The 122,133-nt window shown below is 40.0% G+C and overlaps 1 protein-coding gene across 1 annotated transcript; it reads right to left on the reverse strand.

Annotated features, from left to right (window-relative positions):
• Positions 1–933: 933 nt before the first annotated feature.
• Positions 934–85,007, reverse strand: LOC124261987 (DNA-binding protein RFX6-like). Its single transcript, XM_046696368.1, is given in 22 exon segments — positions 934–4,689; positions 5,944–6,147; positions 6,733–6,933; positions 6,936–7,067; positions 7,595–7,736; positions 8,452–8,645; positions 10,104–10,223; positions 10,550–10,667; positions 17,472–17,566; positions 18,589–18,727; positions 20,596–20,755; positions 20,888–20,937; positions 21,590–21,703; positions 23,503–23,580; positions 31,171–31,278; positions 40,444–40,471; positions 46,570–46,647; positions 47,391–47,440; positions 47,442–47,453; positions 49,573–49,696; positions 70,114–70,294; positions 84,338–85,007. Coding segments are annotated over 22 exon segments (2,607 nt in total). The 5' UTR covers positions 84,462–85,007; the 3' UTR covers positions 934–4,534.
• Between the last annotated feature and the right edge of the window lie 37,126 nt (positions 85,008–122,133).

The following is a 122,133-nucleotide window of genomic DNA, read 5'->3' on the forward strand; positions in this document are numbered from 1 at the left end:
TGTGGTTGAGCATTTTGCTCACCTTGTAATGTTTTCAAAGATTATGCTAATTATTGTGATGCTGCTGACGGTGAGGATGAGGATCATAATGTCTGGCATTCAACGACAGCCGGACAACCCGGTGTATAACGGTATGTCAGATGGCGTATAACGGTATATCAGATGGTGTATAACGGTATATCAGATGGTGTATATCGGTATATCAGATGGTGTAACGACAGTTGTATGTTTTGTGTGATTTTTGTTTTTTTATATGTTTTTATTTTTCATACCATTTTTACAGTTTTGTGTGATAGGCATTCATTAGAAGTAAAGTGCAGTAACATTCGCTTATAACGAATGGACCGATATGACGAACTGTTGTTTTTGGTTGGCCAGTTCATTGTATGTATACTATAGTCGACATGCGTATAACGAACTACGTTTATAACGAACTGCAATAAGTGAGTTCGTTATAACCGTGGTTGACTGTTTTCCAAATTTTGCAAGGTGAGTGAGTAGGGTTTTACGCCGCTGTTAGTAATATTCCAGCAATATCACGTCGTGGGAATCGAACCCCGGCCTTCAGCGTGACGAACGAACGCTTTAACCACTAGGCTACCCCACGGCCCCAATTTTGCAGAGAAGTTGTGATTCATAAATCTTGGATACTTTGTCGAGTGGACTGTTGTTTGGATTAATCATCATAATTGGAGAATACATGTGTGCCGAAGCAGAACGAAGACACCATTTTGACTTGTTCCACACGTATATGTTTTTGGTGAGTGAACAATTGACTTGCCTTTGCGTGGATTTGTGATGGTGCAACCAGGATCACTCACCGTTTCGCGAACACCTGGGATGATCACTTTGATAGTGATTATAATACATAAACAAGTGCCCGGAATCGCACAATGGGCTCAATGGCGCATTAATATTATAAAAAACAGTAAATATTTTTCGAAATTTTATTCAGGTTCAATCTGTGTATTCGTATATAGGTTAATCAGACATTTCAGTGACCTCCAACATCTATGTCAACGACGACCGTTCTGACACAGAAACACAACAAAACAGTACTGCAATACAGATAATTATCCGCTGCCCTTTACATTCTGTGTATAACACCTGATGGCAATAGACACATTTATACAGAACAAGAAATAAAACAAAAATAACAGAGTTAAATAGGCACATTTTACGTGAAAATTGATATTTCCAACATTCTATTTCAGACACAATAGCAGCACTCAGTATTAGTAGCATGACTGGAAAATAACATTAAAACATTACGTTTGTAATTATTTTACGATTGTCATTTTTTATCACAATTCGTGGTAGATGAAGGAAAAAGCGAGTTATTTGGCACCGATCACAGTCTCGTGACAATCCAGAGTACAGAATCACAGTTGTGTAAGGATGAAGATGAAAATAAGAACAGGGGATATTGCTTGTTTTATTACAATTGCTGTATGTCTATTGCGATTGTTTTTATTGCAGGCGATTCTTTTGGCATGGCATTGAAATAACATAAATTTCTCAAAAATGATCATTATCACAAGCATAGTTTTTGTCGTGCATGCAGCGTGTAACGTTATATGACGAAATACTAGTTCAATATATGCCGTCTTCTACATCATGAACACAAAAGCTGTTCTGGGGAGGTAACTCTGTATGCATCAAAACTAGTCTTCTGATTGGAAATATTCGTCACCATCCGCCCCTTTCCGTAAGCTGCACGCTTGTTCCGGAACAACACGGAACAACACGAGTATGATGACCATAACCAGGACAGACCATCGGATTCTGATACGACTAACTGAAGCAACTCCTTGAAAAGTGGCGGCTTTGTCACAAATTAGAATTAAATTTGAAATTGGGATGAACTTGTGCCATTTGCAATGCAGCCATATGGTGGCACTGAAGATCAGTATTGGTTCTCACACATTGTACCCATGTGAAGAATCGAACACCGGCCTACTTTTTGCTACATATTAACCTTCTCAAAAGGTAATTGAGAAGAAAGGATTCTGGACACAGACCGAAAATATACCAGTGACACATCAAAATGGTTTTCGCTATCGCGTGGGTCATTATAAACTTATGTCAACTATTATTGTTCAGGCCGATCGGAAAAAATATATGCTAAATGTTCCGGATTTTAACATAAGAGTTATCTTTCCTTGTCGACTTTGTTCCACCATGACAGCAGTGGGACAAAAGGCGAAAGAACAATTTTGGACCGTATATTCATGAAGAGAAACAGGGAAGGAAATATAACGAAGACTACATTTGAAACCACAATGCACTTGTATGAGGGTTTGATTCCATCTTGCCCCAAAAGTACAAACTCAGTTTACCAAAATTTGATTTTGTTGCATTATTGCTTTATACCCCACGTCACGTACACAGAATAGCAAAAGAACTGTGTGTAACTAAAACAACAACTGATATAGCCATACATAAACAAATGTCACACACACTCCACGTTATACACACACGGAATCACACCGAACTCAACAACAAATCAACATTCCATGGCACAGAATAAAGGACCTAGCATCTGACCTAGGAGAACCTATGGCATGACCCAGGTCAGGGTATAGTACAGGAAAAGGCACATGGTAGCCTTAATGACAAGATGAAAACACAGTTATCTTAATATTATTTACAAAACAATAATATGTTCACGTTATGTACATTCAGATCTGATCCAACTCGGTCATAACTATGCTCAATGAAGACGCAATATTCTTTGTCTCCGGCAGTAGGCAGCCCTGTACATTGTCATCTAATATCTACTACCCAGCTCCGGATATTACGAAGCTGGTTATCGCGAATATTCTGTTAAGACGAATCCAGTCGTAATCTCCCGGAGCGCTATTAATGAATAATCAGTTCCCATTGGTATCCTTTGAATGCCGTTGACGTTATTGATCAAATCAATATCCAGCTTCGGTAATAAGGAACATTTATCAATGTGTCTGGAGTTCGTCATACCCGGAATATAATAACTCAAATTTACCACAACACATTGGAAGTAATCATTATATCTCTCCGTATAATTGTAGGAACCAACTGGTGTGCACATGTTTGTCACATGACATTGATTATGAGAATTCTGACGCCAGTTTTATTGTTTTTCTAAGGATGCTGGATTCTGATAAATTTACATTTCTATAGTTTATCTGTTTTGTAACTCAATATAGAGCTTCAACAGCTAGCGAAAATTAATGATATTCATAATTTTAAGACAGAACATAGTCTTTTCGACCTTGAAAAGGACAGTACACCCTAATTCGTATTTATTTATAAATTTCATTTCAGGAACATGAGACGTTTGAACCATCTACTAAGACGTTTGAATGCTCCAATAGACGTTGTAGTTGAAACAAGCATTTCTCGTCTTGGTTATTTCAATTTCGCAAATTTTCCACAAGATTCTACAAATGGAGGTGAAGTAAAACAACGATTTAATTTAGATTATGATTTCATAATAGTTGTGAACAATCGCAGTTTTATATATATCTCCTTATCCGAATGGTTTAGGGCGTGGTATTTTTATGAGACATTTCAGCAAAGATTTAGCATTAGCACTTTAAATCTACGATCACTCCTACATATGTACATAACTATCATAAATATCATAAACAAGACATTTGGAATCAAAAGCAACTTTACATAATAAAGCAGAAAGCTAAATATATTTACATATTACACACTTCAAATTATGTTTGTTCCACAGTGTGGATGCAAATCTGTACAACTATAACGCCGGGTAAGTTAGGCATAAGCTTGCATGGACAACGCACTGCCAACACCAACAGCAGAAATTCTGCACGGTGGGGTCACGGCTAATACACAAATTCCATACAGTTCGTCTTGAAGTGTCTATGTATGCATCTTAAGGCGGTTTAGTAGTCAGTCCGATTTGTGGTAGGGTTGATTTTTATGGGTCCAGTTTTTTCAGGGGGCGAAAACCCAAACCACTCATTCTATTCCTGTTGGCTGAAAGGTTCCAGGAGCAGCACATATTCCCACCGAATCAGGTGCAGTAAAATGATACCACAAGTTCAGGAGTGATGCCAATGTTTTCAGATCTGAATGATCGATTGCTTCATGGTTCCACGAATTGCTGGTCACTGCTGACCGTCTGTGTCACACGTCTCTAACTATCAGGCACATTTATGGCTAGAAACGGCATTCATTGGCACTGGAATCACACTGGCGATACAATATTCGTTCTCTATGAACCACTGTGAACAAAGATTCCAGCTAACCGCAGTCTCCAGCATGCACTTGGGATGCAATTGCTGGTAGGTTCTTCTAGACTATCGTCCTTCAACAAATCCACTCATCGGGATAACCAATACGTAGAGACCGCTGGGTATTGAGATAATATCTACATACATTCCGGTGGGCGTTATCCATTGTCTATCCGTTATGCAGGGATGTTACAATTAAATCAGGACATCTGTATCTGGGAGAGATCATGTTCTTTCCGAACACCACGTGTCTAATGGGAAGAGTTAGAGAGCCTCCCGAACTAGGTTCACTAGAAGCAGCCCTTGTTTGCCTCGGACATGAAAACGGTGTTGATGGAGGGGAGCGGCCCGGGGTCGCCGTAGGAGGAGGCCATGTCGTGGTCCCCGGCCATCATGCCTGACATGCTCAGGAAGTCCTCCCCCAGCTGGTGGACTGGCTGGTGAACTGGAACAGGGGAGGTGGAAAGGTGAGATCGTGGAACCAAGAACTTTAGTGCCATGTAAAGAAACTAGACCAACGGTGATGCGACTAAACAATTGAGTTGGTAAAACAATCGACAGCTGACAAGTAATGACAATAATCCATCGAACCTTGACGATATGAAACAACTGTTCTGATATATTTTGAAGAAATGATGAATAAGGGAAATTACCCGGCGAACCTTGACGATATTAAACAAATAAGGTAGTATATCAATGAACAAGTTTCTGATACGTAAAGGAAATTATCCCCCCAAAAGAGGTTGACCATATGAAACGACTGTGCTGATACATAAATGAACTGATAAAAATAGAAAATTATCAAACTAAACCTGATGATATCAAACAAATGTACTGATATATTAATGAACAGTTGATACTGAAGGAATTTATTCAACTAGCCTTGGCGATATTCAAGCAATGAGCGTATATACCAATGAACAACAATACTGATAAATATAGCAAATAATCCAACGAACCTTGATGACGTCAAACAAATGAACTGATACATCAATGTACAGTTGATAGGTAAAGCGAATTATCCAACGAACATTGACGATATTAAACAGCAGTGATGATATATTAATGAACAGTTGATAGGTAAAGCGAATTATCCAACGAACATTGACGATATTAAACAGCAGTGATGATATTAATGAACAGTTGATAGGTAAAGCGAATTATCCAACGAACATTGACGATATTAAACAGCAGTGATGATATATTAATGAACAGTTGATAAGTAAAGGGAATTATCCAACAAATATTGACGATATTAAACAACTGTGCTGATGTACCAATGAAACGTAGATAATTGATAGAAATTATCCGGCGAACATTGACAATATTAAACAACTGTGCTATCATATTAATGAACAGTTGATAAGCCGAGGGAATTATCCACAGAACCTTGACTATATTAAACAAATGAACTGATATATCAATGAACTGTTGATTATAATAGGACATTTCCCAAAGAACTTTAGCGAAATTAAACAAATGAACTGATATATCAATGAACAATTGATACAAAGAAGGAAATGAATACGCGATGCCTACTAAGAAAAGGAAATTACCCAATATAAACCTTCATGATATTTAACAACTGTGCTGATATATCAATGAACTGTTGATAAGTAAAGGAATTAAACCAACGAACTAAAGTATTTATAAGAATGTTTGTATCTACTCCTGAAATATGCGAGTATGTACTCCTCACCTGCGTGAGGTGGGGTGTGGCATGTTGCTGGGCTCCCGTTTCCATACATAGAAGTCGGGTCCTTTGATCTGTGATTTCGTTCCAGGATGTAAGGCGGTGCATCTCCGATATCTGCTGGGTAATGATTGGGCGTGGGCCTCTGTTGGATCACCGATACGTGTTCTACAAGCTTGGGCTGAGGGTAGGAAGGACCCCCGGAAAAATCTGAAAGGAATATATATTGTGTTTTAAAAGAAAGAAATATTGTGAGAGAAAAAAAAGCGATAAAACAAAATATATTAACCCCTGACACAAAAATAACATAAATATCAAATGTTATCTCGTGAATAAATCGCATATATCAGTATTTTGGAACAAATCTTTGTGGGTGAGTGAGGGAGTTTCTTAGGGAGGGAGTTTACTTAGAGTAAAATATCATCTATATCAGAGTGTCAGTTCAATGTGTGAGAAACACCCAAAGTGACGCAGATCGTAGTTGTAAAATAAACACTATGGTGCTTAATGAAACAAGGATGACAATCGATCACGACCAACATATCCTAACACAGCTAAGGGACATAACTCTGCAAAACGAAGAGCATCAGCCGGGTCCCGTGTCCTGGATCAGGGCGCTAAAAACATTGACGATGGCAGGTTTTCAGATATGGAAACGATACAAAATGCCGGAAGCCGTATGCCAGAGAACCGTTTAAACTACCAGTGCAAAAGTTAACGAAAATTATATTCAATTCAATTGTCGAAATATACATACATATGCATGAAGAAAACATCAACGGCGTTATTTCTTACCTTGGTTCTGGTAACCGCCCGGGTTGTTGAAAGCGGAAGTACTTTGTACAACATTAAATGCACTTCCGCTTCCGGTTGAACTGTTATTATGAGACGAGTAGTTTGATTGGCTCACTGGTGGGTATCCCGTCATGCCAGAAGGTGGGTAGTAGGCATCCACGGGGAACTGCTGCTCGGGGTAGCTGTACGGCTCCATGTCGTTCTTCAAATTGTAGGGACTGGAGCTGTAGGGCAGGGAGTTGGGGGGACCCCTGAACGCTGAACTGTAGGATCCTGGGGGTAAGTCACCGAACCCATGTATGGTGCATTGCCGGGGCCATAATCACCGTGCTGAGCTGCTTACGATAAAAATAGACATTACAGTAAAGTGGGGGACTTCGTCTTAAGTTGTAAGCTTTTAAACTCAAAATTCTGTCATCTATTCCATAAGTATCCAAGATTTACACAGACCATTTAATAACTTATTTGGATTACAGTTATACTGTCAATATTCCTTTCCGCCGCGACGGGGTAAATTTCAGTATTGAATGAAACTTCAAAGTATGCCAATATCAGCAAATCCTTTTTTTGTTATTTCTGAATAAATGGATTTGAAAAATACCAATCACACGCTGATGGAGCAAATGTGTCTTTGTAATGTTTTCTCCGCCGAGCAAAACAATCTTCGAGTATAATCCGAGTCGATTCTGCACAATGCAGTGATCGATATTGGTAGCAACGATCTCTCCCGTCGGGGTACGATGAATCAAATTACCGAGTGAGACCCTTGATCCATTCAGGCGGCTCTTACCATAAGCATAGGTTTCTGGGCACCTGTAAGCTGACCAAGAATCAAGTGGAACAAACATAAGTGATGGGTTACCTAGGTATGCGTATGACGGCCCACTCTGCGACGTTGGGTTGTAGCCCATGTTGTTCTGGTTGATGACAGAACTGCGGATGGGGTTGACCACGATGGGGGAGATAGGTGGCGTTAACATCTGGTTGTTGCCGGCAGAGGCAGTCTACAAGAAGAAGAACGTGAGAGAAGAAGAGTTTCGATGAAGAGGCTCCGTATTAGTGTCGACTGAGTGAGTATGGATTTATGCCGTTTAAGTAATTTTCCAGCAATATCACGACGGGGGACATCTGAAAATGTCTTTACATATTTTACCCATGAGCGGATAAGAGCATGGATAAGAGCATGGATAAGAGCATGGAAGTTTAGTGTACCAGTGGGTTACCCTACCGCCCTTTACACACAAGATTGGACATCATAGAACAACATGGCATGCAGTCTTGACACAGTTTCGTCCCCCATTAACGTCTAAACATTTCCTGTTTAATATCTTGCAAAAGCTCTCCGAGTAGTCCATTAGGCGGGGTGTCCGATTTACTCGGTTCCGGATTGAAAAGGTTTAAGAGTATCTTCACGAATATTTAAGGAATATTTACGTTTACAACCAGGCTAATTCACACCATAAGTACACATTTACCATTGATGTAAGAAGCTGTTTTGTTATCATATTTGCAGCTGTTATCAATTAACTGACGATAGATCTGTTTGATTGTCATTTTAGAAGTTGGTGAGCAATAACAAAGTAAGATAATGTATGGATAACAACTGACGATAGGATTTCAATGTGCAAATGACGCATTTTGCTGTCAATTAGCTAAACAAATCAAATCAAATGCATTCACGCAGGTATGTCAGAATATAAAGGCAAGCTCTACACTTACCATGGAGGTGAGAGAACTAAGATGAGGCGAGATTGGGTAGGGGTCACGGCCGTGCATTCCGTTGTAATGTCCATCAGGGTCAAGGTAATTCTCGCGCTTCACACTTCCGGGTCTCGAAGGGTTGTTCCTGTTTGGATTGGCAACAAAACACGTGCTTGGTCCTTGCGCAAGAATAGGTTTCGTGCCTTGGTCATCTGAAATGTCATTGAACATATCGGTATAACTCCACTTAGTATTTGGCACATTGTAGATATATTTTAGATGGTGTATTATTTTCCTTATCAGATACGTTATAAGCGACACTGATGTTTTTTCAATGACCGCAAGCTGGGAAGATTCTACCAAGCGTCATGAGCGAGTAGACCTGCCCATCTACATGTGCGAGTCCACCTGCCAAGGTTCATGGGAGAGCCCACCTGTCTGGCATCAAGAACGAATGCACATGCGCTACACGTAGGTGTCCACTACCCAGGTTCAGGTAAGCGTCCACTACCTGGCTCCGATGAAGAGTCCACCTACGCTACATATAAGCGTCCACTACCCAGCTTCACGTACATGTCCACTACCCAGCTTCACGTACATGTCCACTACCTAGCTGGTGTGGACAACATGGCTCCACGTATATATTCGCTACCCAGCTGCATGAAAGCCTCCACCCACCCAACTTTATGTAAGTGTCCACTACCTGTCTTCATGTAAGCATGCATCTACCCTGCTTTATGTAAGTGTCCACTACCTGGCTTTATGTAAGTGACCACTACCCAGCTTTATGTAAGTGTGCACTACCCAGCTTTATGTAAGTGTGCACTATCCACCGTGCTTCATGTAAGCGTGTCCACTAGCATGTAAGCGTGCACCTACCCAGCTTTATGTAAGTGTCCACTACCCAGCTACCTGTCTACCCAGCTTCATGTATGCACCTACCCAGCTTTATGCAGTGTGCACCCTGCTTCATGTAAGCGTGATCTACCCTGCTTTATGTAAGCGTGAACCTACCCAGCTTTATGTAAGTGTCCACTACCTGTCTTCATGTAAGCGTGCACCTACCCTGCTTTATGTAAGTGTCCACTACCTGTCTTCATATAAGCGTTCACCTACCCAGCTTTATGTAAGTGTCCACTACCTGTCTTCATGTAAGCGTGCCCCAACCCAGCTTTATGTAAGTGTCCACTACCCATCTTTATGTAAGTGTGCACTATCCACTTTCATGTAAGCGTGCACCTACCCAGCTTTATGTAAGTGTCCACTACCCTGCTTCATGTAAGCGTGCACCTACCCAGCTTCATGTAAGCGTGCACCTACCCTGCTTCATGTAAGCGTGCACCTACCAAGCTTCATGTAAGCGTGCACCTACCTAGCTTCATGTAAGCGTTCACCTACCCTGCTTCATGTAAGCGTGCACCTACCCTGCTTCATGTAAGCGTGCACCTACCAAGCTTCATGTAAGCGTTCACCATCCCAACTTTATGTGACTGTCCACTACCCTGCTTCATGTAAGCGTGCACCTACCGAGCTTCATGTAAGCGTGCACCTACCTGGCTTCATGTAAGCGTGCACCTACCCAGCTTCATGTAAGCGTGCACCTACCCACCGGCTGCTTCATGCTTCATGTAAGCGTGCACCTACCCAGCTTCATGTAAGCGTGCACCTACCTGGCTTCATGTGTTTGTCCAGCAGTGTCTGAAGCTCCGCCTCCTTCTCGTTGTGGAGCTGGGACTCCACGGCCAGGAGGACGTACTCATCCAGCAGCATCCGGATCAGGTGGAAGGAGCCTGTCATGACGTATAGGATTACATGTGACGTCACAAGTGTTGGCAGTGTTTTGATTGCGTCCAGCTTGTACGCTCTCGACTCTAATACTAAGACTAGGGGATACGACAGTCTTAACGATATATATTTAATAGTCTTAAGAATAGTTAACTTAGATGTAATGTGTGTAATAATTTGACGTAACCTACATGTCAATCACGTGACGACTGCGGACATTTACTGTTAGGGACTTCTCCAGACAACTTTAGATTGTACTCCCGTAAACCAAAGATTCCTGGAGCAAGATGGCTAAACTTAACATGAACAGTGCCTGACATTGTGTCCTTACCGAAACTTTGAGCGTTGTTTAATGTCAAATTGTGCATGACTCTTGCTCCAAAGAAAGACCACTTCAAGAGAAATTCTTGAGCTCGTTTCTTAAAGGATCGCCCATTTTGTTTACTCGGCTGAAATGAAACAAATGTCTTATTTGAACACAAAATGGTAGTCGCAAGTAAGAGATGACGCTACCCAAAAATACATGATCACATAGTTTTACTGACTGTGTGGGGCATTTTGTGATTACGTCACTGGCAGCAACATGAAACTGATGTCTTTGCTGTTTGGAAAATGTAAACCAATCAGCGATCACCAGAATGACACTTCTGGGATACCCACTGTGAGTATTGGACAGCAGGCACAAGGGGTACCCAGCTGTGAGTATCAGACAACAGTCACAAGGTGTGGTTTACCTGGGTACCCAGCTGTGAGTATCAGACAACAGTCACAAGGTATGGTTTACCTGGGTACCCAGCTGTGAGTATCAGACAACAGTCACAAGGTGTGGTTTATCTGGGTACCCAGCTGTGAGTATCGGACAACAGTCACAAGGTGTGGTTTATCTGGGTACCCAGCTGTGAGTATCAGACAACAGTCACAAGGTGTGGTTTATCTGGGTACCCAGCTGTGAGTATCAGACAACAGTCACAAGGTGTGGTTTATCTGGGTACCCAGCTGTGAGTATCAGACAACAGTCACAAGGTGTGGTTTATCTGGGTACCCAGCTGTGAGTATCAGACAACAGTCACAAGGTGTGGTTTATCTGGGTACCCAGCTGTGAGTATCAGACAACAGTCACAAGGTGGTTTATCTGGGTACCCAGCTGTGAGTATCAGACAACAGTCACAAGGTGTGGTTTACCTGGGTACCCAGCTGTGAGTATCAGACAACAGTCACAAGGTGTGGTTTATCTGGGTACCCAGCTGTGAGTATCGGACAACAGTCACAAGGTGTGGTTTATCTGGGTACCCAGCTGTGAGTATCAGACAACAGTCACAAGGTGTGGTTTATCTGGGTACCCAGCTGGTTGAGTATCAGACAACAGTCACAAGGTGTGGTTTATCTGGGTACCCAGCTGTGAGTATCAGACAACAGTCACAAGGTGTGGTTTATCTGGGTACCCAGCTGTGAGTATCAGACAACAGTCACAAGGTATGGTTTACCTGGGTACCCAGCTGTGAGTATGGACGACAACAGTCACAAGGTATGTGGTTTATCTGGGTACCCAGCTGTGAGTATCAGACAACAGTCACAAGGTGTGGTTTACCTGGGTACCCAGCTGTGAGTATCAGACAACAGTCACAAGGTGTGGTTTACCTGGGTACCCAGCTGTGAGTATCAGACAACAGTCACAAGGTGTGGTTTATCTGGGTACCCAGCTGTGAGTATGACAACAGTCACAAGGTGTGGTTTATCTGGGTACCCAGCTGTGAGTATCTGTGAGACAACAGTCACAAGGTGTGGTTTACCTGGGTACCCAGCTGTGAGTATCAGTATCAGACAACAGTCACAAGGTGTGGTTTATCTGGGTACCCAAGTATCGGACAACAGTCACCAGGTGTGGTTGAGTATCAGACAACAGTCACAAGGTGTGGTTTATCTGGGTACCCAGCTGTGAGTATTTGGACAACAGTCACAAGGTGTGGTTTATCTGGGTACCCAGCTGTGAGTATCGGACAACAGTCACAAGGTGTGGTTTATCTGGGTACCCAGCTGTGAGTATCGGACAACAGTCACAAGGTGTGGTTTATCTGGGTACCCAGCTGTGAGTATCAGACAACAGTCACAAGGTGTGGTTTATCTGGGTACCCAGCTGTGAGTATCAGACAACAGTCACAAGGTGTGGTTTATCTGGGTACCCAGCTGTGAGTATCGGACAACAGTCACAAGGTGTGGTTTATCTGGGTACCCAGCTGTGAGTATCAGACAACAGTCACAAGGTGTGGTTTACCTGGGTACCCAGCTGTGAGCTGTATGGACAACAGTCACAAGGTATGGTTTATCTGGGTACCCAGCTGTGAGTATCAGACAACAGTCACAAGGTGTGGTTTATCTGGGTACCCAGCTGTGAGTATCAGACAACAGTCACAAGGTGTGGTTTATCTGGGTACCCAGCTGTGAGTATCAGACAACAGTCACAAGGTATGGTTTACCTGGGTACCCAGCTGTGAGTATCAGACAACAGTCACAAGGTATGGTTTACCTGGGTACCCAGCTGTGAGTATCAGACAACAGTCACAAGGTGTGGTTTACCTGGGTACCCAGCTGTGAGTATCAGACAACAGTCACAAGGTGTGGTTTATCTGGGTACCCAGCTGTGAGTATCAGACAACAGTCACAAGGTGTGGTTTATCTGGGTACCCAGCTGTGAGTATGGTGGACAACAGTCACAAGGTGTGGTTTATCTGGGTACCCAGCTGTGAGTATCAGACAACAGTCACAAGGTGTGGTTTATCTGGGTACCCAGCTGTGAGTATCAGACAACAGTCACAAGGTGTGGTTTATCTGGGTACCCAGCTGTGAGTATCAGACAACAGTCACAAGGTGTGGTTTATCTGGGTACCCAGCTGTGAGTATCAGACAACAGTCACAAGGTGTGGTTTATCTGGGTACCCAGCTGTGAGTATCAGACAACAGTTACAAGGTGTGGTTTATCTGGGTACCCAGCTGTGAGTATCAGACAACAGTCACAAGGTGTGGTTTATCTGGGTACCCAGCTGTGAGTATCAGACAACAGTCACAAGGTGTGGTTTATCTGGGTACCCAGCTGTGAGTATCAGACAACAGTCACAAGGTGTGGTTTATCTGGGTACCCAGCTGTGAGTATCAGACAACAGTCACAAGGTGTGGTTTATCTGGGTACCCAGCTGTGAGTATCAGACAACAGTCACAAGGTGTGGTTTATCTGGGTACCCAGCTGTGAGTATCAGACAACAGTCACAAGGTGTGGTTTATCTGGGTACCCAGCTGTGAGTATCAGACAACAGTTACAAGGTGTGGTTTATCGGGGTACCCAGCTGTGAGTATCAGACAACAGTCACAAGGTGTGGTTTATCTGGGTACCCAGCTGTGAGTATCAGACAACAGTCACAAGGTGTGGTTTAACTGGGTTTCCTTGTTGTGACTTTGTCTGGCTATGGTGCTGGTTTACCTGATGTAGACTCGACAAGAAATAGTTACTACTAACTTTAATATTTCCCAAATCTGCGGTCGGCATACAAATGTTTGAACGTAATGTACATGAAGTAAGTAAGTGAAGTGGACGTAAAATATCCGCCATGTCGACAATTCACGCTCCAAAACTCGGGCACCGTTTATGTGGACTTTACACGAACCATCAAGGACCCTCTCAAGCTTGAGGTTTTGCGTGTACAAGTGCCAGTTTTTTTTCTCATTCTCCCTGTCAGATGTACGACTCGATGGGATATAAGGGCTAAAGACGGGCGCCAGGTCCTCCTGAGACCCACTTCAAGGGATATTGGCGTGCATGCTGTTCCATAAACAGGGACGTTTATGACATTTAAATCAATATTAAACTTTTGTTTCAACCCGAACCAAGACTGAACAAGCTATATGCATTAAAGTACGCACTCTGCGGCGGTAAGGACTAAGGACTACAACGTACGTATTGGCTGTCCGTATTCGGGTTTGCGTGTCAGTTCGTTTTATGAACTGTTGAACATGACATGAAATCATGAACTATTTTGATGAATATTCACGCATTTACATGAATAATTACCATCTTAACATCTGTAATTACCATCATGAATAAGACTTTTGATATACACATTAGTGAGAGAGTGTTTAGTTTTACGCCATTTTTAGCAATATTCCAGCAATATCACAGCGGGGGACACCAGAAATGGGCTTCACACATTGTACCCATGTGGGGAATCGAACCCGGGTCTTTGGCGTGATGAGCGAACGCTTTAACCACGAGGCTACTCTACCGCCACCATATACACATTAATATAGTACATGAGTGAGTGAGTGAGTTTGGTTTTACGCCGCTTTTAGCAATATTGCAGCAATATCGCGGCGGGGGACAACAGAAATGGGCTTCACACATTTTACCCATGTGGGGAATCGAACCCGGGTCTTCGGCGTGACGATTCAAACGCTTTAACCACTAGGCTACCCCACCGCCCCAATACTGTACATGAAATGATGATGAATATCTGTTTTTAGAAATAATCTACAACCCTTGAGCATGACAAGGTATGCTATAAAGTTGAAGATAAACATGATATGAAAACGTGTATAATTATTGTACACTAATGTGTATATTATTCTATTTTCAAAAGTTGAATATGTCAGGCTTGTGTACAATATTTAAGGAGGGACATGATATGAAATTTTAAAAAGGTATTGATATCTATGCAGATTGCAGTTAAAACAATAACTAGGTACCTTCCGTGTATATTTTCTCTGTAGGTTTTGTGTTTGATTTTACCCATATTCCCGTGTATAATTTCCTTGACTTCTTTGAGAGAGGCATTTTGAAGTTGGTGTGAGGAAAAAGGGGGATATTGTTATGTGAGGTGAGGTGAGGTGAGGTAAGGTGAGGTGAGGCGAAATTGGGTTTAACGTCGCGCTGGAGAATATTTCGCTCATATGACGACGTGCATGCGTGTGTATGTGTAGATGCGGCTGCTTGTACTAGCCCAGACTAAAGCTGGTTTTATAGTGTTAGCTCACTGAGATACCATGCCGCAGTGAAGCATGAATACCCCACTCAGACACATTATACTGACTCCGAGCCGACCAGTCCTTGTTGTACCCATTAATGCCGAGCGCCAGGCAGGGACCAACAAGTACCATATTTTAACGGTATCGAACCCGCGACCTTCCGCTCTCGGATATTGTTATGGATACAGTTTGATGCAAATATGTTTATAATTTATATACCACAACTGTCTATTAATTATAATTTTTTTAAATCCAACAGACAATTTTATAATTATTACAATATACAACTAATTTTGAAGGGAAGATTGTGTTTTTAGATATGGTAAACATAATTTATTTTCAGCTTCTGAACAATGCTCTTAGTATTTTATATTCTTAAACTTAATTTACTCAAACTGCACGAAGAAAAAGATTTCTACCGACTAACCCACATTTCTGAATTTTATGAAATGTATGAAATGAAAACCACTTGAATATTATGTTGAAGTTTGTATAATGTTTCCGTGTCAGAATAATTTGAAATGCTGATGTTTCTCAGTGACGTTTCACACACCATAAGTGGTACTATTTATTCGACAGCTTATACTTCCTAAATTCCACTCTTTCCAAAGCATAATAACCCTATCCCCGATTTAACAAGATTACGCCCCTATGTCATCATATCAATAGCATCCTGATTGATGGCCGCGCAACACCAATACCCGAGTCGCGAACCTGAACATGAGTTATCACCCACACGCCATGCCGAATGACATAATCCCTTCACAACCCAGACAAATCTTTTCCAACAAACCAACTCTGCGGAATACGATATTCTTAATACACACGCGCCGTATGCTCGAACTGAGAATGTGATAGTTAAAACGTGAAAACAAGCCGGCTAAATTCGATTAATATCATGTCCTAACACTCTAGCATTTGCTTGCCGATCAGGAACACTTGAAAGAGTCTATTTGAGCCCGATTATGCTGCGGAGTTTTTACATGTACAATGACTCCCTCTATCAATATTTGACATCGGTACCGAAAATATTCAGTGGCTTTTATAACCCTCCGAATTTGTTTGGCGCGATTTAAAACTCCTGGACCATCTAAGTCCTCTCTAAAAGGGTCTAAGTTGTCCCCTTAAAGCCAAATTAGGAGGGTTGGAGTAATCCTGTAAATACTTTACTTAAAAGCTTATCCTGTTATGGGTGAGATACATATATTATCACGCGTCAGACTACGTCCTCATTGGGCCTACCTAATGGATTGGTAAGTGAGTTGTGTAGATGTTCGTTCGATAACAGTGACAGCGCTCCTTATTGTTCAAATATCACCGTTGCTTGGATTAAAGTAACAAAAACAATCCAAGTATCACTTGTGTTTGTTTAAGAGCTGTGTTATTCAATTTGGGAATAAACTAAACATATAATTACCATTTGCATTCCAGAATTCCAGAACAAAGGCTTTGACAACAAGAAATATATTAGAGACATTCGACTTGCTATTGATGTGGTTGTACGTGCAACACCAGCAGTGGGGTGGTAATCGGGATGATTGATCGGTGATTATTTGGATTAAAGAGTGTCCATGATATCGAGTCAAGATTATTAACTGTGCCTGTGATCACCCACTTTACTATCGGAACTACCGTTTGATCTTCCAATAGTGGAGGGGGTAGGGGTGGTTGTGGTTATGCTTGAGGTTGGGGTTGGGGTTGTGGTTGTGGTTGTCCGTTCATGGTTAGGCTATGGTCATGGTCATGGTCATGGTCATGGTGACTAGTTTAAAACGGGTATTTTTTTATTACAAGACACACAAAATGCCAGTTTGTTTTTGTGTGGCAAAGCCTGGCGACATGTGACTTCACCAATATTTCATGAAATCAAATGTTTTCTAAAACCCAGCCATGGACCCTGTATATTTCAATGTGAACATGACAGGAATATCTTTTATGATGAATAACATAGGACATAATTTGAATAATTCTTAATCAAGCCTCTATTGCATCTTTTAGCATGTATCCAACACAACAAAAGTAACTACACATTAGGTGGGGCTTTTGAATAATCGGTTTACAATAACCCAGTGATACAGAAGGATGTTCCGTAAGTTCCCAGTGTGTGTATATAAAGGTTGAATTTGGGGGGTTGTTGTGGTAGAGGGGGCATACAGACCGAAAGTCGGCCATATCCTCCCCCACCCCCTCTACAAATACAGGGGTTTGGTTTAAAGAGGCGACTGTCTATAAAGAGAGCTTACCTTGATGACCTTCTGCTCCACCACCGTGTCAAGCCACTCCGTGAACGCCTCTACGGTAGCCTGTTTCCGTAGCAATTCCTTAAACTCTCGTAAAACTGAAACATATATGAAAGTAAATCTCAATAGTCACGCGTAAAATGGACTGGGATAATGTAATTATATAATGGAAAGATTAGGGGACTACTCTGTCACTGGGGGAGCGAAGGGGTTTGCCTATATATTTCCTTGTTCTATCCAGGGTTTGCCCGCTATGGGTTCACCAGAAAGTATTATTCACCAAGAATTATTAACTAGGGACTTGTTCTACCACGAATTCCCATAGAAGGTGACCTCCTCTGCCGTGAATTCCCCAGAAGGTGACCTCCTCTGCCGTGAATTCCCCAGAAGGTGACCTCCTCTGCTGTGAATTCCCCAGAAGGTGACCTCCTCTGCCGTGAATTCCCCAGAAGGTAAATTTCTACCATCAATTCCCTATAAGGTGACATGTTCTGCCATGAATTCCCTATAAGGTGACATGTTCTGCCATGAATTCCCTATAAGGTGACATGTTCTGCCATGAATTCCCTATAAAATGAAATGTTCTGCCATGAATTCCCTGTAAGGTGACATGTTCTGCCGTAAATTCCCCAGGGAAACATAATCTGCAACGACTTTCCCAGAAGGTGATATTTCTACCAAAAATGACAGACCTGTCTCATTCTTGTCAGTAAAACAGCATTGTCTGTTACGACAATAAGACTGTTGAGGCAATCCATCTGCAGTGGTATTGGGGAAGGGATCATAAGGTATCCCCCTTCCTGAGTGGGATTCTAATCAGCGTTCCATATTCAGCCCCAGATCTATCACGGGCTTGCCTAATCCGTCATCAACACTCCCATGGACGGGTGACCTATTTTAACCATGTGGATGAGGGGTGGGTGTAGGCTTGGGATGTTATACTGAAGTTGTCGTGAGACATAGACGTTTACAATAGAATATATCTAAAAGCAAAGTATAATCTTTAATCAATATTTTCTAAATCAGATTCAGTTTGCGTACAACGAAAGAACAGGGAAAGATGCACACAAGAGTGAAGGTATTTTAAACGTACAAATATACTTACTCTCTCGATACTTACATTCAGCGTTCACTTCCGTCTCCTCACCGTCTTTAGAGTTATTAAGAGCCTGCGAACCGATGCTGCTGAGATCGATGCGATCAATATCGGCTATCGATTGATTGACTAGTTGAGCGTCGTACAGGACTGGTCGAGCGGTCTGGGGGGTATTCATTTGAAAACGTAAATTGTCTGTTGTGTCAAACATATACTCAAAATCAAACGTTATTACGTTACTTTTTATGTTATTGTGATATGTAGAAGCATAATTCGAACTCTCTTTTAGATGTACACAGAACACTTTGATATGTAATGGATATACAAACAGACCTCATGAACAAAAACACAGACTTTTATTTTTCTTAATCAAAGTTGGAATATATTAGAATTTTCGATCAATTTATTTTCTTTTGTGAAATGTGAAATCTGAAGTGTGAAGTTCCTTGTACTCCAAAATACATTCATGTGGCATCAATCTAACAAGGTCGCTGAGAAATATATAGGGCCCGTAAGTAGGTCACGGCACTTCGCGAGACCTTCGTACTTCCGGTGACAAACAACGTTTCATGCCTTTTCCAGTGGTGTCATGGTTGTCAGTTGACAGTAAGGAACCGATAATCCCTGTAGGAATATTAAATTTCCGACCCAACCATCCCCCAAATTAGCAAAGTATTACGACTGTCAACAGCTGTGACAGCCAAGCATGGCTTTACTAGACCGGACCAAGTGTAGATCCATGCTTGGTTGTCACAGCTGTTCACAGTCGTAATAGTTTGCAAATTGTTACTGGACCAAGTTCACAACCATGCTTGGCGGTCGCGCAAATTGGAACCGGAACTGGTTCTTGAATATACGTTTGTCACCGGAAATCTGGTACCGGAAGTAAGCTGGGCCCAGTCTAGCATATCGCAAGTTGGCGTGCGCAAAGGGAGCGGGGAACCAGCTTAGTACCGGAAGTAGCGCCTCGCGAAACTTCTAGGTCCTATATTGAACTCGCATACTTGACATCCTAACGCTTGATCTACAAGCAGTCTATGAAATAGGTTTGAAAAATAGCCAGCCCGAATGTGATGATTTGGTCTATATAAATGGCAAAAACTTCCAAAAGTTGCCAGCCCAGACCAAAAGTTACCAGGTTACGGGCTGTCGGGCAGGTCATATTTCATACACTGCTACTGCAAGTCCAAGGTTCTTTTATGGAAAAAATCACGTCTCTATGGTGCTGATAGACGAATTGTCATACGCGAGGATTCCAGAACGGAACTCAGGACTAAGGACATAGCAGCGACTTAGATTACAGGCTCATCCACGACTCATAAGGCTAAACAAAATGACGTTATGGGATATGACGTTATCACACGTTATGCAGTTTGATATTAGAGTAGGTCGACTATTCCGTAGTTATTGAGCGTTTTGAGTGATTGGTAGCGGGTGAGTGAATTACTGAGTTAGTGAGTGTTTCAGTGAGTGAGTGAGTGGTTTTACGCAGCTTCAACAGTAATACAACAGCGAATGAAGACAGCGGAACTAAAAGTACTGTGATGAAATCCATGACTACAGTTATGGTGCGAGAAAACCAGAATCATAATCAAAACATCACTGGTATTCGAACCTCGGTCATTTCATTACGGAGCAGCGAATCGTGGCGCCATAAACGACTTGGTCCATTAAGATCGACTAGACCCATTCTGATACCAACATTCTGTTCGGGCAGCAACAGAGTAGTGAACTTGCATGAATTCACTAAGTTAGTCGCATAACTGCAGATAAAGCTGCACACGGTTGAAGACATCAGTTTCAGTGCTTTTCCGACATTAAGTCTAAGATCTTTTGAAAACAAAAGAACTGGGGAACATTTAAAATAAATTCACAACTGCTGACAGTTTGTGTTCTATATTGTGATAGTCACGTGCACGAGTTTCAATATGGCTTCCTGAAAGAGTTGACCGAGGTTACAATACCCGCCGAGTAGATTGGTCCGTGCCATGCCTGCAAAAACTATTTAATGGACTACGTGGTGCTTCTTACCTGGGCAAGATGAAGAAATGATGTTTGTCGTTTTAATGATGAGGCGAATCTCCTGGCTACCGGAAGTTTGTTGCTGGCGAGGACTTCGGGAAGGTTTTCTAAGGACGTTGTTACCCAATTCTCCCAGTGCTTGGCGAAATTCCTGATATCACATAGCAACCTAGAGGGAACAAAACATGTCAGTGAGCTGGAGACGCATCAAAACTAAAAATAACCCCCGAAAGAACATCGGACATCATGTGCGAGTCACCCGTATCCACGTATGTATAACAAATCAAATATATTTACTTACGTTTCGGGCATTTCCTGCATTGTAGCGGGAATCAGGACTTCTGTTAAAACCTGTAATAAAAAGTTATCGATATGAAACAATACCTAGAAATGTGTCACCAAACTGGTGTCATAAAGATTAAGAATAACGTTGTAGAACACCATCACAAAAGTAGTCTGGCCAGAATTACTGACATTCGATGCCAGGTAAAAATTTCAAAACGTTTAAAATAGACATGTGGATACTTAAAAATTTGACGCAGGGGTGACATACATGATGCTTGATTGCAGTTCCCTGATTTCACGTATTTTGAGGTGAACAATTGCCTTGCCTTTGCATGTGTTTGTGATATATGCCCGCGATGGGGCAGGTTTTCGCAACATTAGGGACCGTTCATAATTTATGGCTAGGGGGTGATGATGACACAGTCGGAATCGTACAATAAACTCTTGGTAGATATTTCTTAAGGTTGTATTATCATTTAATATTTTAACATTGTAATATTATTGTTATTGTAATAGTATTATTACAAGTCTTTCCAGCTCACGCATTTTTTTGTCCCCTTTTTGGAAAAAGTAACATTATCATACAACAATTGACGAGCTCAAAACATTCTTGCTTGACCTTCCTATTGTGTACAGGTATGCCGAAAGAGAGAATGGTGAAGGGTGTTGAAAGTTGCATTGTTGGGACGTTGCATCGTAACCTCGTGAATAGACTGACCTTATACAAGATGGAGTCACACACACAGATGATGTCAATGATGACGGGGTTCTCCACCAGAGGGAGTAGATGTTCCGGAAGACCCTGCCAGAAGTGCAACAGGAAGTTCTGAATCTGGAAGAAGATGGCGCAGGTTGAAGTAGAAACATTTGCATGAATCTTATAATATATCATTTCAAGGCAATGGCAGTCATATATAACAGTTCGAAACAATATTTTGTATTTCGTAGTTATCCATGGCATCTAATTTTATCAAATCAGTCCTTTTAGTTCTTCATTTGCGGCATCTATAATATTTTCGAACATTTGATCTTGCAACTACGTTATTCAACCCACCCAGTACTCCTGAATTCATAGTGCGGCGTTAAACTTAACGAAACAAAACCTTCTGGGTTTTCATTTTACAAACGTTTCTAATAGGAATGAGGCTGGCATATCCGATCATCTAGTGAAATAGATATAATGCTATAAAACGCTTTACTTATATAATTTACGAATTACAAAACACAAAGACAAACTCATGTTCTGTTTTATACTTGCTCAGTTCATGCTTTGCCAATTAGTATCGTGAATGTTCAAACCCTCATCTCCTAAAGTATCAATCCATTTTTATATAACGAAACAAAAAGTTTATTGTTTTTGTTACACAATGCACTACGAATAAAACACTATTAAGTTATTGCATATTACCAAATTATATGCCAAAATTAATTAACGTGAATCGTATTACATGCGGGTAAATAATAATAGTCATGTAAACATTATTTACCAATTTATCATAACCTGTAGTGTGATATGTAAATATATCCCAGATAATTCATTTTCTTTGAGAATATATTGCATGCAGAACAACGTCATAAGAGGATATATTGCAACTCCAAATAGCGAACGATAGCGTAAGGCATGGAAAATTGGACGCCGCCCACTCCAAATACGGTCAAAATGGATAATTTATTACTATTTGGGTAGAACTCGAGTAAAACTGAGATTAGAACCGGGATGTGGGGGACGCTTGCCCCGATAGTTTCCCAATTAATCAACCCCAGTGTGCTAGAGGTCGGGTGATGCTATCTTTTCTGATAATAAATGGCGTCTAAAACGAACCCGGATTAATATCCGACGATTTGGTTGTTTGCAGACTTGAGCAGCATGTAATTATTAAGAACCATTACAGCGCGGGGCAGATGCTGGTGTCAACAGCAGTTTCAGGGAACATAGTATCTTTGGACCATACATCAGCAGGTAGTGTTGGAAAGTGGTATTTGTGTGGCATATTACTGATGTGTACTGATGACTTATGTGTAAGTGTGGAGAGATATAATGAATGGCCGAATATTTGAAATAAACATTACAGCAAGCAACCACACTTTCCCCATCGATAATGGGAGGATAATATAAAACATTTGGTCGTTTTAGGGTAACTAGACATAGAAATATTGTTAAGATGTTTTCTTCACTGATTAAGCAAAATATTGTCCTTTCTCATACAGTGGCCTGTGGGTACCCGTTGGGACAGGGGGTAATGTGAATGCATAATATAATCGCCTTGGCAGCAGCTTGACATACATTGCAAGGGTTTGTGTAGCATTCTCTACAGGATTCGTGATCATGGTCATCATCATCATCATCATCATCATCATCATCATCATCATCTACATCGAATGGAATTCAAAGTGCCCAGAAACTATAACGTGTGCTATAATTCAATCAGTTACCTGTTATTATCTAACAAGTTATATTTTACATAACCTTTCCTTTGCATCACTGTATTTTTTTTAATCTGCCAAAAATAGAATGGTTGAGAGTTAATGCTGTCATTCTCATTTCGTTTTGTGCCCTTTCACTTTTTTTAGTCGATTATATCCGTAAACCGCTATATTGAAATAAAGTTATTAAGAAATTACAAGTCTTACCTCTTCAAAGTTTGAGTTTATTGCCGTATCCAGGATGCATTGACAATGGGTTTTATACATCATAATAAACGTCTCCACCTGCAAGTACAAGAATGGTTTGATGAATCCTGAATGAAAGCGTGATGCAGAATGTATCAGGATGTATCACAAAATAAAGGACAAACACACGTGAGCAACTGTCCCTGACTTCGGGTCACGATGACACGCACACGACCAGGAAGATTACTTCACCTGATGCTTACATCGATTCTCAACGTTAACCCGCGAATATAAGTGCATGTTTATTTGTAGTTTTAGGGTGCTCTCAACTATATGGCGGCGGTCTGTAAATAATCGAGTCTGGACCAGACAATCCAGTGATCAACAGCATGAGCATCGATCTACGCAATTGGGAGAAGAACCGGAACCGGGTTGGAATTCATGTAGTACTGGTATTTCAAATCAGATTCTGACAAGAACTAATTATTGTTCTGAAATTACTCAGGTCAGATGCCAACAGAGAACCATCTACCAACTATTCCTTTAAGGGGTTGGTGGGGTAGCCTTGTGGTTAAAGCGTTCGCTCGTCACGCCGAAGACCCGGGTTCGATTCCCCACATGGGTATAATGTGTGAAGCCCATTTCTGTTGTCACCAGCCGTGACATTGCTGGAATATTGCTGAAAGCGTCGTAAAACTAAAATTCGCTCACTCACTCCTTCGAGTCCCTGCTCTGATGACTAAATGACAAGACACAGGCATATCGCCATTACACCTGTAGATTCGCCCCCGTTACAGAAGTGACGTAACCAAGTGTGTACGGTGTATGTACACTAATCCCTCCACTATCGATCTAACATCAAGACAACATGACAAGAGAGGATCGCGAATCTACGTAAACGGACACGCAACCCTGTGCACGCGCTCCGTGCCTCGTCGCTTCTTTTCTTATCAACGTCCACATCAAAGGGACGACTGTAGTCTTACCACGTTGCCTAGGGTACGTACTGGTCGCTGCCGGACCCTAGAGAATGTGGTTGAAGCTGCCAAATCCCTACTTAAATCGCGTGCTTATAGTTCATGGTGGGAAACTGTCATCAGTGTCACGCTTCTGGCGATTCCATCACAGGGACCTGACGGCCAAAGACAACGTCCACACAAAATAACGAATAAAGGAACGTATCTATGGGAGACGGGTTCTCACACTGTCAAAGGTCGACATGTTACGGAATGGGTCAAGGAGATTCCGACACATATCAATATGGCGGACAATTTGCCTTCCCAAAAGTATTATTGTCTCGGGATGAGTAAACAAGAGCCCTACCGAGCAATTGTTAACCCATTAACACAGCATTATATTTTGGTAAATTAGCAGTTCTAGGAATTGTCATCCAAGGCATTCAAACACACCAATGCTTCATGATAATTCTGGAGTATATGTAGCAAGCAGTTTATCTTTGTCCTAAATATAGAGGACCGCCTCCGTGGTGTAGTGGTTAGAGCGTCCGCCCGGAGAGCGGAAGGTCGCGGGTTCGATCCCCGGCCGCGTCATACCAAAAGACGTTAAAATATGCCTGGCACTCGGCATTAATGGGTACAACAAGGACTGGTCGGCTCGGAGTCAGTATAATGTGTCTGAGTGGGGTATTCATGCTTCACTGCTGCATGGCATCTCAGTGGCCTAGCACTCTAAAACCAGCTTAAGTCTGGGCTAGTACAAGCAACCGCACATACACATACACACGCATGCACGTCGTCATATGAGCGAAATATTCTCAAGCACGACGTTAAACCCAATTTCACCTCACCTCACCTAAATATAGAGAGACAGTTTCCATGTTTCATACTGCACTTATTACAGCATCTAGAACTTGTATTTGAACTTGTGGGAACACGCTTTCTAAACAGCTAAAAGGTGATTTGTATAAGTATTGAGAAAACGTAATCACAGCCACAGACCGGAAACAAAATGGAGGAAACGTTCCAGCGGTAGAGAAAATAGTTCTTTACAAGTACAGAGAATGTTCCACACAAGAATATATTAGTTCGGTTGGGAAATGTTTCTGTTTGTGACGGAGAAGATGTTCCCTTTGAGAGAAAACGTTCCACTGGTACAGAATGATGTGAATGTGTATCTCTAGAGGTCGAAGAGTTCCTCACTACTGTAACATTTTGGCATAGTCCTTTGTCGTATTGTGAGAAATCCGCTTGCCTTGCACTATGAAATATTTCGGTGCACTTGGCCGTCCATTGTTCGGAGGAGGGTATCTGCTGATGATGGGCATCTGCCGGGGGAGGGGGGTATCTGCTGATGGAGGGGAGGAGGATATCTGCTGATGGGAGGGCCGATGGAGGGATGGTATCTGCTGATGGGAGAGGAGGATATCTGCTGATGGGAGGGGGGGAGGGAGGCAGGGAATATATGGGAGGGGAGGGTATCTGCTGATTATCTGCTGATGGGAGGAGGAGGATATATGGGACGGGGAGGGGAGGATATCTGCTGATGGGAGGGAGGGGAGGAGGTATCTGCTGATGATATCTGCTGATGGGAGGGAGGATATCTGCTTGATGATGAGGGGAGGATATCTGGATATCTGCTGATGGGAGGAGGGATTGGAGGGAGGACTCAAGGGAGGGAGGGAGGATATCTGCTGATGGGAGGGGCGGATATCTGCTGATTGGAGGGAGGATATCTGCTGACGGGGGAGGGAGGATATCTGCCGATGGAGGGAGGATAGGATGGGGGAGGGGAGGATGCTGACAGGAGGTATTTGGCTGATGGGGGGGAGGATATCTGCTGGATGGGAGGGGAGGGGAGTGATATCTGCTGACGGCAGGAGGAGGGTATCTTCTGATAGGAGGGAGGGGAGGGTATCTGCTGATGGAAGGGAGGATATCTGCTGACTGGAGGGAGATACATGGGAGGGGAGGTATCTGCTGATTGGAGGAGGGTATCTGCTGATGGGAGGCGGAGCATCTTCTGATGGGAGGAGGATATCTGCTGATTGAGGGAGGATATCTTCTGATGGGAGGGATATCTGCCGATGGGAGGGGTATCTGCTGATGGGGAGGATATCTGCTGATGGAGGGGAGGATATCTGCTGATGGGAGGGAGGATATCTGCTGCTGATGGGAGGGGAGGAGGGTATCTGCTGATAGGAGGAGAGGATATCTGCTGATGGGAGGGAGGGGATGGGAGGGAGGATATCTATGGGAGGAGGATATCTGCTGATGGAGGGGAGGTATCTGCTGAGGTATCTGCTGATGGGGAGGGGAGGATATCTGGGAGGGAGGATATCTGCTGATGGGAGGGGAGGGGATGGGATGGGAGATATCTGCTGATGGGAGGAGGGCGGGTATCTGGGAGGTGAGGATATTTGCTGATGGGAGGGAGGGAGGGTATCTGCTGATGGGAGGGGAGGATAGGGAGGATATCTGCTGATGGGAGGGGGAGGGTATCTGCTGATGAGCTGATGGGAGGGGAGGTATCTGGGAGGGAGGATGGGGATATCTGGATGGGGGGAGGGGTATCTGCTGATGGGAGGGGAGGATATCTGCTGATGGGAGGAGGATATCTGCTGATGGGAGGGAGGGTATCTGGGATGGGACTGCTGATGGGAGGGGAGGATATCTGCTGATGGGAGGGGAGGATATCTGCTGATGGGAGGGGAGGGTATCTGCTGATGGGAGGGGAGGATATCTGCTGATGGGAGGGAGGATATATGGGAGGGAAGATATCTGCTGATGATGGGGAGGAGCTGATGGGAGGGATATATGATGGGAGGGAGGGAGGGTATCTGCTGATGGGATGGGGGAGGATATCTGCTGATGGGAGGGGAGGATATATGGGAGGGGAGGATATCTGCTGATGGGATGGGAGGATATCTGCTGAGGGGAGGTATCTGGGAGGGATGGGAGGATATCTTATGGGAGGGGAGGATATATGGGAGGGGAAGATATCTGCCGATGGGAGGGAGGGTATCTGCTGATGGGAGGGAGGATATCTGCTGATGGGATGGGAGGGAGGGTATCTGCTGAAGGGAGGGGAGGGTATCTGGGAGGGAGGATATCTGGGAGGGAGGGTATCTGGGAGGGGGAGGGTATCTGCTGATGGGAGGGAGGGTATCCGCTGATGGGAGGGGAGAGGTATCTGCAGTGAGCAACAACAGTGAGCAATGATATTACATGGAATGACATACACTACACGCCAAAAGAAACGTTACCCTCCTTCCTTTATGAATCACTGAAAAACTATCGAAGATATATGAGAAGATTTTAGTTTTCAAGAAAGCTTAACAACACAGCCTTATGCAAATCACGAAAATAAATTCTCAAATGCATTCAGATTTGGGTGAAATAGTGATTTTGATGTCCAAAAGAAAAGTTGAAATAACATTCTGCTTTGGGACAATGATAAACCATTTGAAGTCACCATTTTTCAACTATTAAAACAAGAAACAACTGTTGTAGAGTGTGTAAAATTGTAAAATAACCATTCCTATGATTTCAGTCTTTTAACACATTTTCTGCTGATTTGCATTAGTGAAAAAAGTAAAACGTGTCTTTGATATTTTGAAAAAATGTTTAGGAACATCTGAAATTATCTTTGTTAACATTTTTGCTAACAAAGTAACATTTTTCCATTCCCATTTTACACATAGCAATATCAATCGCCAAAACGCAGCAATATTCAAACAGTACCTACATCCATTATATAGGGTATAAAGAGAGCCTAGAAGACATGATCTGGTACACAAGTACGAGAAATATGCCACGATTAACAGCTGAAGGGAGGGAAAGAGCCATTGGGATGGTGCAGATGGGGTCGACATACAATGCTGTTGCCAACGCCCACGGATGCCACCGTATCACGGTTATAATACTTATTCAGGGCTTCAGACAGACTGGGATCACCGTAGACAGACCAAGAAGTGGACGTCCACGCATCACAACGCCAGCTGAAGATAGGTACCTCCGTCATAAAGGAAGGAGGGTAACGTTTCTTTTGGCGTTTAGTGTATTTAATGCGTCTTTCACATACATGAATATTTCTACAGATACACGTTTCCAAGAAGGTTAAGCTAGACCGAGTCTCAATGTATCTCAAACCCTCAGCACTGTATCACTAACCACCCTCCCCTCCCATTAGCAGGTACCCACCCCTCCCAAATGCAAATACCCTCCCCGTTCATCAGTCCCCTCCCGTCAGCAGATACCCTCCCCACCCATCAGCAGATATCCGCCCCTCCCATCAGCAGATACCCGCCTCTCCAATGAACAGGTACCTTCCCTCCCATCAGCAGATACCCTCCCCGCCCATCAGCAGATACCCTCCCCGCCCATCAGCAGATATTCGCCCAGCCCCTCAGCAGATACCCTCCCCGCCCATCAGCAGATACTCGCCCGCCCCTCAGCAGATGCTCTTCCCGCCCATCAGTAGCTACCCGCCCCTCCCATCAGTAGCTACCCGCCCTCCCATCAGCAGGTACCTTTCCTGCCATCAGCAGATATACACCCTCCCATCAGAAGATGCCCTCTCCCACCCATCAGCAGATATCCTCCCTCCCATCAGCAGATACCCGCCCCTCCCATCAGCAGATACCCGCCTCTCCAATGAACAGGTACCTTTCCCTCCCATCAGCAGATACCCTCCCCGCCCATCAGCAGATACCCTCCCCGCCCATCAGCAGATATTCGCCCAGCCCCTCAGCAGATACCCGCCCCGCCCATTAGCAGATACCCTCCCCGCCCATCAGTAGATACTTTTCGCCCAGCCCATCAGCAGATACCCGCCCGCCCATTAGCAGATACTCGCCCCGCCCATCAGCAGATACCTTTCCCGCCCATCAGTAGATACACACCCTCCCATCAGCAGATACCCGCCCTCCAATCAGCAGATACCTTCCCTCCCATCAGCAGGTACCTTTCCCTCCCATCAGCAGATACACACCCTCCCATCAGCAGATACCCGCCCCTCCCATCAGCAGATACCCTCCCCCTTCTCCATCCCCATGTTCCGGCAGCCCACGGCTTCGAGGAAATTACAAACCAAATAAATCTCCTAATCATCACGGCACCCCTTGAAAACAGCCTGCCCATTGGGCTCCGTCTAAATAACGCGTGTTTGCCGAGGCTTTGAAGGTGCTCGCGGCATTTCAGACTGGGAATAAGTCGGGATTTTAGAACAATTAATAACAGCGCGGGGACACTTGGTTTATCAATGTTACAATAAATGAGAAATGAACCACACAAAATGAAGGCGGTGACGTGACTAGCGGTTGGGGAAGACAGACGTAAATTTACTACTTCTTGAAATTTTAATGGATTGTGCGGTGAGGCTGTTATCTCGCATATCATTTAGTTATTAATTTTCCTACAGTTATGTTCCTCGTCTCTTTAATCATTGCAAATGGAATTAATATCCCAGGCTGATTTCTGTGTGAGTCCGTGAATGAGTGATGGCAGATCCAGGCACACTGTATGAAGATTGATGGTCGACTTGTACGGCCATTTGAACGCAAATGTACTTTATATTCGTTATTTGTGCATTGCCTGTTTAGTAAATGGCTGTGTCAGGTGTTATTGTATAACATAAGGATAGGTGCGGGGTTCTTGTCCCTGACCCTATGTCAGATGAAATTAGAACAGTTTCGGTTTAATAAAGCACGGAACATTATAAATGAAACACCTCGACTCTTTCACATGAGTGAGTTCAGTTTTACGCCGCTTTTAGCAATATTCCAGCAATATCACGGCGGGGCACGTCAGAAATGGGCTTCACACATTGTACCCATGTGGGGAATCGAACCCGGGTCTTCGGCGTGACGAGCGAACGCTTTAACCACCAGGCTACCCCACCGCCTCTCTTTCACAATAAGAACAAGATTGGGTGAATGAATATTGTTTCTTCCGTATCAGTATTCTTGAGCTGTTAGCTGTGAGTGAGTGAGTGAGTGAGTGAGTGAGTTTAGTTTTACGCCGCACTCAGCAATATTCCAGCTATATGGCGGCGGTCTGTAAATAATCGAGTGTGGACCAGACAATCCAGTGATCAACAGCATGAGCATCGATCTGCGCAATTGGGAACCGATGACATGTGTCAACCAAGTCAGCGAGCCTGACCAATCGATCCCGTTAGTCGCTTCTTACGACAAGCATGGGTTACTGAAGGTTCATTCTAACCCGGACCTTCACGGGTACTGTTAACTGTGAAGAAGTAAAAGAAAATAACAAACATCTGCAACAACAACAACAACAACAACAACAACAACAACAGCAAGCAATATTCCAGTCACATGGCGGTGGTTTGTAGTGTGGACCAAACAATCCAGTGACACTGCGAGCATTGGTCTACGCCACTGGGATACGGTAACTTGCGTCAACCACGTGAGCGAGTCTGACCACCCAATCACGACAGTGACCTCTTACGACAAGCATGGGTTGCTGAAGAACAAATCTAACCCGGATCATCACGGGATACAGTTGATTCGTCAATACAGATGAGTATGTTGTTTTAATTTGGATTTCCAGACCTCAAAACAATTCCCGGTTTTCTTGGTATGAATGCTCTGATTTCAAAATATAACATTCGTTCTTTATAATAACACAACACAGCTTTACGAAATGAATATATATTTAAAAGAAAACTATCAATCTGGAATGGAATGATGATTATGCATTTCTTTCTTACCTTCTCGCGCGGTATAGAGAGGGGGAGAATGAGAAAGCGAGCGTTGGGGAAGTCTGGCAGGAGAGTTCCAGTCTTTGAACTTAACGAATACTTCCGGGTGAATCCGCCCTGGAACATGTATTTCAATAAGTGATTACATGTTATGCATGTGCAACTTTGAAAGCATTTCGTCTAAGTTATGCATGTCTGTTTGTTGTGGGAGTAAATCCCGAAGTAAGGCAGATTACTGACGTGCACTAGTAAAGTGAGACAGCGATCCCAGATATGGTGGTTATAAACCAAATCCACCACCGTGCAAAGAAAACATACACTTGTAAATTGCATTTTATATATACAAGCATAATATATACATAATAATCAATATATACATTATAATCAATATGCACATTATAATCAATATAATCATACATAATAATCAATCTGTACATAAAAATCAATATATACACAATATATCAATATATAATAGTATCCACATATTTTTTAGTATACTCTACATATGAGCAATATCTTGAAAGTACAGACTTGTTTGTCTGGGTTTATTTTGGTTTTGGAAAACACAACCATGCAACTTTTACACGATAACAAATTTAAACTATGTAGGTGTGCAATTGTACTGACATTGCACGAGGGGTCAAATAAATAAAGAACATCATTTGTTATTATAAAATGACATAGAAATATATCACTGGCAGCTTTTTGTCCTAAATACACAACCATGTGCAGTCAAAAACGACTTGCTTTGGCCCCAACCTTAATGAATCAGGAACGTGGAGTAAAATCCCGTTAGACGAATGGTGTATAAAAAATAATCGGTTAATCTTGGTTTCCGCAATAACGAGGTTTCATTGTGCATGACATGTATGTACCTTCATTTAAAATGTTATCTAAATGCTAGTATATAAGTTAAAACATATTTATTTTGTTAGTATTATACGTAATATTTTATAACCAGAACCCGTAGAGAAGAAGAAACAGCCTGTATACTACACGCGAATTCAAAACTGCAAGACAGTCCGACATCTTCCCTCTGTGTACAAAGACTGGCTTCATCGCTGTATTTGTCACAACGAAAATGGAAGTAGGACTAGTGTCAAATGTAGAGTGTAAAGTGTCAAATTTTAAAGATGCAGATAACTCTGAAATATTGATATGAAAATTATCAAATGTGTTCGTGTGGCTAACATCAAATTTTCTTTGTTGTTTCCCACTTTGGAGTCTGGCCCTTGAACTTCTCAGTTGATACATGCATCACTTTGCCTTTTTAAACTTCACTTGACTACCTAAGTTTGAGAAACTTCCCGACCGTACATTATTTTTTCCTTGTACCTTTCTTAATTTTCTATGAAAATCGGCTTAAGTCAAACACAGCAATTGTGACATATTTTAGCCTGTGTATTTAGTGTTCTACGTGTCGAAAACATCGAGACGATGCATTGAAGAAATCCTTGTTCTCATTCATATAAACACTTTCATTGCAATTTCTAAGATTTTGCACAGATATGAATTTGTGTAGATTGCGTGGACTCGAATGGGTCTTTATGCTAGCTGTTTCGTTCCAAATAGATGAAAAGAACTCATTAAAAAATAATGCAATCACAACGTGTAATAATAGAAACCAAAATATGTTACAAGAAATTAAGCGTTTTATCGCCTCAACCATTTAGTTTAATTTGTTAAATTTCCCTTGACATTTTATTAAGCATTACGAGCACCTGAAAAGTTCTTTACCTATCTTTGATCTACAGGGAGCTTTGTCAAAGCCATGGTGCCCATGACTGCGGATGAAAAATGACCTCTTACGAGCAAGTTAATGGTTTAATAGCAGTGCTAATGTGTTGTCTCCAGTCGGCAGGTATGTACAAGGCAGTTGGTCAAGCAAATAATTACTGACAAGTCTTGGTTGCTAGTATCAAAATCAAGTCATTATCTAATCTCGCTGGGGATTAGCCTCAACTTCTACATCTTCTTGTTGACAGATTCTAGAAAAGCTGAGCAAACGCTCTTCAGGTGGGTTTAAAATTCCTCCTCCCGAAACTTAGATGATGAAGGTTGGTATTTGACTTCAGTTGACAACGGTAGATCAACATCGCGATCAACACCGAAATGAATGTAGAAGGAATTAACGTTTGACTTGATCAACACAGAATAACTTATCTATTTAATCTAGGAGTTATATATACACATGAAAACGATGAAAATACTTTACGTTCTCATTTTATATTGTAAATAGTGGGCAGTCAGGTCTACCCACCTTGTCTTAAACATATACAGGGAACTCGTCTCACGTGGACTTTTTAAAGACTTAAAAATATATTAATATATTGAAATTCTCAATTATAAATTATGCATGTCGGTTTTGTGTTATTAACAAAAGGTTATGATGACTTTATTTCTATTTCCCAACTGAAAGTTTTAAAGGTAAAAAAAGATTTTTCACGCCAGCACGAATAAACACGACTATGCTCTCCCGGTATGTCTTGAGTGGCTTGTGTATTCAGAGGAGATTACAATCTGTAAAATCATATCATCGTAATTATTTTTATTTTATGTTATCAGTAAATAACATAAATGCATTTGTTCTGTTACGCTTGAGATGAGATTGTTTCATAGTACAATAAATAACTTTGAATTTACTAGTATTCAAATAACATATATCATAACTATCATTATTGTTGTCGATATATTTAAGACTCAATACTCAAAGTAAAGATTTAAATTTACACCAAGTCCTTTAAAATCTTTTTAAAAATAAAATAAATTGCTCTCATGCGAAATGCATACTTAATGTCAGTCATAGCTTTACAGTGTACCGTTGTGTGTTTACTCTAGTGATGTCCGAAAAAGAAAATTATTAAATTGAATAATTCTACCAGGAAAATAAATATTGATGTTAGTAGTTATGAAATAGTTATTAAGCATTACAATTAATAAATAACCTTTAAAAAATACATTGACAGTAAATGTCCCTGACATCCTTTACGACTATTAAATTATTGGATACATAAGTACAGTATTTAATACTTACGAATCGCAATGCGTGTCTCGTGTAGCTAGTGAAACAGTGGTCTAGTTTTAATCATTTCGTGCACTAGGCACACAGATAAAGGAAATTGTGGTTCATTTTGCTTCATAAATATTTTATTTATATTATCTAGTTCAAACTATGAAAAGTACAACTACAGAAAAATATGCTTTACGACACTCAAATATTTCGTAACAATCTTGCGAGAAATTATTCCCAAACATTTTCAACGCGAAATAATCTTGCAGAATAGTTTGTACATACAGATCTGATTATTAGTTTTGTTGTTGTTTAAGTTGTTGCTGATGTTGTTGTTGTTATAAAACAACGGGAATTAATTCATGAAATGATTTCATTAGCGGGACATAGTCGCAGGAGGTCAGACGTTCTCCTACTGCACAGCTTTACAACGCTCGTACCTTCCCATCTCGCAGCCGTCAAATCACGTTCCTGGGTTGTCGGCGACGCCACCGTTAGTTATCACAGAAGAAAGTGATGCTGAATGACAAATGACCCCCTCCCCGAAATTGATCCCTGCTCCTTGCAGCCTCAGTTTAAAGTAACTGCTTATCTTGTCTCCACTCCAGCACAATCGGCCCCAGTACAACACTAATTAAGCCTGGAGTTTAGGGAGGATTAAAAGGATTTCACTACTTTGTTAGACAAATCTGCTGCTTGGTTAAACAGCTATACCTTCTTGTATCGGACTAGTTGACGAGGAGTGGTAGAGAAAGGTTTCGGCTATACAAGATTAAGATGTCTGGCAAAGCTTAAATATCATTCTGTCGTCAATATACGAGACGAAAATCGCTAAAAATGTGTATATGGGATTACAGTTATCAGTTACACATGGACCAATATACTGACGAACAAAAGAAAGTATACACTGACGTTTTGGGATAATCTTAAAAAAAACGTAAATATTTTGAAAAGTATTTTGATTGTGACTTACAAGTCACAGACATTGTTCTCGTGTTGTCAACTTGCCCCCGTACCCACAACTTCTTCCCTTCTCTGGATGTACAAACGCAAACGTCCATGCGTCGGTTAAAAGAAAACGTGTCATGATTTTAAACTTGACGTGAATAGGTAGGAAATATATGAATATACAGTTCCCGAGTACATGTATTACATATGAAGTCATCTACACAACGACGGGTCGTTTAGCTCGTACCCGTGATGGGGCCACATGGAGATGGCAGATGGATAAAATAACTGTGAATCAAAATTTTGGATGCCTAACCTAACAGTTTGTATTGACATTTTATCAATACACCCAAGGCGGAGGTTAATCATGAATCACTACTGACAACGATAAAAAAACCCACATAATCCTTAGAATTATGGACGTGAAAATACTCGGCTCTCTGTGTTCTGAAAGTATAGAATTGGAAACAGAGAGGGTATCAGGGTATAAAAAAACCCCATAAAACATCATTTTCTTGTATTTTCAAAATAACAACGTTGCCAAGTTCACCATCTTTATTTTTATCGCTAGTCAAAATCACCTTTGTAAATTCTAATTTACATGCAGAAAGTGAAGTTTTAAGATAAAGTTTTGACGTTTACAACACTAGTATTAAAACCGAATTGTTCTTCCGAACAAAACCACTTTTAAACATTATTGACCGCCCCTAAATAACTCGACCAAACAGCATGATAAGAACCATTTTAAAAACCTTCCATGGCTTGACAGGATCTGTTTTAAGATCTCGCGGTCACTATCATCCCGATGTAGAAAATGGCGGAACTAAAGGGATGACGTCATCGTAAGCTCTTCCGAACAGCACCACATATCTATCACTTTATCAGGGAGTATTACAACGATAGCCGTTGAGTCTGATCCCTAAACCCGGGTAGTTCTTCCACACGAGTTATCAGGTAATGGTTTAAAACACTAACCACCCAGGTATCATGGGTCTCAAGCATGTCACCACAAAGTTGACTTTAACTTTCAAAACATTAAATGTTCTAATCTCGAGATTTGTCGCGAGATTTAGCGTTACTTTAGATCCTAATCCGTGTAATGTACATCAGAGGAGGATGCGGACATCCCTATCAGTAAGTGTGACCTCCGACCTTTGGAGCTGAGCTGTTAAATAACAGCTACATTTGTATTCAGGGATGGTGTAGATTTTAAACTCTGAAGACCGAGAATAATCAGTGGAACGATACCTGCTTGTTATTAAGAATATAATCAATTATCAGATTCGTTAAAAAAGTCAAAATTGTAACGTGTGACTGGTAGGGGTTAAATGTCAGTTACAACCATTTTAATTTTTTTTAAACTTTTGTTTCTCCGCTATTTTAATGTAGATCAGTTCAACAGAAAATGAAGAACTGTTTTACAATATATCCCCAAGGCAGGGTCTCAGTTCACGAAGGACACTACTTACAACGTCTGTGAGTATCAATATGATTTAATAGAATCAGAGTATACATGCATGAACACTGGAGCCTGTGTTTCAATTCCAACAAACGAATGTATGTCCGCTCAGTTTGTCTATAGTAACAGGTTGTGTGGTTTGGCTACAATTAATAGATTTCAATAACATTGCCAGTGGCCACTGAACCACTTGCCGACTATCTAGAGATGATTCAGAGATACATAAATTTAGATGGTCCTGCTATGTTGTGGACTATAGACACGATTCGAGTCTATAGCTTGATGTATGTTGATGTACTTAAATGTCTAAAATGATCAGAAGAAACCCCCAGAGTATATTGAAAACGTATGAAAAATGTGTGGTTCGTATTCTTACGAACGACAGCTTCTCGTCGTATGTTGTATATACGTCATATCAACATTAATTTTTATTTCGAATAAACACTTGTTTCAGATAAACGCCGTTGAACATAAACGTTCGGTTTAGCTCATTCGAACTGACTGATTAGTGGAATTTGGCACAGCTAAAGAACATAATTCTGCCCAGCGAAATACAGTTCTATGGACCATACGGCCACACATGATCATATTGTGTATCCGATCTGAATTCTATCTTTCTAACGATTTAAACACGTGGGGATTCTAGGTCAGAAGAGCCGTTTTTAACAATATTCCATCAATATCACAGCACACTAGAAATGGGCTTCACACATTGTACCCATGTGAGGAATCGAACCCAGGTCTCCGGCGTGACGAGCGATCGCTTTGACAACTAGGCTACCCTACCATCCCCAAGGTTAGGAAAGGTCAGCTCCTGTTACAAGAGCCAACAAACTGCGGGTTGGGTGGTCAGGCTTTCTCACTAAAATGACCACAGTTCGCTTTGCATGGACTTCATAGTTAATAGAGCAGCGATGATGTATTGCCGAATGCTAAAATATAAAGTGCAATGCCAGATATTAACCAGTCTCAATTATCCCCCAAACCCGATTTCATTGGGATCGAAAGGTAAAACAACAGTGAAAGTGATACGAATGTGACTGATGACACCAGGTGTTCGCGACAAATGTAAATATTTCCAGCCCACTCACACAATTTGCACAAAAAACCGAACCATCTGGCTGAAATGAAGCACAAAACACAGCTGTAAAGTGCTTGTTTACGTTTGGCGCATTTGTCTTACATCATTGTTAGTTGAAGACTGGCATTAGTTTACCATAAACAATCAGATATTGAAAATCACCAAATTCCGTACAACCGGTATCTAATACGGACACAAAAATCAGGTTTAATTTGGGCGGCGGGGTAGCCTAATGGTTAAAGCGTTCGCTCGTCTAGCCGAGGCTCTGGGTTGTACTACGTATACGTGTGAAACCCTTTTCTTGTTAATGCTGGAATAGTATTAATAGCGGCGTAAAACCATACTCATTTATTTACTCACGCGGAATTAGGCAGTAAAGTCCCACCAGACTCGGTGAAATCTTTATTATCTTACTGAAACCCACCGTGAAACACCTCGCACCAGCTACTTACAAGCAGGTATGGTCACACTACAATAATCCATCTGACGGTCACAAAAAACGGACTGTTCAGTTTATAATGGTCTGACATAGCATTTTAAATCATCTCAGGTTATCGTTAAAAACATTCCCCTTGTTAAGTGAAATGTTTGTCACCCCCAGAAAACAAACCTGCCACGGCCCGAGAAATGTGTTTGAGGGGATGATATACAGTTTTACAGCCTCCAGGAAGCGGGGTGGTGTCATTGAGGGGTGCAAGGTAGTAAATCTCACCTGCAATGGTTCATATTCAACTTGACTTATCACCTTGCTTGGTCTATGCTTGCTGTCATGAGGTGCAATGCATTTGGATTTTGTGAGTGAGTGAGTGAGTTTAGTTTTACGCCGCACTCAGCAATATTCCAGCTATATGGCGGTGGTCTGTAAATAATCGAGTCTGGACCAGACAATCCAGTGATCAACAGCATGAGCATCGATCTCCGCAATGTATGTATTTACGATTAAATCCATTTGAATCGCTCGTGTGTTCGTACAAGGGTAATCTGAGTGAAAGTAAGTGAGTATGGTATCGTTCTCAACGATATTGCAGTTACGTCACTGCTGCAATGGGAGGGCTGGGGTAGCCTAGTGGTTAAAGCGTTCGCTCGTCACGCCGATGATCCAGGTTCGATTCCACACATGGGTACAATGTGTGAAGCCCAATTCTGGTGTCCCCCGCCGTGATATTGCTGGAATATTGCTAAAAGCGGAGTAAAACTAAACTCACCCATAGCTGCAATGCCGGTCTTACAGGTTTTAGTAAAATCACCGAACACGACTATGGTGCAGACAAACCAAGTGTAATACTAAGTGCGAATCTGGGATTCGATCTCATCATCGTCGTATCCTGACATGTCTGACTGACGTAACTCCGAACAGCGTAGTTCGTATATATGCTCATGCCAATAATGGTTGTCACCCCCTTCAATTCTTTTAATTGGAGAGGGGGTGGGGTGTGTGTGTGTGTGTGAGGTGTGTGGGGGTTGGGGTGGGGAGGGTGATGACAACCATTATTGGCTTGAGCATATAAGGTTGTGGTCGGGTAGCCTAGCGGTCACATGCACAGTGTCTGTTCGTGAAGTCAATGGACCAACAGGGTTTTCATTTCAAACACAGGTAGAATGTGTGAATCTCTTTTCTTGTGTCCCTCGTCGGAATATTTCGGAAATAGAACTAAAGAAAAATGTACCCGGCGTTGCCACCAACCGACAGAACGTCTTCAACTAAACTGCATGGTAACATCATAGATTAAAAAAGACAATTATTATAAAACCCCTGTTGATATATGAAAATATCCGTGTGGCATTTACCATTTGTCAAATACGCTTTCAATGGATGTAGAAAAAGTCTTCGCATATTTAGGCATGAGTAATTTGTTTTTTGTTCAGCTGATTTTCTTTGGTGAAAATACTGAAGACATTATAAATCGTTGAGGAAAAGAATCACGTTCACAAATATCTTTTGTTTTAGCCAGATATGTGAGACATTCACTAATTCACTCGCAGCTGCATTAAGGTGTAATAGCAATCCGGAGATTCAAGTCCATTCCTTTGTGTATTTTGGAAATCAATTTCTCATCCTCAAAACTTTTATCGTCAGACTGAAGGTCTCCACTTCCGGGTGACATTTTTTAACATGTTTTTTCGAACTGCATACTCATTGCAAAACGGACATGCTACAAGATGTTAAACACCTTTATTGATTTTATACTATTTTAACAGGATCAAAGGAAGTTACACCTCTACAAACATCCTCCGAAACTAATTTGCAAAATGTCTGACAGCTCCGCCTGTCAGCAACTTCCGGTACAGACAGCCTCGGAGCCAAACGCGAGACAATACTAGCATCGTGAAGTCTCGCGGAAGCTGGTCGTCGGATAGCGAGAAGTGGCAGGAATGCTTGCCATGCTTGTCATTTCATGTCTAGCCTATGTTCTTCAGTTTGGAGATAAACCCTTAATCGATGTTTTAGTTTTCCCTAGCCAAAGACGGATAGCAAAAGAATGAGGCTACTTAGTGCGTGGGTTAGAGGCTACAGCAGCGGTCAACATGGCGCTTAAGGGGTAGATAAGTCCTTTGTTCATCACCCTCAATGCTTTCGTCCCCTTATGACGGCCTTTGTCGGACAAAGGGTGGTGATAAAACAGGCTTCAAAAATTACAAAAATGTCGATATTGATTGGTCATCACGACGTTTCATGTCTTCTGATAACAAATATCAAAATATGCAAAGAACGCTGCCCTAACCCCGGAATGCGTAATGACAAAACACATATATATTAAAACAATTAATGTTGTATTGACTCACCTCGTTCTTTAACTTGCATCCAGAGAACCTGGGAAATATAAAAATAACAACTTAATATCATTGTTGTCATCTGCATAACTATTAGCATATTGAGGCGCATATGGCATATATTTAAGGCATACCAAGGCGTGGCAGCTCCGTGGGAATGAAAAACACAAATAGACACCAACAAGATTATGTATCCATATCAAGCGTCTTAATGGAGATATTTCTTGTTTTGATATAGAAGTCTGATTGCTAAGAGCGTGAGCATAAAAACATGCAGATATATGACTGTCGGTTACTAAATGATTTTATGAAAGTATCTTTGCCATTTTAGTTTTCAATGCATAATTGTTTACGAGGTATTAACCTGAACTAATTAACCCACTGTATCATATTTATAGACGCTGCTGATAATAATGCAACTGTTGTTGTTGCCACCGCTGGCATTAGTACTTCTACTACTCCAACCACTACTGCTGCTGCTACTATTACTACTACTACTCCAACCACTACTGCTGCTGCTACTACTGCTGCTACTATACTACTACTACTACTACTACTACTCCAACCACTACTGCTGCTGCTACTACTACTACTACTCCAACTACTACTGCTGTTGCTGTTGCTACTACTACTACTACTCCAACTACTACTGCTGCTAGTGTACTACTACTACTACTACTACTCCAACTACTACTGCTACTACTGCTGCTACTACTACTCCAACTACTACTGCTACTACTACTACTACTACAACTACTACTGATGCTGCTGCTACTACTACTACTACTATTACTACTTACTAATACTACTACTACTACTACTGCGACTGCACCAACTACTACTGCTGTTGCTGCTGCTACTACTACTTCAACTACTACTACTAATACAACTCCTACTAGTGCGACTACTCCAACTACTACTGCTGTTGCCGCTGCTAATACTACTTCTTCTACTGCTACTACCTCTGCTACTGCTAATATTGTTCCTACTCTCACAGCTGCATGTTTCTACTAAATATTACACTTACTACACAATATGTCTTAAATACCACACTCCAACGAGTTGCAGTGTATGAGTGTCACCCTCGAGCAATGGCGATGTTATCAGTAAACATGGCCTGTTTCGAGGACCAGGGGACAACAGTTGTTACTACTTGCCACAGCTCAGTGTGGGGAGTTCACTACTTGCTAGAACTCACAGTGTAGGCAGTATACAGTCAGTATATGCTGACAGTCACAACACGCTTAAACACGCTCGTATGTAGGCACGCAGACATCCATCCCACTCACTCCATGTGGCAATAACACATTGGCATACTATAGCACCCTGTGGTAATAACATATTGGCATACTATGGCACCCTGTGGTAATAACATATTGGCATACCATGGTACCCTGTGGTAATAACATATTGGCATACCATGGCACCCTGTGGTAATAACATATTGGCATACTATGGCACCCTGTGGTAATAACATATTGGCATACTATGGTATGCTGTGGCAATAACATACTGGCATACACATTTGGCATAGTATGGCATGTTGCAATAACATATTGGCATACCATTGGCAACTATACTATGGTATGCTGTGGCATATTGGCCATATGGCACCCTGTGGCAATGTGGCAATACATATTGGCATATTGGCATATTGGCATACATATTGGCATACTATGGCGCCCTGTGGCAATGGTATATTGGCATACCATGGCGCCCCGTGATAATAACATTGAAATGACATCCTATGGACCTGGCATTTTGATATATCACGGCATTCTCTGATAACGACGGTATTCACACTATAGTACCCTGTGTACGAACATATTGATAAATTATGACCATCTTTGGTAATAACATATTGGCATACTATTGCACCCGATGGTTCTGGGATTTCATGGTCCGCACTGGCAATAGCACATTCATACATAATGGCACTGGCATTGAATATCCGGAGAGAGCTAGGGTCTTAAGTTCATCTCAAGATGCTCAGACCCGTGAAGATCCGGGTTAGAATTGGTCTTGAGTAACCCATAACCGATGCTCATGCTGTTGATCACTGGATTGTCTGGTCCAGACTCGATTGTTTACAGACCGCCGATATATAGCTGGAATATTGCTGAGTACAATAAAACTAAACTAACTCACTCACTCAAGATGCTCACTAAATTATGTCTTTGGTGTCTAGTAACCTCTCTTAAAATAGAACTTTGCGAGTGCCAAAGGTCGATGTCGACTGCAAGCTCACTGAATCCCGCTACAGCCAGTGTGCTATAACCTTCTCTTTCAATGACGGAGGTAATAATGGATCACAAATCTGCCTCGACCACCAGAGCAAAAAATAAGGCACCCCACAACGTTATTGCTCAAACAAGAAAGGTATTCAAAGTCATTTTTCTCCGAACCCATGTACAACAAACAGATGAGTCATGTCCCAGGGAACGAAGACACACTTTCATGTTAAAGCACAGGTAAGAAGTTTATCACGCCAAAGCGTTAAGGCGCTCTATTAGCTGAAAACCCCCGCAGGTTTGGTAAATCCCAGTAGAGGGCGCTGCGCTGGACGAACATCATGGCCGCCAGGTGGCCTCGACTCTAATCTCCCATATACAAGAAACAGCATGGAATATATGGGGTTTGGGGGAAACTTATTGACAAGAGATGAATTAATAACCCATAAGAATGATTTGAGCGTGATTTCAGGAACAGTATGTATGAATGAGTTTAAATCGGTTTGTGTGCAGGAGATAAACTGTTATCTCTAGAGCTTATATTTCAAGCCCCTTCATTGTCCCTATATTACAGGGCCAGGTGCACCTGTATCGGGCGGCTGTTGCCTCCCTTTAGGAGAACCAAATATATTTCCCTTTTGCTGATGAAAGCCATGATTCACACCTTCAGGCATTAATGTTTGAACGTGGCATCTGATAGATTTGTTTTGCCCCTTGGTAGCTTCGTCCCACTCGACAATAGATGTTGACAATGTTGCTATTGATTAATATATTGATATATATATTGATATATAATTTATATTATCTATAATCTTCTTGTCCTTCACGTCATGATAATGCCGATTACATTTATTTCAATGAGCGTAAGAAATTTGTCCTTAACAGAGCTCAATGTTCAATTCTGACACATAAGCATGTGTTTGTATAACATGATCAAAGAGTAATAATACCATGTGTTGACGAAAATGTCAGCGTATCCTGCTCTACCTGTCACAAACACATTCAAAGCTCTCACCCTTACAACCGTCATTAAACACTTTTGACATTTTGGTAGAAAGATCATGGTTATATGATATTATTAAATATATATGTTGTAAACTCTCATCTTGATATAGATAATTTCTAACTTTATCACTTTATGATAACTAAATCCACGTCTGTTTCATGCCGTATTACAATATAAATGACTGTAGTTCACCTTCATCGACCATGACTAATCGCCATCTAGCGTTTGACTTTACTTAAGCACTTAACATAATTACTTTCAGAAGCATTTGTTGTTTAGGCACCTGGGGCCCATTTCACATAGAGATCGTACGTAGCGCTAAGGTGATCGTAACTCCCATACTTTAACATAGACTTACGACAGTCATAACGCTACGATCCCTTAAGGAACGGGGCCCTGAACTAGATTTTAAAGAGACCTCATGCCTCATATTGAGGTGTAAACATCAGTGACAAAACACCACCCACGAGGATTCATGACAAAAAACGTCATGTACGTTTTCAACTTCCACTGCTGTATGTTCCCTTGATGTCGAGCACTGATAATCCAGTCGCTATAGCCGTTGGCGTAGATATCTCACAACCGAGCATGGCTTTTCTACGAAGATTTTCAAAGAGGGCCATACGACTCTGGTGAGGAATATTTTCGACACTTGGTATTATCTAGTATTAGTAGGCACATGATTCTAATATGGTCGGAATCGTTAATAGACGCTGTTTTAGGAGACATTTCCAATGATTATGCAAAGTGTCTTCTAGATTTCATTTAAAACGTTGAGAGATTCGGTTTCAGCGTGAATACATGTTGCGAACCAATTCCTGGTGTCCTAATAATTTACGGTCTTGAATGTTGCCAACAGTCTTCAACACCATTCCATCAGTCATCGCTCTAATGATACCAAGCACGTTTATGATTCTGAAGTTAATCTCGTAGGATCTCGTTTCTAAATAGAACCCATTGTTTATGGTAGACGCCAACTTAACGTTATTTTGTCACACTGTCTAATCGACATCGTCGTCATGATAGATCCTGAAGCAACTGACTTGATATAACTCATTTGTGTCAACACTTGTTCAAACACTAATGACAATAAATCGATTCCAAGTTTAATGAGACAAAAGAAGCAATATCCGTGGACCTGTACACCAGATGTCAAAACGTACAGGTTCTAAAAAGGCAGCATTAATCCGCTGCAGATGTTCGTCAACTGAAAAACTAATAAAGCTTGCTCTAATTCCAACTGGACAAACCGTTCTTTATGCTGAGCTTTTGGGCTTGTACCAAGTCCCCCGATACCTTTATAGGGTGATTTGTGAACCATAAACACTTCCAAATATTATATAACCACAAAAAACGACCCAACAAATATTTCCTTTTATGTCTCTAAATGCTCATCTCGCGGAGGTTTTGGCACGTTCCTGTGTTGACACATGGCAATAAAATCTTCACGTGGACTCGAAGCGACCAAGGAGGCAAACAAAAATCACCCAATGATTGGCCTATAACAGTTGTAAATATTTCATACCTTCTGCATGTTAGGTCGGGGATAGTAAAATCTGGAACCTGCACAATTTGAAGGCGTCAATTGCGTAACCCCGGACCAATCTTAAGTGTTTCAAAAGTTTAAAGTCGTGTGAATTTCACTGTAAATTTGTCAGTAATGACGTTCACAATGACAGACAAGGGCTTGAGGGAACGAGTATTTCGCCAGCAATGAACCTCATGTTGATATTTCTTCTCTACCAAATGATTGGTTTGATATACGACAACCACTTAGGATGCATTTGTGAAGTGAGACGGCGGCTAGCGAAGTACTGCAGAGTGCCTGGTGTGCACCTTCAGTTAATCCCCCCGTCTATCCAATGGGACATTCAAGTTGCGAGACACGCAAGGCTCTTTACAGGGTTTAAGACCGGCGACAACAAAGACTTGTTATAAAATGGTGTCGGTTACTTCCTACCAACAATAACACACTCTTCAAGTCTCGGAGTCTCCCAACAACTGTCGATACTTCTCGTTTATTGGATTATCTACTTTTGCTAGTCTCGTAGTGTAGTGATCAGAACTAAAATTATTTATCTGAATCACTGAAATTTGGACATTTGGAGGGATCTAAACTCATGTTTGAATCTGGTCTTTTTTTAATATGTTTATCTGAACTGTATCGGATTTATCTGAACCGCAGTAATTTGGATCTGGCTGGATCTGGCTAGAACTCTCTGTAAATGCTCTGCCGTTTTGTAACGGTTTTTATAGAGGTGGTAGATACATATTTTATTTCAACGCATTGTCAAAGATTTTGTTTTACATCTACTCCAACTATATGACTGCGGCTTGCAAATAATCCAGTCTTGACCACACAAACCAGTGACTGATATCATGAACATATATTGACCAAATCACAGTCTAATCACTTGATACAACTGGTCGCCTCTTAGAACCACCATAGGTTTCAAACAAGAACCCCAAAGGACGTAGATCTGTTCTTGCCTTCTATAGTCGTGTGTAAACGGTTGTAAAATAGCTGATGCTTGTGAAGGGGCCATAGTGACATGAAAACTCTTAAGTTGTCATTTGTAAAATAATTAACTGTAGCTATCACAGTAGATTAGTAATCTGTTATGATGGAAAATCTCATATTATAGTGACCGTAACTGTAATTTAAGGAATATGTGAACTTTTGCTGGAGTGACACAACGCAAACATGCATGATACTCTGTCATATGCGCCACCAGAACAACAGCAAAGTGTTCATACATATATATATCCCTCTGATTTGCAAGGTCAGAGTGTCAGTCTCAGTACAGTAATACTCAGTCTATGTGCGTATATTCTTGTTAAACAAGCTGCTGAATATGGTCAAATGAAATAGAAGCACAGTGGTAAAAAAGGGACACTTACCTGGTCAAACCTTTCCCCGAATACACCGAGTGATAATACTGACTCGTCTCCCGGATCCCAATACCGTAATAGTGGTACCTGCAACAAAGAGAGTGAGTCAGTATGGTTTTACGCCGCTTTTAGCAACATTCCAGCAATATCGCGGCGGGGGACACCAGAAATGGGCTTCACACATTGTACCCATGTGGGGAATCGAACCCGGGTCTTTGGCGTGACGATCGAACGCTTTAACCACAAGGCTACCCCACCGTCCTACCTACAACAGAGAGTGTAGGTAGACCTTTACATCAGCTCAGGGGAATATTGCGAACGTCAAACAATTTTCACTTTCTCATCATTATATGACACAATGTTAAGTTTACCAAGACCTTTATACTTATATATGTTCCTTAGGGGTGCCAGGAACCAGTGGATGATAGTATCAAATCAACAAAGTGAAATGCAATCGTAAGCCATTGTGATCATCTGATCCCCATTTTAGTTTCTGGCTTTCATATGGCAGCTAGGATCTGACACCAGAATCATCCTGCCTCTGTGCTAGCATTGGTCATCATGACCTCAACCTATTAATACACCTGGCCCGGATTTCTCGAAACAAACTTGAGTTTTTACTCAATTTGAAACTGCTGAATTGTTAACTCAACTGCATTTTTTAAACAAAAAAAATCTACACAACTTAAGTAACCTACAAACTCAAATTGTCAAATATTGATTTGAGTTAATTCTGGGAAATGCATTTTCCTGCGTTGTTTTTTTCAAATTTGAGTAAATCAGGGCCGCTGTTCTTCATAATTATTGTTAACTTATCTTTCAACACTTACTTGGAGTGACCTCGTGTTCCGAGACGTCTTGTTGTCAAGTGGGGGAACTTTTTGACGTATTGTCTGCAAGGAAAAGTGTCATGATTAGGGTTTTACATAATTCTGATTAATTAATAAACACACACACGCACTCACTTACTCACTCACTCACTTACTCACTCACTCACGCACGCACGCACACACGTCATCAAGGTATCAAATCGACGTATGACCATTGCATTTTGACGTAATTGACCTTACCTTGATTAAAATTCTAATCTGATTCTGCGTATTGGAAACACCTCCTTAATGACGTTAACATATAACTGTTTAACTGGGAATGTGTCTTAAGGGATCCACCTCTTCATGTTCCTGGAGGGCGGAAGGGGAATTGTGTTACAGACAGGATGTTTATTACGTCACAACTTCAAAAGACCGAAAATTCTTCACTTAAAATTCATTTTTTCAGACATCTATCATATGTCATGTATGCAGTATTTCTTGGGGGCAAAACATGATTTTTTTCAGTTTTGATATGCAAATAACATACCAGGGACATTGCCGATAGTGTTAAGGGTCCAAGAACCAAATATAAGCCATGTCTGGTGGCTGAATGATGTTGAATGATCATATCACCCGTGAACTTTCTACGACACATCACATGAGGTCATTGGTAATATCGAGATTATATGTTATATAATTGAGAAAACCATCAATGATTGTGTTACATACACGGGCGGGATAACTCAATATGTTTGTAATAATTAACCAAGGATTGTTTTCAACATCTGGTTTCGTGTTTTCTGAGGGTAATTATAATTTATTACTCACCATCTAAATAATCGCAGTTATGTCTAAATCCGTCTTAAGGCAGAATAAATGTACTTATTTCCTTGTACTTTTCAAACAATTCAGCAAATTCGACAAACAGTTGACTCTTGTCCTTGTCTGAGTTAAAGTAGTATCAACAGCAACAGGGACGCTGAGTCCCGACGGCTCTCGTGAAATTGTCGTCGATCGTTTTTCACTCAGGAAAACAAGAAGTATACAAATACACTCAGTATTTAAAAGCTAGTTTGCAAAATACGGAAGGAGAACTCAAGCCGAAAATATTTTTGGAGCAAAAATTCTCTTTTGAGACGACGTACCCATTTTAAACAGAAACCAATTGCCATATTTAGCTGGATTTATTTACTTTAGGGGAAACACAAGCTTATCTCCCTTAATTAGACTTTGGAGATCATTCGGCTATCAGACAGTCTATTCGGCAACGTGGATAGGCCCAAAAGTGAATGTTTTACTATTTAAGCATTAGCATTAATTCTGTATAAGTGCGCGGTGGGAAGACACTTGACTGTTTCCGAACCCTTGGCTTTTTTAAACACTTTTAAATTTTAAATGCAAATTACGAGTGGCACCTACCGGTTGGGGTGTGTGGTGTGTGTGTGTGTGTGTGTGTGTGTGTGTGTGTGTGTGTGTGTGTGTGTGTGTGTGTGTGTGTGTGTGTGTGTGTGTGTGTGTGTGTGTGTGTGTGTGTGTGTGTGTGTGTGTGTGTGTGTGTGTGTGTGTGTGTGTGTGTGTGTGTGTGTGTGTGTGTGTGTGTGTGTGACCGAACACCGTGTGTTTCCTTTCACGCACAGATTCCGGCAGATAATTAAGACTAAATATTTCTTGCGTTGACGTCTCAGATCTTTTTCAAATTTACCTCTGGAAGTAATAGTTTGATTGGAGATTTTTTCAAAATGCCCTTTGATGCGAACGTTGGTGATAACGGAAATAACTCCTGTAGACTTTGGTTATAATTGGTTCCTGTAAGTTAAATTAGTCTGTGGGCTTCCAGATATAACACTATAGGTCTGGATTTTAAGCTACGGATGTGAACTGGATAGGGAATTTTAAGAAAAGGTGCTAAATGTCCAGGAATCTCTACTTCCGGACGATAGTAGAACTCCCACACAAAGCGACATTAATCCATGGTAATGATAATTAATCCGGAACTCAATAATCTGCACGATTTCACCATGAATGTTACAGTCTGGATAAGCGAGGTTTCCGCACACATTGAACTCACTGCTTTCGCGGAACATCGTTGCTTATCCGTATGCCAATGCAGTTAACAATAATGGCTATGTTCTGATATGAAAGTGTAGACTCAATTCTGCATCTCTGCAGCGCCGATGTAATGGTTGAAGGATGTAGTTACCTTTCCGAATGTAGCCGCACACGCCGGCTCAAGGTTTTCCTTCCTGCAGAAGTCCAGGTAGTGAGCATAGAGGATGCACCGCGGCAGGCATACACCTTCACACATACAGTAGTTCTCCTCCAACCTGAAACATTTATACAAGATGTGAAACATTCACATTCAATATGAAACATTTACATTCAATATGAAACATTTACATTCAATATGAAACATTAACACACACTATGAAACATTAACACACACTATGAAACATTAACACACAATGTGAAACATAAACATAATATGTGAAACATTAACACACAATTGCAATATGAAACATTAAGACACACTGTGAAACATTAACATACAATGTGTAATAGTAACACACACTAAGAAACATTAACGTACAAACATTAAGATACAGTTTATAACATTTACATACATTATGAAAGATTAACACCCAATATAAAACCTTAACATGTAATTGTAATAATAACACACTATATGAAATATTAACACACAATATGAAACGTTAACATACAAACTTTAACATACACTATCAAACTTTAAAACAAAATATGAAATTGTACATATTATACAAACTTAACGCACTTAAATTGAATGATATCACATATGACGAAATATATTCACACAATGAAATATTATCACACATATTACATGAAACATTGACACAAAATATGAACAAAAGCACACAATAGAGAGACCTAACACACTATGTATAATAATTAGTCACAATATGACATATCAACACGCATTGTGAAACATTTTCATACAAACACTGACATACAATATGAAACATTTTCACATCCATCATACGAAACATTAAAACAGACTATGAATCTTTAACACACAGCGAAGCATGCATGATAAAGATATTTTGATGTGGCACACAGACGGAAGAAACTGTCTGTGTGTCTCTGGAACACTGAATGGATCTCATCAGAACAGTATGACCTAACTGCTACATGCTGCTTATAGTCCTTCTGACATGTATATCATACTCCCGTAGAGAAGAGTAACATTTGTATATACTGAGCGATCGATACATATTTGTTAGGACTCTTAACATATTCCACACACGTCGAGAATCGAACCAGGATCTTTGTCGTGAAGAACAAACCATTTAACCACATGCCCACCCTATAAAACTGAAACAGATAGTGTCCACGATTCAAGGAAAATGGATATTCAGTTAAAAGTTAATTGATTTTGTTTTGCGATGTTATATATCTGTTCAATGATCTAAATACGTATTTGGCTAAAACTGTTAAAATACAACATAAATGATGTATAACTATTTCATTTTCGACATCAAATTTCTTGATTTGTGTGTAAAAGGGATTTTAATATTATTTGTCATCGTTTGAAAGCAAAAGGTATTTCATAATTTCTCATCATAAATTAGTGATTAAACATATTCTAGAATTGAAGATGTACAGTATGTATCATCATGACACTGCACTGCTCGATTTACCTCATTTGGTTACCAGTGTTAAAATCCCGAGATCAAAGAGCATGTTTTAATCAGGATCAAGTCGCATTAACTGACATGTTTATTTTTTTCTGTCAGCAAGCCATTATCTAAGGACAACACTACCGACTTACGATTTGAGACAATATTTAAAAGTGTTTCAATTCGTGTGTTTGCGCATTTATGAATACATTTATTCAAGCCTCGAGTAAAAATGATAATATAATTATGTCACTGTGATGTTTGTATTTAATATGCATTTAATAACGATAAACAATGTTTCATAAATGTAAAACATGATGTATACATTAACAAATATAACATTAAAAGACATAGCCCTTATACAATAAAGCATAAATATGATGATAAAACCTGAAACATTTACATGAGGACGATACAACCAAACAAGTTCTGTCCGCTTGGTCCAACATATTAAAATGGCAGAGAGAAATGCACTTTTGAATTAACGTGCTTTTAATGATGCAGTTTTCACACTTTTGCAGATCCTTCTTTCACTGCAAACCATCAACGTTCCACAGGAACGCTGGGCCAGAGCAACTACCTTGCAATGTTACGGCGATTCATCCGTGCTGTCGTGAAGAGCATAAAATTAATTCGGCTTTGGACGCCCGTTAAGGTACAAAAGGATCTGAGTAAACAGATAAAGATATATCTAAGTGGGAGTGGTATCATCCGTACAAAAGATCACTTCATAAAGATAAAAAAATGCTTTTAAACTTTTGCTCCAGTTAATCTTAATAATCCGAAATCTAGAACATGGCGGGTACAGCAAAAATGTGGATTACTTTGACTTACATTAAAGAGAAAGCGAAACTGAGTAAAAGGATGCTGTATTATATGAGGTTTTAAATAACAATTTATATATACGTATTACTGATTATTATGGAGCAATGGGCTTAGATACTTGGTAAAGTTCTCTAAGGCACACATCATCATACCTTGGATGTAAGAAAGGTTCTGGAAATCATACCTACAGAGGTATGTTTTTCAGTTCTTTTCTTGGCGGATTTAGTTTTTATGTGCAATGAATTATAATTAATAAATGTGTTCTAATATCCAACACACTACGTGGTTTAAACTATTCAAAAGCTAAACTGGAATATAAACAAAATTACTCTGTATCATAATTTAATTATAACATATCGCCCAAATTTATACTATTAATTTGATTGTACATTCTTGATATAATCACTATCACGCCATTCTGAGGAGGGTTTAGTGACCCATTGAAGATTTCTCACTCCCCCTGTTGCCCAGGCAGCGGCTTAGCCCTCTGACCCGCTTCACCCCATTAAGGTGGGCTAATATCTTTGTAAATTTTGAAACAGTGTTGTTATTGATTGGAGCAAAATGAAGAAGATCCTCGTCGCCAGCGAGTCAAGAAATAGATCCTCCCTCCCACAGCCCATGTGGGCCTATGTGTGTTTGTAAATCACAGTCTATCTGTATTGGGTATTGCTGTGTAATTGCAGAGTAGAAGAATGCTGTACAATGAAATGAATAATTTTGTTTATAAAATTTATATAAAAGCTATAAAATCGTCGTGATCTTTCCGACGTAGCGATGAAATCATAAAATATTTTTGGCTGAGGGTAAATTACTTTGTAACAGTAATTGTTCAAAGAACAAAATAACTGGGGTTGTTACTGGTGATAGTTTAGTTGGTGGTTTAGCTTGTTTGAGTACCACCTACAAACACAAATCCTGTCAACACACGTCTAGGCTGTGGTTGAGGCGAGATGCGTATCTCTGTGTTCCATCACCGGTGTTGAAATATTCTGGCCTGCTGCAAGGGTAGATACTACCTCCTTGTCTTTTCCCGAGATAACCAGCTGACCTCCCCCTAACTCCCCCTACCCCAAATAGTTTATCCCCCACTCGATTCCCCACAGTCATGTGCACGTTAATCTCTTCTTGCATCCACACGACTGTGTACGGGTTCATATTCAACACCGATAATTTTATTATTTGCATTTTACACATCCCGAAAACCATCCTACCTACGTTGCTATTAACTGCCCTCGCCCCCTCCATACACACAAGAAACTCCACCAGCCACCTCTCAAAGGTCATCATCCGCCCTAACCAACACCATCGATCAGTCAGTACATCATCAACCTCTTTCATGTATCTTCGGTAAAACTACTTTATACTTCATCATCCACACCGAAAACGCATTCAATGTATCAGCCCACCCCACATAGTTCATCCTCCACTCCTAACCACCATCATCCATCAATTCAGCTCACATAGTTCATCATCCACCTTAAACCCCAATCATATTCATCAATCCACGTCTCACAGTTCTTCATCAACTCCGAATCCTCATCATCCTTCAGCACACCTCCCACAGTTCATCTCCAAAACAGAGCAATCATCGTTACCCACCAATCTCACTGCCCATCTAATCGTTTATCCGCCACCACCACTCACATCTAACCCCTTGTGTTATTCCAAAAGCGTTATCTTCCAACTCTACATGTTAAGTGTCAGTCAGATTGAAGCTGTTCTTGAAACATCGTTGCACCTGTCTACACAGCTGGTTAATGTTTGCTTACAGGTATATACTAAAGGAATAAAGTAAGGGAACACATATGAAGACAGACATCTTTACACCAGGAAAAATGCAACACTGTCCCTTCTTTATGTTCATATATTCCACACTGCAATGCATCTTTTAAAAATTGCCGTTTATTTCATAAATTTCTAAAATACAACGTTTACCGGTTAATACATGACACAGTTTACAAATGTCAATCCCACATGCAAATATACTGCAATCGGAACGTATTCGCATGTGTATATTTGACGTAACATCTCGCATCTAACTCAATGGCGATCAGTCACCTGTGCGTAATTTTGATGATACACAAGACCTCTAAACTGAACAAAACTCTGCATTCTCTTGTTCTATATTAAAATATTCTGGAATGATTGTGATCACATCTTACACTTCCAACTACATCTGGAGATACATCTACATGGAATACATGGTACTTAAAAACATAATGAATTGTCAGATATTTAATACAAACTAATATCTTGAAGTCCCAATATTCTTATCTGATACAATGTCAAGATAATGCTTTCATGTTCAAGACACTAAATATAATTCAAAACGAGGGTGAATGTTAATTTTCAAGAGACAATGTTCAACATATTTGCAGCAAAGCCTTGAGAATATTTACCATATCTTTAACACTGGTGAAATGGCATATCAACATCAATATCGTGAAAATTCGACCATTTCTCACAATAGCTTAAATACCACGATCTGCACAAATTATACATAGCCTATTTAAAATGTCACAAACAATTTAATTGCTTTTTCTTCTTGTGCATATTTTGATTTTTGACTGCATCATTTCTGTATAAAGATAGGATGTTGAATTATTCATCTAGATTTTCTAAACATTAATAAATTACTTGTCCTTCAGATCATAGTGAAACATCAGTTTATACGTTCCGCCTTCAGAAATGCCATAGTTGTAATATAGTACAGACATGTCAAATTGATGTAAATTCACACAAAGTTTATATCATTTAATAATGACAGGATGTAAACACCGGAATGTGTATTTTACTCCAAATTTGACATCGCCGCAACCTTGGGTTACGTCCACTCCGTAAATCAAGTCAATCCCGCTGTGCGGTAACACTGTTTCGGGTGGACTCAGTTATCTTAACGATTTATGCAATAGGGAAGACTAAACAGCGCATAAAACAGCCAGACCCAGTCCTGACATAGACTGCACTGCCTCCGTTATCATTCGATAACGCTAGTCAATATACACACATGGCCTCTAAGTATAACACGGACTGGTTTCTGTCTTGGAACAATGGTAGAGATAAAGTACGACAGTCGCTTTAGAGAGCCGAAAGTGATCTATGTTTGGCTTTCATTCACGTTAGACAAGAGAAAGATAACGCCATTTAGTCCGCCATCTTTGCAAATGGCCGCCACGGTTCGTGATAACTCGTTACATAGAAAGGACAACATATCGCTGTCAAATTCTTAACAAAATGAAGGGTGGAGATTAGAAGCGGGAGACTACCGATTTCATACAGGATATTGAACACGGTAAATCATCATTCAGTGACGAGAGCTGAGATATGGTGATTAATTATATTTCGGTGGTATTCAACCATCGAACGACGGATACATGATACAATGCTGTACACGATGAAGCTAAAGCTTAAATGCCTGACATGTGTTTGCCGTTAGACTGCTAGGGACGGACCAATTGTTATTCCAGTGGGGGCCTGGGGTGTTGTAAAGAAGCAAAATCCACAAAACCCAATATTTCTCTAATGTAGAAACAAAAACAAAAATTAAAACGATTATTGACGAATTGTTATTTTTTTGTAGCACACAATTTCTTTTCTTATCTACACTCTGAAGAAAAAATATTTTTCATTTACTCGGAACAAATTATTTGTTTCGACAAAAACTCGATTTAAATTAAACAAAAACGCTCGAAGAAATTAATGTTTACATTGATCACCTTGAACCAAAATTTATAAAATTTGTAATTTTAATCGACTGAGGGATAATTATTGAACAGAAACGCTAGATATGAGTTTCAAAACGTGAATTTAAATGTGTCCTAAACCTCAAAGGTTGACATGTCCTTCAAATGAATATTCCCACGGTAAACGTGAACATTGCCTGACAGGCAAATCAGTATAACCTTTACTGTGGGGAAAATAAACATGAAAAATCTTTTAATAACAGCTAGTTGCTTTATCGTACTGATGTGGCAGCAACTCAGGGGTCAATGGAAATCGTATCTACGTGTGTAAATCCATTTTCAATTTCCAGGCGCCTCGAAAGTCCATAATATTAACAGAAAATCTTCTCTAACGCTTGTGTAACCGGGGCCTATCATGTTCACCAATGATAGCCATAACACAAGTTAAACACCTTAAATCTAGCCCGTCCAGCTGGTTTCAAATGTGTTTGATATTGGTTTTGAAGGTAACCCTGGCTTAGTCGTCAGCTTGGAATTCATGACTCATCTGATGAGATATAGCGCTACAAGGTAATAAGTAAAGGGGCTAGGGTTACACAAGACTGGGAGCAGTCTCTAGTTCCAAAACTGTCTTAGTCATGACTGGGTATTCTTTTGCACCGTCGTTCTATGTTTAATGTTCAGGAGTATGTTACTTGTCTCGTTTTTGGTGCGTTCCAAATGAATTGAAAGTGTGATTTAAAAACATATGCATCATTATTTAAGGTTAAACAGTTATTTCACTAGAAAACGCAGCCGCTACAGCTTATTTGGTTGAGTTGTGCCAGTGAATTTCTAGGCAAAACAGTACTGGCTATTGCTGACCTTCTTTGGTGCATGAGGGGCGTTGGGGTAGCCTAGTGGTTAAAGCGTTCGCTCGTCACGCCGAAGACCCGGGTTCGATTCTCCACATGGATACAATGCAGTGTTTGCCCTTAACCCTGAAAAGCTGCAGGCCCTAAGGACCATAATAAGTATTGAGTCCTGATCAGAATGTGTAGGACCTATAGTTTTAATATGGAGATAATACTCTTAGTTATTGGTGATGAAAAAGCTGTCGGCTATAAGGTCCTGCAGAAAACAAAAGCTGTGGGTCCGAGTGGTTTTCAATCGGCCTGGGGCCTATGGACTGACGTTAATTCTGAACGCTGATACAATGTGTGAAGCCCATTTCTGTTGTCCACTCACTCTTTGTTGCATGAAAACGTTTATATGAAACTTTGTTCCATAGTTTAATAATGCAGTATAAGAATGCAATGACACACTGCCGATGACACTACTGATATCAAACGGACCTTTATAAATAATAAGTCATTCTATCTTTTAAACGGGGGTATTGGGACAGATTGCACAAAGCCAATTTAGCGTTATGAATATGCAATAGATTCACTGTTTGTACAATACATTCACACGTCTCCCGTCATACCAGGATCACATTTTGTACAATACATTCACGCAACTCACGACATACCAGGATCACATTTTGTACAATACATTCACACGTCTCCCGTCATACCAGATCACATTTTGTACAATACATTCACGCACCTCACGACATACTAGGAACACATTTTGTACAATGCCTTAAACATCCCCGACACACTTTTATGTACTGTACATTCATAATGCAATTTTTCGAAATTTTGTTCAGTTCATTCATACACCACACATCATGATATGATCACATTTTGAAAGACACAATCACAAAACACACGGCATTCTAGGATACATTTTATGTACAGAATATTCGTTCATCACACAACATACTTGAATCACATTTTATATGATTCGTTCGTGCATCACACGACAAGCTGAGATGTAAGCGAAAGGGTTAGGGTTACATTATACTGGGTCCTCGACAACAGGACACATTTTACACACCAAAATAATATGACACACTATGGACACTGTTCGTTTTGAATTTTCTTTCATCTTTCATTTTTCTCACAAAATAGAATTATTTATCATGACCAACATTGATCAACGTTGACCATACAGATTTGGGATGATGGATTAAAATCCTTCAAAGGGGACCCGAAAGAAATGAACGTGACAAATAATGAAATTCGCGAACTAAATTGTTCGACCACGTGTTGACGAGTGGAGGTTTGCTCGCTATCATATCTGTTTGTTTGATGATCATATCAGAACCGCCCATCCACTATTACAGACCCCAGACGTGAGGATCCCACACACCATACACAAGTAAACCCATAAGAATGTTGGATAGAGATTCCTGTTCCGCCTACATTCCCCGTGTGGGTTTTGGATACAACACGTTACTAAATGTCGGCACAGCAAGGAGCAGCCGGCCCACTGATACGAACTCGGAATGTATAACATATTTTTACCAACCACTCTGGTCAATATTTGACTACAAGTAGTCCTCGAGTCTGTATTATCAAAATGCGATAGCGAGATGGTCGGCACATTGCTGACATTAGTTGTAGCCCTACGCATGACCATAGTGACACAGACTATCTGCCTGACGAAACATAGGTTGGTGAGGGGTGTTTAGTGCTGAAGTCAACGTATTGATGAGGGTAAATGATGTGGATAGGCCACACAACATCTACACTTAAAGACTGTATAATCTTTTGTAAAATAAATCATTGTATGAAACTGAGCTGCAACAATTAATCACCATAACAACCGACAGATACTATTTATAAGCATGACTGCTAGGAAACAGCGGAAACAAGCAAACGCGAGTGCAAAGCAGACATTCTGCATGACGGATGGTTCATTATTCAAGAAAAACTACTGAATGTAACGGTATTTGTGAAATTCGAGTGCCCTTCTATTGAATGTAACGGTATTTGTGAAACCTCAATGTAAATCAACAGAATGTATCAACAGAATGTAGGGTATGTTTGTGAAACCTCAATGTCCATCAACAGAATGTAGGGTATATTTGTGAAACCTCAGTGTACATCAACAGTATGTAGGATATATTTGTGAAACCTCAATGTACATCAACAGAATGTATCAACAGAATGTAGGGTATATTTGTGAAACCTCAATGTACATCAACAGAATGTAGGGTATATTTGTGAAACCTCAATGTACATCAACAGAATGTAGGATATATTTGTGAAACCTCAATGTACATCAACAAAATGTATCAACAGAATGTAGGGTATATTTGTGAAACCTCAATGGACATCAACATAATGTAGGGTATATTTGTAAAACCTTATTGTACATCAACAGAATGTAGGGTATATTTGTGAAACCTCAATGTACATCAACAGAATGTATCAACAGAATGTAGGGTATATTTGTGAAACCTCAATGTAAATCAACAGAATGTAAGGTATATTTGTGAAACCTCAATGTACATCAACAGAATGTATGGTATATTTGTGAAACCTCAATGTCCATCAACAGAATGTATGGTATATTTGTGAAACCTCAATGTACATCAACAGAATGTATCAACAGAATGTAGGGTATATTTGTGAAACCTCAATGTCCATCAACAGAATGTAAGGTATATTTGTGAAACCTCAATGTCCATCAACAGAATGTAGGGTATATTTGTGAAACCTCAATGTCCATCAACAGAATGTAGGGTATATTTGTGAAACCTCAATGTACATCAACATAATGTACAGAACGTATTTGTCGCCTTTAAGACACATATTGTGCATTTAAAAGGGACACTGGAAATGTGATGTTTGTAACATACTGCCTGACAAAACAATATCCCCATTATCAGAATGACCTCTCACGAAATCATGTACAATGTCACACTTATACATATTTATTACATAGTTATATAAGTTATATCAACATCATTCAGAAGGTGTGATCACGTTCTCCGCATGCATCCAGTGCATGACCATGCACTGGTCACTCTTGTCGATTTCGTCACTTATGAAACCAATTTTGACTCTGTTGATATTGTGCAGGGATTGACATCAGCTGTTGATGACGCGGCATATATTGAAGTAGAAACTCCTCAGGAAGCTGATAAAAAACACACGTGCATTGATACGTATCTCAAACCTCACACACGCTCCATCTACAATTATTTTCCTCAACGAAATCTTGAGATGTCCTTCTCGTGATAGTGCTCAACTCTAGAGGTAAATCAACGCAAAGCAATCTCACTTACTCTACGGGAGTTTACGTGAGTGAACCAACTCTCCAGTTGGAAGTTACCGATGGTACTTGAACGTGTTTGCTTTCTTGACTTCATAAGTTGAAGAGTGAAGATAAGGGACATTATCAGTTACTCTGTCTTACTGTTAACTTGCAACACCTTGTCGGCAACGGGGGCCTACTGGTTTCAAGTTTGAAAACGGATTTTTTGTTGCAACAGATGTTGAGGTCGAAAAGGTAGCTTTTGAAAAAAGAAACTTATCTTGTCACTTGCAATAGATTATATGTCTTTAACCCCTTTTTGAGCAGCTTGAATTCTGTAAATGTGTCAGGAAAAACCTGAACTAAAAATCTGTATGTAAAAGAAAATTTCTCACAGTTGTGCGCTATTACCACTAATAGAGATGATGGTGATGACTTCAACGACGCTTATCATGATGGTGATAAAAATAATTATTGTTTTACATTGCAATATTCTTTTTCAAGCAGTTTTAATGTGACATGTACATAGACTCGGAAAGATATGTCTTCTAAGTCATTGAACAATTGGTATCGAATCTATCGTTTTGTCAAAGGACAGAATATCGTGGACGATTTTGGTCTGAATTCACCGAATTCGTCATAAAAGAGATAAAAACATGTCTAATGGCTCTTGACTTTATCAAATGCGTGTTGTATGAGAGAGCTTAGTTATACGTCTTCAGCGATATTCCAGCAATATTGCTCCGGGGGACACCAAAAATGGGCTTCATACATTGTACCCGTGTGTGAAATCGAATCAGGTTCTTCGGAGTGACGAGCGAACGCTTTAACCACTAGGCTACCCCACCGTTCCCTGTGTTGTATGAGGCTCTGTTGAACGATGTCTTACGATGTGAGTAAGTCAGGCGACTTCAACCATGCTATGTTGGACGATGAATAGAGCGATGTTTCGGTCCAAAGTGAGGTGTTTATGCTTATGTAGATTGACCCGCCAAAGTCAAATAATAACCAGTCTTGTGATGTCACAAAACAATTTCATATCCTAAAGTGCAAAACAGCAGTGAACATTATAAGAATGGATCATTGAAAATGACACCAGGTAGTCGCAGTAGGGACTCGTCATATTTTATTTCCATGAACAAGCAACCTTACTGAAGGCCATTTTTAAATTGCAACGACGAATGGATCAATAAAAATCAATTATGACACCAGGTGTTTGTTTGTAACAGTGGTATGAACCTTGAACTCAAATTAACGAAATTGGTTTCTAGCCTGTGATGACATTAACAGAGGGAATACCTTAAAGCTTCACATTCAGAACCTCGATAAAGGTTTGTTTAAGGGACAGTTCTACAGTTGGAGTAAGTCACATGTAACGTATTTACCTCACCATATTCTCAGGTTTAAAGTTACTGAGTTCGCATTTCCGATGGGCATATGAATTATTTTAATTCAGTAATTCATTGAAACTGCACGCGTTAATACAAAGTGATAGCGACCGCATTCACGACCAGCTCCAAAATAATACTGTCTGTTTTCGGCTCCCTTGTTTGTTTTCTATTTGGTTTTACGCCGCTTTTAGCAATATTCCAGCAATATCACGGCCAGAAATGGGATTCACACATTCTACCCATGTGGGGAATCAAACCCGGATCTTCAGCGTAACGATCGAATGTTGTAACCACAAGGCTACCCCACCGCCCCCACAACTTAATGACACATCAACTGTTCGCAAACGGTGAGCAGATCCTGCTTAAAGACAGATTTATCTGAAGTCATGTATATTTGAAACAAATGACTTTATATAAAAAAACTATATTTTATTAATGGCAATACCCTAATAGAAATGAACATAAAATTCAAACATATCCCTAAGATACGTCAATTCAGTTGTTTATACCCAGAGATATACAAACACATATTTCATTCACAAATTTTATAGATTCGATCTAAAAAACAACAAATTTGTGATTGCTTATTTTAGAACTAGCAATGTCATATCGGGTTTCTTATTCATTATACTTATATTTACTCATCTCAGTATATTACTGGGCAGCAAATATTCCACATTGATAATATGGCAAAACATGAAGCACTGTGATTCTTCAACAACTACAACGTTCTTCGAGCAAACATCAGTGTTGCGTTTATAGTATTCCAGTCATTCACAACTACACCTCAAATACGGAAGTCGGTGTTAATTTCAACGTTCAGTAGCAACACTGGTTAGGCAGTGTATGTTGTTGGTGTAATATAATCTCGTCCATTCATTCGCTGTGACTATAGCCAGCTCGACAACTTCGACCTGTTCCAGGATACGAAAACTTGCCGTTGACAAATATCCTCCATTGTAACTCGTTTGAAATATCACACACATTGCTACAGTCGACTATCCTCGCCGCAAGGGTATTCACCAGCTCAGTCAGGGTAGAGATCGATCCGAATGGCTTGGGATCCATGTTCGTTACAGTTAGGTGTTAATATTTACATCACACCACTGAATTTTGTTGTCAGAGATTAAAGGCGATGCTACCGTAGTGAAGAGCCTATGTTATGCAATTGGTCATAGCTGCCTAATTTACGTATTTAGATATACACGTATTTTCTGATAATTTGTACTAACATATGATGGCAATTTTCAATAACTGTTAGATGAACTGTCTTTTGAAAAAAAACAACGATTGAATTATATTTATCTTTATTTCAAAGCAGTAAGACTTTGGTTCATTAAAAAATCATTCTGTAAAATAATGAAAGTTTGACTAGGATATGTACACTTTCTATCTAATCAGATGAAATTTGTTTGTTTCTTTTTTCATCGACTAATTGGCGGTTTCAAAGCAGTAGGATTTTGATATATTACAAAATTATTCTGTGAAATAATGAGAGTTTAATTAACAAATGTCATAATACACTTTCTAGTATCTTATCTGATAAAATTTGTCTGTTTCTTTTATATCGACTCATTAAGTAATATTCTTGTCATGTGATTGGGGCCTGTAAGCAATCGAACCTAGACATGAAAATTCGTCATACAGTGTAAAACACTACAGCATATGGCTGACTGCGGCGTTCAACAACACTCGCTCACACTCACATCATGTGTAGATCTGTACTGGAGGACTTATAAGACTAAGGAGACTAATACTGAACTGGTTCAAGAAAATATAAACCAATAACTTATCCCAAAATGTCCAATAAGGCTCATAATATTTCAGTTTTAGATTTTACTCAATTATTAACTCTGTTGATTACAGCCACTTCTTATTGTTCAAATTCCATGGCAACAATACGATAGTCCCGCGTTACAGTTTCTGATCTAGTTGTCTTTGTTTTTGTTAGCTTTTAAAAATCAATTGAGTTTCTGACACGGAAACACTTAGTGTGTTTATTTTGTTCAAATATATATTGACGTTATTGTTGACTTTAATTTGTCCTTGTGCGGATTAGATATTTGTTTTGGTAATTACTTTGCAGGAAATAAATAGTATGAATCAAGTTAACTCTGACAAAATTCTGTTTGCTGACGTTATGACACACAGGAATTGCTGTGGTGCTTACCTAGCACGACGGTCCACAGATGTAAGGAAACATTTACACAATTATCGTTTTCAGAGATGAATGTCAGTTTCAAATAGATCGTTCAGTTTAAACGTGACGGCCGTTCCTGTTCCAGAAAAAATACAACGAACCGCTATACATACATATATTACGTAAAAATAAAACGTCTGGGGAAATATACATTAATTAATTTTCTGATTCATCATCTAAACAGTTGTTATCATGGGAAATACTGAGATAATAAAACATTTCGCAATGCTTTGCTGTTTATGTCATGTACATTTCACAACTGCAACATGACCAGGCACATGTACCAATGTCAATAGCATGTCAATATCACGTACTAGTACAGAGTAATATGTGGGCTATGTTGCCCTTCATTATTATATCGGTATCTCCCGCTTTCATACTCCTGTTCATTTCCGAATATTACATAACAAGGGGAAAAATCACCTTATTTGAATCACAAAATCTTGATTGGGCATAAAGATATTTTTTTCAAATTTACATATATTCATATTACAAAATGACGTGGTGTAAATATCTTGTTATATACTATCTTATATAAACAACTGACACTTATGCAAGAATATGAACGCAGACAGTAAGTTGTAGGGGTATGTATGTTTTGTACCATTATGAAATGAAAAGACAAAAGAAGAAGGTAAAATACAACACAAAAAACAAACAACAACAACAAAAAAACACACTAACAAACAAACAAAAAACAGCTAGGAGTTGCGACGAGAGTTGTCATCTGAAGTCTCCTTGTATATATTACAATACAGTTCGGTGACATGCGGTGTACATTTCATCATATCGTGAGGGAATATCCCCACGGGTATAATTCCTTACTTCATTTTCTCACCTCATACCTATAATCACCAATAATCCGAGTGTTAGACTAGACTTAAGAAACTGACAAAAAATCCTCACCACTCACCAACCTCCACCCTCTTCCTGGGGGTCGAGCTATGACGGTTTTAACCACATTATTTCACCTAACCCATAAGTAGCGCTATCAACACTCGTCTCCTCGTGTAATTGACAACGATTTTTACTGTTTAGCCTGTCAATTTCACTTTCCAGCGTGGTGCTATGTACATATCGAAAGGAGATTAGAGTTACACAATACTACCAGGGATGCCGCTCTCTTCAAACTAGGAATTTATTTCATTTACTTTGTATAAAATGAGTTTGTTTACCTTAAAGTGTAAACAATGGGTCACAGGTATGACTACTGCTAAGAAACCAGGAGGTGTTTCTAGTCATATTTGAAATCTGATGTTTGACGTATGAGGCGCTTGGATTTGGTGACGTGATGCATTACACAAAATGAGGAGATGTACTGAAAACTATGTTTATAACAAACACGTTTATATCGAACTGACGAATATAACGAAATGTGGTCAAAAGCACTTGCTGTATGTTTTAGTTGAAATACATACAACGAACTACCGTTATAGCGAAGTACTATTATCAGCCCTTCGAGTATCTGTAGTTTAGTTTGTTACCAAAAAATGAGATGTGTTACACAGAATTAGGTGTATTACACTAAATGAGGAAATGTATTTCACAAAATGTAATGACGTATTATACAAAATTAGGAGACGTATTACACAAGATCAGAGACGTATTACACAAAATCAGGAGACGTATTACACAAAATCTACTTTTTCGGTAAACGAACGAAGTCATGCATAATTTTGCAAACATAATCTGCGATGTAAAAGTATGGATGCAGCAATGCTAAAACCAATTTGGAATAAAGAAAATTTACAATATTGTAATTTTTAAAGAATTATTCTGAACATCTATTCATAAAATGCTAAACAAATAGCACGCCCGCATACCGGTAGACACAGTAAGTGTTCACAATACGTTAACACGGTATGGGATAAAACACAACAATTGGTTTAACTTTAAGAACATAATTCGGACAAGCTCCGACTCATACCCTCTCGTCAAGAGCACCCTACCCCCACTCCCTCACCCACCCTTCCCTCTCCCCTCATTCCCCACCCCTGATCAGGCAGATAAACTTCTAGCCCTCTAAATCAAGCGGCTAAGAAAACTGTGCATACGTCTAACCCCTCGGTCGTTTCTTGACAAGATAAATTAAAAATCAATGCTACCACACGGGTGGGTTTGTAACGGTTGGAAATTGAGTTCACGTTCAGCGCTGTCGCTGACTGACGGTTGATGTGACATTGTGACTTGTTGTTTACCTCACGTGTACATATAGGTGCACGAATGCCCCCTACTAGGGAAAAATCTTAAATGACGCATATAGCACAATTCGGGCATTATCAACGTGATTTAAACAAAATTCATTGTCAAAACGAAATTGGATTATTTGGTGAGAAGCAAGGCGTATTTGGATACCTCTACCTACAAGGAAATTGAGCATTTAATAAAACTAATGTGTAAATTACGTGTTTTTATTTTCACAGCCTTCACATGTATTATGGAGCGGCGTTAATATAGAGACATGTAGGCTTGCTTGCCAATCCTTTTCATTTCTTCTGATTTGAATAAAATATGTTTAAACCAATTCAGATTAAATGCGCCCTACTGTTGCAAATAATAAACTTATGCAGGCATATAGGTGCACCGGAAACACTGACATACATGTATAGTACAAAAATTAAAGGGTGAACTTGTAATGTATGATGATGAGCCGTTCGACCACAATTTGGCAACATGCATTCTGTAATGTCAACGTGAGATGATCGAAGCAGAAAAGTTTACAAAATAGGGAATAATAAAATTATGACGTGCATTATATGGATGCTTATACTTCTTGCAATAATATATGACGCGACAGCTGATCCATCACATAAGTAAATATTGTATTGTCTAGTTTCACTCGTTAACGTCACTATTATATATTTCTAAACTTTTAATTAATGACACGAAGAAAGAAAGAAAAACATTTCTCAGAATCGCATGTCACGTTGTATGAGTAGTTTGAGGAAGAGCCAGTCGTTATAAGTTTTTTTAGTGAAACCATCACTCGTGGATCCGAATAAAATAAAAGTTGTGACCATTTTACAAATGAACTATGTCAATAATACCGGAATAGTTCATCAACACCATATTTCCATGAATTTTCAACCAAAATCATGATCAGTAAATATACTTCTGGAGTCTTTGGGGAATTTGAAACAAATTACGAGGCATGTTTGTACTATATATTCACATATTAAAGGAATATGGGCGAACACATGTGATCAGTTTGACTAAAAATCGTTTAAACTTCCAAAAACAAATTTATCAATTTTTGTTGTAATATTTCATAAAGCCTTCTCTCGATGGTGCTTATAAATAAGATAATAAAATAGACAGTTAAGCTTCATTTCTCCCCAACACCACTGTAGAATTTCGCACCTCTCAATCCGACCATTTTAATGACCAGCTTTCTGAGGCACGTCACCAAGGGTTTCCACAAAAAGCCGAACTCTTAAGCGAAAAGAAAACATCTCTGACAACTTGGCAACTAGTAACCACTCTCAGGCGATTCCAGGTCTACCGGAACACGTTGTAATAAGCCCGTGCAGGTCTCGAGGTGTTCCTAGTGATGGCTGATACCCATTCTGATTCTCCCTCCTACTGCGTTTCAAGCACTCCATATTTCACTCTAAATACAATCGGGTGACATGAAAATTACCCCTCGGCGAAAGCGGCACTGTTTGCATTAAACATTCGAACAAGACTTTAAACTATTGTGATGTGTAAACACTGTACCTTTTCTTTGTTAAAACGGGGTTTGATAATGTAACATATATATAAGTTGATTTAGGAGCAGTGGGTTCTTCTCATCTGTGACGTATCTGGATGTCGTAAATGTCCTCCAGACGGCAATGATTGGTTGTAAGACTGTCAGAGTAAGATATACCAGCATAGGCTCTACAACCAATGAAACCGTCTCCGCCAGATGTATCTAGGGTTGCATAGGGCGATTTAAGTATTACTTGAGAAAAAGATTTGACTTATTATTGAAATAAATAAAAGAGAATAACTTGTCTTGGTTTTCTGCCGAAATAGATTCCATTCGATGGAAAAGGCAATTTCAGCTAAATCAGCGTTTTTTTCAAAGCTTAGTCAGCTGATTCTGGTTGGTAGCTGTTTTATTGATCTTGGTGTTTATTGATCTTGGTGTTTATTGATCACAATGTACAGTGAGATCAGCGATTCCGTTGTTCCGAAAATCTTACCTCCCACAACACTCCCGTAGAACATGATTAAAGTTCATTTCGCGGTTCTTTTTTCACTAATCTTACATTTTGTAAATGACTGCATTTTAAACTGCGATGTCCGGGATTTCACTGTGACGGAATGTTCGTATTCATTTTACCTATATATATAAATTTTACATATATTAAGTTTCTTTACAACAGCATTCTTCGACATTGAAATACCAAATTTTGTATTAGGAGTTATAGTTTTTAGCACAGGTACATATATACCTTTGATTCAGTTATGAAAATAAAAAGATATCTTCAAAAATTGCCAAGATGATGCTCGATTATTTCCCTAGTGGAACAGTATTCACGCAGTATCACATTCTGTCAACTTGATGAGGCTATAAACATGAACCACTTTTGTAAAACCCGCCATTACGAGTATGAAACTGACGAACCTAAACACAATCTTTGCGAATCTAGAATTCGAACCCTCGAACACAGGTTCCTTGCACCCAAGATCGAATTCACCAAACCAACAAAGTGCTTGATAATTACGCAAGCCAGTAGGTAGCAATACGCATCCTCGGTACAAGTGAGTGAGTTTAGTTTTACGCCGCACTCAGCAATATTCCAGCTATATAGCACCGGTCTGTAAATGACTGAATCTCGACCAGACAATAGTAATCAACAGCATGGGCATCGATCTGCGCAATTGGGATACGATGACATGTGTAAACCAAGTCAGCGAGCCTGACCACCCAATCCCGTTAGTCGCCTCTTATGACGACAAACATGGGTTACTGAAGATGAATTCCAACCCGGATCGTCCTCGGTACAAAACCCTAAAATAAACCCAAACAAACAAACAATAACAAACAAAACAAACAGACACACGAGTACGGATGTGGTGTTGACAATTACCGGCACGTGAAATCTATGATTCATAACAACAACAATAATATTTTTTTGTCTCTTCTGTAGCATAAAGGGATAAAACTTCGCACAGCGAATGTCGTTGACTTTGGGGACGTCTCCCGACCCCACCACGCTCCTCAACCACCCCTATCCCATCCTTGCCCACCCTGTGCTCAATTACATTGATGGCAATACCAATTATTTAGTTGGCATTGACACAACTAGTAATCAGTTATCTCCCTTGACTCCCTGACGACGCCCGTAACAATCAGCGCAACCTAGGAGACGGCCGTATGAGTTTGGCATCACATGAAACTAAGTCAAGGCGACAAAGTTGCTCATCATAATATCGCAACATATTACAATAGCGATAGAGATGTTGCAACAGCATTGTGACAGTCGATGCTAGGTACTACTGCAACACTTCTCATCGTCACACCAAAGTAAAGTGACAAAGTTTTAAGACCTTTATGCTATACACATATTAAGGAATACAAATAATTTATGCTTGAGAAAATATCTGAAAGAAATGACAAGCTTCTGCTCAATTATTTACATAGTAGAAGTCTCGAACAATAATTATAGCCAAAGTTTTAAGACCTTTATGTCATACACATATTAACGAATAACATTAGTCAATCTGAATCAAGTTATTTGTATGTCTTTTAGCCGACTCATCTGTGATGTTTTATCAAAAGGGGATCAGACTTGCGAAATGACCTTTATAAATTTCCATGCTGAGAAGCATGAGCTTGGGAGAAAATATATTTGTATATATTATATTATTCATATCAAACAATGGTCACTATGGTACTGAACTTATTAGCATCATAAAGCTTAGAGGATAACGGAGATGACGTCATCATTATATAATACATCACTATGTCCTTGACCTCAAAGCAAAACCACCATGCTGGGTGCTGGGATTGTGTTTTGCGTTTGCAACATTTCGAGACATCTTTGCAGGACAAGTACAACACAGGCAGCTACTGAACTGTAGCTTTCAAACAGAACATTGAACACTAGTGACTGTACTAATATTCTGTGAATGAGTCTTCAGTAACCCATGCTTGTCGTAAGAGGCGACTAACGGGATCGGGTGGTCAGGCTCTCTGACTTGGTTGACACATGTCATCGGTTCCCAATTGCGCAGATCGATGCTCATGCAGTTGATCACTGGAGTGTCTGGTCCAGACTCAATTATTTACAGACCGCCGCCATTTAGCTGGAATATTGCTGAGTGCGGCGTAAGACTAAACTCACTCACTAATATTTTGTGAATAGAGGTTATGTATTATTGCACGTGTTTTTCTTATATGTTTAAGTGTTCTGCCAATTCCTTCGTAAAAGGATTAAACTTTCAGTTGCCTTTATTCACTTTAAACCTGTAAATTAGATAGAAAACAGAGCCACAACGTTTAACTTTGAACTAAAAGATTCTTTTTCTGGTAACAATTTCAGAGGTCATCATCATCACCTAATGCAGCAACTCAAATTGCATTTAAAACATCACATGCAGTACAAGTATTCAAATGACCACAGATCCGATCACATTACCAAGTGGACATGTAACGATTCCATCATACCTGATACTGTCAATGGCCACACCTGATCTTACCACATCAGTGCCATCTTTAACAGTAACGTCATGAAGGAAACTAGTTCATCAGGAATGATGATAACAAACAGATTCTGTTGTAAACGTTGAGAAGAAATATATAACCTTTATAATCCGGACCCCGATCAGAAAGGTTATCGTTTAAAGAGTGAGAGGAGTAGAACTCACCACTGCAAGGTCAAGTTGGTCTGCTTCTTCTTGTCCCTCATGATCTGGGCCACTGTCTTCTTCTGCTGTTGTTGTGAGATGCTGTTGTCCTGGCAACTGTTCTCGTGACCCCCGGGCTTCTCTTCATCCTCCATCATACTGTCGTCGTCTGAGAACACCTGGCTGTCATCTGTGTCAGGCTCTGGAATCAGAGACTTCAGTGTCAGAACACGTGTCCTACCAGGTTCCTTTGTAAAGACTGGTAAACCGATGTACAAACCAAAGCAACTACAGTCCCGGTGTTTGGGCAATACGTTACAATATAATGAAATAAATAATTATAAATATAGAAAACACCACAAGAAAAAATACCCAAAACGACGACAACAACAACAACAGCAACAAAATAATAAAATAACCCCACCTACACAAAATCCAAAAGAAAACAGCATAAATATTTTGAAAACTCATTGTGAATTAAAAATCACAAATTTGTGATCGTGTTGCCCAAACACTACAGATATCCTTCGCAGTGCTGTGCGAGATATCGTGTAAGTTTTCTTGAATCACACGGGCATGCTATGCCGCTATTTGTTAAGAGCAGGGCTATAACACCTGGTGCTATTCTGATTACTGCGAAGTAAATGGAAATACAGTCACACAACTATTTGTACGCATATCTTTACTGAACTGTTTATTATTATCAAACTTAATCTGAGGTTAAAACGAGCACGTTCACCGCATTGAAGTTGCTGGTGTGTAGCTTCTCCGAAATGACTTGTGATTAAATAGCATGGCCGTACTGAGGTTAAAATGGGTTTCTTTACCACACAGGTTAAAATGGGTATCCTCAAGGCGAAGAGGTTAAATTGGGTATCTTCTAGGCAATGAAGTTAAAATGGGTATTTTCAGGGCGATGAGGTTGAAATGGATATTTTCCAGGCGATGAGGTTAAAATGACTATTTTTAAGGCAATGAGGTTAAGTTGGGTATATTTATATATTTATCGCACTGATGTATAAATAAGTACTTGTGTGGTAAACAAGCATTTCCTTGATAGTTAAAGGATATCTGGGGTCTTAATGAATATACATGTACGAGGGTAAAATGAGTATAGTCGCCGTACTGTGGCTTATATGAGCACCTGAGGATCTGACGAGTATCTGCGCCTGTCCTACCTTCATTGCAAAGGATAAGTGTCATGTAGTATTGACATAATGCACGTATTTGAATCATAGATAGTATTGATGTTTCCTAAATCAATATTTCTAACAAAACAATGTGTCTCTGCAACACAAGTACACAGACCCTGAACCTCGAACCTCACTATACAAGACAAAACCCATGCCATGACATGAACATGAACCCCCAAAATTCCCATGCCCCTGACCCTAAACCCATGCCATGCCATCAAACCCCAAACCCCACTCCATGCCCCTTAACCCTATGATCTTAACCCCAAACCCCGTTCCTTGACCCTCGACCCTAAACTCCATGCATGTCATCAACCCCAAAACCCCTTCCCATGTCCCCTCCCCGAAACACCATGCCATGCCCTCAACCCCCAAACCCCTTGCCATGCCCCTGATCCTAACCCCATGCCATGCCATCAACCCCAAACCCCTTCCCAAGCCCCCGACCCTAAACCCCATGCCCTGCCATCAACCCCCAAACCCTTCCCATGCCCCCGACCCTAAACCCCATGCCATGCCATCATCCCCAAAACCCCTTCCCATGCCCCCGACCCTAAACTCCATGCCGTATCCATGTTCTCTCTACGGCAGACAAAAGCCTGATTCACGGTAATGATAACGGTAGATTACGAAGCTTATCTCACCAGCTTGTGACCAGTTGATAAAATTAATGTCAAGATATTTTAATGTGTTAGAGATGTCTGTCAGTTTGGCGATAAAACAATTTATTCATGTTTTGGCGTGAAAGACTTTGTGTCAAACTGAAAGAGATTATGAAAGTTAATATCTCAAGATGACGTTTATATGGATTAAGTTAGGGTCTGTTTCGGGTGACAGAGTGTCTGGGCGATACAGTGGTCGACGGTGGCGCAGTTTGCGGTACAAACCAGCGTTCTTTGACTACATCAGAAACATTTACTGATCATGTGTTCGACGCCAGTTCATGTCAATTATGATCACAAACCCCATCCCAGTTCTCCCATCAAAGGAACAATTCAGGTCAAACCGTGCTACAAGTATAGTAAATACCGGATAGTAAAGACAGTTACATATACACTTCTGTAAGATTGCACGCGGGTTCGATTCCCAACATTGGTACAATCTGTGAAGCCCATTTCTGGTGTCCCCCGCCGTGATATTGCTGGAATATTTGTAAAAGTGGTGTAAAACCAAACTCACTCACTTACACGTGTTACTGGGCTGAAAATAGTAGCTAAAACACTGCAAACAGCAGTGGCACCGGTATCAAGAAACCTTGACATTGCACGAAAATTTGTTTTTCAATTCTCTCCACCAACAAACATGGGTTTAAACCCATCATTTGTAACAGAATCAAAACCAATAAAACACACACTATCACTACGGCATTGCCCTGACTATGTTACCCGTGTAGACCCGGGTTAGAATTGGTCTGCAGTAACCCATGATTGTCGTAAGATCGGGTGTCAGGCTCGGTGACGTGGTTGACACGACCCATCGTATCCCAGTCACGTAGACGCTCATCATGTTGATCACTTGATTGTCTTTTTCAGACTCGATTTTTACAGATCGCCGCCATATAGCTGGAATATTGCTGAGCACGGCGTTAAACAACAAACCAAAACAAACCTTACTTGGTATCGCAAAGCCCAAATGCTCAAATGCCACAATATTCACACAAAGCGACAGGCGATATACAACCGATGTACATGCGTTGTTTCTTAAAGAAAATGACTCAGTAACGATACGAAGTGTTTCGCGTAGAGGTAAGCGTATCCTGCCTCATTGGCGACATCCATCACAAACACTTACAAAGGCAGGTCAAGTATCCACCTGACCAAACGGACATCTCCAAACCTTGAAATGAGAATGCCTTTACCTTCATTAGGGTTTGATCAGTGCTCTTTCACAGTTACAGTCTTCAAACTGCGAATGGCATTCTTTGATGGGCATTTGACCTGTCTTCGATGCACAATATATATGAAGAACAGTTTTGGGTATTTCAACATTTGTGCATGACTTTACATCATGAGTATTGTTGCTACAAGGTCGCCACTGCTGGGGCCTTTGTGGGCTTTTTTCCTCATTCCAGTATAGTTCAGGGAAATAGGCAGCCTTGGCTGGCCCCAATAATGATAATTTATTTACTTCCATCTTCCTTAATGTGTTTACATGCATTTTCCTCTGTTCTATATCTGATGATTGATAAATACCACATCAGCATTGCTAATTTACGGTACAGTACACAGAATCGAATCTTGAACGAATGTTTGACGAAGAAATGTTGGTAAAGCGTTGACCTTTGTACCTACACGTGTTACTTATGGACCTTCATCCCGTCTTATATGAGTTAGATCTCCAACAAGTGTTACAGTAAATGAAACTACCAAGAGGTAAAACTAGAATAAGACATGAAATACAAAAAGCTGCTGTTCAGAGATTTGAAACCTGTATTTTGCATTTGAAACTGACCATCATTCGGATATGATTCATAAAAGGAAGACAAAACGGCTTGATGATGCAGAATTTTCGTTTAACAATAATTATTTGATCGGGAACGTCAAACGCCTTCACACATTTTAACAAGAAATCTCTGTTGTCTCCGCCGTATCATTCTGACTACGTCAGGAACGTACTGGTATAAACAACAAGTCGTAGGTCTCACCCAATCTTTCCTTCCTGGAACGAATGCGAGAAATTGAAAAGTGTGCTTGGTAGAAGGGTATATTTACCATATGGTCTGATCATATCATTTGTAAACTCAAATTGTTCATCTCGTTTGCTGCGAGATCTGTGCTAGGATTGCATCAAATACCCAACAGGAAAATACATGCCGAGCTATAAGTGTGTGTACATGGGTGGAAATAACTTTAAAATTGATAGTGTACTCCGGTACAGTGGCACATGTAAAGTCACTTGCCCTGATAATTTTCCACTATACCGACCGTTTTCTTGCTGATTTGTTAAATAAACAACATAATTAACATTGGAAAGTCAACTGGACACCGGTACAGTGTGATATACAAATTCGCTTGCCCGGCAGAAAAAAAACACTGGACTCGCACGTTGGGCAATGGGTTATTTCCACCCCTGGTGTATTGTGATCATTTCGGAAAGGGATCTACGCAGTCTAAGTCGTGACTTGTTGTTTTCTAGTAAGGGGAAGTGATATTTTACCTGACAATTTCTCTAGATAAATTACTAAAAAAACCTAAAGCTAAGTAAGGTCAAAATCACGATGTTCCTTCTTCTTCTTCCTTCCCTGTTCTTCCCATCAGTCAAACAATACTAATACTATACTAATGTACTATCTGGCATATGTTTTTAAAAAGAAATGCAGACAATTACTTACTATTTTTAAAACGTGTCGTTTTATCGAAAAAAAAAGAAATTTCCGACATCTCTAACTTTTCAAATGATGTGCAGTATGACTTTACATTCCTTTACCTTAATCCATTACTTTCTACATGCTGCCACTACAAAACATGGTTAAACCAAAATCTGAAATATCACTGCAATCTGTTCGATAACTAAGCTAGTTATTGACAAATAGTTTCAATGGACACATTGGGTTAAGACATCCCCTATCATCGGAACCTTATCTCGCAGTGTCTGTTCAAACATTCTGGCAGATGTCACCATACGTCTACCCATGTCAATATACAGCAGTGTCCGCTGGCTCGATTACAGGCACATATATTTCTGACAAGACTTGATATACATGAGGCAGGAGTTGGGCAAATTAGATGAAGGTGTGTGTTTATTAAACTTGAAATCTTTGACCCAAGACAACATGATTTATGTGTTTGTTGGGGAATTATGGAGTTATCAAGTGCATCTAACATTAAAATTGAAACGGAGTATATTCTTACTATATATTGGTCAGCTTAAACGAACCTCAATTTGTTTGTCATATATTATGAAGATGTTGTCTTGTTTTAATGTGTTATTTTATTCCCATGTTATATAAGGAAATGATTTAGACAATTAACACGCATTAATTACTGCACAATAACGCACATTAATTACTGCACATTAACGCATTATCAGTTTCTATTTAATATTTGCACATCATTTATGTTTCTGAAATCACAAATGGTTCCTCTTCACGTTTAACTGAGCATGATGTACTTGTGAAGGAGGGATGGCATGTTTTAACGTTGAATATGCTCATATCTGTGTCTTAACCCCTGAATCAAGGCTTTGGCTCAAATATGTGGTTAAACTTCTTTAAGTTCATACTGCATTTGTATCATGGATGGAAACCTATGTTTTGTTTGAAAATTCCATTTGGGCCTTATTAATTTTAATACGTGAATTTTGTAATGCACGTAAAACCCAGTTTAGTTTCCAGAGAGTCGTTGAATATTTTTTCCTTTGATATAAGAATCATTATAACGACGTGAACCTGTATTTTACTCCAATAATCGTTACACATTCCTTTTAATTTTAATTTATTATGCATTCTTATATTGTTTTATTTCAGGTAGTCATTGTGCTCTTCTTTTTTATTCTAATTTTGCAACTTTTCCATGGGCGAGGTCACATATTTTGCTTCAGGTTATCTTTGAGCACTTTGAAAAAGTTGATAAAGGAATTTATCAGTTTTGGAGGATTATTCGCCTTTTAGTTTGCGTTTTGGGTTACTCACAGCGGTCACATGTAAACTACGACAGGCTTCAAATCGATGACTCACGGTGTAAACTGTGCACTTTGGACAGATACATCTGCTGTGTGATAAAATGACATTCGTTTTTTGTAAAGCCGAATTTATGGCACAGGGCATGTTGCAAGGAGTTTTATCTGCATTGATATACAGGTAGCGAGATATATGTCACATTGTACTTAGGCATAATATGGCGGAAATTGTAAAAGTGAAAGGTGTGAATATAATAATAGGCAAGGAAAGATGACAATAAATGGATGAACACCTTCTTTATAACAGAGAGAGAGACAATATATGGATGAAAACCTTCTTTATAACAGAAAGAGAGCGATGTTTCGGTGTAGGTTCTAACACCGTTATTGATCCAACTTCTAAACGCCCCTCAAAGAAGTTAAAACAATTGGTTCATAAGATTTTCAATCATTGTGGCATTTCAGGTATACTGTTGGAGATGTTGTATTGGTGGGAGTCGTGTTGTTGTCACCACCCACATCCTCTACAGCATCCTCCTGCTCATCGTCATCGTGATTATCATTGTAACCTTTCCCCTTCCGTTATCGCTCTCTTTCTCTCTCCGTCTCTCTCCCTCCCTCGCGTTATTGTTAACCATTGTCTTACATTAAAAACCTCTCTCTCGTTCTATATATGTTTCTCTCCCATTCTCTCTCCCCATCTCGCACTCACTCACCCACTGTCCCTCACTCAGTCGTTCTTTCTTTCTCTCTCCCTCATCTCGCACTCACTCACCCACTGTCCCTCACTCAGTCGTTCTTTCTTTCTCTCTCTCCCTCATATCGCACTCACTCACCCACTGCCCCACACTCAGTCGCTCTTTCTTTCGCTGTCTCTCTCTCCCTCATCTCGCACACTCACTGTCCCTCACTCAGTCTCTCTCTTTCCCTCTCGCTCTCTCTTTTTTTCTCTCTCTTACTATATATATCTCTAATTTGCCATCAACGTTATGCCATATAATGAGACTCAAGTCGAAACCGAAACAAAAGTTACATTCAGGAGCTTTGAGCTTACATCCCGCTAATAGTCACGTAGTGCAAACCAACACGACCTACAGGGACTCCACGAGTCGGCGGATTTATTGCTTTATGACACCTTGTTGTATTTCACGCAGGTGTTAATTACCCATTGAGTGCCTTGTTTTACACCCGATAAAACCTCCTTAAGTCAATCAACACTTCGTAAATCACAGTTCATCTTAATCATTAAGCTTATGTTATCTTTCACTGACATGGCATTGCAGTCTAGTTTCTATATTCGAATTACATCTATCGCAGACACGTGTCGCAACTGGGATTTACCACCACTTGACATTAAGACGAGAATACAATATTATGTATGGTTGTGTGGATGATGTATGTTTGGCAAGGGCAGAAATGTAAGGCTTGGGGTTTAAAAACGTATTGCTACCTTTAATTATGTGAGGTCGACATTGTAATTCTGTATCAAATAGGGGTTGTATATCAGGACCCAAAATAACAAGACGAAAAAAGCAAACGCCTGAGAAAAACAAAGCGCCTTTGAGCAGCTGAGATGAGCTGGATATTGGCGCTATACAAATATAATATAATTATAAATTACTTTATTCATGTAAATTTTGGATCTGTTATACAGAGGACAGAATTCGAACATTTTGAGATCACATCTAGGCGTGGGACAGGTTATCCTGAGATACGAAAGGCATATATATTTCGGGTGTTTTGAACAGATTCCTGCCTTACTCCCTCCTGCCTGAATTGTTATCTTCCCCTGACACTATACTATTAACAATTTCTATACTACTAAATTATAATTCATCATGTAAAACATTTTGGTCATAATTCATAAAATTAAATTTTCATTCATTCACCAAAGCCATCTTATTTTATTTATTTCAATACGTCATACTTTATATTTTTGTTTTTAAGTTTTAAAATTATTCTGTTCCTTTCAAATTATTTATGGTGCCATAAACATTTACCAAATTCTTATCATTTGCACTCGGACGGCACATGCTGACGTTAATGTTCTTCTACAGAAAGAAACATCCTTTAATGAAGACATTGTCTTGAATTGGTAATATCGTTGTATATACTGTACATGTTGGTTATAGCGTTCTAACATTTTGTACATAATGTCCAATGATGATGATGATGATGACGACGATACTGACAATTATAATATACACATATGTATCCCCGTGAAAGGTACCTTTCACCAAATCAATGTTAAAATATCTAAAATTTATTCATTTTATAATATTATTACCTTTTGATACACGAACATTCAACAATAAATCTACAACAATGCGAAATTGCGTGATGTTTGTACCAAACTGTCACAACAACCGCAACCACTGCAAACATTAAATATCGATACATTCAAGGACTCGTGTAAACGAGATAAAATTCCCTGCATAAAATATACATTCCTTATCGTAGATGTTGGATAATAACTTATATTATTTAAAGTATGTACATTCATAATCTAACCCGCGTCATAGTTAGTCGAGCATTGATCTCATGAACGCTGTCATAACATCTGCTGCAGGCGACACAACTCGCCTCACAAGGTATACAACGCGTTGTGCTATTACTACTTTATGACGATCTAAGATGCCACATTTACATGCTTAAGTTCGTTTGCTTCGGACGCGTGCACGGGGCACTGGTAATAAAACAGTGATTATAAAACAGGCGGACTTTCCTATGGAGGTACTAAAATCCGAATGTTGGCACAAGTCCGACTGAAGAGGATTCAGATTGTTCGTTTAATGCCATTCCAAATTTTCATAGAGCTCCAACAAGCACACTGAGCAGTTTATAGAGGCAGGTGCTTTCCTCTAGCGATAATAATGCCTTTGTTTGGAAATAATGGTCGGAAACATTACTTCTTAACTTTAACGATTTTCAATAAAAAAATATTAGTAAGAGGCTAAATATAATATATATTTTATTAAAAAACCCCGAACGTCCGTGTTTTACATAAAAACGCAAAACGAGCGTGAGGACAAGTTGGTAAAAAAACCTAATAAAAATAGCTCTTTCACTAGTGAAACGAAAACACGTTACACAATAATTTCCTGAATAAAAGATAAACAACAGAAGTTGTACAGCATACATTACCGAGATGTGAATGAAGATACTGACTCCATACTGATAATACACATTACTGTCTATATGAATTATGGAAGACGCATTTCCGCTGCTGTTAACACGTTACAATTATTTAATCAATAAACATAAGTAAAAGGTACAAACTAAAACTAGCTGGGAAAATTCAAACAAGGTCCCAACATCATACCAGATTGTATTCCAATTCACGTTTGAAAACGACTTGAGGGAATTTATCACAGTTACTCCAAATACCACTGTGTTGAGTTATCCTATATGATCTCTGCTGCGTAAACCCTGTATGGAGTAGAGCTAAAACTAGCTGGGAAAATTCAAACAAGGTCCCAACATCATACCAGATAGTATTCCAATTCACGTTTGAAAACGACTTGAGGGAATTTATCACAGTTACTCCAAATACCACTGTGTTAAGTTATCCTATATGATCTCTGCTGCGTAAACCCTGTATGGAGTAGAGCATGTGTACGCCAGGGAAGCCTGGTTCTGGGTATTCCTGCAGCTTAACCGTTTGCTACATGTAATATGTATAATTCCACACTTTTTGACAAAACAAAGACATGTATTACATGTACGGTAGCTCAGTACATCTATCCAGTTATTTTAAAATATTTTTGTATTATTGACAGTCTTTCGATTCATGTCGATATATACCTGTAAACATGAGTCTAAAAGGTAATGCTATTTACAAAACGGGACAAAAGTCAATTACTCAATGTAAACAAAACTGGAATCGAGTTTCATGGAGAAAGATGGACATGTTTACTTCTAATTATGACCTATCTATTATATGGTCTCTGATTGCATGTTTAGGTTCTGTGCCAAGGTTTCTCCTTCGACCACTGCTATTAAAATTAGCTCCAGGATTAGGCAATGTTTGTGTTCATGGGAATATCAAAATCTGTACCTGACTGTACCTGTACATTTAGATCTATGTGTTAAACACATTGACATGATGGTGTCAGCGGCATCACCGCGGTTCTTTTATGGGACATTGCAGGACTTTCAGGAAACAATTAAAGGCATATTAAGGCAAATACGGTCTTAAATGCGTCCCATGACGCCACGACGAACATTAGACTATGTTAATAAGGGGCGTTTTATTTGTTGTATATCAGCGGACATGTATTTTGTTCAATTTAAGCAGAACTTTATCACTTTTCTCACCATGCATTTACATTTTGATTTACAATATCATTTTTGGGGAAAGTTATTTTCAATTTTTTTATTTCGTTTTCGCAGACTAAAAGAATAATTTATCCGTCACCGACAATAATAACTTGAAATAATTACATGATCTGTCAGCTGGTTAACCAAACCTGTGTCCAGATATAGTCATCTCTGCCATATAATTTGATTGTTTTGATTTTCAGCTTATCATTTGCTTTAAATTGAGTGAACAGTGACAGCTGCAATGAAGGAACACTTCATTCTGTCACTAGTCCATCGATATCACATCACATTACAAGATATTACACAAATAAGTGCGGTCAGTTTTACACTGTTGTATAATAGGAGTTTTGTAACTTTTTGAATTACGTATTTTCAATATATTTTCTGTAATACTCACATATAGCTCCGGAGATATTTTTGAAAAATCACAAATAGACTTGTATTTTGGATAAATGAAAATTATTTTGTTTTTATTAGATAAGATATATATGAATACTTTTAATAAACGCGAATGATTAAAATATCTTTACACCATTGCATCATTTAATTAAAAATTTACTGTATTCATAATTAATTCAATCAGTATAAATAAATTATAAACTATCCCTCACAACATGAATACTCTACGTACAGTAGACATTTAAAAACTCAAAGGGATAAAGTCAAGTACAGGGAAAATACCGTCTATGTCAAACCCATAGACAAATGCCCGTCAACTTGAGACATCACTGGAAGATAGAGAGGCAATCTTGAAACGCAAGAACATCTCCAACTTAAAACACAGACAGCATAAAAATGCAATTACCGTGAGCCATGTAGTCTGATCGTGGAGGACACAGTACCTGTAACAGGTGAGTACAGGTGAGCACAGACGGACAGGTCTTCAAGCTTGTATAAACACACACAACCGCAGAGGAAACGACTGTCTTAGGTCGATGTTTGGAGCATGATAGCGGGTAAGTGGTTTCAAGTATGAAGCCAAATCAGTGATTTAAGTCAATATTTGGGCAAGTCATTGGACAAATGTAGCTCTTCGGGGCGTCAAATCTGAATATGTAAGTTACCCGTGAACGCAGGAGATAGTTCTACGATGTAATATGACTATGAAAGTTCGTGACACAAACCAAGCTAACATGGATATCTGTGTGTGGTACCTACTGTGTAGGATGTGTATATGCATTTCTGTTGCCTACTAAAACCAGATCTAAATGAATGTAACTCTCCAAGGTTTCATTTGTCATCTTTCTATCTTGACATATGTCATTACCAATAGACTGACTGACTGAGTTTAGTTTTACGCCGCTTTTAGCAATATTCCAGCAATATCACGGCGGGGGACACCAGAAATGGGCTTAACACATTGTGCCCATGTGGGGAATCGAACCCGGGTCTTCGGCGTGACGAGCCAACGCTTTAACCACTAGGCTACCCCACCGCCCCATTACCAATAGATATATGGATATTACTTTTACCTAAATCTTAACAGAGGTAACAACACAAATAAAAACAGAAAGTATAGACCTTTCATTTAAAGCAATGTTATATGTAAATGATATTTAATTACACCATTAAGAAAATATTCATGTTGTCTTGTGTGTTGTAGAGTTTCAGCTTGTGTCCATTTCGTCCTCTTTCACACAAAATACGCTTTAAGTCGTTTTCATGTAAATCATACTTACGTATAAATAATAATTATTTGTATTTTACTAAAATTTTACTAAAAAGCGTGACATTAAAACCCCATCTCTATTACGAAAATCAGTGAGGAATATTTTAAATTGAATAAAACTGTCTTAAAAACGCAACGTTTACAACTTCATATCTTTTATGAGTTCTATATGGGTAAAGACGGCTTTTAACATCATAGTGTTTCGAGAGCAATTCTGAAAATCTAGCCAGTTTTCTGTGAGTGTGTCAGTTTGAGGGGTACCACATCTTAGCTGGAGGGGCTGGGTTCGTGCAGGAAGCCTGCCCCCACAAGTGACCTGTGACAAGTCTCAGTTGATAATAGTCAGCGCGTGGCGGACTTCGAGGGGGCACTCTTAACGCTGAAACTCTCCGTAACTCATCCGGGAACAAAGTCCAGATTGAATAGCAGTTTCAGTATATTGAATATATTGGAAAAAATGGTGACTTTTTAAAAAAGATAACTTGAAAGAAAATACATATTTGGCTTATCTAACTTCGCCAGTTATCTAACTGGGTACATATATTGCCCTTCCATAATTTGTCCTACTTTACCCGATTTATTTAAGGTTAAATTCTGAACAAAAAACAAGGTTTAGGTTTTGGGGATTAAATATTTGTTTATGGGATTGGGGACAGAATTGATAGAAGTTCATAAAGCATTAAGCACTACTTCATGTCAAAATAACATGAACTTGATTGAGACAATGTTAGTTCATTGTCTTATGCATTTTGTTCGATGGTTCTTCATACAAAAAATAAAAACTATAAAAAAAAGAAAACTTGTTTAAGTGCAAGCATGAAATATAATTTATGCGTATTCCAATCGTAATGGCAAACCAATTGATGTTCCACAATGCGAATGTTTGTCACTCAGTAGGAGCCTTATTGTTCATTAAGTGCTTGCATTTTAATTACATGAATACATGTGGAATACTCCTTCCCATACTTTAGACGAGTATTGTAATTTTATTTGTGTGCTTGTATTAATGTTGTTTTACAGGATAAGTCATCAAAGAAACGTGATCGTTGCTGATGATAAAAGAATGTATCTGAAGTCAAAATATGTTACCTGACGAAATATCATTAGCGATGGAAAATATACCCAAGACAATCACCTCTGACAATTTGCATAATAATTTTGATTTCACAAATACGATGACCCGGAAACGTATGTGATTCCGTTGGTATTTTGTATTTAAATATCATAGGTTCAAATGCAAATAAGATAAAACATGTTTCCGAGTATAATGTTCGTTTTTCCATTTCATTTTAAAGGATACGTGAACTGGACATGGCGATCAGATGTCATCAGACATGATGTCCAGACTTGAAGTGACACATAATGTATGTCAACTGAGACAGCTATTTAGCAAATAAAGATTTACCATAATAAAACGGATTTCAGCGTCAAACCAGATCACTCTGCCACCAAGTGTTGGACGAAAGTGGTAGATCTTCACACGCACCGGACGTCTACAGTCCTCGGCGTGTTTACACTCAAGACTCGAGGGACTAAGTCATCGCAGCTTTTATGATTTGTTGACATATTTGTATATTCAGACAATTTAATCCATTTCCCATCCCCTTACAAGGCGGAATAGCAGTCTTCATAAGGGTATTAGTACACACGAGTGATTTACAGTCGAGTATTACGAGAGCCACACTGTACTTCCTTCTGAGTCCAACAAGCCGTCATTTCTGGTTCAGTCTATCTCGTCCTTTAGTTCCCGTAACAATATACAAAATGTAAAGATTTACAGCTACCTCCATGTCAATAAAACGGATTTCTGATTGCATTTCACGGCTTTGTTGTTACGCGAAGACACTGTCAGATAAATGAAACAGTGTGTTAAATCGACATAAATCTTTAATGTAATTTCATGATTATATGTATTGATACCAGAATATATTGTAAACAGTTTGAAATTGTTTGAATGGTGATGACACAATCATGTATGCGTTTTATATAGAGGCAGATGTATAGTATATGTTTAAGAACAGCAGTTGTTAACAGCATTTTTTAATTGTTTTTTGGGCCATAATAGAATTGGAGGTAGATCATTTTTATCCTGATAAATCTTGAAGTTCAACATTCAGTCAGGATTAAATAATACAAATGTATAAATGTCCGCAGTACGATTAAAATGTACTCAAGAGTGGTTTATTTATTTTTAAATGCGAGACGATGTTACCTAGTAACTTGGCAATATACTCTCAACATACATATTTCTCCCACGAATGAAATGTTGAATTCTATTCGATTCTCATTGTAAGCCTGATGACAATGCCCAGTATACGGATAATAAAGGTTTTGTTAGAAATCTAAGAAATTGTTGATAAATTTCTAAGTGAGAAAATAAAAAATGGCATTTAAAGAGACAAAAATACCCGAAAACAAGCGCCTACCCCGTGTTGACACAAACCTGCTTTAACTCCCGGCTTTGCACACTTCCTGAATCTTGTGTTGTCTGGCGAAGTGTCCGTAGAAGATCCCCGTAGAGTATCCAAGCTTCCATCGCGACACAAACGTTTGGCTGGGGTGGGCATCCCGAGAGACAAGTCAACCCCTAACATCGGGGCCGGGGGCATCAGACAGGGGTGATAACAGTGTTAGTCCAGGGGGTCGCGCACATGTGCCTGCCTCGAGGATGGGAGGGACGCGGTGGCAGTGATGGTGCTACACCCGGTACACAGGACCTGGAATTTCACAGACGTTAGGTACTGCTCTTGGATCCGGGGAAAAACAAACGCTGTTGTTGTGAAAGGGTGGATGGGAAGTGTTGACAATATCCCGGGTGTCGCAGCACCGAATGAGTAACGAAACACACCTTGTACAAAACTCGGGCACCCAATATGTGCACTTGAAACTGCACCCGATCCTGGAGTGTTGATGTCGTGTGGGGTAGATGAGGTCGGAGATCGGCGTACCCGGTCACCACACGACTCTCGTCTGCTACGGCTGTGTCGGTTGTAGGTGGGAGTCGTTGTTTACACAGCGTTGTCTCACGGGGAAACACGATGTATAGTTAGCTACTCTATACCCGGATATTCGGCCACTAGTCCATGAAACACCCGGAATACTGGTATTGCAGTTTCCACGATCGTGGAGGGATACAGTTTAGCAAAATACATGATAAGAGATTCTGTCGCCTAACATGGATTCTGATTGGCTGTATGGTCTAGTCACGTGACCTGGTATAAATGGCCGATGTAAGGAGATAAGAGAGTTAATAATAGTCTCGGAGTTTTAGTGGCAGATCTACCCGTCCCTCGCTGATAATATATTGATGAAAAGCAAATAAACACATAAGGCACAACTTTTTGGCTAGTCGTTTTGATCTTTAAGGAAGATTCATTGTCGAATGACGGAATCAAAAGTTTGGTGCTTTGAAGGGAGCGGAATGATAAATCCTTTGTTTGGGTCCGAGATTGGACGATTAAGTCATTAAGCGGATGAAAACGGGTACATTAGGGTTCGATTTTCGGGGATGAGTCACGTGAGTCACCTCTCACCCCAGGTGGAAACTGTCTACGGTTCAAACGGTTTGACGTTTATCAACATGAACAGTGGTTGTATAGGAAGTTTGTTGAAACACTCCCCACACAGAGAACACCACCCATCGTAAATCTACCTGTTCACCTGCTTACAAAAACAAACGAACATTGTATGTTTTGATATTTTTCATGTTCGCAAGTACAAATTTGTAATTTTGAAGATTGGTGAAATATAGGGGACCCTGTCAGTAGTATCAGATCGAGGCATATTGTGGCAATTTTATTGCTTAAAGGTTATAAATGCGCTAGGATATCGTCATAGTTATCACAGAATGATAACATTGTGCCCAGCTCCATGTTAATTAACCAGTAAAGTCGGCAAACACTGATTACATGCGCCGTAATAATACAGAGGATCAGTAGAACATGCCAGCAATATATTGAATATGTCGTAATGTGCCTGTCAAATATTAGGCATGTGGGTGTGTTGATATGAACATGCGATGGATGTTGAAACAATGTACTTTCCCATTACCCTCATGACGGTGAAGCTTAGAACAGAATTCATTCCATGCTTTGTCACAATTTTGACAGCTAATTTAAGTAGCTGACATTTATTTAAAAACCTACTCACCAGTACAAAAACAGTGAATATTATTCAGAGTAGATTCAATCATATGCGACAAAAATATTGGATTGTTTATCGTTCATAACAATAAAAGAGCAAATAAAGAAAAGATGTGTGCTGTGAGTTTAAATGATCATTAGCACTGCAAATAATTGTCACACACGTTGAACAAGTATAAAACATCTAATAAGAAACAGAAGTCGCAGTCATCTGGAAAGGAAACTTTTGTTTGTTACATTCAGCCCTATCCGTGCTGTAGCGAAGACATGTTCAGAAAAACAAAACATAACAACACGAATTTGCAATTTTTTTGTATTACTGTGACAGTTTCAGTTAAATGATTAAAATGGATTATCTATATCAACATCTTCTTAAGGGTTAGCCAATTGAATTAGATTTATATATAACATGCCATATGTGTTTTTAAATGTGAATTAATTGAATCTTAATATCTACTTCCTCATAAGGACAAAGTTTATGATAGTTTTTTGAACAATGTATTGGGAATGTTTGAAGAAAGCACCTTAACATTGACTGTTATTTCCCGGAAGGAAAATCTTTATCAGATGAAGGAAACTTGCTCCATATTGAGGAAGTCTTGAGATCCCCTGCTGCTTAATTAACCCATGACAAGCAGGCATGGTAATATTTTAAGTATTTTAACGCGCTTGTCTATAGTCAATACTGTTATTTAGTATTCTACATATATTACGCTTGGACATATAGTTTTTGGGGCATATATAAAACCTGGACATAAAGTTTATTGTGTAAATATTTCTTGGACATATATTAGGATTGGGTATATAATTTACTTTCAGTATACTTGGGTATATATTAAATTTGAACACATAGTTTTTCAACATGTAGTTTAATTAGAAATAAAAATGTCCAGAGCATATGTACATGTCATTCTTGGGCATGCCATTTACTTGGGTATGTATTATGCGTGGACAAATGGTTTACGAGGGCATACATTTTTACCATTTAGTTTGCGTGTAAACATATAGTATGCTTGTGTATGTGATACACAAGCATATGGTATGTTTCGGCCGATCTATAGGTATATATGGATCTATAGTAAGTTTTGAAATGTATCGTGCCGGGCATATTTTAAGGGCGGCTGTGTTGGGCATCTTTCAAGGCATTACAACATTTTGTTTGTCTAAGTATACAATGCTATGCTGAAGTCTAAGTTAAACAAAACAATGAGACAAAGTTTCAGTTTCCCACCCAGCATTACTCAAATGTTGGACTTAGGCTGCAAATAAGTCCTCCCCTCAGTAACTTCAACATAACCGTCCATGATCATATTGAGGATGTTTAAATCCTTATAAGTGAGTTTTAAGTTTATTTGGATTGGTCTCAGCCAGCCTTGCAATTCATATTGCGGTAGAAATGCGGAAGACATTTTTGGAAAAATGACATCCGATGCAAATGGACTTGCTCCATGTTTCTGGGGATTTTTTATAGATGGACATTTGATGAACCTTAGCATGTGTTTGTGAATTATGCCACGAGAAGGACAATATTTCGTGAACACCTGGTGTTCATCATAGGACCCTGATATAGACGGAGTCGAAAATCGACTCCGGTTTGTGCAGATATTTCTTGTGAGTATGGTAACAGTTTTGTCGTTTAAGTTTATTGTGATGAGGTCATAGTTTCCTAACATTCTCAGTGAACGTATTAAAAGACTTCATAGCCAGATGTTTGTTTCAGCAAAAATACAATGCAAAATGTGAAGAATATTGTTTTTCTTCATGTTGTGTTAGGACTTGTTATGGCTCTAGATTTACATCCAACATCACATGTGACTGCTAGTTTCCATTGCATACAGGGAGATAACATTTTGTTATAAAACACAACGGGGTTTTCACGTTTGTGTACAAATTATATTGCATTTATCTTTTGAGGCACAATAAAGCATACTATTTCTAAGATGTTTAGAGCGTCCGCCCGGAGAGCGGAAGGTCGCGGGTTCGATCCCCGGCCGCGTCATACCAAAAGACATTAAAATATGGTAGTTGTTGGTCCCTGCCTGGCGCTCGGCATTAATGGGTACAACAAGGACTGGTCGACTCGGAGTCAGTATAATGTGTTTGAGAGGGGTATTCATACTTCACTGCGGCATGGTATCTCAGTGGGCTAGCACTATAAAACCAGCTTAAGTCTGGGCTAGTACAAGCAGCCGCACATACACACACACACACGCATGCACGTCGTCATATGGGCGAAATATTCTCAAGCACGACGTTAAACCCAATTTCACCTCCCCTATTTCTAAGATATCAAAGAGCGTCATGCAACTTTTGCTAAAAAAGTTTTGGAACAGGGTTGAATTGTTAAAGGCCAAGAATGCTCACTTTAAAAAGTGTATTGGTTGCCATGTGACTGACATTTCCATGCTTGACCCAGCAGTTACACAACATTAAACAATCTAGCAATGTGACTGCGGCCTTAAAGTCATCCAGAGTGGACGAGACAATCCAATGATTGAAGTCATCGATCAACAAAGTCAGGATACGATGTCACCGAGTCTTCCCATTCGATCCATGTAGTCGCCTCTTACGACAAGCATAAGCTACAGGGGGCATATTCTGCATTACATAATGACGCAAACCAACAGTCATTGTATGATAGAAGGACATCCACTAGAAATGTTCCTCATTATTCAGAACACCTGATGTGGACATTAAGGGAAATTTGAGTTTCTCTGACATTGGCGAACATTTTCACAATGACTTCTGAAGAGGGGACGGGATAGCCAGAACGTAAGCGTTAATCACCATACAAAGCCCAAGTTTAATAGATACAGAGTGTGAAGCATATCACTCATATTAAAAGCATCCTCTCGGTCTCTCTTTTTGCCACCTTTTCCCTCTCTTTCTCTTTTCTCTCACTAACTGTTAGTCGCTCAGTCTCCACCCCCACCCCCTCTGCTGACATATATGAGGCGTTATAACGGTGTTAGTGTACCTAATAACTGTGTCTTAGAGTAATACAGCAGGGCGCTATAGAGACCTCAAGGAGGGGACAGATATACAACAAGCTCCCTTAAGGAGGGATAACACCAATTTAAGTTTACATGGCCATAATATATGTAGAATTCCACCAATCTTTACTCCATGCTGAAAAGGGATATAGGAACATGAAAGCATTATACTTTACATAATAACCGTGATTTTCAAAACTACATTAAATCAAGTCGTTATGTAAGAGCATACATTCCAAGATTCATAGCATGGAAAATGAATTGTAACACCAAGTCCGCATTAGTAAGTACATTTATAGAAGTATGGATCCTTGAACAGGTAATCAATCAATGAATTATCAATGAATCGACATAAAACACATAAAACGATCTAATTCGAGACCACAAAAAGATGAAGATTTCCATTGTTCTTTGTCAACCCCTTCTCACCTTGCATCAGACCTTGTTGGGAACCATTTTGCACTTAACTCGGCTAATTGTATAGTTAGGTAAACATAATTACATAAAAGCGACCAAGAAGAAGTACGCAGAATAAACAGAAAATTGGTATACAGAAGAAACAAAAAGCTTCAGGCAGACAGACAAGTAATAGCCAGAAAAAAACAGGGGTTCTTAGACGAATCAGAGATGTTATTTGGAGAATAAACGGAGACCGGGTATAGCGATGAAATAGAGAGATAGACACAACATAGAACAACTGAAGAAAACATAAACGACAATTTAAAACTAGAAGATGTAAGGAGCGAAACAGAAAACTGGTACATAGAAGAATGAGAGATCTGGTGCATAGAAGAAACAATAAGCTAGTACATAGAAGAATGAGCGATCTAGTACATAGAAGAAACAATGAGCTGGTACATAGAAGAATGAATGAGCTGGTGCATAGAAGAAACAATAAGCTAGTACATAGAAGAAACAATGAGCTGGTACATAGAAGAAACAATGAGCTGGTACATAGAAGAAACAATGAACTGGTACATAGAAGAAACAATGAGCTAGTACATAGAAGAAACAATGAGCTGGTACATAGAAGAAACAATGACCTGGTACATAGAAGAAACAATGAACTGGTACATAGAAGAAACAATGTGCTGGTACATAGAAGAAATAATGAGCTGGTACATAGAAGAACAATGTGCTGGTACATAGAAGAAACAATGAGCTAGTACATAGAAGAAACAATGTGCTGGTACATAGAAGAAACAATGAGCTGGTACATAGAAGAAACAATGAGCTGGGACATAGAAGAAACAATGTGCTGGTACATAGAAGAAACAATGAGCTGGTACATAGAAGAAACAATGAACTAGTGCATAGAAGAAACAATGAGCTGGTACATAGAAGAAACAATGAGCTGGTACATAGAAGAAACAATGAGCTAGTACATAGAAGAAACAATGAGCTGGGACATAGAAGAAACAATGTGCTGGTACACAGAAGAAACAATGAGCTAGTACATAGAAGAAACAATGAGCTAGTACACAGAAGAAACAATGAGCTGGTACACAGAAGAAACAATGAGCTGGTACATAGAAGAAACAATGTGCTGGTACATAGAAGAAACAATGAGCTTGGACATAGAAGAAACAATGTGCTTGTACATAAAAGAAACAATATGCTGGTACATAGAAGAAACAATGAGCTGGTACATAGAAGAAACAATGAACTGGTACATAGAAGAAACAATGAGCTAGTACATAGAAAAAACAATGAGCTGGTACATAGAAGAAACAATGAGCTGGTACACTGAAGGAACAATGAACTGGTACATAGAAGAAACAATGTGCTGGTACATAGAAGAAATAATGAGCTGGTACATAGAAGAAACAATGTGCTGGTACATAGAAGAAACAATGAGCTAGTACATAGAAGAAACAATGTGCTGGTACATAGAAGAAACAATGAGCTGCTACATAGAAGAAACAAACAATGAGCTGAGGACATAGAAGAAACAATGTGCTGGTGGCATAGAAGAAACAATGAGCTGGTACATAGAAGAAACAATGAACTAGTGCATAGAAGAAAGAATGAGCTGGTACATAGAAGAAACAATGTGCTGGTACATAGAAGAAACAATGAGCTGGTACATAGAAGAAACAATGAGCTGGGACATAGAAGAAACAATGTGCTGGTACACAGAAGAAACAATGAGCTAGTACACAGAAGAAACAATGAGCTTGTACACAGAAGAAACAATGAGCTGGTACATAGAAGAAACAATGTGCTGGTACATAAAAGAAACAATATGCTGGTACATAGAAGAAACAATGAGCTAATAAATAGAAGAAACAATGTGCTGGTACATAGAAGAAATTATGAGCTGGTACATAGAAGAAACAATGAGCTAGTGCATAGAAGAAACAATGTGCTGGTACATAGAAGAAACAATGAGCTGGTACATAGAAGAAACAATGAGCTAGTGCATAGAAGAAACAATGAGCTGGTACATAGAAGAGAAACAATGAGCTGGTACATAGAAGAAACAATGAACTGGTACATAGAAGAAACAATGTGCTAGTACATAGAAGAAACAATGTGCTGGTACATAGAAGAAACAATGAGCTAGTACATAGAAAAAACAATGAGCTGGTACATAGAAGAAACAATGAGCTGGTACACTGAAGGAACAATGAACTGGTACATAGAAGAAACAATGAGCTGGTACATAGAAGAAATAATGAGCTGGTACATAGAAGAAACAATGAGCTGGTACATAGAAGAAACAATGTGCTGGGACATAGAAGAAACAATGTGCTGGTACATAGAAGAAACAATGAGCTGGTACATAGAAGAAACAATGAACTAGTGCATAGAAGAAACAATGAGCTGGTACATAGAAGAAACAATGAGCTGGTACATAGAAGAAACAATGAGCTGGTACATAGAAGAAACAATGAGCTGGGACATAGAAGAAACAATGTGCTGGTACGTAGAAGAAACAATGAGCTAGTACATAGAAGAAACAATGTGCTTGTACATAAAAGAAACAATATGCTGGTACATAGAAGAAACAATGAGCTAATACATAGAAGAAACAATGTGCTGGTACATACAAGAAATTATGAGCTGGTACATAGAAGAAACAATGAGCTAGTGCATAGAAGAAACAATGTGCTGGTACATAGAAGAAACAGTGAGCTGGTACATAGAAGAAACAATGAGCTAGTGCATAGAAGAAACAATGAGCTGGTACATAGAAGAAACAATGAGCTGGTACATAGAAGAAACAATGAACTGGTACATAGAAGAAACAATGTGCTAGTACATAGAAGCAACAATGTGCTGGTACATAGAAGAAACAATGAGCTGGTACATAGAAGAAACGATTAGCTGATACATAGAAGAAACAATGAGCTAGTACACAGAAGAAACAATGAGCTAGTACATAGAAGAAACAATGAGCTTGGACATAGAAGAAACAATGAGCTGGTACATAGAAGAAACAATGTGCTTGTACATAGAAGAAACAATGAGCTGGTACATAGAAGAAACAATGAACTGGTACATAGAAGAAACAATGAGCTGGTACATAGAAGAAACAATGAGCTGGTACATAGAAGAAACAATGAGCTGGTACATAGAAGAAACAATGTGCTGGTACATAGAAGAAACAATGAGCTGTTGCATAGAAGAAACAATGTGCTGGTACATAGAAGAAACCATGTGCTGGTACATAGAAGAAACAATGTGCTTGTACATAGAAGAAACAATGAGCTAGTACATAAAAGAAACTTTGTGCTGGTACATAGAAGAAACCATGTGCTGGTACATAGAAGAAACAATGTGCTGGTACATAGAAGAAACAATGAGCTGGTACATAGAAGAATCAGAGAGGTAGTAGATTGGTGAATCAGAGAGCTAATAGGCTGAGGACACAAAGACGTTATAGCCAAAAGAATCAGAGAACTGGTAGAAAAGCAAGCATGCAAGCAAGTAAGTAAGTAGAGGCTAAGTCCTGGAAGAAAGAAGAATCAGAGAACTTCTAGATAAAATTAATAGAGAACTGGAAGATAGAAGAAACGAATCAGAACACAAGTACTAAGATAACTCAGGGAACAAGTAGATGAAAGAATGCAGAGGAATGGTAGAAAGACGAAACAGATATCTAACACATAAAACCCCGGATTGGAATTGTAGAAAGAGGAAACAGAAAACAAAGAAAATGTAAAGAATAGAGTACTTGTTCATTTAGAAATAATGGTACATGCAAACAAATTCTACATAAAACACATAATTATGTAACACATTTATCTGAAGAAATACGTGTGTTATAAGAAAGCAAGTATTTCTTTCAGATATTACAAACCAAGAAATGGCATACGGAAAAAAGACATGCATCCATGATCGCCATAGTTCTAGATTCACAAATCAGAGCTGCTACATCAGTAGGATTTACGTACCATACGCAGATAAATGGTTATCGTGTTAAAGGGGTTTGAGGGAACGGGGTTTCTTTGTATTTCCTATTTAGTATATAAGTGTTATCTTAAATATTTATGTTCATATTTATAAAATGCGTCAATTTATGCCCCATAAAAATAGTTCCTCTATTTTGTTCTTGTCGTTTATGTCTATCCACAGTGCAGATCTGTGCTTTGGACTTTCACCAAGGGATGAAAGGTTTACCCCTCGTGTCACTATGAGCTGAAAATTTCCCCCAGCTTGAACTTATGAAGTGTTACATGAGTGCAAAAAATGATGCATGTGTTTATCCAATCATGACAGAAGTTATAAGGTTTAAAAATTGCCGGGCTGACGTTTTAATTCAAATAAGTCGATTCAGATGTAATGCAGATTTTACGTGCGGTTGGATGAGTATGCGCCATTACGATATCCGATTGCTTGGTTTCGTTTGTTGTTTAAAGGTCACATGCAACGTAAAACACAACTATGATAATGTATTACGATAATTGTGGTTCTGATAACTATGTTTCATCTGTGCGTAAGTTATAGTTTTTATATGGATTTGGTTATGTTTGGTTATTTCAAAGTGTTGGTAATGAATCCCAGTTTCTTCAAATGTTTAAACAAGTTGCAGTTGACATGTATATGGCATGGAATAGTACAATTGAAGAAAGTTCAAGGTATAAGCTGTACAGACAATTTAAAAGCCTTTTACACCCAGAACAATATTTAACTTTGTTAACAAAGAAGAAACACAGAAATAATCTTACCAGGGTCAGAGATTGTGTATGCTTGTTTTTACGATGTTACCTTTGACCCAAACAGGATTATAGATTTTTTATGTTTTTGAGTTTTCATTAACCTAATGTAGTAACTTCCTTCCTAACATTGTTTTTCCAACATAAACAATAAAAAATAAAGGTTCAAGATTTCTTATGATAAATTGTTATTTTGATATTGATAAATTGATTTTGATTGGCATATGATGTTTGATGTTCTACATCTCATTTGATCCTACAAGCTGTTTTGTACACATATTCCTCTATATGCTTGTATTCATCGTATTGGGAACAATAAATATACAAAAAAAACAAAACAAAACAAAAACAAAAACAAAACAAACAATATAACATAAGGTCATTTTCATTATCCACAATCTCTTCTCTTTTTGTTTGGATTAGTACATTTGGACTAGTCCATTAATTAACGAAGGTAACAGTGTAGTGAACCTCAGTGCAAGCAACCATAACCTTTGCTGTTTTAACGCGTCTAACGTTTGGGACGTCTAACATTTGGGAGGACACCAAAATGAGCATGTATTTACAAAACCCAACATCTCTATATATACACACACAATGAGCCGTGAGGGCATCAGCAAATGAACCAGCCGTTACACTTGAGTGCTCACCCACCCGCTCTGACTGGCTTCGGTATCCCGGCTGCTTCGTTTCTTGGGATGTAAACCCAAGTACAAAATATTGCACCTTTGATTTGCGATTTTACGCTTATAATTTTGTTTATATGTTTTTTCATAATCAGCAATGTATATTATATGTCATGAATAAGTGATAATTGTGTTTTAATTATGTTTGATTTTTTGGTTGCATGTGACCTTTAACAAGCAATATTCAGCAATATTCCAGTTTGTCCATAATTGAATCTGGACCAGACAATCCAGTGATCAACATCATGGGCATCGAATCAAAGTAATTACGATGACGACAAGCATGGGTTACTGAAGACTAATTTTTGCCCGGATCTTCACGGGTCCACGGTATCAGAACCCATGTTGATATGACACAGAACTAAATCCTGTTTCTCTATGTGTTGTTACGCGTACATATATCACAGTGGCATTTTAGAAGTTGGAAAGTACAATATAGACAAACTGTATGCATAACTTCTTTATTTCGTGAGTGCGACGTTGCCATACAGATTATTGTATCGTTGTCAAAGAGGACAACGGTACAAAAATCTGCATTGAAATAGGTGACCTCCTTAACATCATCATCATCCCCTGGCCATTAATTATGAACGCTCCCTAACCAGGTTTCTCTAGGGAACATGAAGTTAGAAACGGATTGGGGATTGGGGGGATTGGGGATTCGAATCTCGAATCTGAAATTTTTTTTCACATTCGGGATTCGAATCCCCAATCCCCAATCCCGAATCCGTTTCTAACTTCATGTTGCTGTTTCTCTACAGGAATAATGAGATAAAGTATAATTTTGACACATAACTTTACATTGATTTTTATTAACATATACATTAACATGCATTTTACATTATAATTTTTAAGAATATTGTTTAATATCTATGAAAACTGGAACCAAATATTTGGAACCTAACAAACAACAAATTATAAATTTACCACGTCATTGTTGTTAAGCCATTATCTATTCAGTGCTACAAGCCACTTCATGTTTATTATCGGAATAATCTAAGCCATTACCAAAAGCTATTATACTAATGTGTTCCTTGATACTCCCTATCTTCTCATTTTTATGTTGTGTTTCCATTCAGATGAAAGAAGCCAATCCCCGCTCCGCGTGCTATAATTCAATGATTGTATCCATTTATCAGCTTACTGTGTGACAACGCCAAAATTCTTTTATTTACCTGGCAAATTTGAAATACTAACAGTATGGTGAAGGTGTGCCTCTCTGTCTAACGCACCGCAGCCAGGTAAGGCGGTGTCTTTTATCTTCCTGACGAGCGCGTTCTAACGATAAGAATACACTGACGTAGATGCTACACCTTAAATGGCCATAAGATAAAACGTTTTACTAAGATATGATTTATGGTGATAAACCTTTTACAATCCATGACACCTACGATATTTTCCTATAATATGCCGCTCAGATGAGGGATGAAACGGTGATTAGAAGCAGAAAGAGTAGTCAACTTGTATTATGTGCAAGTTATTAACCTGATATTTATCTGAAAACTCTTTTTACAAACTTGCATTTTGATATAACTGACATTTGAATAATTTGGTTATTTTGTTACATTAAGAAGGTATTACAATGTTAGTTTGACAACTGAATTCATGCAGGCATTTGTGTAACATTTGCCAAATATGCCACTTGTGAACATGACGTGCAATGCTGCCCCGTAGTATGGGCTTTGGGAAGATTTGGCACAGCCTTAATAACTGGGGCTTACTTTCAATAAAAACTGGTGCTACCCGTGGAGGAGAAACTGCCCACGCTTTTCTGGAACGCGTTGTGTCGTCACTGATCGTTTTAGGGACTTAAACTAATTTAATAGCAAACACGCTTATAACGAACTGGCGACTAAAACGAACTGGGTTTGTTCCCGGCCACTTGTGGCATATATACAATGCGTATAACGAACGACGGTTATATCGAACTAAGCTTAGTGTTTGACCTCGTTACAACCGTAGACTGCTGTTTACTGTATTTTGAAATTTACGCCGTAATTAATCAGTTTGTAGTTTTAAATTTCAGGTTAAGGATTTTGTGTATTCATATGACAGTGGCATTTTCAAAAACATGTTAATTTTGAGTTTATTGATGTCATGTTCACTTCCTTACCCCATGCTGCTCTGGTAACAAAGTTCAATTGACATAAAAATGAAGCTATGAAGTACTGAGACAGTGCATTTGACCAAGCGTGCCTTAAATACTGGTTTCCTTGGGGTATGTTGAGGACTTGCAAAGAAACAACCCTTGAGGTAGAGGGATCAGTGTTATAAACAAGCCCAAGTTTAAGATAACGGAATCCCTGCTAATGCCGTGCCTTACGGTGGCTTTACCCATCAACCCTGCTTATTCCGGGTAGGAGTAAACATATGTACAGCATGACTCATGTTCCGTCCCCCAAACCTAAGCTAGCGAGAGTTTATTAATCATAATTAATCGTGAACGTGTTTTCGCCAGACAAGGGGGGTTAGAGAACGGATCCTTGCCTGCCGCCTGTTATATGATTCACGAGCAGTGGTTTAACCATGTCGGGATGGCACAGTCTAATGGTTTTTATGACTAAAGTATGTGCTATCTCTCATCGGAAAAACTGGTTGAAAACTACATAGGGAATCACTTGGCTTTAGGTTCGGTCTTTAATATTGTTCTGAAACCAAGGAGCTGAGGCCGAGGTAAAGGGTTGTAGTATTTTTATATTTCACGGTGCGCTTTGGTACATTATTGACTTCCAGATCTCACCGACATACGGATACAAATGGATTATTTATATACCTTTGAAGTGACAGACCTGGTACTGTTGGTGACAGTGACATTGTCAATTGTACATTAAATGCAATACTATTAGCGAAAATATACCAAAGGGAAACTTAACGCACAACCTTCTCACATACAATTTCTTATAAAAAAACGCAGTCACCCTCCAGCTTCGTACCTCCTTCTCCCCATCAACCCGTACCCCCCCCAACCAAACACCATAACCAACAACAAAAAACAACAACAACAACAAAAACAACAACAAAAAACAAAACAAAACCCAAACAAACTAACAAAAAAAACCCAAAAAACACCAACAACACACAAGCAAGGAAACAAATAATTTAAACATACAAAACCCAAACCCCTATCACCTATGTGAAATAATTCACAGAATCATACCCGTGGTTGCCACAAAACCCTTTCAGATGATCCTATCTCTCACAAACCAAATTTACCCACATCCCATAGGATACGGATATATACGTGTTTATTTTAAGCTGTCCGCAAAATAATCTGCCACACCTCGATGAAACTGGTGGTCTACAAAGAAATGCACTATTGCGTCCTGACTTTTACTACACCTAGCTTTAGACTAGCAGATTTGTGTTAATTTCGAACCCTGCAATCAGGACATTATAAATGATTGACAATGTCATTTTCAAGGTGGATGTCGGAGGCTCGCAACTGATATTTTCTAATTTCAGCCACTGCTTCAAGATATTAAAAAAATATTTTCTCTGTACTATAGTACATTGATCCATTCTGCTGTACACTATTCTCGATTATATTTCAAGAAAATCCCAACATTAACTGACAGCAATAAATGTGGAAAGTAGCTAAGACGTGGTTAATTAAATCTTTTGTACGCAACACCCCTTCGCAAACTTTACCCTATGTATTGTCAACAATCAAACAGGGAGATACGATTATCTCAGCCAGAGAGGAATCCCGATAGAATTGGTCCCTGGTACTAATGCTTGTCAGTGTGGCGACTAAATAGAGCGGTTGGTCAGGATTGGTTACCTGACTGACTGAGTGTCATCGTATCCCGATAGGTATGGTGCGTTGTTCCTAATATCAGTCACTAGTTTGTTAGGTTGAGTGTCGATTATTTATGCATCACACAGCTAACTTATTGAAGCTTTAGACAAAATCTAAACAGTCTGATGCAGACACCTTTCTACAATACACACGTACGACTCTGCCACAGCCACCCATAACCGCCTCCGTGGTGCAGTGGTTAGAGCGTCCGCCCGGAGAGCGGAAGGTCGCGGGTTCGATCCCCGACCGCGTCATACCAAAAGACGTTAAAATATGGTACTTGTTGGTCCCTGCCTGGCGCTCGGCATTAATGGGTACAACAAGGACTGGTCGGCTCGGAGTCAGTATAATGTGTCTGAGTGGGGTATTCATGCTTCACTGCGGCATGGTATCTCAGTGAGCTAACACTATAAAACCAGCTCTAGCTTTACGCCTCTTTTAGCAATATTCCAGCAATATCACGGCGGGGGGACACCAAAACTAGGCTTCACACATGGAGAATCGAACCGGCGCGACTTGCAAATGTATTAACCACTAGGCTACCCCACCGCCCCGTGACCTGCTTTAAGAAGTCTCGCCTAAGTTTCCATCCGAACTGATTGTAATGAATTATAACAGATGTACTGTGATCGTTTGTTGATGTTTTTTTATAACATTGACATTGAGGTGACATGTGCTTATTATACTACATACAATTACATCATATATAGACCCGACCTTCCTGGTTAGAACACCCGCAATAAACACGTTATGAATTATATTAATCCAGATATTGTGGTATTCAAGCATTGTTTCAACATGAATGTTGATCCCCCACTGAGATTGGGGTGCTTTAAGATATAGAGACATTGCGTGATTTGGTTTAACGCCGATTTGAAGTCCTATATTAGGGTCATAGATCATCTCGGTGGGAGACAAGCCCGAAATGATGCAAGTCTCATAGACGTTCCCAATTTAGTTAAAATTAACCAACACATATGGTGTAAAAAAAGAGAAAAAAGGTCGTAGAGAATTTAGGATTTGAACCTTCGACGACAGGCACGCCTAACAGTCGCAACTATCCTAAGTGTGTTCAAGCTCCCTCGTGGTCTAGCAATCAGGATTCTTGGGATTTTGATTCACATGTGCGTTCGCTTTACCTGTTATTGATCAGCACTGTAGGATATCCTGTGGCAAGGCCAACAGTAGGATATAACCATTACTTATAGACAGTAAATTCCCTTTGTTAACGAACATGGTCCCGATTAGGGCTGGGACGATACACTATGTCACGATACGATACATATCGCGATATTTTACCTGCGATAGGATACGTATCACAATACATAACCCTTGAAGAATGACACGGTATCAAGATTTAAAATGATATATTTCAAGGTATTTGTGTTTGACAATAACACTATTGTAATAAACAAACAAGTAACTCCAACATACTTGCGTATCTTTCTCTAAATATATGTACTGTAACATGTTTAAGATAATACGTTTTGTATCGATACACCAGTCGACGATACGATAGCTGTATCAAACTTAAATGTATCGCGATGCATCGATACATCGGTGAATCGTCCCAGCCCTAGTCCCGATCCACAAATCGTTCGTAACGTTACGACTTGTCGTAACGCTATACATGTAGATCATCATAAGCTTACGAATGTTGTAGCGCTACGAACGTTTTGTGGAGCGGGACCCTGTCTTATAAGGAACGGATGATTTTAACGACTTATGACTGTTACAACCACCTGCTGTAATATTAGTAGAAATGCATATAACGAACACCGGATATAACGAAATATAATAAGTGGTCACTTTGAGTTCGTTATAACCGTAGTTTACTTAACTAATTACGAACAACTTGGGTAGCAATAGTCAGTTTCGTAACATATAATTACACGGCCATAACTCGGTGGGAATAAACAGGTTTCGCTGTGTATTTCACTTAGTTCAAGGCGTCCATGGTTCAGTGAACAAAGACACTGGCCAGAGAGCAAATGGTCGCTGATTCAATCCCTAGATAATAGGGATGTAAAAATATGGTGCTTTTTGTTGATACCCTGGTCAGCATTAAGGGGAATTTAAACATCCCGGGTTGCTCGGTTCGGCGTCATCATACTGTGGTATCTCAAGGGGCTTGACAAATACACACACGCGCGCACGCTCGCACGCACGACCAACGCACGTACACACGCGCGCTCTGTGGCATGGTGAATTTGTTAAATTATTAGATTAGGCAAGTTACTGAAAGATCAGAAGACAATTATCAATCTGGGTTCCGATCTCACAAAGCGTTCGTAACGTTACGACCTATCGCATCTCCATACATTATCATTTAATAGCTAACGAATGGCATAGTGATACGAACGCTTTGTGGATCGGGCTCCAGGTTTACACCGCTTCACGAGCTGATGATGTCTGCTACTGTTTGCTCTCGATGATGTTGGCCAGACTGACTGACTGACTGACTGAGTTTGGTTTTACGCCGCTTTTAGCAATATTCCAGCAACATCACGGCGGGGGGCACCAGAAATGGGCTTCACACATTGTGCCCATTTTGGGATTCGAACCCGGGTTTTCGGCGTGACGAGCCAACGCTTTAACCATTAGGCTACCCCACCTCCCCTGTTGGCCAGATGTCCAAATACAGTAACAGTGTTTATTGCGTTTTTTTGTATGTGATATTGGGACGAAACTGAAATAAAGGTGTGATGAAAATTGACCAGAAGATACATTGTACATGGCCCATGTGTTGTCAATGTCTACAAAAGGTATCGACAACGTAATTTGTGTTACATGTGATATCGTTATACTGCATTTTTGTGATTAGGGTTGTCGTTTAAGAATAGAATGATCAAGAACCTTCCATATAGAAAAAGACCAAATTTGAAACTGCAAATTGCCTGTAACCACAATTGTCATATACCCATGGCGTTTTGTTCTTATACATATACATAAATATCTAAAGTCATGGTTGGCTCAGCTGTGCTATAGGGCAACATATTCCAGACAAAATTCAACCAAAGTATTGCCCAACTCATTTTATAAATGACCTACCTGCGTTGTTTTGTAACAATTGTATAATAAATAGTACAATTGCAATGAAAGACATAACGCTAAATCCACGTTAGATGCTCATATCAATATCAAGACGTTTGAAAGCAGATATGTCACGTCTATAAACAAAAGGTACTGTGACCATTTGAATTCATAGATAACAGGAAAATAATTAATAGCGGATGACTATTATTTATATTCTATATTACAGATTGCTGTAGACCAGGGTGGTGTCACCTTAATCTATAGTTAGGGAGAGGGTGGGATGGGGGTTCCATCTGATGGTACTACTCTATATCGTCCCTGACATCCAAACTGTTATTTATCCACAAAGCCGAGCTATAGGGAGCAAAAATGTCATTGACAACTTATATTTATGAAATTCAATTGAATATTGTTTATTTGAATTAGATGTGGTTTAAATTTGAACTGAATTTAATTTAAATTTGAATGAAAAAGATTTCTGTGTAGTCTATGGAAATCGGAGTCATTAAACACAATTTGTGTTAAAAGAAAACCTGATGTGCGATGTGCTTTGAAATATTTACAGTTCTACAACTGAAGTTAACGATTAGTATACTAAAATACATGGACCAAGGAACACGCATATGTTGTGGAAGCTCTTTGAGAATATTGACATAACTCACCAACTTTAGGTAAGAAACCAAATAGTTTCCTCATCACAGGTAAAAGTTGCCTCCCTGCTAACATGGTGAGAGGAACACCAGAAACAGCCGTCCTGTGCATCACCCACATCAATCTGCTATCTCGGGGACAGGGCAAACTGTACAGACAGTTTACCCATAAAATTCTACCCTCACCACGTGATGAAGCCGTCCACACACCGTCTCCATTCTGAGGTTACCACCCAGCCCCGCTGAAGTGGAGAATTTTCCTGGTTGATTCAGAAGCTGTGTACGAGATCTGTCTTAATTTCCGCCGCTCTACCCACCTGATGCCGTTTTCCTTCTACCGCCATCATTTTTCAAAGTTAGTATGGATCACAATGCAACCTAATCAAGATGTAAATATTTACATCTCATTTGCATATCCTATTCTCTGCCTAAATGTTAGTGATATATTGTGGTTTCTCAGAGGAGGACCGGGGGCCGCGTGTGAAGACTACACAGTGACGGGGTGCATCACCAGGATCTCGGCTTTCTTGTGGGCAGTCGAGGTTTATTAGCTTGCAATGACGTATGGTTTACGTATTTCAAATCAGCAGTAAATGTTTACTATGGTTGGTGAGACAATATTTCTGTTTATTACAGGTCAGTAATTACAAAACCTAAATATTGAGCAATATTTAGTCTGTCATACAGACCCTGAAGCAAATATATCCAAGAAAGCCCACGCAAGTCTAGAAAATGTGGCAAGTCTAGGAGTCCTTTTCATTATATTTTATTTTTTTTATTTTGAGCTTTTTCTCTGTAAAATATTTTCATTTCAGAGAATAGTTGTTAGTCTATAGTTGTTTGTGACAACAGCTAAATATTTAAGACCTCTGTGAAACGTTCATAGGGTTTATTGGTAGCCATGTGGAAGACACAACAGTACCCAAAGCAATGTCAGAAGCAATTCTCTGTTTAGAAATGTTCTATATGTTCCGATGTTTCTTTAGGAGGATAGCTGACTTGTCCTTGCATGTGTTCGTTAGGGAACATTACCATATACTTGGTAAAAGCAAATGATTGTGATATAGTCGGAATTGTAAGTTGGACGCTTTCAAATTGAGATTTTTAAAATAATGGAGCTAGATCAATTTATTGGTTTATTGAAGACGTTGTGCGGAGATGCACTATTTTCAGAGACGTAACGTCTATTTTGGCATCTTTGTGTACCATCATAAATTATATCGATCTGTTTTGCACAATGAAATAACGGTGCAACGGCACAACGGTTAGAATGCGTCCGTTTCGTCAGGTTCAATCCTTTGATGACATATTGGCACTAACCTACGTTCACAATGATCCCTGTATAGACATGATCCTTTGGTTTATATCAGAAAATGTCAGAAAGGTCGACTTTGCTATGTGAAGTTGATTTTCATTCATGATAGATTTAACCTTGGCGTGACATACTGGAGGGTCTTGTAATGGAACTCCCTTCAGCTTCATTGTGGTGGCAAATATGCTCTTGTAGCTGCAGTTGTTTCTGAACCAAGATGTCACTGACCATACTGAATTTCGGAGACGTGTCCATTGTTAGAGAGCAAGTAAAAATCACAAAGGTGTGAGTGATTTCGTCTCTAGAGACATGTCGAGTGGCTTCTGTACAGAACCATTTACTTCACAAACGGATACATTTTTGCAGCACACTATAAAACGATGGTCCTGTCATACCTAAGGAGGTTCGCTTGTCTATTCAGAGAATTAATTGTTCCTACGATACCCTTTTTGTAATCAATATTATATTTTATGATGAGCTGTCTTGTGGAGCAAAGAAATGGTATTGTGTATTCTACTGAGTCAAGTTTATTGGTTCACTGCAGAGCCAGTCACACCATGCGTTTGAATACTATAGATGAAAAGGGCTTTGATGCAGTGTTAAACATTACTTCATAGATATAATGCGTACGTGTGTTTCTATACAGTTATGTCACGGCTTGTTAGCGCAGTGTGAGAGCAAGTCTGTGGTGTTTGTAGGTCTGAACGTTTACCACTTTGGTGAAAACCATGAGAATGAGCATTCCTTAACTTATTACTTAAACATTCATTTATTATTGGATAATTATATAGCGCACATATCCACGCACTAGTGCATGCTCAAGGCACTGGTATTTTTCCCCTCGATCATTGGAGGTCAATCTCAAAGGCACGTCTTATTATCAATCTCAACTCCCTGGGGAGTATACAACTCTTGCTGCCACAAGGCGCACCTAGTTATTGCGGCTTTCCCATCCTAACGAGGTACCCATTCACAGCTGGGTGGACTGGGACACATAAGATACAGTACTTTGTCCAAGCTTAATGCACGTTGCTGTACCCGCAACTAGGTGTTTGCACGTATTCATGTGGCCACCATCTGGTATATACCAACGGATTCGTGGTTTCTTTTAAGTGCACAGGGTTGTGTACTGTACACATTTAACCATGTCATGTTAAGTATTTGTCCGAGAATGTCCCTTTTATAATTTCATCAGTCAAGAATTCAGATGTCCAATAAACATTCTCGGTAACCTACGTTTATAACGAGCACGCTTATATCGAACTGGCGGGTATGTCGAATTATCATTAGTGATCAATATTAGTTCGCTATGAGTGGGTGAGTATGGTTTTACGCCGCTTTTAGCAATATTCCAGCTATATCACGCCGGGGACACCAGAAATGGGATTTCACACATTGTACCCATGTGGAGAATCGAACCCGGGTCTTCGGCGTGACGAGTGAACGCAATAACCACTAGGCTACCTCACCGCCCCTTAGTTCCCTATGACCGTAGTTTACTGTTCTTCCTCGTTGTATGGATTCTACAGATCAAATTATATGGTTACCACATCTGAACAGAACACATAGTTAAGGATCATGAATGATTTGCTCGAGTATAGTGATGACAAAACCGAGAAACATTCGGACAGGATCAGGAATCGAACCCAAAATCGTAGGTTTCTGGCGTGCCCAGATGATGCTCATTTGCACAGCCAGTTGCGGCTTTCTCAATACGTGTCCCTTTTATCTTATGCATCTTCACCTCCTGATGATACAAGAAGCTTGTCTACCCACCGATAAACATAAACATAATCAGGTCGAATCTCGAATTTGAACCCTCCATCCAAATTTAAAAGTTTCTGATACCGCGCACTGCGTCACCTGGCCTGAAAACCTACTTTCAAATATATAAATGATATGCTATTCATAGCAAAACTGCATCCCTGACAAAATAACAATACTTATTTTTGGCAGAACGTCATCTCTTTTTTGAAACAAACAAACATAAAATCAGTACCTATTCTTGTTTACTGAATACAGTCTGTGAAATATGTAATGCATTTTGGCATCAAGTAACGCTTTACACCTTTACGTTTAAGTAATTGTCCTAATCGTTTTTGTTGTCTAAATATTAAGCCACCACATCCGATTTTCGTTGTTTCCCGTTTGTCGTCTGTCTGAGGGACTTGCCTATACTCGATTTGTTCGAACAAAGATACTTTCTCCCTGTCCGATACCTCATTTCCCAGCGGTCTTAAGCACATTTTGTCACGAATCTCGGAGCGTGGCGTGAAGTTCATCGTTTCAGGATGCGCTTGGGGAATCGAACCCAGGATTATCCTTGATCACTTGTCTCTTAGTCTGTCAACACATCTTCTAACAGTCCACTTAAAAAAATATTGTTATACACATTGAAAAAAGTATCGCAACACCTAAGATTTTTACCCCATATAGCCATTTATGTTCATAAGCCATTTATGTTCATAAGCCATTTATGTTCATAAATCATGCTTGTTTGCATGGTTATTTTGATCCACCGGCCATTGATCTTAGATATGCACATAAGGAGATCATCACGGGCAATACCTGTTCCCGTTATTAAGCCAGTATCAAGTTTCAGTAAACTGTCCTTACAGCTCGTTAACTTGGAAAATCAATTGATTTCGTTGTCGTTAAGCACATATATACTGGGGAAACAAACTAAGGAACACCACTTCATGGCAGTGTTCTTTTACTTATTTCTCAGATTTCCTCCTACAGTGCTATTCAATGCTGATGATGAAAACATAGGCGCTTGACTCTGATATGTTTATAAGTATGACCTATATATATAAGATATAAGAAAGGTGTGTCAGTAAATCGAAACAAAATGGCGGCCCGGCTCGGCTCGGCTTGGTTTCGGTCTGACAAACGCTTCCATCGCTTTGACCGTTGAATAAACTGCACTGCAGAGCGAGTCTCTGATTGGATAGCGTCTTCTATTATCCCCACCTCTTTTAACGTGCAACTATATTATCCAATCAGAGACTCGCTCTACTATTCGGTGCGGGTCTGTAGCCTAAGATTTGTTTACTTCCGGGCATATGTCCTGACTTCGTGCGAGAATGGACGGCAAAATTATTGAAAGCTTTAAATGAGAATAAAATCACCAGGTTAGTGATACGCAAGGTACTTTACAGAGGTCAACTGAGCATAAGTTGTGCAGTTTATTCAATGGTCAAAGCGATGGAAGCGTTTGTCAGACCGAAACCAAGCCGAGCCGAGCCGGGCCGCCATTTTGTTTCGATTTACTGACACACCTTTCTTATATCTTATATATATAGGTCATACTTATAAACATATCAGAGTCAAGCGCCTATGGATGAAAACTGGAAAATATTAAAGGAACGCTTGAATTTTCCTGTGTTCCTTTATTTGTTTCTCTCAGTATATTTGCCTCCTCAACTGGTAAGAGGAATGCTGGCATGTCATCGAGGGCTATTGCAAGAGATGCTGGTTGTCATCAATCAACTAATGACCTTAAGGACCGTCAACATTCAGGTCGAAGGTTCAGCATTTATCAGACTCACAAGACTTCATCATTATTTATCCAGATAGTACGTTCCATTGAGCACAATACAGACAGACATTCTGGATTACAACTTCTTTATTTTCGTGAGAGAGCGACGTTTCGATACAGATTCTTGTAACGTTGTTCAAGCTCCTTCCATCTTGACAACGGTACGAGAATCTGTATCGAAACGTCGCTCTCACGACATAAAGAAGTTGTAATCCATTAGGTCTGTCTGTATTGTACTTCCCAACTTCTAAAATGCCGCTCAAAGAAGTTAAATTGAAGTTTGGATGACTTCCTTTGCTATCGTAATGGCAACATAATGATACTATGTGGTGTTGCAATATCTTTTTCCATGTGTATATATATTTATTTATCCTGTACGACGCCCTGAAAGGTCCTAAAACCTCACAAACTCACATACTTTCCATTTAATCAGGTCGAATGAGACACTTATTGGTATCAACAATGTACAATAGAACAAAAGTTTAAATTAAATCTTCTCACCTCAAGCATTTGGTTCCAGATGTGTGATAATCATATTATAACAGAAGCGTGTTATTAAATTTTATTTGAAAAACACATCAATTGAAGTCTTCACCCCGCCTTTGGTAAATAAGCCAGCATGTTCTCGCTTCATTTGGGGTGTGCTTCGTACATGCAGTATGTCTCGGCACGCGTGGATTCCGCCAGAGACAGGCAACACGGCTATCTGTTCGTTTTGTTCATATGATCTGCTCTGCGTGGCTTCTTGTCGTCAGACTATTATGAATATTTTTAGCACATTCAAATTTTAATCGACTTTTTTATGTTTGCACTTTTTATTTAATAGGTTTAACCCACGAGTGACTGCAATTGCGTATGTGAAAAGGATACATGGGATTTTCAAAGAAGACCATTCAGTGTAATTAAAATTATTCAAATGAGTATACATCTCAATGTCAAAACAGTAATTATAGGTGGCATAGAGACGGCGAATGTTTTATTTTTACTTTGATAGGTTTGGTTTGGGTTGTTGTTTTTACGCCGCACTCAGCTATATTCCAGCTATATGGCGGCGGTCTGTAAATATTCGAGTGTGGACCAGACAATCCAGTGATCAACATCATCATGAGCATCCATCTACGCAATTGTCATAAAGCTACAATATTGGGATACGATGACATGTGTCAACCAAGTCAGCGAGCATGACCACCCGATCCAGTTAGTCGCTTCTTACAACAAGCAATAGTTACTGAAGATCAATTCTAACGCGGATCTATTTTAATACTGACTGACTGACTGAGTTTTGGTTTTACGCCGCTTTTAGCAATATTCCAGCAACATCACGGCGGGGACACCAGAAATGGGCTTCACACATTGTACCCATGTAGTGCTTGTCTTTCGCTTTAACCACTAGGCTACCCCACCGCCCCTCTTTTTAACGCCCCACGCAGTAATATTCCAGTGATATAACGGCTGTCATATGTAAACTGTAGGATCTGGACCAGACAATGCAGGGACTGATGTGAGCATCAATCTGAGCAGTCGGTAGCACTACGACATGCATCAACCAAATCGTCAAGTCGGACCACTCATTTCAATAATTAATTGACCATCCCTTCTCTCTGTAACAAGCTTGAGAGCGGATGGGTAGTCTCGCGGTTAAAGCGTTCGCCCATCACGCCGAAGACCTGGCTCGATTCCCCACATGGATACAATGTGTGAAGACAATTTCTGGTGTCCACGCCTTGACATTGCTGAAATATTGCTAAAATTGCTTAAAACAATATTCGTTCACTATAACAAATTTGGTTTTACGGTATTATTAGGTGCCGGTTCAAAATATACAAAGCAGCAAAGGAAACGTCAGTTTGGAATTTTCCTTCGCAGAAACGGATAACTGTAAACTCATTTAATGTTTTGATTGTATATTTTTGACAACATCTCCAGCTTTACCTGAGCAAAGACATTCCTTCCCAAACTCAGAATCGAACCCAGGAAATGGTCTCAAAAACGCAACCTGATCTCGGAGATTGTACGGTGTTCTCCATGTTTCTCATGCAACCCATGCTGCACGTGCTGTTCACAAGGACCAGCCCTATAAAATGCACCCCAAAGCCTGGTTGAAACATTCACATTACAACATCAGCAGGATGCCGCGACTCACGACAGCTCAGAGGAACCAGGCGCTAGGAAGACTTGAAGCTGGCCACACTGCACAAGCCGTTGCCAATCACTTCCAGGTCAACGTTCGGACCATCTACAGTCTGCAGCAACGTATCCGAGCCACCAACACCACAAATGATCATCCCCGTACTGGCAGACCATGGGTCAGACAAGACGACAAGACCGCCATGTTGTGCGGCAGCATGTACAGAATCCCTCCATGCAGGCATCCGAATCAGCACGCCAGACAATGGGAACACACGGAAGACCAATCAGTACTGATACAGTACGCCGACGTCTTAACAGCGGTAACCTCCATTGCCGTAGACCTTACCGTGGACCTATCCTCACCTCTCGTCATCGGCGTGAACGTCTACCGTTTGCCCTACAATACCAAAACTGGCGATACAGGCAATGGAGAACTGTTCTGTTCACAGATGAGAGTCGGTACTGCGTATCAACTGCTGATGGCAGAACAACAATATGGCGACGACGTGGCCAGCGTTACTCAGACCAGTGTGTTATGGAAAGAGGCTCATGGGGAGGTGCAAGCATCATGGTATGGAGTGGATTAGGCCTGAACCAGAGAGTGGGTCATGTGGTGTTCCAGAACCTTGGTCCAAGGAAAGGAAAGGACCAGCTCTCAGGCATGATACCAACGCACGTCACCGGAACAACATTTTCCAGCATGATAACTGCCGGGCCCATACTGCCAGAGCTACACGGGACTTCCTACAGCAGAACGGTGTCAACATTATGCAGTGGCCAGCCCTTAGTCCTGATTTAAGCCCAACTGAATATCTTTGGGATGAAATTCAGAGGAGACTGAATAATGACAAACCAAGGCCGAACACAGGCCTGGTGCAATAAATCGGCTTTCTCAGAGTGTGGTTCCAGGTCCCAATGGCCTTCATCAATCGATCGGTGCGCTCAATGCATAGACGCTGTGCTGCAATTATTGCCGCTCGTGGTGGTCACACTAGATACTGAAGTCAAGAGTCTGAATGGACTGCTAACGTTCACGTAATGTCTTGAAATTCTGCTGGGTTATTCATTGATGTGTCAAGATATTGTACACAAAAAATGTTTTTGATCTGCTTATTATGTCAATTTCTGTAATGATTTGATTACAGTGCCTATCTAATTCTGAATTTGTACTGGCGGGTTTTTTCTGCTGAGTATAGATGGTCACCTTAGCATATACACTTGGCTACTCGAGAAGATCTATGAGCAAATCCTAGACGTGAGATAATTTGTTTATCATATCAAAACAAACAAGGTTCACATTTCGCGTTTTCCACTAAACTTGTCAGGTTTACATCTGGCATTGATGTAAGACAAAAGCATGTAGGATTTACAACCATCCAAGTTCGTACTCCTTTCTTAACGTTTTCCGTATGAATTTAGATTATACAGATCTAGTTGGTCAAAAAGACATTATATTATCAGCACCTGTTCCATGTACTTCCACTGCAGGCTTTGCCAGAAATTTGAAAGTTTATTCTAAACTGTATTTTGTCTGTTAGATGTAAACAGATACCATTTTCTATTTATTATTTATCTAGCCAACTAAAACTGAAGACTGTGACTTCTGAGTCCGTGCAGAGTGTTTCGTCCTTCTAACTCGAAATACCAGCTCAGTCACAAATATCACAAAGATACACAATATACGGCATTCGGACCAGATTAAACAGGCAGTAACAAACATCCACTTATCACTCACATACACTCGAACACCGTTGTGTCGAACCTTGTTGTCTCGAACACCGTTGTGTCGAACCTTGTTGTCTCGAACACCGTTGTGTCGAACCTTGTTGTCTCGAACTTACCGTTGATCTCTTCGTATTCCTAATTTAGTCATAAGTGTTGTGTTGTGTTTTGTCGAAACTCGGATAGCTCGAAGTATTTCCACAGGTCCCTAGGTCTCTACACCTTTGAGTGAGTGAGTGAGTTTAGTTTTACGTCGCTTGTAGCAATATTTCAGCAATATCACGGCGGGGGACACCAGAAATGGGCTTCACACATTGTGCCCATGTGGGGAATCGAACCCGGGTCCTCGGCGTGACGAGCGAACGCCTTAACCACTAGGCTACCCCACCGCCCCCCTACAACTTTGACACAAAAGTGTTTGATTTTATGCATGAAACCGTCAAAACTTTTCAGGAAAATCTATTTCACATTTTCCCGTTAATTAATTTTTTGAGAGATTCTGGAATTAAATAGGCAATAGTGTGCTTTTCAACTTTTGGACTTTTTACAAGAAAACGTTGCTTTAATGTTTAGATGCTCAGAAGATGGCTGCGGGGACATATATATCTTGTTTGCTGTTCTGTATCACTTTTACCATTTAAACAAATTGTTGCTGAAGTTGATCATTTGTTTTTGCTAAGATTAAGCAGTGCACTCCTATAGCGGTAGCTAGACTGTTTTTAAATACAACCAAACCAACATCACACATTGTGTTGTCTCGAATTATTGTCGTAATTGTGATGGGGAGCTAACTCAATGCTGCTGCACGTCTCTATCTTAAGACAAAATCTCAGAAGTGCTGTACTTGAGGTTGATGATGTATTTTCATTAGAAACAGTTTTGGGCCCCAATATCATGTATGGGTCTGTGCAACGGGCAGTTTTAGAGTTTGTCTCGTCATCTGAAAAATATGATGTAATCTAGACAGGCTCTCGAATCGCTTAGACAGATTAAGTTCTGTGGTTTTAAATCATTTTAACACTCTGTCATCTGAACCTACAGCTTTTTTAATGAATGAGTATTTCATGTTTCAGAAAAGGAAGTGATTACTTAAGGTTTTTAATCCGTAACACAAAGCAGAGGTTATTCGATATATGTATACATCTATCCAAATTAATAGTGTTGTCGGTTCTTTTATCTTAACTAAACGATTCCTTTTGGCAATGAAATTACATATGATTGTTTATTAAATCAAGTCAATGTGTTGGGCGCAAATAGGCCTCTTATTGGCCCACGTCGCCCTTAAACTATAAAACCAACCAACGTCGCTATCTTCATCGCATACATATGTTTTACAAGTTTTTTCCATCAGCATCTTTCTGTTGAAGTTTGTATATGCAGCTTTTATTCTTGCTATATCTCTCATTAAAGGACAACTTTACTAGAATACCCTTCATTGACTATTTATACATAACACAAAGTCATGAGACCCTTGAAGATCCGGTTTCGACCAAATAGTTAATGAGCGATATCTCAGTGGATTAGCGCCGTAAAAGCTTCATACGTCCATTGTTATATAAAAATATCCACACACGTGCAAACTGTGAAGATCCGGGCCAGAATTGGTCTTCTGCAATCCATACCTGTCGTAAGAGACGGTTAACAAGATCAGGTGGTCAGGTTCGCTGACTTGGTTGATCCATGTCATAAAATCCCAATTGCATCCAATCGTAGATCGATGCTCATTATGTCAGTCACTGGATTATCTGGTCCAGAGTCAATTACCTACAGATCGCCGCACACAGCTACGGAATTTATCACGCAGCGTAAACAACAAACAAGGAAAAACCGCCCTAATAACAAGCAATTGCCAAACACAGGACATAAATATTAAATATCATAAATACAGACATGAAAAATAGAAGAGGGGAATATCACAACGATAGATATGGACAGAAACATCTTCATTTTGGTAAAAGGTAGCCCTCAGACTTCATTAAAATATCTCAACAATACGTTTATACTCAAACATCCTCTTCTAATTAAGAAGCACCCCCAAATCCTATGGAAATGTCCCAAGAATACGTTTATACTAAAACATGTTTATTATGTAAGAACCAACAGGACACCCTTCGGAATTGTCTCTCCAATGTGTCAGAACAAAAACATCCTCTTCTAATTAAGAAGCACCCCCAAATCCCATGGAAATGTCCCAAGATTACGTTTATACTAAAACATGTTTATCATGCAAGAAGCAACAGGACACCCTGTCTCATCAATGCGTCGGAACATAAACACCCTCTTTTCGATAGAAAGTGACGTATTATTCTGTGTCCAACAATTTACTCTTCCCAGGACCGCAGGAATTTGACAGTGGACACTGGCACTGTGCCCGGACACACACATTAATGAGATTATCGGATTTAGCTGGGACCTATCTTAATCCTCGTGTCCAGTCTTCAAAGATGGGACGCTCAAGTGATGTGATGGTGTAAATATGTACACTGTGTCATTTTGTCAAACTTGGATCTTGGAATCTAATTTGTCAACTACTGCTAGATCCAGAGGTGAAGAATCATTTAATTGCTTCAAAGAGGTATTTGATGAAAATGCATACAGTAGGTATTTGTTTAAATATTGTTCTTACAAAATTATAGATTGAATCTTTTTATACATTTCAAAAAGATGTTATTTCATTGGATTAAAATACCCTTTATTATTTTGACATAATTACTAGACAACCGATAATTATTATAATAAACAACAACTAAATCATGACCCAGTGAGCGGACAAACATAATTTATTGAAATGTTGAGGTCTGCAACCTGTATATTATGTTTACTGGTGATTAGTTTCAATCGGCAACCTACTTAAATATCATTCTCAACGAATTTAATTTCGTCCTTGTCTTCGATATCACCATGCAGTTTTGATGTGAAATTGCCAAAATAGAATGAAGGTGAGAACTTTCAGGTTTTGAATGAAAAAGGTGTGCTCCATAAATATTTGACGACACAAAGCTGGAGAACTCATTTACTAACATGTTTTATGACAATGTGATGAATAATTTTACATTTTGTCTATGTTTAGTTATATCATCCTATTCATAAAGCTTGAAAGCAGTTGGCGCCAATTGCCCAATAACCTCGTACCTAACGTCATACATACATCATAGGAAGGTGCAAAGCGACGGCACTATTTGTTACATGGATCCCCAATCCCGTCACAGAGTAACGAGCGTTGCACCGTAGGGTGTTAAGTAGTGATGCAAGGTGCCCCATGAAACATTCCCTCCACAGTAACCTACTGAATCACGACACACACAGTACTGTAGGGTGTAAAGTGATGACACTAGGTGACCCGTGAAACATTCCCTCCTCAGTCACCTATTGCCTCACGTCACACATAGTGCTGTTGGATGTGAAATGATGACACAAGGTGCCCCGGGAGACATTCCCTCCTCAGTCACCTATTGCCTCACGTCAAACACAGTACTGCAGGGTGTAAAATGATGACACAATGTGCCCCATGAAACATTCCCTCCTCAGTCACCTAATGCCTCACGTCACACACAGTACTGTAGGGTGTAAAATGATGACACAAGGTGCCCCGTGAAACATTCCCTCCCCAGTCACCTATTGCCTCACGTAACACACAGTACTGTAGGGTGTAAAATGATGACACAAGGTGCCCCATGAAACATTCCCTCCTCAGTCACCTATTGCCTCACGTCACACATAGTGCTGTTGGATGTGAAATGATGACACAAGGTGACCCGGGAGACATTCCCTCCTCAGTCACCTATTGCCTCACGTCACACACAGTACTGTAGGGTGTAAAATGATGACACAAGGTGCCCCGTGAAACATGCCGTCCTCATTCACCTATTGCCTCACTTCACACATAGTACTGTTGGATGTGAAATGATGACGCAAGGTGCCCCGTGAAACATTCCCTCCCCAGTCACCTATTGTCTCACGTCACACACAGTACTGTAGGGTGTAAAATGATGACACAAGGTGACCCGTGAAACATGCCGTCCTCAGTCACCTATTGCCTCACGTCACACACAGTACTGTAGGGTGTAAAATGATGACACAAGGTGCCCCATGAAACATGCCGTCCTCAGTCACCTATTGCCTCACGTCACACACAGTACTGTTGGATTGTGTAAAATGATGACACAAGGTGATGTGAAATGAAACATTCCCCTGAAACCCCATTCACCTACTGCATCACGTCACACATAGTACTGTTGGATGTGAAATGATGACACAAGGTGCCCCATGAAACATTCCCTCCACAGTCACGTACTGCATCACGTCACACATAGTACTGTTGGATGTGAAATGATGACACAAGGTGCCCCGTGAAACATTCCCTCCCCAGTCACCTATTGCATCACGTCACACATAGTACTGTTGGATGTGAAATGATGACACAAGGTGCCCCATGAAACATTCCCTCCCCAGTCACGTACTGAATCACGTCACACATAGTACTGTAGGGTGTGAAATGATGACACAAGGTGCCCCGTGAAACATTCCCTCCCCAGTCACGTACTGCATCACGTCACACACAGTACTGTTGGATGTGAAATGATGACACAAGGTGCCCCGTGAAACATTCCCTCCCCAGTCACCTATTGCCTCACGTCACACACAGTACTGTTGGATGTAAAATGATGAAATGATGAAACATTCCCTCCAGTCACCTAGGTGCACACCTGTAGGGTGTAAAATGATGACACAAGGTCCCTCCTCAGTCACCTATTGCCTCACGTCACACACAGTACTGTTGGATGTGAAATGATGACACAAGGTGCCCCATGAAACATTCCCTCCTCAGTCACGTACTGCATCACGTCACACACAGTACTGTTTGATGTGAAATGATGACACAAGGTGCCCCGTGAAACATTCCCTCCCCAGTCACCTAGGGTGTAAAGTAGCTGACTCAATTTGACCCTCAAAGACATGTTAATGCATAAACATAGTTTTTATTCCGGATACATAGAGTCACATTCCCTTTTCATAAGGTATCACGTACCAAGTGTTGGGTGATATTCATGGCTCTTTTATATCTCGGGATCACTGATTGCCGCCAGTGTTTTATTCAAGTTGTGGACATTGGTTTTCAGAAGGGATGCAAGCCTCCATCAACACAACAGGACAAGCACAAAGAGAGACTTCACACGTATTATTTTCTGTAAAAGGCCGCAACAGTCAATAACAGAATGTGTCTCCCAGCGTGTGGTAATCTCAGTCCTTGTGTAATTTATTTCTGCGTCCTGTAAACTTTCTTTAATCCAACAACGATAAGCAACAGATCAAAGAGGAGCTCCGTGTCTTTAGCCATCTGGCTGCTGAAGGTTCATCAGGCCTCAGTTCTGAATATCTGCAGTCTGCTATAAGGCCTGTACTTGTTATCCTGTTTAGGATAGTCCTGAGCCGTTGTGTTAGGCAGTGGTACGAGTGTGCGATAAAGATGACTGTTAGTTTTGATTAATTGTGACAAGATGAATATACGCCCACTTTGCAAAATAAGGGATTATCAGCGGCGGTGAAACAGGATTAATGTGATAATCCTTGCGACTACACACACTTACAGAGGAAGTCAACTGTTCATCGGGATGTGTTTTTGTATACTAAACACGTTTTTAAATGTCTTTCAAGATGTAAGCATGTTCTGCGTGGGTGATGAATATCAAGCGTTGTTTATGTTTTGTCGAAAAATGTGATAAACAGCAACATTCTTGCATTGAAACTTGTAATTTTGTGAACCAAACACTATTCCCAACAAACAATTTTTATCTCAACATACATATTACGCGGCTAATGGTTATATTTTTTCACTTTATTTTTGTTTAAGTTTAGAGTATTTTCATCATAAGAGCACGTGTCCACTTAGACCTTAAAGGTCCTAACTGGAATCTATCTCCGGTAACGAAGAGGCGACAAAATGGTAGATAGTCAAGGTGGTTGACTTGTTTGAGGTGTGTCATCGGATCGCAAATATCTAAAACAATGCTCGTGATATCACTCACTGGTTTGGTCCGGTATTGATTATTTATCGACCGCCATTATTGGTTGGTTTGTTGTTTAACGCCGCACTCAGCAATATCCCAGCTAAATACCCAGCTGTCAGGTAAAGATAATCAGTGCAAACCGAGAAGATTAGTCTTCAGTAACCCATGTTTGTCGTGAGAGGAGACTAACGGGATCGGTTGGTCAGTTCCGCTGAATTGGTTGATGGATATCATTGTATCCCAGTAGCGAAGGTCGATGCTCATGATGTCGGTCACTAGATTGTCTGATCCAGATTCAGTTTTTTACAGACCGTCGAAATACAGCTGAAAAATTGCTGAGTGGGGCGTAAACAACCGCCAACACACAAACAAACAAACACATGTGTGTATTCATATCACAATATAAGTGATGTCAACTCGGTATTCTCAGCATGTATCACACTTTCGTGACGACTATCAACTTTCAATGCAGTCTCTAGGAGCACCGTTCGCACGGGTATGCGTTATGGTACTTGGACGTTAGCCAAATCGAGAAAGGCGCCACAATCACCTGTGCAGATGTTCGTCCCTAGAGCAGACAGAAACTTATGATTATGGATTCGAATCACTGTTCTCCCGGTTATGTTACCTCTCTCTCTCTCTCTCTCTCTCTCTCTCTCTCTCTCTCTCTCTCTCTCTCTCTCTCTCTCTCTCTCTCTCTCTCTCTCTCTCTCTCTCTCTCTCTCTCATCAACGTTTCCACCTTCACTGGGGCTCCTTGTCAAATTAAATCGAGTTACAGTCAAACACCGTTGTGACTTTCGTACACACTTCGAGTAATCCGATGTTCGACATAATCGCAAAACTGATTATTAATAAGTAATACGCAGGGACCAAGTTTATACTTAGAGACACAAAGGTGCTTGCTTTTGTTTAAATTACACATTTCAGAAGGGCTAAGCTTTATAGTCTACGTGCGTGCGTGCGTGCGTGCGTGTGTACGTGATTTCCGCAATTCAAGAGCAGTTGGTACTACATAGCATAAACAGTGGGTGTTTGTGTTGAAAACACTATAGGAAGTCGTTTATTTTTGTTGCATGTTGCTTCATTTCTCTATTTCAAACCCCCAACATCAGTCATGCCATCGTTCACTCAATTCTCTGAACAATTCTCAGCTCCTCACAGGGAACCTTGCTACTTACTCTCTCACGAAAATCAGGAGACAACAACTATATGAATGTTTACTTTCGTTTATTATGAAATAAAGCTTAACACACTTTTAATCATATCTGTTTCGCACAAATTACAAGCGAGATTTATCCCCCACCTGTATACCCAGAACATCAAACGTTGACTAGTAGAAATAGTAATTATAGAAAGCAAATTTACGGGTTTGTTATATCAGCGCGGTCATCACGATGCAAGGGAGGTAAGTCTTGCTACTCGCGATGAAGCAATAAAATCACACTTGAAGGGTTACTTTAAGTTCCAGAAAGATCACAAAGAATACGGGAAAGCACTTCAGTGTTTTAAGCAATAACAGCAGCACGGTGGTATTAAAGCACATACCCTTACTAGTCACTGCAATCTCGCAGTGGGAACACAACTAATGCATAGGCCTACTAATGCCTTTACTCCGCCCACTTTCTTTAGGAACAGTTCCCGTACATACACACACTTCCGTTGTATCTGCCCACCTCACTGCATATGCCTTGCCTTTACATATGCCCATCCCAGAGCATACGCCCTTCCCGTTACATGTCCACTCCACAATTCATATCCTTCTCAATGCAAGGACAGGCCCTCGTGTTTTTGCGAGGATTAAGGATTTTTTAAAAAATGTTTAAAAAATTGAGATGACCCCCCCCCGACTCGGAATGCTTCCCAGTACAATACATCATGATTTATTGTACTATGAAGAATTTCGAGTCGGGGGGTCATCTCAATTTTTAAAAATCTTCAATCCTCGCAAAGAGACGAGGGCCTGTGAATGCAATCCCCATCTTTAGAGGTATGCCTCTTTCTCGTTGCACACAGAGAGCGTCTTCGTAGATTCCCACCACCGCTAACACCCCCCCCCCTCCCACACACACACACAAATGCATACCTCCTTGCCAACACCACACAACACACACACACATACCTTTTCCACACAGACACACCGGTACACACGGTGGGGTAGCCGAGTGGTGAAAGTGTTCGCTCGTCACGCCGAAGAACCGGGTTCGATTTCGTACATGGGCACATTTTGTGAAGACCATTTCTCCTGTCCTCCGCCATGCTATTGCTGAACTATTGACTAGCGATCACCTTCACCACTAACCTACCCTACCGCCCAATCTCCTTAAGGAAACCACACGGTGGACGTGAGCTAGGACGATGCCGCTAAAGAGCGTACAGTAGGTATGACGAACGTGTTGGTTGCAGAGCGGCCATCTTCCTAGATATGCACGGTCTGACTTTCATTATATACAAACCCTCCAACTACCACAGCTCTGTATACTAACCCTCGACCTGTGTACCCGGCACCCAGGCATTCCAGTCTCGGGAGGGACAAGACTTTGCGAGAACCTCCACATGCAAACATGTCTGTGTGTTTCTAACACACCGACACACACTTGCTTATACTGATGCCTGCTGTTTCTCCCCCGTAATTTGTTTACCCTATGTTAAAGAGGGAAGGCTTTTCAATATGGTATTTTCTTCCTGATCAATCATGGTGTTTGTCAAAGGAAAACAAATGTGTCGGATGCTTTATCATGTCCTCACATTCGTGTCCTGCGTGTTTACGCTTATTATGACACGTCAGCATGTGAGTGCCTATTCTGTCCCGGTTTCCGCGTGGCAGGCACTCGTGGGCTGTAAGGTACGTGCTCTGCCCCTGTTTCTGCGTGGCAGGCACTCGTGGGCTGTAAGGTACGTATTCTGCCCCTGTTTCTGCGTGGCAGGCACTCGTGGGCTGTAAGGTACGTATTCTTCCTTTGTTTCTGCGTGGCAGGCACTCGTGGGCTGTAAGGTACGTACTCTGCCCCTGTTTCTGAGTGGCAGGCACTCTTGGGCTGTAAGGTACGTATTCTGCCCCTGTTTCTGCGTGGCAGGCACTCGTGGGCTGTAAGGTACGTATTCTTCCTCTGTTTCTGCGTGGCAGGCACTCGTGGGCTGTAAGGTACGTATTCTTCCTCTGTTTCTGCGTTTGCAGGCACTCGTGAGCTGTAAAGTACGTATTCTGCCCCGGTTTCCGCGTGGCAGGCACTCGTGGGCTGTAAGGTACGTATTCTGCCCCGAAATCGGCGTGACAGACGCTCGTGTGCAGCTAGATACGTATTCTACCCATGAATCCACATGGCAGACAATCGGGGCAGCTTTGTACGTATTAGGCACAGGTATTCCCATGCCGACAGTCCTGAACTAAAGTGGAAGACATTGACTGGCTACCAGGTGCGTATTCTGCCCGGGAATCTACATGGGAAAGAGGTACGGGTTTACAGATACGTAATCTTCCCGTAATTCTAATGGTAGACACTGACTGGCTTTCAGGGGCGTATTCTGCCCATATATCTACATGGGTGAGAGCTACGGGCTTCTATATACGTATTCTTCCCGGGATTCTAATGGTATACACTCGCTGGCTTCCAGGGGCGTATTCTGCCCATATGTCTACATGGGTGAGAGCTACGGGCTGATAGATACGTATTCTTCCCTGGGATTCTAATGGTATACACTCGCTGGCTTCCAGGGGCGTATTCTGCCCGGGAATCTACATAACACACACACGTGCGGGCTACAACCAACGCATTCTGTAACTGACACTCAAACGAAACAAAAAGGACCATAAAGTTTGGTAAATACAAATTTACTTTACACTGGGTAATATATACATTGTTTAGATATTAATAAAGACTTATAAAGATGTACCAAGCCAGAAACATTCGTTTTTTAAACGTTTCTTCCAGGAAAATCAAACAGGCCTAAACTCGGGCCTGGAATCGGCCAGTTTGCTGTCAAATCTTGATTGAATCAGGCCATGGCTACTGTACTTCCACAATAAGGAATCTCTACTTCACATGAATAACAACGTAATTTTTCGAATCTGTGAGTTGGGGTGTAACAGCTATGTTCTAGCGAGCAACACAGACAGACATTTGACAGAAAACGGACGCACTGACATACGACTACACATCAGTGTATGGAGAGAGACGGATGGGGAGAGAAGGATGGGGAGAAAGGGTGTGGTGGAGAGAGAAGGATGGTGAGAGAAGGACGGGGAGAAAGGGTGTGGTGGAGAGAGGATGGAGAGAGAGAAGGATCGTGAGAGAAGGATGGGGAGAGAGAAGGATGGGGTGAAAGAGAGAGAGAGAAGGATGGAGAGAGAAGGATGGGGAGAGAGAGAGAGGTGGAGAGAAGGATGGAGAGAGAGAAGAGAAGGGAAAGAGAGAAGGATGGAAAGAGGGAAGGATGGAGAGAGAAGGATAGGGAGAGAAGAGAGAGAGAAGGGTGGAGAGAGAATGATGGAAAGAGGGAAGGATGGAGAGAGAAGGATGGGGAGAGAAGAGAGAGAGAAGGGTGGAGAGAGAATGATGGAAAGAGGGAAGGATGGAAGAGAAGGATGGGGAGAGAAGAGAGAGAGAAGGGTGGAGAGATAATGATGAAGAGAGAAGGGTGGAGAGAGAGAGCAGGATGGAGAGAGAAGAGAGAGAGAAGGATGGAGAGGAGAAGAGAGAGAAGGATGGAGAGGGAGAAGAGAGGATGGAGAGAGAGAGAGAGAGAGAAGGATGGAGAGGAGAGAGAGAGAGAAGGATGGAGAGAGAAGAGAGAGAAGGATGGAGAGGGAGAAGAGAGAGAAGGATGGAGAGGGAGAAGAGAGAGAAGGATGGAGAGAGAGAAGGCTGGAGAGAGAATGATGGAGAGAGAAGGGTGGAGAGAGAATGATGGAGAGAAGAGAGAGAGAACGATGAGAGAGAAGGGTGGAGAGAGAATGATGGAGAGAGAATGATGGAGAGAGAGAAGGGTGGAGACAGAATGATGGAGAGAGAAGGGTGGAGAGAGAATGATGGAGAGAGAGGAGAGAGAAGGAGGAGGA

This window comes from Haliotis rubra, unplaced genomic scaffold (genome assembly GCF_003918875.1).
Source record: "Haliotis rubra isolate DU_JTF1 unplaced genomic scaffold, ASM391887v1 Scf82, whole genome shotgun sequence".
In the NCBI taxonomy this organism is placed as follows: domain Eukaryota; kingdom Metazoa; phylum Mollusca; class Gastropoda; order Lepetellida; family Haliotidae; genus Haliotis; species Haliotis rubra.